Source organism: Salmo trutta, chromosome 15, assembly GCF_901001165.1.
Source record: "Salmo trutta chromosome 15, fSalTru1.1, whole genome shotgun sequence".
Classification (NCBI taxonomy): domain Eukaryota; kingdom Metazoa; phylum Chordata; class Actinopteri; order Salmoniformes; family Salmonidae; genus Salmo; species Salmo trutta.
Genome location: NC_042971.1, coordinates 21,501,104 through 21,645,282, shown reverse-complemented (window position 1 = coordinate 21,645,282; position 144,179 = coordinate 21,501,104). Strand labels below are relative to the sequence as shown.

At 42.7% G+C, this 144,179-nt stretch overlaps 2 protein-coding genes and 1 pseudogene across 6 annotated transcripts; all 3 read right to left on the bottom strand.

Moving 5' to 3' along the window:
- Positions 1-9,159: 9,159 nt before the first annotated feature.
- LOC115149634 (leucine-rich repeat-containing protein 75A-like) lies at positions 9,160-39,364 on the bottom strand (annotated as a pseudogene).
- A 1,243-nt stretch (positions 39,365-40,607) lies between these two features.
- On the bottom strand, positions 40,608-55,563 carry LOC115148619 (DNA-directed RNA polymerase II subunit RPB1). 4 transcript variants are annotated; one of them, XM_029690667.1, is made up of 11 exons: positions 55,385-55,563; positions 54,454-55,303; positions 44,926-45,070; positions 44,587-44,781; positions 43,762-44,082; positions 43,557-43,622; positions 43,320-43,365; positions 43,048-43,242; positions 41,758-41,872; positions 41,277-41,428; positions 40,608-41,068 (listed from the first exon to the last, which is right to left on the bottom strand). In XM_029690667.1, exons 2-11 carry the CDS (start codon positions 54,937-54,939, stop codon positions 40,942-40,944), a joined length of 1,848 nt encoding a protein of 615 aa, XP_029546527.1. In that variant the 5' UTR covers positions 54,940-55,303; positions 55,385-55,563; the 3' UTR covers positions 40,608-40,941. The 4 variants fall into 4 exon arrangements, with proteins under 4 accessions (XP_029546527.1, XP_029546530.1, XP_029546529.1 ...); XM_029690670.1 differs by having other exon boundaries at positions 43,048-43,176; positions 54,454-55,563; XM_029690669.1 differs by having other exon boundaries at positions 43,557-43,619; positions 54,454-55,563.
- A 25,310-nt stretch (positions 55,564-80,873) lies between these two features.
- Positions 80,874-141,610, bottom strand: LOC115148618 (protein FAM57B). 2 transcript variants are annotated; one of them, XM_029690666.1, is made up of 5 exons: positions 141,455-141,610; positions 108,675-108,761; positions 97,857-98,076; positions 92,383-92,478; positions 80,874-89,025 (listed from the first exon to the last, which is right to left on the bottom strand). In XM_029690666.1, exons 2-5 carry the CDS (start codon positions 108,734-108,736, stop codon positions 88,678-88,680), a joined length of 726 nt encoding a protein of 241 aa, XP_029546526.1. In that variant the 5' UTR covers positions 108,737-108,761; positions 141,455-141,610; the 3' UTR covers positions 80,874-88,677. The 2 variants fall into 2 exon arrangements, with proteins under 2 accessions (XP_029546526.1, XP_029546525.1); XM_029690665.1 differs by lacking the exon at positions 141,455-141,610 and adding an exon at positions 133,810-134,388.
- Positions 141,611-144,179: the final 2,569 nt, after the last annotated feature.

Genomic DNA, 144,179 nt, shown 5'->3' with positions numbered 1-144,179 from the left:
CCTAGCCACCGTGCTTCTACACCTGCATTGCTTGCTGTTTGGGGTTTTAGGCTGGGTGTCTGTACAGCACTTTGAGATATCAGCTGATCTAAGAAGGGCTATATACATACATTTGATTTGAATTTGATTTGAATGTTATCAAAAACAAAAAAGCTGATTTAAAAATCAGCAATTAAAAACACCTACAAAATAACAAAATATGTACACAGTAACATGAGCTCTGTGCTTATGCTGCTACTAGGGCACCATGCAAACTATAGAACAGTTATCTAAAATGCAAAACTGATCTTAGATCAGCATTCCTACTCTTAGATGCTTTGTGGATACAGACCAGGATTAAAACATTCTCATGTGAGATTCTCCATTGAAAGTTTTCTAATCCAGAGCTGTGTTCGAATACCCATACTTAATGAGTATATACACGACAGTGAGGGAAAATGTATTTCATCCCCTGCTGATTTTGTACGTTTGCCCACTGACAAAGAAAGAATCAGTCTATAATTTTAATGGTAGGTTTATTTGAACAGCGAGAGACAGAATAACAACAAAAAAATCCAGAAAAACGCATGTCAAAAATGTTATAAATTAATTTGCATTTTAATGAGGGAAATAAGTATTTGACCCCCTCTCAATCAGAAAGATTTCTGGCTCCCAGGTGTCTTTTATACAGGTAACGAGCTGAGATTAAGAACACACTCTTGAAGGGAGTGCTCCTAATCTCAGCTTGTTACCTGTATAAAAGACACCTGTCCACAGAAGCAATCAATCAATCAGATACCAAACTCTCCACCATGGCCAAGATCAAAGAGCTCTCCAAGGATGTCATGGACAAGATTGTAGACCTACACAAGGCTGGAATGGGCTACAAGACCATCGCCAAGCAGCTTGGTGAGAAGGTGACAACAGTTGGTGCAATTATTCGCAAATCTCCCTCGGCCTGGGGCTCCATGCAAGATCTCACCTCGTGGAGTTGCAATGATCATGAGAACGGTGAGGAATCAGCCCAGAACTACACGGGAGGATCTTGTCAATGATCTCAAGGCAGCTGGGACCATAGTCACTAAGAAAACAATTGGTAACACACTACGCTGTGAAGGACTGAAATCCTGCAGCGCCCGCGAGGTCCCCCTGCTCAAGAAAGCACATATACATGCCCTTCTGAAGTTTGCCAATGAACATCTGAATGATTCAGAGGACAACTGGGTGAAAGTGTTGTGGTCAGATGAGACCAAAATGGAGCTCTTTGGCATCAACTCAACTCGCCGTGTTTGGAGGAGGAGGAATGCTGCCTATGACCCCAAGAATACCATCCCCACCGTCAAACATGGAGGTGGAAACATTATGCTTTGGGGGTGTTTTTCTGCTAAGGGGACAGGACAACTTCACCGCATCAAAGAGACGATGGACGGGGCCATGTACCGTCAAATCTTGGGTGAGAACCTCCTTCCCTCAGCCAGGGAATTGAAAATGGGTCGTGGATGGGTATTCCAGCATGACAATGACCCAAAACACACGGCCAAGGCAACAAAGGAGTGGCTCAAGAAGAAGCACATTAAGGTCCTGGAGTGGCCTAGCCAGTCTCCAGACCTTAATCCCATAGAAAACTGTGGAGGGAGCTGAAGGTTCGAGTTGCCAAACACCAGCCTCGAAACATTAATGACTTGGAGAAGATCTGCAAAGAGGAGTGGGACAAAATCCCTCCTGAGATGTGTGCAAACCTGGTGGCCAACTACAAGAAATGTCTGACCTCTGTGATTGCCACCAAGTACTAAGTCATGTTTTGCAGAGGGGTCAAATACTTATTTCTCTCATTAAAATGCAAATCATTTTATAACATTTTTGACATGCGTTTTTCAGGATTTTTTGTTGTTGTTGTTATTCTGTCTCTCACTGTTCAAATAAACCTACCATTAAAATTATAGACTGATAATTTCTTTGTCAGTGGGCAAACATACAAAATCAGCAGGGGATCAAATACTTTTTTCCCTCACTGTACATACTATGTACTATTAGTACATTTTAGTATACTGTAAACAAACAGTATCCTTCCAGTTGAGCATACTAGCTCTTTGCCAGTCTACTGGAACATGATGCTGTTGCTATGCAACCTCTTACTAGCTAGTTAGCATAACAAATTACAAAATTGTGTTCTTAAATTCAATCTGAAGTGCCAAATTCCGCTCGTAAATTCAGACCCAGCTAGCACAGTGGATCTAGGCCGATTCCAGCTGAGAGTTGGGGCACTAGGCTGAGAGTCAGACTCGGCTGAAGTCATGTGGCCCGAGTCTGGGCCGCCTTCGGCAGTATTACTTATGGCTAGGATGTGGGGATTGGGCTCTGGCTGATTCCGGTGTGAGTTATCTGCACCAAATGTATTACTTGAGGCTCGGGCCGATTGGGGCTACTCTCTGGCAGATGATTACACGGGCTGCTTTATGTAATTAACATTCCATTACTTATTTTTCCATATTTTCTCTGATCAACAAAATACAATTAACATTTAAATGAAATTCTTTAAGAGTCCTGTGTAGTATTTTAGTATTTTGATACTTTGTGCAAGCCAATTGATAAGCATCAACAACTTTGTGGATGGAGCCTCCCGAGTGGCGCAGCAATCTAAGACACTCCAATCCAGTGCAAACTGTGTTGCAACAGATGCTGGTTCGAGACCCGCGCTGGCCGCGCCCGGGAGACCCATGAGGCGACGTACAATTGGCCTAGCGTCGTCCGATTTCGGGGAGGGTTTGGCAGGGATGTCCTTGTCCTATTGCGCTGTAGCGACTCCTGTGGCGGCCCACGCGCACGCACAGTGACATGGTCACCAGGTGTATGGTGTTTCCTCCGACACAAAATGTTTTTTTTTGTGGATGTGTATAATAGTCATATTTAAAATTACTAAATCGGGTAATTTTCTATACATTTATTTAAATTTGCATCCGGCCGTATCTGGGGGGATTCTGGTAAGATGCCGGCAAAGTCAGCTGAATTCCGGTAGACGGAAACGGCCTGATGTACTTGGGCCGATTCTGGGCAGTCATTCATTTTGATTCCCGGGCCGAGTGACGATACTTGATTCTGGGCCGATTCATTCAGTTCCGATACCCCAAAGAGGGCCGCTTCTGGGCCGATTCCTCATTGCTAGCTGGGGAACGTTGTCAGATTGTCCGTTTGTAAATTCAGAGTGTTTCGCTCTCGGAGCACACACTGGACGCCACGGCCAAGGAGTAGGGTTGATTTGAGTGTTCTGATCTTACAACGGCAGTCAAGCTAACGTTGGCTAGCTTGCGAGCTTCTCCCAGACACAAATGAGACCACTGACCATTTTACTCGCCCTAGCAGAGCTGGTTAGGCAGTTGTCATGTTATCCAGAGTGTTAATGACTGTAACTGTGTCGCTGGCATCAATTGAATTGCGCTTTTTTGCAGACGTTTACTGACACCGACCATATTCAACTGGTGTTGAGTGCTCTGAAATCGGAGTAGATAGCCAGAGCGAATTTACGAAAGCACCCGAATGTCGCTTGAGAACGCACAATGACTATACCATTTAGCTAAGCTAAGACTTACGGGAATAATCAAGTTAATAAACGATGGGTAGTTAGTTAGATAGCCTATAGTTAATATACTGGCAAGTTTTATGTATAAGTTGCCAACTAAGTTAGGTAGCTAGCTAACAACATACCGGTACATACTGCTGTAATGATATGCTATGTGGTTCGTAAGTACAGCGTAGGTAACAAATTATCAGCCAACATAAAGTGTAAGGTAACTTATTTGAAAAGTCATTACATTGCTCAACATTTTCTTAACATTTGTCATAATTAGTTAAAACAGTTAATTTATATCCGCTCTTGTTGTACTTCGGGTGCATATTTTCCGCCATTTTCTTCAAATCTGAAAATGATGTAAAGCCATGCCCAGTTCCTTAAGAATTGCATTATGGGCCCTAAAGTACGGAAATAGTGTCCTCTGTGTGTATACTTCATATTTTGGTGAATTTAGTACGACATCCGGGAACTTTTGGCATACTAACTATATCCATACTATGACCAATAAGCTTACTATATATTCAATTCACGTCACAAATAGTACAGTTAGTATGAGTATTCAAACACAGCTCAGGACTATGTGTTTGTGCCTGTTGTCGTGACTTTACTTTCATTAATCTGATGACTGTTATTTATCTAATCAACTAACTATGTTTAATTGTTAATTGATTAAATTAATCATGTAATAATTAACTCATTAGGATTTGGGACACCACGAGAGTGGTTCTTGAAAGAGTTAACATGTCCTGAATTAAACAAAGCTATTACATCCATAAACAGTCAACTTATCAATCATAACCTCGTATCATATCATCATTCTGAACAGTTGTATCCTCCTTGCATCCGAAAGAACCTGAGCCTTACTTATGATTCAGTACTACACAAATTGGTTTAATTATTTATTTACTAGCTAACTAAATGGTAACACAGGATAAACATACACACTTAATACATTAGAAACAGGTCCCAAGCGGACTGACAACAATATGGCGGCTTGTTACAAAAGACATGGAGAGAGAGAGGGAGAGAGAGAGAGAGAGAGAGAGAGAGGGAGAGAGAGAGAGAGGGGGAGAGAGAGAGGGAGAGGGAGACAGGAACAGAGACAGTGAACGTTGGTACATTTTGAAACTACTCTCACTTATACTTTGCACATGAACCGCCGCCCGCTTGGAGTAAAGAAATCGTGAATGTATTTACATGGAAATGCCTTGGTTCACCGTATATCTCTTTCGGAACCTGGCCTTCTTGGAAAGGGGGTTGGTTGAACATTTTCGCGGCACGCTTGTAAGGCTCTGATTGTCCAAAAGGGGTCCCCACCCGTCTTCTACGGTTGTTCTCTTCTGCAGTCGTCCGATATCCGATGACTTATTGTGTAGTCCTGAACAGAACTACAGAGCTTATTCTACTTCCATTCGCTCTGGCAGATGCTTATTTGAAGATAGGCTAGCCAGCCGTGTCGATGGTTCTCAATGGGGTGATGAGAGACTACGGTGATTTGAGAAGGGTAACGGTCACACATAAATTCACTTTTCGAGATAATTTACTAATCAGCCGTACCAGTGATTGTCCGGGAGGTGACTTTATCGTTTCTACCTCGTTGAGTGGTTTCAGAGTTCAAACCACTTTAAACGTGAGCTGCAGCTCAACATCTCTCTGGTCTGCTATGTTAATTCTTAACCCATCATTTTATACAGTTCATTCAAAAGGGCGGTTCCGTCAGGCTCACTGACCTCATTCAGGGGTGTGGCTTGTCACTTGTACAAAGTTATGTAAAACTATTATCTCTTATGGCTCCTAAAATCATATCCCTCTCTTAAAAACTCTAATAATTTTTCATATTTCATGCACAACACAGAGGATGCAAACTTTGTTCATGTAGTATGTATACTTTAAGTTACAGTATTTCCTCTAAAGTATAACATTTATGACATCACAAAATAACAACCAAACCGACATCAGTGTTCTTTTAGGTCACCTCTGACCATTTCCCACGTTCTATATTAGAAATATTGTTCCAGTATTCGCTTTAGAACATGTTCGAGTTTCGGCAGGAAAATGTCTGTGAAGCAAAGGCACATTCCTGTGGTGAACATTGGAGATAGAGATGCTGAATGTTCTGTCATTGATTTACAACAGGGTGTGAGCTGTCAACCCCCACCAGTTCCCTTCTCCCCCCTCTGCGGGTGAGAGGGGGTCTGGTTGAAGTTATTTATTGCCAAGCTGATCTGATCAATTTGGATCCTCACAGGACAGTCATGATACTGTAGTGAAAACGGTGTAGGTTACACATACACAGTGGCGTAAAGTACTTAAGTCGTTTTTTGGGGTATCTGTACTTTACTATTGATATTTTTGCCAACTTTTACTTCACTACATTCCTAAAAGAAAATAATCTTAACATTCAGTGAAAGTTAAGTTATTCAAAAAACTCAAAATAACCAATAATTTCCATTCTCAGAGCGTTAATAAAACCTTAATGGAAAACTTAAGGAATCAGTAAAATGTTCTTAGAACCTCCCTGCAACCTAAAAATAAACATTCCCAGAACAGTCAATGTTCACTTCTGTTGTCAGAACATTTAAAAAAAACATTCAGTTTTACCGGTCAGGAAACGTATGGCTTTGTTTCCACAACCAATGTGAAACTAAAAACATACGTTCCCCAAACTTCCAAAGAACCACGTTGGGGAGACATTGTCATTTAAATGCATAAAACATGCTGTAATGTAGGCCATAACATTAATCCACACTGGATGCAAACAAATCTCGCTCTAGTTTTTCCGTCGAAGAATGAAAAGAACAGGGAATAAAATACTGGTCATTAAAAAAACGTGTAGTATGTGCTATTTTACAGTATTTTTTTTAACATTGCTTGACAAGCTTGATGGAGGTTAGAATGACACCTTACCAGATGGGAAGTACTTACTGCCTGGTCCCAGATCTGTTTGTGTCTCCATTGCTCATGTTTGGCAATGGATGACAATGAGTGACAACCCACTGGGCACAAACTGGTGGAATTACATTTACATTTTAGTCATTTAGCAGACGCTCTTATCCAGAGCGACTTACAGTAGTGAATGCATACATTTCATACATTGTTTTCCGTACTGGTCCCCCGTGGGAATCGAACCCACAACCCTGGCGTGCAAACACCATGCTCTATCAACTGAGCCACACGGGACCACAATCAATGTTGTTTCAACGTAATTTGTCAACGTATTGTGACGTGGAATCTACGTGGAAAAAAGTAATCAATGTAAACTCTTGTTTTGATGGACAAATTTGAACCACATGATTATGTTATTATGGTAACCAAATTTGAACAGAGACAAACCGTGTATAAATTATGCTGAATTTGTACCTTTAACACAACGGCAGAACTTCAACGTTACATCGACTATCATAAAAAAAACAATAGGCTGGGCATTAACTCCTACTGGAGAATTGATCTATCTACAGCTACCGTTTGATCTCTCATCCAAGGTTTTAACCAAGCCCAGCCCAATAGCTATGTGATATCGTGAGAATGAATGTTGAGAAATATCCACTTAGCAACAATGAATCTATTTAGTTTTTATCGAATTCATTCCAAAAGGGTAGGTTTAGCAGAGCAGAGGAAATGTGACCATACTTTATCACTCATAAATCATCAATGATGCTATTTAGGCCTATATAGCATTTGCAAAGTCATGAACAGCTATTGTTTCAATTCAACCCAGGGTTAAATAAAAAATAGACAATACATAGGCCTAGGGTTTCAAGCTCTGGTTGATTTCAAATGTAATGATATTTAGTGAAATCTATCTCCTCAGAGGAGGAAGGGGAGGACCATCCTCCTCAGTGAATTTCATAGAAAATAAAAATTGTAAAACATTTAAAAAGTTATCCTTTTTAGATAAAACTATACTAAATATAATCACATCACCAAATAATTGATTCAAACACACTATTCTTCAAAGAAAGTCTACAGTAGCTTCAACAGCACTCTGTCGGGTAGCACTGTGGTGTAGCCGGAGGACAGCTAGCTTCTGTCCTCCTCTGGGTACATTGACTTCAATACAAAACCTAGGATGGTATGTATTTAATAGGCTAATGTCTACAAATTAATAATTGATATGTTGAACTCACGTCTCCATCTCATCCAAAAATCTAGTTAAGGAATAGGACTTGCTTGGTCTCTCATCTAAAACTTGTAGTCAGCAGAGTGTGAAGTCCCCACAGCATCCACTCACCATCTTCACCAACTCTCTATTCAGAGATCTCACAAAAAAAAGAGTGAGCAAGCAAGAGGTACTGTACGTGATCCATTCCAAACTCTCTCTCTCTCTCATTTTCATGTGCCAAGGTTGGTTGTGATGACCGACAAAGTCACATGTTATAGCTTCCATTCCAGTTCTATCATACTGCAATGAACATTGAATGCAGCTTATTCTCTTGTCCTAAATATGCTGCATACAGTTGGATCCATCCCACTTAGAGAGGGCATGGACACAGGGCACATCAATGGTACATTCAGTGAGTTGAAACGTCAAAACGTTTCATATTAAAAAAAAATGATACATAGAGCTGACATGATTCCCAATTACACGAGGGAAAATCCTTTCTGTTCTACAAAATGCATTTTTATATCAGAACGTTTTGTAACGCTGCACCCTTCTGAACAGACCCCTGAAAGAACAGGGAGTCTAAATTCTCGATGTTCTACAGGGGGCTCCCCTCGATGTACAGTGCTGTGAAAAAATATTTGCCCTTTTTCTAATTCTCTCTACTTTTGCACCTTTTTTTTCCTGAATGTTATCAGATCTTCAACCAAAACCTAATATTAGATAAAGGGAACCTAAGTGAACAAATAACACAACAATGACATACTTATTCATTAACAAAGTTATGCAACACCCAATGCCCCTGTGTAAAAATGTAACTGCCCCCTTAAACTCAATAACTGGTTGTGCCACCTTTAGCTGCAAAGACTCCAACCAAACTCTTCCTGTAGTTGTTGATCAGTTTCTCACGTCGCTGTGGAAGAATTTTAGCCCTCTCTTCTATGCAGAACTCCTTTAACTCAGCGAATTTGTGGGTTTTCAAGCATGAACTGCTCGTTTCAAGTCCTGCCACAACATCTCAATTGGGATTAGGTCTGGACTTTGACTAGGCCATTAAAAAACATCACATTTGAGAAGAATTCATGGTTCCTTCTATTAAGGCAAGTCATTCAGGTCCTGAGGCAGCAAAGCATCCCCAAACTATCACACTACCGCCATCATTCTTGACCATTGGTATAAGGTTATTACTGTGGAATGCAGTGTTTGGTTTTTGCCAGGCATAATGGGACCCATGTCGTCCAAAACTTTATACTTCTGACTCATCTGTCCGTAGAACATTCTTTCAAGAGTGTTGATGATCATCCAGGTACTTCCAGGTGATTTTTGGCAAACCTTTTGGACGAGATGGGTCCCATTATGTCTGGCGAATAGGGAATGGTGTCAGCTCTATTCATACGTTTCTATCTGCAACTTGCTGAATTTTTTATTTCACTCAATATACAGCCCCCCAAAAATGTTCAGGTCTGATTGGTTGACTAAGGGGACACGTGATCATCAGTCTCCCTTCCTATTGGCTGTTTGGATTGGCTGGATGATTATTCGCCAACGCCACTGTGTGCCACGCTCTTTAAATCTTTATGTCCTCCGTCTCCATTCACTGGATTCCTCATGTTACAGTCCCATATCTCGTCCTCTAACTCTTCTTCCTCCTCTTCCTCAGTATCGTCCAGTGTCCTCCATCCTTGCCACTCACCAGAGGTCCCATCCCCAGCTCCAGCCCTGCTTTCCCCCTTGAGTGGCCTGCCGTTGGAGTTCTCTCCATGGGCGTTGCCCCCCTGTCCCTGAGCCTCTCCCTGCTCCTCGATGGTGGGCAGCTTGCACTGCTTGGGGCAGCGCTTCCTTAGGCCCATGAGGAAGGGAAAAAATGTCCATGTTGTTGCCCAGGTCCATCCAGGTGAGGGCAGGGAAGCAGCACGGGTCCTTGAGGGTGTCGGTGAGCTGGCGAAGGACGGCACGCGTCAGCCGGTTGGCGTTGAGCGCCAGCATCTGGAGGCAGGGCACCGTGGCCAGCATTGGCACCAGCAGTAGCAGTGCCTGTGTAACAGAGTGAGTAGGATGAAGTTGCCCCCCGTCGCTGATGCATTTTCCCTACTAATGATTAAGGTTAAGGTTGGGGGAGGGGAAGCTGATCCTGGATCTGCACCTAAGGAAAACGTCACCCGGAGCATAACATAGTTGAACATGCATCCCTTGTATATTGTGACTTTCACCAAAATTGAGACACTAGTGTTTATATAGCACATAGTTGTTTGGAGACAACTGGCTAGGGGAGGTAACTGTGTCTGTGCATTAGTAGGGTGTAATTTCCTTCCTCTGGAGATATTCCAAGCTGCGCTGGAGATGGGTTACACCATGAAGATAAAACAAACTAACTAGAAACAATCTAGGGTTCAATCTCTGGGTTACACCATGGAGATAGAACTAACTAAACTCAGCAAAAAAAGAAACGTCCTCTCACTGTCAACTTAACATGAGTAAACATTTGTATGAACAGAACAAGATTCAACAACTGAGACATAAACTGAAGAAGTTCCACAGACATATGACTAACAGAAATGAAATAATGTGTCCCTGAACAAAGGGGGGGGTCAAAATCAAAAGTAACAGTCAGTATCTGGTGTGGCCACCAGCTGCATTAAGTACTGCAGTGCATCTCCTCCTCATGGACTGCAGCAGATTTGCCTGTTCTTGCTGCGAGATGTTACCCCACTCTTCCACCAAGGCACCTGCATGTTCCCGGATATTTCTGGGATTGAGATCTGGGCTCTTCGCTGACCATGGCAGAACACTGACATTCCTGTCTTGCAGGAAATCACGCACAGAACGGGCAGTATGGCTGGTGGCATTGTCATGCTGGAGGGTCATGTCAGGATGAGCCTGCAGGAAGGGTACCACATGAGGGAGGAGGATGTTTCCCTGTAACGCAAAGCGTTGAGATTGCCTCCAATGACAACAAGCTCAGTCCGATGATGCTGTGACACCGCCCCAGACCATGACGGACCCTCCACCTCCAAATCTATCCCGCTCCAGAGTACAGGCCTCGGTGTAACGCTCATTCCTTCGACGATAAACGCAAATCTGACCATCACCCCTGGTGAGACAAAACCACGACTCGTTAGTGAAGAGCATTTTTTGCCAGTCCTGTCTGGTCCGGCAATGGTGGGTTTGTGCCCATAGGCGACGTTGTTGCCAGTGATGTCTGGTGAGGACCTGCCTTACAACAGGCCTTCAAGCACTCAGTCCAGCCTCTCTCAGCCTATTGCGGACAGTCTGAGCACTGATGGAGGGATTGTGAGTTCCTGGTGTAACTCGGGCAGTTGTTGTTGCCATCCTGTACCTGTCCCGCAGGTGTGATGTTCGGATGTACCGATCCTGTGCAGGTGATGTTTCACGTGGTCTGCCACTGCGAGGACGATCAGCTGTCCATCCTGTCTCCCTGTAGCGCTGTCTTAGGCGTCTCACAGTACGGGCATTGCAATTTATTGCCCTGGCCACATCTGCAGTCCTCATGCCTCCTTGCAGCATGCCTAAGGCACAGTCACGCAGATGAGCAGGGACCCTGGGCATCGATCTTTGTGTTTTTCAGAGTCAGTAGAAAGGCCTCTTTAGTGTCCTACGTTTTCATAACTGTGACCTTAATTGCCTACCGTCTGTAAGCTGTTAGTGTCTTAACGACCGTTCCACAGGTGCATGTTCATTAATTGTTTATGGTTCATTGAACAAGCATGGGAAACAGTGTTTAAACACTTTACAATGAAGATCTGTGAAGTTATTTGGATTTTTACGAATTATCATTGAAGGACAGGGTCCTGAAAAAGGGACGTTTCTTTTTTTGCCGAGTTTAGAAGCAATCTAGGGTTTGATCCCTGTGGGTTACACAAGCTCTTGCTCAGTGTTGAATTTTCCTTTTAGAAGTGAAATACTATGATTTTTGGTTCAACTGACAATCGGTCATAGTCATGAAATATTTTATACAAGCTGTATTTGTAATATTGAGACGTTTTCATATGACCTGGTCCGTGAGCTCGATGAAGCCCAACTCGAGGCTTCGCATACAGGCGGCATGCAGACAGAGGTGGGCAGCCAGGCGCTCCATGTCCCATACACCCAGTGGCACTCCAGAGAGGTCCACGGCATCGCCCACGGGAGGGGAAGAGAGGGCGACTTTCAGACTGGGGAGAGGAGACGCATTAATATCCTATATCAGGAGAAAAATAAGATAATGTCCTTGTGCACAGCAGAGTCTTGTTCCAAGTCTAATAAATGACCAGAGCACATATATTTGTAAAATATACACTTTTAACACACACAATTTTAAAAGTACACCAAAAATGAGGGGTCAAATGACACTGAAAGTGAACACACACACACACACACACACACACACACACAGTCACTAATGACTGTCTGCTAAATGACAGCCTGCTCTCAGGTGAGCTTACTGATTCAGGGGGATTGAGAGGGCACTTGGTTGGCTTCTGAGGTCAGGGCTGCGTTTCAATGAAAAGGAATGAGGCTAGGGAGAAATTATGGAAACTTACAGTGCCTTCAGAAAGTATGCATACCTGTTCACTTATTCCACATTTTGTGTTACAGCGTGAATTCAAAATTGATCAAATAGATTTTTATTCTCACCCCCCTACACACAATACCCCATAATGACAATGTGAAAACATGTTTTTAGAAATTGTAGCAAATGTATTGAAAATTAAATACAGAAATATCTAATTTCCATAACACCCCTGAGTCAATAGATGTTAGAATCACCTTTTGCAGCGATTATAGCTGTGAGTCTTTTTTGGGTAAGTCTCTAAGAGCTTTGCACACTTGGATTGTACAATATTTGCCCATTATTATTTTCTAAATTCTTCAAGCTCTGTTATATTGGTTGTTGATCATTGCTAGACAACCATTTTCAAGTCATGCCATAGATGTTCAAGCAGATTTAAGTCAAAACTATAACTCAGCCACTCAGGAACATTCACTGTGTTCTTGGTAAGCAACTCCACTGTAGATCTGGCCTTGTGGTTTAGGTTATTGTCCGGCTGAAAGGTGAATTAATCTCCCAGTGTCTGGTGGAAAGCAGATAACCAGGTTTTCCTCTAGGATTTTGCCTGTGCTTAGCTCCATTCTGTTTATTTTTTATCCTGAAAAAATCCCCCAGTCCTTAATGATTACAAGCATACCATAACATGATGTAGCCACAACTATGCTTGAAAATATGGAGAGTGGTACTCAGTAATGTGTTTTATTGGATTTGCCCCAAACATAACGCTTTGTATTCAGGACAAAAAGTGTTTCGCAGTATTACTTTAGTGCCTTGTTGCAAACAGGATGCATGTTTTGGAATATTTTTATTCTGTACAGGCTTCCTTCTTTTCACTCTGTCAATTAGGTTAGTATTGTGGAGTAACAACAATGTTGATCCATCCTCAAGTTTGTCCTGTCACAGCCATTAAACTCCATGTAACTATTTTAAAGTCACCATGGTGAAATCCCTGAGCGGTTTCCTTCCTCTCCAGCAAGGGCATTAGGAAGGACACCTGTATCTTTGTAGTGACTGAGTGCATTGATACACCATCCAAAGTGTAATTAATAACTTCACCATGCTCAAAGGGATATATTCAAACTCTGCTTTTTTTGTTTTTACCCATCTACCAATAGGTGCCCTTCTTTGCGAGGCATTGGAAAACCTCCCTGGTCTTTGTAGTTGAATCTGTGTTTGCAATTCACTGCTCGACTGAGGGACCTTACAGATAATTGTATGTGTGGGGGTACAGAGATGAGGTACTCATTCAAACATCATGTTAGACACCATTATTGCACAGTGAGTCCATGCAACATATTGTGTGACTTGTTAATAAGCACATTTTAACACCTGAACTTATTTAGACTTGCCATAACAAAGGGGATGAATACTTATTGTCTCAAGACATTTCAGCTTTCCATTTTTTATTAATTCGTTTTAAAAAAATAAGAAGTAAAACAAAATTCCACTTTGACATTATGGGGTATTGTGTGTAGGCCAGCGACAAAAACTCTAAATTTAATCAATTTTAAATTCAGGCTGTAACACACCAACATTTTGAAAAAGGCAAGGGGTGTGAATACTTTCTGAAGGTAATGTGATCACATTAGGCTTGGGCAGTATAGGCATACCGGGGTATTTTCAAATACCCATGGTATGATTTACAAAACAGTCAATACACAGTTTGAACTTTATTTTCTTGTTTTTTTCATCAATTTTAATATTTGATTTTTTTAAATAAATACAGTTGAAGTCGGAAGTTTACATACATTTAGGTTGGAGTCATAAAAACTTGTTTTTCTACCACTCCACAAATTTCTTGTTAAACTATAGTTTGGCAAGTCGGTTAGGACTGTCACATCCTGGCCAGTGAAAAGGGTCATTTGCCATAGTAGAATGGTCAGGGCGTGGCAGGGGGGTTGTTTTGTGTGTTTTGGGGTTTGTTTGTTTCCAGGGGAATGTGTTCTAGTTTTCATTTTCTATGTTTTGTTTTCCAGGTTTGGCCGAGTATGGTTTCCAATCAGAGGCAGGTGTCTTTCGTTGTCTCTGATTGGAAGCCATACTTAGGCAGCCTGTTTTCCTTTGGGTTTTGTGGGTGGTTGTTTTTCGTATAGTCGTGGTACCTTACGGAACTGTTGTTTGTCGTTTGTTTATTTTGTTTAAGTGTTCTCTCATTAATAAAAGATGAGCACTCAACACGCTGCGCCTTGGTCTTATCCTTTCGACGCATGTGACAAGGACATCTACCTTGTGCATGACACAAGTACATTTTCCAACAATTGTTTACAGACAGATTATTTCACTTATAATTCAGTGTATCACAATTCCAGTGGGTCAGAAGTTTACATGCACTACGTTAACTGTGCCTTTAAACAGCTTGGAAAATTCCAGAGAATGATGTTATGGCTTTAGAAGCTTCTGATAGGCTAATTCACATCATTTGAGCCAATTGAAGGTGTAGCTGTGGATGTATTTCAAGGGCTACCTTCAAACTCAGTGCCTATTTGCTTGACATCATGGGAAAAATCAAAAGAAATCAGCCAAGACCTCAGTAAAAAAAGAACTGTAGACCTCCACTAGCCTGGTTCATCCTTGGGAGCAATTTCCAAATGCATGAAGGTACCACGTTCATCTGTACAAACAATAGCACACAAGTATAAACACCATGGGACCACGCAGCCGTCATACCGCTCAGGAAGGAAACGCGTTCGGTCTCCTAGAGATGAACATACTTAGGTGTGAAAAGTGCAAATCAATCCCAGAACAACAGCAAAGGACCTTGTGAAGATGCTGGAGGAAACAGGTACAAAAGTATCTATATCCACAGTAAAACGAGTCCTATAATCGACATAACCTGAAAGGCTGCTCAGCAAGGAAGAAGCCACTGCTCCAAAACCGCCATAAAAAAAGCCAGACTACGGTTTGCAAATGCACATGGGGACAAAGATCATACTTTTTGGAGAAATGTCCTTTGGTCTGATGAAACAAAAATAGAACTGTTTGGCCATAATGACCATTATGTTTGGAGGAAAAAGGGGGATGCTTGCAAGCCGAAGAACACCATCCCAACCATGAAGCACGGGGGTAGCAGCATCATGTTGTGGGGGTGCTTTGCTGCAGGAGGGACTGTTACACTTCACAAAATTGATGGCATCATGAGACAGGAAAATGATGTGGATATATTGAAGCAACATCTCAAGACATCAGTCAGCAAGTTAAAGCTTGGTCACAAATGGGTCTTCCAAATGGACAATGACCCCAAGCATACTTTCAAAGTTGTGGCAAAATGGCTTAAGGACAACAAAGTCGAGGTATTGGAGTGGTCATCACAAAGCCCTGACCTCAATCCTTAAGAAAATTTGTGGGCAGAACTGACAAAGCGTGTGCGAGCAAGGAGGCCTAGAAACCTGACTCCGTTACACCAGCTCTGTCAGGAGGAATGGGCCAAAATTCACCCAACTTATTGTGGGAAGCTTGTGGAAGGCTGGCTACCTGAAACATTTGACCCAAGTTAAACAATTTAAAGGCAATGCTACCAAATACTAATTGAGTGTATCTGACACACGGGAATGTGATGAAAGAAATAAAAGCTGAAATAAATCTCTCTCTACTATTATTCTGACATTTCACATTCTTAAAATAAAGTGTTGATCCTAACTGACCTAAGACAGTGAATATTTACTTGGATTAAATGTCAGGAATTGTAAAAAAAAAAAGTAGTTTAAATGCATTTGGCAAAGGTGTATGTAAACTTCCAACTTCAACTGTACATGCAGTCAACTTGTGCACTATATAAAGCAGATTGCATTCCTAATTTCACCTGTTTTATTTTTTTCTCAATTTGAAGCCATTCCCCAAAGCAGCTGATTGAGCCAATGACATGGTATGTTTGTTTACAAAGAGCACATCGAGAAAACAGAAGTATCGTGATGTGACGATCCACTTGTGTGCAGTGAAAGAGAGGTGACCAAGTAACATTTGAAATTCACTAATGTTTGCCAGCTAATTATGTTAAAAGTACATGTTAACTACAGTGGAGGCTGGTGGCAGGAGCTATAGGAGGATGGGTTCATTGTAAATCAAATACATTTTATTGGTCACATACACATGGTTAGCAGATGTTCATGCGAGTGTAGTGAAATGCTTGTGCTTCTAGTTCCGACCATGCAGTAATATCTAACAATTTCACAACAACTACCTTATATACACACAAGTGTAAAGGAATGATTAAGAATATGTACATATAAATATATGGATGAGCGATGGCCGAACGGCATAGGCAAGATGCAGTAGATGGTATAGAGTACAGTATATAAATATGTGATGAGTAATGTAGGGTATGTAAACATTATTTACAGTGGCATTGTTTAAGTGACTAGTGATACATGTATTACATCCAATTATTAAAGTGGCTAGAGATTGAGTCTGTATGTTGGCAGCAGCCATTCAGTGTTAGTGATTTAGCTGTTTAACAGTCTGTGATGGCCTTGAGATAGAAGCCGTTTTTCAATCTCTCGGTCCCAGCTTTGATGCACCTGTACTGACCTCGCCTTTTGGATGACAGCGGGGTGAACAGGCAGTGGCTCGGGTGGTTGTTGTCCTTGATGATCTTTTTGGCCTTCCTGTGACATCAGGTGGTGTAGGTGTCCTAAAGGGCAGGTAGTTTGCCCCAGGTGATGTGTTGTGCAGACCACACTACCCTCTGGAGAGCCTTGCGGTTGTGGGCAGAGCAGTTGCCATACTAGGCGGTGATACAGCCCGACAGGATGCTCTCGATTGTGCATCTGTAAAAGTTTGAGTGTTTTTGGTGACAAGCCAAATTTCTTCAGCCTCCTGAGGTTGAAGAGGCGCTGTTGCGCCTTCTTCACCACGATGTCTGTGTGGGTGGATCATTTCAGTTTGTCCATGATGTGTACGCCGAGGAACTTAAAACTTTCCACCATCTCCACTACTGTCCCGTTGATGTGGATAGGGGGGTGCTCTCTCTGCTGTTTCCTGAAGTCCACGATCATCTCCTTTGTTTTGTTGACGTTGAGTGGGAGGTTATTTTCCTGACACCACACTCCGAGGGCCCTCACCTCCTCCCTGTAGGCCGTCTCGTCGTTGTTGGTAATCAAGCCTACCACTGCAGTGTCGTCTGCAAACTTGATGATTGAGTTGGAGGCATGCATGGCCACGCAGTCATGGGTGAACAGGGAGTACAGGAGAGGGCTGAGAATGCACCCTTGTGAGGCCCCAGTGTTGAGGATCAGCGGAGTGGAGATGTTGTTTCCTACACTCGCCAACTGGGGGAGGCCCGTCAGAAAGTCCAGGACCCAGTTGCACAGGGCGGGGTCGAGACCCAGGGTCTCGAGCTTAATGACGAGTTTGGAGGGTACTATGGTGTTGAATGCTGAGCTGTAATCGATGAACAGCATTCTTACATAGGTATTCCTCTTGTCTGGATGGGTTAAGGCAGTGTGCAGTGTGATTGCGATTGCGTCGTCTGTGGACCTATTGGGGCGGTAAGCAAATTGGAGTAGGTCTCGGGTGTCAGGTAGGGTGGAGGTGATATGAGCCGTGACTAGTCTCTCAAAGCACTTCATGATGACGGAAGTGAGTGCTGCAGGGCGATAGTCGTTTAGCTCAGTTACCTTAGCTTTCTTGGGAACAGGAACAATGGTGGCCCTCTTGAAGTATGTGGGAACAGCAGACTGGGATTGATTGAATATGTCTGTAAACACACCAGCCAGCTGGTCTGCGCATGCTCTGAGGATGCGGCTAGGGATGCCGTCTGGGCCGGCAGCCTTGCGAGGATTAACACGTTTAAATGTTTTACTCACGTTGGCTGTGGTGAAGGAGAGCCCGCAGGTTTTGGTAGCGGGCCGTGTCAGTGGCACTGTATTGTCTTCAAAGCGAGCAAAGAAGTTGTTTAGTTGGTCTGGGAGCAAGATGTCGGTTTCCGCGACGGGGCTGGTTTTCTTTTTGTAGTCCGTGATTGACTGTAGACCCTGCCACATACGTCTTGTGTCTGAGCCGTTGAATTGCGACTCTACTTTGTCTCTATACTGACGCTTAGCTTGTTTGATTGCCTTGGAGGGAATAGCTACACTGTTTGTATTCGGTTATGTTTCCGGTCGCCTTGCCATGATTAAAAGCAGTGGTTCGCGCTTTCAGTTTTGCGCGAATGCTGCCAACAATCCACGGTTTCTGGTTGGGGAAGGTTTTAATATTCCCTGTGGGTACCACATCACCGATTCACTTGCTAATAAACTCGCTCACCGAATCAGCGTATACATCAATAATATTGTCCGATGCTATCCGAAAATTATCCCAGTCCACGTGATCGAAGCAATCTTGAAGCTTGGAATCCGATTGGTGGGACCAGCGTTGAACAGACCTGAGCACGGGCGTTTCCTGTTTTAGTTTCTGTCTATAGGCTGGGAGCAACAAAATGGAGTCGTGGTCAGATTTGCCGAAAGGAGGGCGAGGGATGGCTTTGTATGCGTCGTGGAAATTAGAGTAGCAATGGTCCAGAGTTTTACCAGCCCGGGTCGCGCATTCGATATGCTGATAAAATGTAGGGAGCCTTGTCTTCAGATTAGCCTTGTTAAAATCCCCAGCTACAATACATGCAGCCTCAGGATATGTGGTTTCCAGTTTGCATAGAGTCCAATTAAGTTCTTTCAGGGTCGTCGAGGTGTCTGCTTGGGGGGTGATATACACGGCTGTGATTATAATCGAAGAGAATTCTCTTGGTAGATAATGCGGTCGGCATTTGATCGTAAGGAATTCTAGGTCAGGTGAACAAAAGGACTTGAGTTCCTGTATGTTGTTATGATCACACCATGACTTGTTAATCATAAGGCATACCCCCGCCCTTCTTCTTACCAGAGAGATGTTTGTTTCTGTCGGCGCGATGCGTGAAGAAACCGGGTGGCTGTACCGACTCTGATAATGTATCCCGAGTGAACCATGTTTCCGTGAAACAAAGAATGTTACAATCTCTGATGTCTCTCTGGAAGGCAACCCTTGCTCGAATTACGTCTACCTTGTTGTCAAGAGACTGGACATTGGCGAGTAGTATACTCGGGAGCGGTGGGCAATGTGCCCTTCTACGGAGCTTGACCAGAAGACCGCTCCGTCTGCGGCGCCGTTGTTTTGGGTCGCTTACTGGGATCGGATCCATTGTCCTGGGTGGTGGTCGGTCCAAAACAGAGGATCCGCTTCAGGAAAGTCAAATTCCTGGTCGTAATGTTGGTAAATTGACATTGCTCTTATATCCAATATTACATACAGCCGGGAGGAACTAAGACTTAAGATTTCCTGGGGTAACAGTGTAAAAAATTATACGTAAAGAACAAAATACTGCATTGTTTCCTAAGAACGCGAAGCAAGGCGTCCTTCTCTGTCGGCGCAAAGAGAGTTAATGGCTGGAATGGAAAATATGGAATGGAGTCAAATGTGATTTCCATATGTTTGATGAGCTTGTTACCATTCCATTACGGCCATTACAATGAGCCCGTCCTCCCATCAGCCTCCACTGGTTAACTATCTAAGATGTGCCAAATCAATTCTCTCCAGCTCAGGGTACCAGTTGTGCATTTGGTTTGCTAACTTGCTTGCTAAGTGGTTAGCTTGCAAGATCAAGCTTCTTGGTTACAGCAGAGACAATCAATCCCCTTCCTGGATCAAGATCCCTGCTACCTAATATTTGTTTGTGCATGCAACAAACTGAGTAGCCTTTTAAGAAATTGTACTAACTTTATGAGCTGGGTTATCGGTCTTTGCGATTTGTTTTTGTTTGCGCTTGTTAGCTTTTAGCTAGTGTCCGCTATGGGAATAGTACTTTGCTAGCCTTCAATTGTTTTTTTTACATTTGGAAAGAAATAGCAGTATACGCCGGTATGGTACAGGAATGGTATGACGGTATAAAAATCTGGACACCACTCAACCCTCGATCACATTGTCATCTTGCACCCCGGTGTATTACCAGACAAAGATATGTGAGGGATAAAACTCAGAAATTCATATTCGTCTTTATCTCGATGATTAGAGGTTCCAAAACTGGAGACGTTCCAAAAAGGGACCACTCCCCTCCCGTCCTCTCCTATCTCTGTGTCAGCACGAATTGCCTCCTGACGAGGGGCAGGGAACTTATTTTAACGGAGCTTAATGCTAGAAAATGAAATTTTACTCAATTAATGCCTCATCATCTCCAGACATAGTGGGCAGAAGATCGGTTCCCGTTCCCGTATTCCAGATGATAGAAGTTGCCTATCACTGTTGATCCAGAATCAGATATATTTCATCCTCCTAATAGTTACGGCTAGGTTTGATGGTAAGATAACCTGATCCTATATCTGAGGTTAGGGCCTTTACATTACCACAAGCAGAAAGGTAGTGATTGGTCTGAATTTACATTGGGTCACCTGCCACTGTAGTAGAAAGTATGTTTGTATCATCCTAATACGGTAGTATGCGTTTGTAAGTGTAACAGAGGTGGTTCTGAACCATGCTCGGTGGTAAGTAACCTTGCCTGAGACCTGAAAACATGCGTTGGCTTCCCAAGCGAATGCATAGGCTTTAGTTCAACAGGCTAACACAGTTTTGTGGAACATAGAAGACTACAGGTATTTGAGAGAATTGGGGCATACACTGAGTGTACAAAGTATTAGGAACACATTCCTAATATTGAGTTGCACCCCCTTTTGCCATCAGAACAGCCTCAATTCATCGGGGCATGGACTCTGCAAGGTGTTGAAAGTGTTCCACAGGGATTCTGGCCCATATTGATTCCAATGCTTCCCACAGTTGTGTCAAGTTGGCTGGATGTCCTTTGGTTGGTGGACCATTCTTGATACACACAGGAAACTGTATGTCACATGCGCCAAATACAACAAGTGTAGACTTTACCTTGAAATGCTTACTTACGAGCCCTTAACCAACAATGCAGTTAAAAAGTATGACAATTAATAGATACAAATAATATAGTAACACAATAAAATAACAATGACGAGGCTATATACATGCTACATACAAAGAGTACAGGTACCTAATCAGTGTACTAGGGTATGAGGTAGTTGGGGTGATTGAGGTAATATGAACATGTAGGTATGGGGTGAAAAGCAGAAAGTCCGCGTAGCCATTTAATGAACTGTTCAGCAGCTGCGGAACATCCCCTGAATTCATCCCCGATATAGAGACTGTGAGTAGGTATTGTGAGGGTACTTGGATTAGAAAGGAGACATTTTCTGCACCATATAGGTACAACTGGCAGCCGGAATCTCTTTCAGGATATCATGCACTAGCATTAGCATGCGCAACACACACACTTTTTTCTGCACAATAGTTACTGTAAAAAGGTGCTGCTAGCATCTGGAATCCCTTAGAGTATATCAAGCCCTACCATTAGCACAACAAACGAGTATCTCCCAGTTGCAGAGGCATCCAAACAATGCGGTGGCTGCACTAAGCCTGGGGTTAAGTGCTAGCGCCATGTGCCGGGGAAGAGGGAGACGGGTGCGAACACGAACATACAGAAGCAGCCAGGAGAGAGAGAGCTACGTTGAAGCTAATCGCATTAGTACAGTAGTACAAGCCTTTCACATTCCTTCCAGCTTATTCCCCCGTAACAATAGCAGAGAATGAGAGGAATTCTTAGGGGGGATGGCGAGGGAGACGGAGCGAGAGACAGAGAGTGTTCCAGAACATGTGGGTCTCTGACCTCCTCCTGCCCCCAGCATGGCAGTACACAGTCACACACACACTTTTCTCTGTTGTGAAGGAACCCACTAAAGCTGGCTAGAGATTTCATCGCTCTTCTTTATCTAGCTAACTGTCATCTCATTTTCTCTTATTTTCTTCCTGTGTACCCAACACATTATCACAAATTATTGTGAAATAGACAAATTACTTATTTGAAATTCGTGACAGGCACACGAAAACACTTTTTTTCTGCCTAATAATTTCCTTATAAGGCATGTGTCCAGTACGCAATATTCTTCATAAAGAATTCTAATTCCAAGGCTAGGGTTTAGGGTTTAGGGATAAGACAAATCAGAATACGTTTTTTCCTCCCCCAAAATAGTTCCGTCTCACGACTCCCGAGCATGAAATGTTCAATGTGCTGCGTGGCTATAATGACGAAAAACAGATTCCATGGAATCGAATAGTGGACTTTTGCACAGATGGGGCTCCATCTATGGCAGGATGGCAGGCAGGCCTGTGCACTCTAGTTCTGAATGTGTCTCCCTCTGCCATATGGACGCATTGTATTATACACTGAGCAACTGGCGGCAAAAGAGCTGAGCACAGAACTCTGAGATATACTGCAGCGGGTTAACTTCGATTGTAATCGCCATTAAACCCCATCCACTGTGCAAAAATATGTGGAGATTACATAATGACAGATTTGTTTTTCACATGGTTGGGGGTCACAAAAATTTTCAGATGGGGTTATATAACAAAAAGGTTTGGGAAGCCCTGGGTTAGGGTTAGCTAACATGCTAGCAAAATAGTTAAAAACTTGTAAGTAGTTGCAAAATTGCTAAAATGCTAAAGTTGTCCATCATGTGATTCAAACCTTTGGGTTGCTAGATCTTCCTGTTAAATTCCCACCCATTCTCCCTGACCGACCAACCTCCCTCCTATTGTTTCTGTCTTAAGTAACCTACTGCCTTCATCTGTGATTGAAATGCACTGTATAAGAATAGTGTGGTGGCAATTTTTTTTCTGCGTGTCTGTCACTATTTTGTTTTCACAATAATTTGTGATAGTGAGTTGGTGTACCACAATTCAGCTTTTAGCTGCTAATGTGTACAAGATTACCTATAAACATTCTTGCATGCGTGTTTGTAGTTGACACTGTACTAGGTGTGCGTCCCAAATAGCATCATATTCCCTATACAGTATAGTCCATTACTTTTGACCACACTACTTTTGACCAGAACCTCATGGGCCTTGGTCAAAAGTTGTGCAGTATGTAGGGAATAGGGTGACATTTGAGACGCACAGAGGTGTTTGAGTGGGAAGAAGTATTAGTGAGTGTGTTCCCCACCTGTGTGGCGGGGGCAGCTGCGGAGGTAAAGTGATGATCCATTAACCTGTGAAGAGCTATTGTCTTATCCGTCTCTGAGCTCCCCATTGGTAGAAAGGATCAATTGAGGCCATGCCTATAACCAGACTAATGAGACAGTCAGTCAAACGTGTGTGTATGTGTACCTGCATGAGTGAGTGCATGCATGTGTGTGAATGAGTGCAGGTGTTCTGTCGTAGGGGCAGTGGCCTCACCTGGGCTGAGGCTTGCTCTTCAGGAGCCTCTGCCTGCGCCACTGGGAGTGAGGGCTCAAGTGTTACATCAACTGATGACACACCTTCTCCATAGCATCCAGGGAATCCCGTTCCTGAGAAGGAAAAGAAAGAAAGAGGTAGAGAGAGAACATTTAGAAGTGTGTCGGAGCATGTGATGGAAAATGTTATTGTGTGAAGAGACTTTTGTCTTTTATGTCATAAATAATACTTGGTTCCTGTCTGTGCTTGGTAAAGATATAAGGGAGGGACGACGACATGACCCCCTCCTTAGGACCATTTGGCAGAATGCCCAGATGATGTTTTATATGTTAAAATAGGAGACGGTGCCAGACACATGCAGGAACCAACTTATGAACCATGCAAATATGACTGGTCTGTTTAAGCAGTATACTGTATAAGAGAACAAAACGGGACTCCCCCGACAGAGCTCACTTCAGAGCGGTACTTTATGTATCTGTTTGACTGTGACCTCTCCAGCTTGCTGTTAATAAACATTGATTCATCTAAGATTGACTACAGGTGTCCCTAGAGGTAACTTCCACAACCAGTGAATGAGAGTGAGTGATGTTATTGGACCTTCCTTTTCATAACAGCCTTGACTTGTAGCCCAGCAGGGTCTCTTTCCATGCCTGCTGCCAGAGCATATATTGACTTGGCCAGTATTGATCCCTGAAGCACCCCTCTGTCTTGACTGGTTCTGAAGAGGATTTACACACAGCCCAGCTAGCACATTTGGTTCCTTGGAAGTTCTGGGAACTTAACTTTTTGGTTACCGATTGGTTCGGAGTACAAAGCCATACGTTTCCTGACTGGTAAAACAATGTTTTTTATTAAACATTCTGAGAAAAGTAAAAATTTTACGTATTCTGGGAACATTCCTTTTTAGGTTGCAGGGAAGTACTGTGAACATTTTACTCTGGCTTAATTAACATTCTGAGAACAGAAATGATAGGTTATTTTGAAGTTTTTGAATAACATTCTTATTCAAACTGAACGTTTCAATAAGACTTAATAACAGTGCTAGCTTAGGTTTACTGTTTTGAAATCCAGGCACAGATAGGACACCTGGAAATTAATTTGCTTAGGCATTAATCATGCAACCACAATTTATTTTTTATTGTGGCATGGCGTCAGTGATATTAGAACTTATGATCTTCTGTTCTCTATCCATGGAATTAGTCCACTGTGCCTCCGGGATGGAGCTAGCATACCATGTTTTTTTAAACTCAAACAAAGCTGTTCATTTTTGTCTATTCAAACCGATCCCATTACAAAGGAAACAAATCACTCGTTAAGATTAGTGGGCGCTGCCAACACACCTAACAACGCCGAGAACGTAATGTACAGTGCCTTCAGAAAGTATTCACAACCCTTGACTTTTTCCACATTTTGTTGTGTTACAGCCTGAAGTCAAAATTGATTACATTTAGATTTACATTTACATTACATTTAAGTCATTTAGCAGACGCTCTTATCCAGAGCGACTTACAAATTTGTCACCAGCCTACACACAATACCACATCATGTGAAAGTGGAACGATCAAACCCTTTGTTATGGCAAGCCTACATATGTTCAGGAGTAAACATATGCTTAACAAGTCACAAGTTGCATGAACTCACTGTGTGCAATAATTATTTTTGAATGACTACCTCATCTCTGTACCCCACACCTACAATGATCTATCTGTAAGGTTCCAAAGTCCAGCAGTGAATTTTTAACACAGATTCAACTACAAAGACGAAGGAAGGAAACTGCTCAGGGATTTCAGCATGAGGCCGATGGGGACTTTAAAATAGTTAGAGTTAAATGGCTGTGATAGGAAAAAACTGAGGATGGATCAACAACATTGCAGTTACTCCACAATACTAACCTAATTGACAGAGTGAAAAGGAAGCTTGTGCAGAAAACAAATATTCCCAAATATGCATCTTGTTTGCAACAAGGCACTTAAATAATACTGTGTCATGTCTTTGGCATCATTAAAACTGAAGACATATTTATCAAATAACTATTATTACACGATTAAACTGATTAATCGTGTAACTGTAATTAACTAGGAAGTCGAGGCACCAAGGAAACGCCGCTATTTGGATATAACTATGGATTATTTGGGACCAAACCAAAATTTGTTATTGAAATAGAAGTCCTGGGAGTGCATTCTGACGAAGAACAGCAAAGGTAATAACATTTTTCTTATAGTAAATCTGACTTTGGTGAGTGCTAAACTTGCTGGGTGTCTAAATAGCTAGCCGTGATGGCTGGGCTATCTACTGAGAATATTGCAAAATGTGCTTTCACCGAAAAGCTATTTTAAAATCGGACATAGAGAGTGCATAGAGGAGTTCTGTATCTATAATTCTTAAAATAATTGTTATGTTTTTTGTGAACGTTTATCGTGAGTAATTTAGTAAATTCACCGGAAGTTTGCGGGGGGTATGCTAGTTCTGAACGTCACATGCTAATGTAAAAAGCTGGTTTTTGATATAAATATGAACTTGATTGAACAAAACATGCATGTATTGTATAACATAATGTCCTAGGCGCGTCATCTGATGAAGATCATCAAAGGTTAGTGCTGCATTTAGCTGTGGTTTGGGTTTATGTGACATTATATGCTAGCTTGAAAAATGGGTGTCTGATTATTTCTGGCTGGATACTCTGCTGACATAATCTAATATTTTGCTTTCGTTGTAAAGCCTTTTTGAAATCGGACAGTGTGGTTAGATTAACGAGAGTCTCGTCTTTAAAATGGTGTAAAATAGTAATATGTTTGAGAAATTGAAGTAATAGCATTTCTAAGGTATTTGAATAACGCGCCACATGATTCCACTGGCTGTTACGTAGGTGGGACGATTTCGGCCCACATATCCTAGAGAGGTTAATAAAGACTTGTTCTTATTCTGTCGGTATCGATCGTCTAAGAGTTTAACCACGTGGTATGGTTAAAAGTTCAGCAAGAGGTAAGCTGGTCTCCAACCTTTAGCCATCTCATAATTGAGGTAAGCTCGGTCTGGTGATAACCAACGTGGGGGTTTTCTTTCTTCGGGACATAGAAAAAGGCTGTCTCATGACGCCAGGTCCTGTCTGTGTCCCTGGGGGTGTGCCAAGGACTTAGTTAAGACTCCAAAGGGAATTGGAGTTTCCTTCATTAAACAGTCCAAAATCACATTACACAATTTCACAAACAGTTCCATCCTTATTCATTCATTTTATACAACCATTTAGATGTAAGTCTCATAGCTGAGGCTATTGTAGAAACATGATTATGATAATGTGGCGGTATTGTCTCATGAGTTTCACAAAATTGTACCAAACGGACCAGTTTATAGCTGGATTCTTCACCGATCTTTTATACCTTCTCCAGAACCTGAATATCATTCGGTTCTCCAGTTCTGTGAGGAAGAACTCCTTTGTTCTCTCTATACTGGGGCCATGAGGTCTCCTCATAGGAATTTACGACCTGGTGTCAGAAGTATAGAGGTCGGGGGATGGTGCTCGCAGTGTCCAAAGAGGGCAACGTCATGACAACTGGAAAAAATCTGGCAAAGCAATTAACATTTTGTCCTAAATAAAGTGTTATGGTCGGGGAAAATCCAATAAAACACATTACTGGTAACGAGTGCGCTGAGAGTCGGGAAGCACGTACAGGGAGTGAGTGTTTTAAAAAAATAAACTAAACAAACAACGCACCAACATAAAACAGAGTCAATAACACCTGAGAAAAGAACCAAGGGGAGTGACAGATATAGGGAAGATAATCAAGGAGATGGAGTCCAGGTGAGTGTTATGAGGTGCTGGTGCGCTTGACAATGGTGTCAGCTGTGCGGGATAATCAGCAGCCTGATGACCGAGAGGCTGAAGAGGGAGTATACGTGACAGTACCCCTCCCGACGTGCGGCTCCAGCCGCAGGATGCTGACAAAGGGGACGAACCCAGGGATCAGGAGCGGACCGGTCACCCCTGCTGAAGCACGGGAACCTGAGGGAAGTGATGGAGTCCAGGTGAGTCTGATGATGTGCGTAACGATGGTGACAGGTGTGCACCATAACGAGCAGCCTGGTGACCTAGAGGCCCGGAGAGGGAGCACACGTGACATTACTGAGTACCACACTCCATATTTTCAAGCATATTGTAGCTGCATCATGTTATGGCTATGCTTGTAATTGTTAAGGACTGGGGAGTTTTTCAGGATAAAAAAAAAGAAACAGAATGGAGCTAAGCACAGGCAAAATCCTAGAGGAAAATCTGGTTGTCTGCTTTCCAACAGACACTGGAGCAGGATAATAACCTAAAACACAAGGCCAAATCTACACTGGAGTTGCTTACCAAGAAGACAGTGAATGTTCCTGAAGGGCAGAGTTACAGTTTTGACTTAAATCTACTTGAAAATCTACAGCAAGACCTGAAAATTGTTGTCTAGCAATAATCACAACCAATTTGACAGAGCTTGAAAAATACTGACTCAGGTGTGTGAAAACATGTTTTCAATTTGTCATTGTAGGGTATTGCGTGTAGAAGGGTGAGAAAACCCCCCCAATTAAATCAATTTTGAATTCAGGCTGTAACGCAAAATGTGGAATGTGGAATAAGTCAAGGGGTATGAATACTTCCTGAGGGCACTGTATATGTTTTTAAATAACATTCTCAGGATGTTCTTTGAACGTTACTAATGTTTTCTTGTGGTTTTTATGGAAAGTTTTCTGAATTAATATCTTGATTTTACATTTTAGTCATTTAGCAGATGCTCTTATCCAGAGCGACTTACAGTAGTGAACGCATACATTTCATACATTTTTTTTTTTTTTTTTCCTGTGCTGATTCTGTTAAGCTGCCATCCTGAAGACAAGCAGCTACACACATAGTAATTTATACAGTAGGTCTGTGTGTGGTTCATTATCTCCAGCATCAACAACACCCTTGCTACTCCAGTTAAAGCGCTAGGGTGAATGACTCATCTCACTCAGATGGGGGTTAGCTCTCTCAGTCTGTGCGTATATGCATGTATGTGTGTCAGAGAAAGAGTGAGAGAGAAGGGGGAGGGGGCAGGTGCAAAGACAGAGATTATGAATGTGTTTGGGTGTGCGCACGCGCCTGTATGTGTGCACATCAGCGCGACAGAGGTTAGCTGCGAGGCCCCATCTCTGTAGCATCATCAAACCCACCCCCTCTCTCCCTGCTCCATTCAAGTGGTGATTATCAAAACAAACCAATGAAAGCAAAGCCACAGTGGTAAAATGAATGGGTACAGTGACAACACAAAGACATGAGTTACATTGTCTGTCAACAACTGCAATGGAAGGTACCACACAAATATACAAAAGGCAATGAATGATGACTACTTTGATAAACAAAATAAATGTTGTCAAACAATGCTATTTCTGTCATAAGAAAGCAATTTCATACCCTTCCTATGTGTTTGTGTGAGTGCATATGAAAGAGAGTGAGTGAGAACGAGAGAGTTCCTCAGGCAGTCACTCTCTATATATAGTTCAGTCTCTGCGAGTGTGTATGTCTGACCCCAACCCTCTATGGCTTGTCATCTTGGACTATTCAACTGGAGACTGGAGGACATTTTCTAAATAGCTCCTGGTGACCACTCTTAGAACACACATTCTCAGCAATTATTGTGAAGTAACAAATAAAGGACAAACATCTATGGTCAATTTCTCTCGTCTCGCCTTTGTCATGTATCGTTTCTGCCAGTGAGGGAGTGGGCGGGCGGGCGAGTGAGTCACTGAGCCCACAAGCATCGCGGTGAGCACATTTCAATCTCTGCCCCAGCCATGGCCACTCCAAAATTAATACATTGGAGATGGGAACTTCCCCTATGCTTGTATCCAGACACACACGCACTAAACACACAATCACACACGCGCATGCAACACATGAATGCACAATCACACACACTATTTAATTAATGCTATTCAAACACTCATCCAAATGTAATTACGCTGACAGACTTTAGCAAACGTAAGTTACACACCAATGCTGAAGAGAAAAGTATGTGTGAGGGAGTGAGTGAATAAGTGAGTGAGAGAAATTGTGTCTGTGGGAGAGAGACCGAGAGAAAAAGAGAGAGAGAGTGTGTGTGTGTGTCAGAGATTGTGTCCATGAGAGAGATGGCCCCACCATCTTGGGGCAGGTCACACATCTGGCCAGGCTGATGAGGTCGTGGGTGATAGTATCCACCAGGTTCCTGAAGCTGGCGTGGCAGAGATGTGGACTCCATGCCTAGATCCTACAGCCAGGGGGAAAGGGATTGACTGATTACATTGAATTCACTTGGGGGCGAATCCTAACTCCACTTAAGTTTTCACTTGGTCATACATTGGTGTCAATGGTGTGGTATGGTGATCATGCAGCACACACAGACAACATTGTTCAGTGACGTCACCCACCAACACATCAACTGTCGCTCACGGAGTGACAAGGCAGCTTCTTGCTCTGTCAGTAGCACAGTTGACTTTAGTGATGCTGTAATTTGGTGTATGCTTATATTTGTCCTATTTCACACATGTATTGGAAATGTGTTTTTTGCACACCACTCTCCCTAAAACAACCATCATCAACAGCAACCCTGGAGCAATTAGTTAAGTGCCTCGCTCAAGGGCACAACAGATTTTTCACCTTGTCGGCTCGGAGATTCGAACTAGTGACCTTTTGGTTACTGGCCCAACACACTAACCACTAGGCTACCTGCTGCCGTACTGGACAGGGTTTTAAGTTTGCTTCTTACCATGTCCAGAAGACAGGGACGCAACTCACTCTGTTCCATAAGCTTCTACTCTGTACGACACTACTTAAAGTTGCAGGTTCAATACCCAAAAGACAAGGCTAGTCAAGGACTAAAAAAAATGTGCCTAATGCAGATTATCCATCAAAAGTGTTTCTTATTCCACGACTATGCTTAATCTGTGTCCGGGAAACTGTCCCTCGATGTAGCCTACTGATTTACCTTCCCTGGACGAGAACATCAATGCAAAATGACTGTCCAGCTCCAATAAATGCACAGTCCCAAACGGTACCCTATATAGTACACTACTTTAGAGCACTACCTTATGGGCCCAGGTCAAAAGTAGTACAACATAGAGAATAAGGTGCCATTTGGAACACAGGCAGTGATTAGCACAGGGATGTCAGGGGGGACAAATAGCATTCACATCATAACGGAATCTCCAGTTGAAAGAGAACAACGCCTCTGTTCTGCTCTACAACTGGCCCGCGCTAGCCTGCTAACATTAGCATGAAAACACACCGGACATCATGGGACAACAAAGCAAAAGGAAAACATGATGCAGTGGATACTGGGCAGAGTAAGACATGGACCTACTTTTAAAACCTGGGTCATATTCACTAGGAACGAAATGGAAGCAAATGGGCTAGAATGGGGAGGGTGTACCTGAACATAATAAACACTTGTTTTCCATTGTAAAACGTTTTGCTACAGTGTGCACTAAAGAATATAACCCAGGAACGGTACAGGTGTGTGCAAATAGAGTAGTATATTTCTGTAACAACCAAGGAGAACATTATATACATATTGGCATACAGAACTACACACACTCTTTGCATATTATTGTATGAAACAATAATTACACCACTGGATATGTAGGCTTACTTGAGAGACCCACATATAGGGAGTTAACATTGTAAATTAGCTAAACAGGACACATGAAATACGTTTGCTAACTCATAATACTCTAGGGGCCTATTGAACTGCAGATATTAAGAGGAAAGGGAAATCCATGGTAAATCGATGGGATTAAGATCAGGGTCATATTCATTAGTGCAAAACACAGCAGAACATTTTGCAATGGAAAACAAAAACATTGTGTGTGAGAATAGGGCCTACCAACGTCATCATCGTTTGTAAGAGGTGGACATGCACACACAAGCCCTCACATACCCCCAACACAACTCACCAGTCGGAGTGTCTTCAGCAGCTCGGTTGCGTCCTCTTGTCTCCCGTCATCATCAACACCCCCTGGATCATACTGACGCGTCTAAGGTAGGGTGGAGGAGCCCCGCCGCGTCCCAGACGATCACCCGACGACCGCCGCCTGTACGCGCTCTGCGTCCGTCTCCAAGCAGTGAGCATGACCCGCCGGAGTCCGACGCGGCTCCCTTCGTCTGTTTAGTTCCCAAATCGTGAATGACGTCTATCAATCTGTAAAACTTGCTACTCACTCAACCTCCCGCAGCACGAGGGACGACAAAGCGACGGAGCAACGCATCATTAGATAAACTAAAAACAGCACATTTGGTGAAGACCCATGCATGCACAAAAAAGTTTGCGCTGCGCAAATACAATAGACCTATTGCTCAAGATGGAAAGAAATAAAGATACCTAATGCAAGTATCCAGTCCATAGGCTAGTCTACTGTATACAAATAACCAGGCAGACGTAGCTCCACACATCGCAGTGAGGCATAAAATATAGGCTACAAGTCACTTGACCCGCAAAATAAAGGATGTCCTTGATTTCCTCGAGCGGTCTCAGATTCAAGCGCATGCAGATAATCCATAGAACAGAAAATATTCTAGCCAGACCTGATGTAAATCGAAATGGTGATTGAAGCGCATATGCAAAACCAAACTGAATTCATCTCATTCAGACAGGTTGAGGGAGAAAATTAGAGAGATGGGGGTGGGGATCTAAAGATTATCAAACTGCAGCCTTCAAGCCTTGACAATTACATTTAGTCTGTCGGCCTACCCATTCATATTGTTCAAACCGTGGTTTATCTATTTTATTTGCTGTGGATAACTGCTCGCTTGTTGGTTTTGGGAATTGTTATAATTCTAATGGCCAATTACTGCACGGACATACAGGTGTGTCTAAATATCAGAGTTGAGTTCGGTATAGGAAGAAGTGGGTCAGTTTACAATAATTTCCATTTTAAAGTGTAACTATTTTCAGCCTGTCCTCCGTTTGTAAGAGGTGGACAGTAAGAGAGTAACAGGGTGGACAGTAACAGGGTTGACATTTTCATGCTTGAATCAGCCAGAACTTTCTATGTGACTGTAGACACATTGGGTAATCCTGAAATGGAGCAGTCCCACAGGCAGTCCTGCCGGGAGGCATAACATTTGACTGCGACATTGACCTCCACCAAGCAAAGACATTTATTAGTAAAAAATGATTAACCTGCCAAAAATAACGTGAGGGTGTATGGACCGACGCTGGAGAAGAGAAGCAGGTACGGGGAGTTGACCATTTAATGTGGGACAGACATTGAACATCGTCAGAATCCATTAACAAAATCACAAACACTAATCCTGAAGCGGGGAACAGAGCTCGGGAACAGACAGATATAGGGGAGGAAATGACCCAGGTGAGACCAATAATTGCTGATGCGTGTGAAGGGGGAAGGCAGGTGAGCGCAATGATGGTGGCAGGAGCGCGTAATGCTGGGGAGCGTGGCGCCTCCGAGCGCCAGGGAGGGTAGCGGGAGCCAGCGTAAAAGAGGGTTTAATTGTGTAACAATGCACAGGCCATGTTATGATGTCTCAAGAAAATGTTTTGAAGTATGAAATTACCAATTAAAAGTAAACCTGTGACAACTTGATTAAGCTTTTGAATATGTAAAACTGCATAATCACACTTTAAAGTGCAGAAACAATACATGAATCGATTCACACACATGGACACACCCCGTCATCCATTCACACACACACACACCGGGAAGTCATCAGGAACAGAAACCGTGCGCTATAATGTCCTCTGACAGCTGACACACAGGCTACACTCGTACAATGCTGTAACTTTCAACATTCGTTAGCAGTTGTGTGAATAGGACGCTCTGGCAGGAACATCATATTTGTCGTCCATGTCATAAGTCTACTATCACGGAACACTGGCTTCATGCCTACTTTATAACTTTCCCAAACGTTAACTGGCCAATGAGAACCACACATTAATAACATGCAAAGCATACATGGGAAACAGCCAATCACTACAGCAGTGGCGACCCGTCATTCAGGGCAGGTGGGGCAGCGCAATTATGAAGAGAATGTATAGATAAAATGTATCGGTACTCATTGGACATAAACATTACACAGTTGGAAGTTGGAAAATCGCAAATTCAACAATGAGTGGTTTGGAAGGAATCAGTGGCTAACTGCAAGCATTGCAAAGCAATCACTAGCCTGCTATTCAGTGGAGTGGGTGTGTGGTCCAAGTCTGGGTTTAAGGGTCTCTTTTCCAAGCTTAAAAGGATAAACATTCAACATTGGCCATGCTTTCAATAATGCATTACTTCTGCTTCCTTCAAAACAACTGGAAACTCGGAACTGGGAAATCTCAGACTTCAGTGAGTTCAAGACAACTGGGAACTCTGAAAAAAAACTAGCTCTGACTGGGAAAATACATTTTGTATGGTCATCCAACTCGGAACTCCAAGTAGGGAACTCGGGCCTCTTTCTAGAGCTCTGACCTGAAGATCACTGATGTCATGATTCAACCTTGTTTTTTTCCCCGAGTTCCCAGTTGTCTTGACAGCACCATCTATCCAGAGAATGGCAGACTTTTATGACAAAGTTTGATGACAAAACTTGCCCACTGTAACGACTGTCGTAGAGAGGGGACCAAAGCGCAGCGTGTTGAGTGCTCATGATGAGCACTCAACACGTAGGGCCGTAGATCATCCCTACAGGCTCCGGGCCGTAGATCATCACTGGAGGCTTCTTTCGTGGAGCTGGAACAGGTCTCACCGGACTGGGGAGACGCACTGGAGACCGGGTGCACAGAACAGGCACAGGGTATACTGGGCTGTGGAGGCGTACTGGAGGGAGAGTCCGAGAGGCAGGCACATGCTCACCACAATAAGCACGGGGAGTTGGCTCAGGTCTCACCCCTGACCCTGCCAAACTACCCGTGTGCCCCCCCCAAAAAATGTTTTGGGGGCTGCCTCTCGTTCTTCCCCGGCAGGCTTCGATATCTGTCCAATACCTGGCCCCAAGTCCAGTTTATCCTTTCTCGCCACTCCTCTATAGACCAGGTATCCATCTCCTCTCGGGCATGCTGCTTTATCCAATTGTAGTGGGCAGTTCTGTAACGACTGTCGTAGAGATGGGACCAAAGCACAGCGTGTTGAGTGCTCATGATGAAATTTACTATAACTCAAAAACACTAATGACAAAATAACCAACAGAAAACGATCAGCTCACAGTTCTGTCAAGTACTGAAGACTAAACAGAATACAACTACCCACAAACACAGGTGGAAAAACCCCTACTTAAGTATGATCTCCAATTAGAGACAACGAGGACCAGCTGCCTCTAATTGGAGATCATCCCAAAAAACAACAACATAGAAATAGAAAACTAGAACTAAACATAGAAATAGAAAACATAGAAAAACACAAAACACCCCGTCACGCCCTAACCTACTCTACCATAGAAAATAACATCTTACTATGGTCAGGACGTGACACCCACGAAGGACCGCCCCGCCACCTTCCTGTTCAAGTGAGCACAGCACAACAAGGTGAGTTCAAAAATGTCTTGTATGCAGCTGCATAAATTATGTAATATGCCAGGGAGATATGTATACTGTAGCTAAGAAAGCAATAGTAAGTGTATGTTGTGTAGTAAGCTGTTAGTAGCCCATGTACCTCAACCTAATAATTTGGTCCCTTTTCCCCTCATAACTTAGCCTACTGTTCTGACTTGGTGGTGCACATTTAGCCTATAGCCTGTTTTAGAGAAATGTCAAATGTTGTAGGTAGGGGTAAAGTGACTATGCATAAATAATAAACAGAGAGTTGCAGCAGTGTAAAATCAAAGTGGGGGAAGGGGTAGAAGCTGTTAACTTTTTGCGGATTAGTGGGACGCTAGCGTTTCCCATTTCGACACCTTCCTGTGAAATAGCAGAGCGCCAAATTCAAGTTAAATTACTATAAATATTAAACTTTCATGAAATCACAAGTGCAATACATCAAAATAAAGCTTAATTTATTGTTAATCCAGCCGCCGTGTAAGATTTCAAAAAGGCTTTACGGCGAAAGCAAACCATGCGATTATCTGAGGACAGCGCCCAGCACACAAATGCATAACAAATAATTTTCATCCAAGGAGTTGCGACACAAAAGTCAGAAATAGCGAAATAATATAATCCTTACCTTTGAAGATCTTCTTCTGTTGGCACTCTAAAAGGTCCCAGTTACATTAAAAATGGTTCTTTTGTTCGATAAAGTCCTTTTTATATCCATAAAAACTCAGTTTAGCTGGCATGCTTTAATCAATAATCCACTTGGTTTCCCTCCTTCAAAATGCATACAAAATGAATCCCAAACGTTACCAATAAACGTATCCAAACAAGTCAATCAACGATTATAAACAAACCTTAGGTACCCTAATACGCAAATAAACTATAAAATTTAAGACAGCGGATCGTTATTGTCGTTACCGGAGGAAAAATACCAAAGAACGCACTATCATTTACGCGCTTAGAAACACTACAGCCAAAATGGGAGCCACCTAGAAAAACTACAATTTCTGGCTCATTTTTCCAAAAACCAGCCTGAAACTCTTTCTAAAGACTGTTGACATCTAGTGGAAGCCCTAGGAACTGCAATCGGGCACGATTTAGCCCTATTATAAAAGTGCCAGCCATTGAAATCAGTGGTTGGATGAATTTCTTTTTTTTTGGGATGGTTTGTCCTCGGTGTTTCGCCTGCCATTTCAGTTCTGTTATACTCACAGACATTATTTTAACAGTTTTAGAAACTTTAGTGTTTTCTATCCAAATCTACCAATTATATGCATATCCTAGCTTCTGGGCATACTGTCTGGCAACGTTCTTATTCCCTTGCTTGCTAGCTAGCCAACAATGGCTAACTTACAGTCACGTCAAACAGTGCAGATAGAATAACAACAGTAGCTGCCTTTGCATTTGTTTTAAGCTGTTTTCTAGTGACATTTATTTGGATACAGCCATAACAATGAGCTAATGAGGCACGATTTCGCCTGGCATAGAAAATGTGCTCTCTTGTCAGGACACTGTTGTTCAGAGGAGATAGCCAACAACACAGCTAACACAATCACTTCAAACTGAATCTGGAAAGACTGCAAACTAGCTGCACGTCGTTCCGTTTGACCTTTTTCAATTGACATTTCTTTGCATATATCCATAAAAATTATACCATGATTTCGACTGGCTGAGAAACACTGCCTGACTGTCTGTCTTGTCCCGAGTCCTGACACGTTCATTACTGTGGGACAGCTGGAGATCAAATTTGAATATTGAAACAATGTTGCAAACGTTGGAAAGACAGACAGCAAGGCTTACACAAATCTCCGCTGTTGAAAACTAAATGTTAGTCTAAAAGAAATGTGAGATAATGTCTAGATGCTTTTTATAGTGGAGATCAAGTTTATAACTTCCCTGCCTGGGCTGATAAGACAGTGGATTGCACAGTCAGATGGAACAGAGGAAATAGGCATTTTAACGTCATTGGTTTAGCCGATGGTAACAAGTGATTGTTAAATACACTTTAACTATTTGGTTTTAATATCACCACCTCTTGAAGAGCATAGTCAGAACTACAAATTCCCGATTTGTATCATCAGAGTTATACAGCAAGTAACTGCATGCTTTTCATAAGCAGTAATAGTATGTTGGCGCCGGGGTCAACACTAAACTGTGGTTCTGGTGTTATACTTTTGTATTTCATGTTATAGACAAGCTTCTCAGAAACACAGAACACTTTATTTCATGAGGATATGATTGACCATTGCCATCTTGATTGACCATCTTATTTTCAAGTGATCAAGTCGCGGACTGGTCAATCTTAATCCCTTGTCAATAATGGTTCCAAATCAACTGTCTGGATTCTTAATTTCAACATGTTTTGTCCAAAGATAGGGTGGTCATACAAAGTTCAGGGCTGTTGTAAAATAGAGTTGATTCAAATAAAAGTCAAATGTATGAAAATAAACCTCAATATTATGCAAATGTCACGACGCAACATACAGCACTCATTATGAAAGTCATTGTGTTACCGTACAGCGTCTTTCCACCAGGGGTAGAGTTTCTCGCGCAGATTAAAAACATGCTTAACCATATACACTTGTAAGACATTTTTGTTTAAATGAGCATTAGTATTAATACTATCATGGCCAATATTAAACACATTTTTCATGATTAGGGTGCTAATAGCAATGTGGTTATCAATAACACAAACACTGAATCAATCAATAATGAATTGCATAAGACAGTGATTTGTGCAGAATATTAAAAAGAATACCACTGCGTCAACCTTTAATCTGCATTTATACAAGTAAACCCTTCACCTTCTGATAAAGAGCATTAGTTTTTTTGTTCTCACGTTTGCTGTGTTCACGTTTTTAAATACCTTTGCTGTGCCAACCTGTTCACGAGTGCTGTGTTCAATAATTGAAGTGTTAAATCTTGTGTGCAATAACACATTTCCTAAACTCTCACGTGCTATCTATTAAACTTGTTTGCAAATGACATGCTCTAACCCAAATTGAAACATGACATTCCTGCGTGCCTCTCTTTCTGCTCTTGATTGTTTAAAGGTGTAGAAAATTATCGTGACTCCCTTAAAGACCAAAGTGCACAGCCAGTTCGGTGACCTTTTACAGCATATCACCATACTGCAATAGTTATTAACTATGTGGAATGTTTTTGGACCATTGGCTTCCCGGTAAACAGGTACTAACAGGAGGTATGAGCCACCTCCTTCAGGCTCCTCCCAGCCTTCACCTCCTCGTTAGCAGCCTGTAGCTGTTCAGGGGTATAACGGCGCCATTTTTTTGTGTTCATGCAACATCATTTATTAAGATAATTCCAAGGCAATGGACTCAAAAAAGTAGATATCATTTCCATGTAATTCAACATAACGTTATTGTATATGTCATGGAAAGAGCAAGTGTTCATAACGTTTTGTACATTCAGTGTACAGTATATGATGGACTGAGAGGACAGAGGTGAGTTATTATATACATTTTTAATATTAATATTGTTGCTTTATACAGTAATTTACTAACGTTAAGTAGTTTATACAATGATTTGTCTCGTGCCGATGGAAGTTATAATATTAACCCTAATCATTCTCATGTTTTGTTCATTAACATTATATAAAGTAACATTATGTTCCTTCTTCTCTCTCTTTGAACAGAATCACAATCCATCCCCTCTCAAAATAAAGTTCCCTACTTTGTGTAACTCATATATTTAACGGTATTTATTTATTTATAAAGACATTATCAATGGTGAGTGTAAAGTTAATTACTTGTCAGTTCATCAGTAGTTAATTCCATCAATAGTACATTTTTTGCAACATCACTGTGAGCCATCATGACTCTTAAAAGCCGTGACAGCCACAGTTTACTTGTGTATCTAACGTTAGTGCCGCCCTAAAACCCCCCACCATGATCATTACACAGGTGCACCTTGTGCCGTGGACAATAAAATGCCACTAGAATGTGCAGTTTTGCCAGACAACACAATGCCACAGATGTCTCAAGTTGGGGGAGCATGTAACTGGCATGCTGACTGTAGAAATGTCCACCAGAGCTGTTGCCAGAGAATTGAATGTTCATTTCTCTACCATAAGCCGTGTCCAATGCCATTTTACAGAATTTGGCAGTACATTCAACTGGCCTTACAACCTCAGACCATGTGTAAACACGCCAGCCCAGGATCTCCACCTACGGCTTCTTCACCTGCGAGATCGTCTGAGACCAGCCACCCAGACAGCTGATGAAACTGTGGGTTTACACAATTTAGCATTTCTGCACAAACTTTTGGAAACCATCTCAGGGAAGCTCATCTGGGTGCTCGTCTTCCTCATCAGGGTCTCGACCTGACTGCAGTTCGTCGTCGTAACAGTCTTCAGTGGGAAAATGCTCACCTTCGATGGCCATTGTCACATGGGAGAAATGTGCTCTTCACGGATGAATCACAGTTTCAACTGTGCGGGGCAGATGGCAGATGGCAGACAGCGTGTAAAGCATTGCGTGGGCAAGCGGTTTGCTGATATCAATGTTGTGAACAGAGTGCCGTGGTGGAGGGGTTATCATATGGGCAGGAATAAGCTACGGACAACGAACACAATTGCATTTTATTGATGGCAATCTGAATGCACAGAGATAACATCACGAGATCCTAAAGCCATTCATCCGCTGCCATCATCTCATGTTTCAGCACGATAATGCACTGCCCCATGTCGCAAGCATCTGTACACAATTCCTTGAAGCTGAAAATGTCCCAGTTCTTTCATGGCCTGCATACTCACCAGACATGTTACCCACTGAGCATGTTTGGGATGCTCTGGATCGACGTGTGTGACAGCATGTTCCAGTTCCCGTCAATATCATGCAACTTCGCACAGCCATTGAAGAGTGGGACAACATTCCACAGGCCACAATCAACAGCCTGATCAACTCTATGCGAAGGAGATATGTTATGCTGTATGAGACAAATGGTGGTCACACCAGATACTGACTGGTTTTCTGATGCACGCCCTCCCTTTTTTTAAGGTATCTGTGACCAACAGATGCATATCTGTATTTCCAGTCATGTGAAATCCATAGATTAGGGCCTAATGAATTTATTTCAATTGTCTGATTTCCTTATATGAACTGTAATTTCAATAACATCTTTGAAATTGTTTTATATTTTTTTGTATGATAATTATTTATTTTTTACCCCTTTTTCTCCCCAATTTCGTGCTATCCAATTGGTAGTTACAGTCCTGTCCCATCGCTGCAACTCCCGTACGGCCTCGGGAGAGGCGAAGGTCGAGAGCCGTGCGTCCTCCGAAACACAACCCAGTCAAGCCGCACTGCTTCTTGACACAACGCCGGCTTAACCCGGAAGCCAGCTGCACCAATGTTTCGGAGGAAACACCATGCACCTGGTGATCGTGTCAGCGTGCGTTGCGCCAGGCACGCCACAGGAGTCGCTATTGCGCGATGGGACAAGAACATCCCTGGGGGCCGACGCTGGTTCAATTGTGCACCGCCCCATAGGTCTCCCGGTTGAGGCCGGCTGCGACAGAGCCTGGTATAACCTTTCTTTAAATGTACACCTTTCATTTGCATTGTCTACTAAAGTATGTCTTTCAGGTGTTTTGCTAGCTTCATGCTTAATAAACACTATTTTATAGATCTTGTTCTATTTCTTTTATGATATGCATCCGTATTATACCAATAGAAAATAACCAGCATTTGGCTCTGAGTCAACAAATATCTTTGTAAAACTACCAATATTTTCCCCAATTCACTACCTCTATTTTCTAAATGAGGCAAAATAAATCCCCCAAACCATATGCACAGCACATTATTACAGGACCAGAAGAATTCAAATAGAAATCTACAGGCACAATCGTCATATACAGTTATCAAGATTTGAACAAAGTAGGGAGTAGTGCTTTGGTTTGCTGACGACATGAGACAATGTAACTGGTGATGATAGGGGTGCTCCTCTCTGCATGGGAGTGTCACTCAAACTTCTTGAGGTGGTTGTAGAGGGACTGGACGTAGGTGAAAATACACATAGGGTCTGGTCTGCTACCCATCACCATCATATCCTCCACCTCTATGAGACGCACACAGTCGGCTTGCTCCCTGAGAGAGAGGGAAGGAGAGAAAAAAATATATGAACCACAAGATTGAAAAATAAGTTTTCCAGTAGATCTATATTATGATACTGTAATCCACAGAGTAGTCCCAGGATCACACGTGCTCGCGCGCACACACACACACACACACACACACACACACACACACACACACACACACACACACACACACACACACACACACACACACTTACTCTGCTGTGGTGAAGGCCACTTCAAAGTTGTGTTTGCGATTGGCAGGGTTCAGTGTGTTGTAGTCAAACACCAGGGGGAAAAAGGAGTGGACCAGGGCAGCGAATGCCATCCCATCACACCAGCTGGACGAGAAGTTGTGGATGTCTATGTTCTGGTGGAGGAGAGAATGGTAGGAGCCAAATGCAGTGTTACTTCCATGGAAAAACAGTTAAAAACTTGCGTATTCCCATACATTGACTAACTAAGGGCCAAATTTGACTGTAAATCCTCTATTAACATAAATGCATGATTAACACACGTGGTCCAGTTACGAACAAAAGTGAATGGTATCAGAATATGGAGCCTCCTATGGTGTCTAAAGTCCTGGCAAGGACTGGGATGGGCTAATCGCTGGAAACCAGAAGCAAATCTCACGTTTGCTAACTAACATTTATATCACATTGTGAACAGTCCATCACGAGGGACTAAGGCCGGACTCACCTGGTAGCCAATGGTTTTGGAGCGGCACCACTCCAGGAGCATTGCCTTGATGCTGCTAGCGCTGTTGAAACTCTGAGAGTGCTGCAGTTTGGGCTTGGAGCCTGCAGCCTTGGAACTGCAGAGTGGAACATAGAGGTGTTCAGTTGTTTGTGGCTGTGTAGCTCAGTTGGTGAGAACACAGTACCAGCAACATCAAGGTCATGGGTTCATGTATGCACTCATTGTGCTGTAATTCGCTTTGTTTGCGTTGTTTGCTAAGGGGCATATAAACAGGGCCCAATAGTCTGACATATCACACAATAACTAGGTTTCCATCCAACTGGTGACAGATTTTCATGCGAATATTCTAAAATCCGCATAAAGAATTTTCCTGTGAATATTCTAAAATCTGCATCTGTGGTGTTTCCACCAAACAGATTTGTTGTGGATGACGTAGTGCACACAAAATGTACTTTTTCATTCACCAAATAAAAATGTACTTTTTCATTTACCAAATAAAAATCTAAATTTCAATGTGTTTCCATCACATATTTTACTCTACAGATAGTTATGTTAAAAAAAATGTTGCGTTTAATAGCAAATTTGCCTACTCTGGTCTTGGCGCGTGCGCTCCAGCCAACAGCTCGCAGATACAGTGTGGGTAGGCTGTGCGGTTAGGCTAGTCTACATGATGAGACTATTATGGATAAGAGCAAGAATATGTTTTCATTGTCAAACGGCAGTCAAGCATCGCTCATCATGTCACCAGAATAAGACCCTGGATATTTATTGGAAAGGAGCATCAAGCTCATCAACATGCACTTTCACCACCCTGTGAAGTGGTGAAAGTAATCTGTAGCCTAATAAACTGCATAATTTCCCAAGTCATAGTGGGAGGACCACACACCATATCATCGCGTGATACAAGTTTGCTTTGATATGATGGTTATTGTGTAAATAATTTGCTCATAAAGGAGTTCCCACCTCCATTTCTCACATTAATTTTGCTGACACAAAATGATCCCACCATGTCGAGCAAACAAATGATCTGTTGGCTTTTATAAAATTGTACCAAAACTTCCTGTTTCCATCACAGCTATCGTGATTTTTGTTTTTTTACATGGTTTGACTTTACTCACATAAAAACTGTGGATGCAAACATGGTTAATGACATTGATAATATACATGTAGTAAAGGGTTGGGGAACATATAACTTGGCTTTAACAATTATCCAATAGGAAGTAATAGTTAGCTAAGGTGGGCAAGAGAGACAATGGGTGAAGTCAGGGTGACTGACTGTGCCTACCGTACCTGTCACTCTCGTAGGCCAAACTCTCAAACAGAGACCGTTTGCCCTGCATCCCGATGTTGCGAGGCAGTGTTTGTGACCTCTGCAGCTTCCGCTCCCCACCACCCCCAAACTTGTCCAGACCACCAAGCCTGTCCAGAATGCCAAACTTATTCGGACTGCCAAAACTTTCCAGACCGCCAAACATGTCCAGGCTCCTATAGATGATGTAACAATTTACATAATTCACTTTTATAGTATTTTATGGTATGTTTCACGTATGTTAAAGACTGACCTGTCTGTGCCAGGGGGAGGCACTTTTCTGGGGGGTAGGAGTTTTTCTGAGAGCGAGAAACAGACAGACGGAGGGGGGTGGGGGAGAGAGAGAGAGAGAGAGAGAGAGAGAGAGAGAGAGGACAATGCTAACCTGATAATGAAGAAAAGACTAGGAGAGGCAAAGACAGATGGTACAACACACAATGAGGACCAGAAGACTACTATGCTATGCCTACAGACCAGTTCCTACTTTTACCTGTGGTTGCTGTGAAGCTCATGCTACGGGTAAGACTCGGGCTCGCTGCCTCAACTGCATGTACTACTGTAAAAGAAGGAAGGGAAAGAAACTGACATAGAACTGGAGGTCAGACAAAGAAATGGGAAAGAACAAAGTCAGAAATGGGAACGATGAAAGATACTGTAGTAGTGAGAGAGGAGTCTTGTGTCCCTGTGGTACTCACCACGTTCACTACGTTTGAAAGGAAATTCTCCTGATGCTTTGGGTTTGGTCTCCTCAAATACTGATTGACTAGGTGTTTTGGGTGCAGGGGCAGGAGATGGAGGGGCTGCAGGAGACTGACTTGGGGCTGCGGAAGACCTGGTTGGGGCGGCAGGAGACTGAGTTGGGCCTGGTGCAGTTGGTACCTCGGGGCTAGTTTTGCTCATGACACTGACAGGGGCATAGGGCGGGGCCAGAGATACAGGGGTGGGGTGCTCTTGCTGAGCTGCATGACAGCTGACTGGTGACCTCACTTCCTGATGTTGTCCAGGCAAACTCTCTGCTTTGGTGAGAATAGACAGAAGAGGAGAAAAGGTTAGCTGGTAGGGTTTAGCTAGAATGCAACATTTGGTTTGGACTAGAGGGTGACATCAGGTCAGATGGACAGTGTCAACCAGACCTGGGTTCAAACAGTATTCCTTTTCTTTCAAATGCTTTATCTGTACTATTTTAACCTGGAAAGGTGTCAGCGAGTGTGGACGACAGACACATACAATACATAAAATGTTACACAATCTAGGCCTACTGCAAGCAAAATGATTAGGTATCTGATCCTTGTAATAGACCTGGAGGGGTAAATGTACGTATTTGCACAGGGTCTCTCTCTTTAATGCTGGTGCTGAAACAACAAAGTCAACAAAGTCAGGCATGGATATGTTCCTTAATTTAACTTTCGATTCTTCAGAGCACAGCTTAAAGAGATAGTTCATTCAAAAATGATTACAAAATTACCCAGAAGAGCTGCATACAAGTTAAGGAAACAAATATGTAATTTTGTTCTACTCACTGGGACTAAACAGAGCATCAAGTGCTGTTTTGGGAGTGGTGACGTCTGCCATTGGATAGGTAGGAGACTTTGGTGTTGAAGCAGGACACTTTTGGGCCAAAGCAGAAGATTGTGCTGGCGGTTTGGGGCTAGTGGGGGAGTTTGTTTTGGTCATGGCAGTGCAGGGAAGATGAGGATTGCCGAATGACGAGCCCTCTGATTTGTTAGGAGTGTACATACAGTAAGAGGAAAGGTGAGAGCCAAAGAAGGAAGAAAATTGTGTAAAAAGATGACTTACAAAATTGTCCACAGCCTGCTTACAAGGTAAGGAAACAAGTATGTTACATGTATTTTACTCACCAGATTCATACAAATAATCCGATCTTGCTTTGGGTGAGGTGACATCTGCTAATGAATGACCAGCAGACTTCAGTTCTTTGTCATGTCCATTCTCCCACACAGCAGCAACATTTTTCTCTTCCATTTTGTCAACAACCTTATGTCCCTATATAAGAGAAACAGAATACACAACGGTGCCCATTACTACACTAGAGGCAATCTAAAATAGCATACCATAAAACAAACCTGTACAATAAATGTACGTTGAATCAGAAACAATAATCAAATCAAGCTTTATTTATACAGCACATTTCAGACATGGTATGCAACGCAATGTGCTTCACAGGGGGGAAAAAACGATGAAAAAAAAGATATATATTTACTAAACAACAAACATAAGAGGATAAACAACTAAAGAATAAAAACTGATTGACTAAAATGCACCCTAAGAAAAAGCTAAGCTAAAAAGGTGTTTTTTAAGATTTATTTTAAAAATGTCCTCAGTTTCTGCCCCCCACAGGTTCTCTGGCAGGCTATTCAAGAGGCTGGGGGCGTAGTAACTAAAGGCTGCCTCTCCATGCCTCTTGGTCCTAGCCTTTGAGATAGTTAAAAGGCCAGTCAGTGCCAGAGGACCTGAAGGACTAACTTGGTACATAACTTAAAAGCATGTCTGACATGTATTGGGGTGCACAATCGTGGATTGATTTAAAAACCAATAGAAGAATCTAAAAATGAATTCCAAAACTCACAGGCAGCCAGTGCAGAGACCTTAAAACCGATGTAATGTGTGATCTCTGTCTGGTCTTGGTCAGTACCCGTGCGGCAGCATTCTGTATGTATTGCATTTGACCAATGGATTTCTCGGGTAGACCAGACAGGAGAGCATTACCGTAGTCAAGACAGCTTGTAATAAAAGCATGGATGAGTCTCTCTTTATCAGCCGGAGAGAGAAACGGAGACATCTTGGCAATGTTCCTCAGGTGGTGAAAAGCTATTTTGGTTACATTCATAATGTGGGATTCGAAATTGTGTTCAGAATCTAAAATAACAGCTAGGTTTTTTACCTGGTGTTTTGTTTTTATTGCCTGTGAATTAAAATCGAACATTGTGGAACACCACATGTGATATGTATTTTCTCTGAGTTGTGTTCACCAAGGTTGACAAAAAAAACTCTTGAAAGGTTAAATAGGTCCAAAACCAATTTAGAACTGGACCGGAGAGGTCAACCCACCACTCCAGTCTGTCCAGAAGAACATCATGGTCAATAGTGTCAAATCCAGCAATTAAATCCAAGAGTACGACAGAGAGCTGTTATAAATGATGTGGGCACGGCTCACGGCCCTGTACCATTTCACAGACACCTGCCCAAAATGGGCCATCCCACCTAAAATGGGCCAGAATTGCCGGGGCCGGTTTATGCTCCCAGTCCGCCCCTGAGTTACATCCATCCAGAAAGAAGAATCTGATGGTCCCAGTAATCCTCCATCTAAAACCATTCCAATCTTTATCTGAGTTTTCCTTGATATGTGTTTAGGATCAGTACAGGAGTCTGTCTTATCACTTGTTCACTCTTAGAACAGCTCAGCTGACTGCCTCAGTGTCTGTATCTAAGTACATGTCTGTGCTTGCCTTAGTGACTCTCTGGCTCGCTCTGTCTAGCTGTATCTGAAGTTTGAGATCTCCTGCACTCTACCCATCCTCTATCTGTCTCTACCCTCCTCCGTGAGGAAAGTGGATGATCTCGATCACAACCACTGGATGGATATGTGACAAAATGCTCTCTTTCAAACTTGTTTGAATTTAATAACAGCAGAGCAACAACAACCATAATGTCTTTATGAAATGGTCGTTATTACGGCTGCAGTAACAAACCCATATGCAGGGACCATTGGTGTTAGCCATAGATCCACCATAGTAAGACTGTGTGTGTGTGTCTGTTCAAATGCAGCACTACCCTCGTGGCAGACGGCCTCTGGCCGGTCTCTGAGCTTAGCCCGAACACCCCATCCCAGAGGGAACCAGCAACTTATCAAAGGCCAAACCAACTGGAATCTGCTACAAGCTCAAAATATCACCAGGAGCATAGCCTTATAATCTAGCATAGCCTTAAATGGCCAGATTAGCAAATTGAAAACTGGGTCCAACTTGTGGAAACAAACTAAAGAACAGCTTTAGGTCTTTTAGGTGTCCCAAAGACAAAAAACAGAGCCATTTTGACTACCCTTGACAATATCAAAATTGGACATTTGGTTTGGAAACGGTATTATTCTTATTGGTCTTTGGGTCTCCATAAGTCCCCATTGTGACTCTGGTCTTTAGTGGCACTGGGGCTCAAAGCGTGGGTCTAACTGACAGGTGTGGAGAGACCACGCTTAAGTCCTGAAGCTATTTTGGATTTGTAATCAGTCCCCCACTCCTCTTAGATCCTAGCATAGGCCCAAACGGGGCCTTTTGAGATCAGGAGTTAGTAGTGGAAAAGCCGAACAGTTCCAATGCTATCATTCAGTGCCAGAACTTCGTACTTCAGAGCCTGCTGGACTGGCAGTCTCTCCTGCTATCCTCCCATGGCTTTCCTGACTGGCTGCGTCTGCCGGCGATAGAGCCACGATGAGAGCCCAGTCAAGTCATCAACTCATAGCAGAGGGACAGCAGAGGCTAGGGATTAGCAGTAGCAATGATCTGTGTGTGCAACTCACATACCTACTGTATAACTATCGCTTTCGATCTGTCTCCCCGTCTGCTTCTTAACCTCTTTATCCCATACCCTCTCTCCAAATCTCTTTTACTCATAGTCTCTCTCTCCCTCTCTCAGAAACACGCCACCACACAAACATAGCCAAACACAGTCACACACCCACATTCTAACATGTTATTTAGATTCACAAGGAAATACAGGGTTAGGGTTTCAAGATGCACACACACACGTAGGAGCGCATTTCTATCAGACTGGATCATTGAGTAGTCAGGGATGATGGGGGATCAGCCAGGTGACAACAGTGCTGTGGAATGTTGGCAGGGTGTGTGTTTTCAGAGGGGAACAGCTGGCAATCTGGATCAGGGGGATATTGACGGGTAGTCGGAATTCTACTTTCCGTCTTGTCAGGACGCTGAATTCAGGACTGGGATTGGTTGGATGAAGCATTCCCTTGTGCTGAAGTGAAGAGATATGGAGACCCAAAAGAGCTCCTTTAGGGCCTCCACATGGTACTTGCTGTGTGTTAGTGTGTGTACCCCTTGTAAGCCTAATTCTTTATTTGATTGTAGATCCAAATAACAAATTCAAGTGTGTCTGCTCAGTGAGTGATAACGATAGGGGTGGGAGTCAAATAAGTTATAACAATACATGATGTCAGATTATTACCTACCACCTATCATCTTCCTATCATAACCCTACCAACCATTAATCCTATAATCGTTCTAATAACCAACCCTTCTCATACCCCAAGAGCAGTTGATATGAAATACAAACAATCCAGACCTGACCAGCCACAACCTAAAATAACCTCTTATCTTCATACTACCAGATACAGTTCATTTGGAAAAAATTCAGACCGCTTGACTTTTTACACATTTTGTTACATTACAGCCTTATTCTAAAATGAAATTGATTACATTTTTTTCTCTTCTCATTAATCTACACAAAATACCCCATAATGACAAAGCAAAAACTGGTTTTAGAACAACAACAAAAATATAAACTGAAATATGACATTTATGTAAATATTCAGACCCTTTACTCAGTACTTTGTTGAAGCACCTTTGGCAGCGATTACAGCCACGAGTCTTCTTGGGTATGACACTACAAGCTTGGAATACCTGTATTTGGGGAGTTTCTCCTATTCTTCTCTGCAGATCCTCTCAAGCTTTGTCAGGGTGGATGGGGAGTGTCGCTGCATAGCTATTTTCAGGTCTCTCCAGAGATGTTCGATCGGGTTCAAGTCCGGGCTCTGGCTGGGCTACTCATTCAGAGACTTGTCCCAAAGTTACTCATGCGTTGTCTTGGCTGTGTGCTTAGGGTCGTTGTCCGGTTGGAAGGTGAACCTTCGCCCCCCAGTCTGAGGTCCTGAAAGCTCCGGATCAGGTTTTCATCAAAGATCTCTCTGTACTTTGCTCCGTTCATCTTTCCCTCGATCCTGACTAGTCTCCCAGTCCCTGCCGCTGAAAAACATCCCCACAACATGATGCTGCCACCACCATGCTTCACCGTAGGGATGGTGCCTGGTTTCCTCCAGACGTGACGCTTAGCATTCAGGCAAAATAGTTCAATCTTGGTTTCATCAGACCAGAGAATCTTGTTTCTCATGGTCTGAGAGTACTTTAGGTACCTTTTGGCAAACTCCAAGCGGGCTGTCATGTGCCTTTTACTGAGGAATTGCTTCCGTCTGGCCACTGTACTATAAAGACCTGATTAGTGGAGTATTGTAAAGATGATTGTCCTTCTGGAAGGTTCTCCCATTTCCACAGAGGAACTCTGGAGCTCTTCCAGCGTTGACCATTGGGTTTTTGGTCATCTACCTAACCAAGGCCCCTTTCCCCCAATTGCTCAGTTTGGCCCAGCGGCCAGCTCTAGGAAGAGCCTTGGTAGTTCCAAACTTCTGCCATTTAAGAATGATGGAGGTTCTTGGGGACCTCCAATTTTGCAGAAATGTTTTGGTACCCTTCCCGAGATCTGTGCCTCGACATAATCCTGTCTCGGAGCTCTATGGACAATTCCTTTGACCTCATGGCTTGGTTTTTCTCTGACATGCACTGTCAACTGTAGGACCTTATATAGACAGGTGTGAGCCTTTCCAAATCATGCCCAATCAATTGAATTTACCACAGGTGGACTCCAATCAAGTCGTAGAAACATCTCAAGGATGATCAATGAAAACAGGATGCACATGAGCTCAATTTTGAATCTCATAGCAAAGGGTTATGTAAATAAGGTATCTGTTTTTAAGACATTTGCAAACATTTCTAAAAACCTGTTTTTGCTTTGTCATTATGAGGTATTGTGTGTAGATTGATGAGGAAAACAATGTATTTAATCAATTTTACAATATGGCTGTAACGTAACAAAATGTGGAAAAAGTGAAGCGGTCTGAATACTTTACGAATGCAAAAATACTTTAAAGTACTACTTAAGTAGTTTTTTGGGGTATCTGTACTTTACTATTTATGTTTTTGCCAACTTTTACATTACTAAAGAAAATAATGTACTTTTTACTCCATCCATTTTCCCTGATACCCAAAAGTACTTGTTACATTTTGACAGGAAAATCTCAATTTCACACACTTATCAAGATAACATCCCTGGTCATCCCTACTGCCTCTGATCTGGCAGACTCACTAAACACAAATGCTTCATTTGTAAATTATGTCTGACTGTTGGAGTGTGCCCCTGGCAGACTCCAACACCGTCAACAAATAAATCAAATAAAATTGAACCGTCTGGTTTACTTAATATAAGGAATTTGAAATGGTTTATAATTTTACTTTTGATACTTAAGTACATTTTAGCAATTCCATTTACTTAGTATATTTAAAACCAAATACTTTTAGACTTATACTCAAGTAGCATTTTACTGGGTAACTTTCACTTTTACTTGAGTCATTTTATATTAAAGTATCTTTACTTTTACTCAAATATGACATTTGAGTACTTTTTACAACACTGTGTACATGCTGACATTTCAGCAAACCTTGTAGTGACAAGGCTGACGTTAACACTCATCAACCTCACTATACGAGCATTATGGGAAATATATGGAGAGCGATGAGGGTGCTGGGAAAGGTGGAGTTGGGTTGCTGCTATGTCCGTCTCTTCTTCCAGCCTTTCTCTCTGGTCCCCCCCTCTTTCTGTTTCTATACATCCAGAGTTGCAACATGACGTCAGTTATGGGAAGTTACGTTAGCTGGGAATTTGTGGTGCTACTAAAATGTATACTGAACCACACACACCCAAACCAGCTCCAATCCAAAAGTCCAGGACCAGGGCCAGCAATCAGGCCTGCCCTGCCAAAAATACATTTGCCCTCTTGGGGGGACAGGAGGAGTAGAATGAATGAGGGTAAAAACACACAGACAGAAATATATCTTTGGATTCAATGAGAGATTAGAAGTAGTGTACGTAAGCATGTCCAGTTAGTTTAAGGTGTAGGGTACGAAAAGTACACTTAAAAACAGCCATAAAAGAAAAATAGATACCCATACATAGACTGTTTGAATTAGTTGTTTTTTGGAGTGTCTCAAATGCAAAAAGTGACATGTTTATATTATATCATTCAGGTAGAGGATGGGTAGCTTGCCTTTGTCCCATTACTGCCTAATGTAGTTACACGTAATTAGGGGTACATACTGTATCTGCAGAAATGCTGTAAAACCTATTGTTATTCTTAGATCATTTTTCCCTTGACATGGTCAAATAACTCAAGCATAGATTGGTTAACTCTTTTTGTAAACTAAAGGCACGGATTGGCCTATAGGTGGCGTGTTATAAGCATTCTCACTTAAACCGTCAAATCCGCCGCCCTGTTTGATTAAGAGAGTTGAAGCTGTGTATGTACTGTAGGTGTCGTTCCTCATGCTAAACAAATGGTAAGGTGGTTCCTTGCATCATACAACACAATTTTCAGTCACCTTTAATGGCCCATGGTGTTCGACCTAATTTTAGATTTTTGGAAAGTGTGCTAAAAAAACCTGTTCTACTTGTTTCGAAGGACAAGTGACTAAAGAAATGCACATCAAGCCCTGTAGCTGACTCCACCATTGGCAACAACTGGCTACTAGAACTGAACCGATGGACATGGGGCAATGACATGTGGTATGTAAACCTTTTGTATATGTCCTTTGAAGCTGTGTGTCACGTCCTGACCAGCAGAGGGAGCAATTGTATTAGTTTTGGTCAGGACGTGGCAGAGATTTTTGTGTTACGTGTGAGTTGGTGGTTGGACTCCCAATTGAAGGCAGGTGTGTTGAGTTGCCTTTGATTGGGAGTCCTATATAGTAGTGTGAGTTTTTCCTTGTGGTTGTGGGTAATTGTTTCTGTTCAGTTGTGTTTTCAGCTGTCAGTGCTGTTGAGCTGTCGGTGTTTTCTTGTTTTGTAGTGTTCCAGTGTTCTTTTTGAATTAAATCATGAACACTAACTCCGCTGCACCTTGGTCTTCTTCTCTCCATGACGACAGCCCTTACAGAATTACCCACCACAAAAGGACCAAGCAGCGGAGGAGGAAGGAGCCACAGGAGAACAGCGTGATGGACTGGACATGGGAGGACATCCTGGACGGCAAGGGATCCTACACTTGGGAGGAGATCCTGGTCGGAAGGGATCGCCTCCCATGGGAACAGGTAGTGGCACTCAGAAGAGTGGAGGCAGCAGGTGAGAAGGACCAACGGAGACGGTATGAGGGAACACGGCTGGGAAGGAAGCCCGAGAGGCAGAACCAATAATTTTTTTTGGGGGGGGGCACAGGGGCTGTTTGGCGGGGCGAGGATGGAGCCCCAGGCCAGCTCCCCACACTAGCCCTGAGGTGCGTCAGCCCAGTCTGACTCGGCCTGTTCCCGCTCCCCGCACTAGCCCTAAGGTGCCAGTCAAGAGTCGCCAGAGCTGCCCGCCAGTCAAGAGTCGCCAGAGCCGCCCGCCAGTCAAGAGTTGCCAGAGCCGTCCGCCAGTCAAGAGTCGCCAGAGCCGCCCGCCAGTCAAGAGTCGCCAGAGCCGCCCGCCAGTCAAGAGTCGCCAGAGCCGCCCGCCAGTCAAGAGTCGCCAGAGCCGCCCGCCAGTCAGGAGCCGCCAGAGCCGCCCGCCAGTCAGGAGTCGCCAGAGCCGCCCGCCAGTCAGGAGTCGCCAGAGCCGCCCGCCAGTCAGGAGTCGCCAGAGCCGCCCGCCAGTCAGGAGTCGCCAGAGCCGCCCGCCAGTCAGGAGTCGCCAGAGCCGCTCGCCAGTCAGGAGTCGCCAGAGCCGCCCGCCAGTCAGGAGTCGCCAGAGCCGCCCGCCAGTCAGGAGTCGCCAGAGCCGCCCGCCAGTCAGGAGCCGCCAGAGCCGCCCGCCAGTCAGGAGCCGCCAGAGTGGCCCGCGTGTCCTCCGGCCCAGCCCGAGCGGCCCGCCTGTCCTCCGGCCCAGCCCGTGCGGCCCGCTTGTCCTCCGGCCCAGCCCGAGCGGCCCGCCTGTCCTCTGGACCAACCAGAGTGGTCCGTCTGCCAGGGTCAGCCCGAGTGGCCCGTCTGCCCGGCGCAGCTATCGGCGCCACTGAAGTGGGCGATGCCGAAGGTGGAGCGAGGTTCACGTCCCGCACCTGAGCCACCTCCAGGATAGGTGGGTTGGGGAGGGAGGGTGTAGCACAGTGCCGTCGTTGACGGCAGCCACCCTCCCTTCCCTCCCTTATTGTTTAAAGGGTATTGTTTATTGGTTTTGTTGGGGTATTGGGGATTTTTTGTGTTTTCTTTTTTAAGGTGCATTCCGGGGTCTGCACCTTTGGGGGGGGGGGGGGTACTGTCACGTCCTGACCAGCAGAGGGAGCAATTTTATTAGTTTTGGTCAGGACGTGGCAGAGATTTTTGTGTTACGTGTGAGTTGGTGGTTGGACTCCCAATTGAAGGCAGGTGTGTTGAGTTGCCTTTGATTGGGAGTCCTATATAGTAGTGTGTGTTTTTCCTTGTGGTTGTGGGTAATTGTTTCTGTTCATTTGTGTTTTCAGCTGTCAGTGCTGTTGAGCTGTTGGTGTTTTCTTGTTTTGTAGTGTTCCAGTGTTCTTTTTGAATTAAATCATGAACACTAACTCCGCTGCACCTTGGTCTTCTTCTCTCCATGACGACAGCCCTTACACTGTGTGAATATGAAGTCACTGCAACAGACCCGTTGGTGGCACTATAGATGTCATCGGCACCAGTGGCACCATAGGATACTAGAGCAATAACTATCAATCAAGTGGACTTTGTCTCGTGCAAATGAATGTTGGATAAGATACAAATTATGCAGATTAACAATGTGAAATATTGTGATTAGTATATCTGTATAATCACATATTGTTGCCCTATTATGTGGTCTGAACGTAGTGAAAAGTGGATATTTTATTCTGTAAAATGAGAAATCGGAAGTCCTGCCACTTGCACAGTCAGTGTATTACAGCTGTGAAGTGTACTGAAGTATTTTGGAACGCTAATGTGGATTGTACCAATTAAGATTTAAATCAACATGGTAATGCTTTCACTGATTGCACATAAAGGAAGATAGTTCCTACATGATAGAGTGCTTGCTTTGTTATCCAACTGATCTTGTGTCCTTTCGGTATACTGTAAAGCGATTATATTGCTGCTCACAACTATATTTCATTAGTACAGCACTAAGCCTAGAGCTTTAGAGTGAATGACCAGGGGCAACACTTTCCCCACTGAGAGACAACAGATTTACAACTTAGCACTGTCTCAATCTCTCTTTCTCACACACACACAGACACGCGCACACAAACACGAGTGAGAGGCTTTCAGTTCTCCCAGATGACATTCCCTTGCATTCTACCAAATTATACTAAAATGGGACAATATCTTCTCCAGTAACAAGGTAATACTCACATTAGGCATGCTGGTATCCCCCATTGGCTCCCTGCTGGAGAGAAAGGCTGATGTAGAACTAGAGGCATCATAACCAAGACCAGAAGAACCAAACTCCGACAGTCCAGAGAGGACCATGGTGGAGGGGCTCCCCTGGCTTATGTTCACCGTCCCCTGGGACGAAGTCATGGGGATCCATCCCCTACTGGCCCTCTCCTCGAGGGCGCTTCTGTCCACCACTCTTCCCGTCAGACCCTCCATCAGGCAGACCAGCACCTCCAGCTGTCTCCGGAGCTGCAGGTTCTCCTGCGTTAGCCGCTGAAGAGCCTCGGCCAGGGGTCCCTGTGCCTGGCACGCCTCGTCCAGACCCTGCTTGAAGGCGCTCACGTCCACATGCAACTCGCGCACCGCCGCCGCCAGTGTGGCTTCGAGGTGGCCCAGTGCCTCGCACACCGTCTTGTCACACACTTTGTCCCCGGCAGCCAACACAGGTGTAGAAGTGTCCATGTCCCCACTAGCAACAGTAACCCCCAGATTACAGGAAATTAAGTGGTGGATAGGTTTAATGGACGGTGGCGCCAACTCTACTGTTCTTTCCTCCTCTTCTCCTTCTCTCCCACGGTTTCTCCTGCCTGGACTGCTGAAAGGAGGTGATGAAGGGAGGGATAGATAGGTCTCCCTTGTTCTCTGCTGTTAAGTCCACATAGAGGTCTTAAAAGGGGGAGTTTTAGGTGTTCTATAACCGTTTCCCAGCACAGTTAGAAGGGTTTTAAAGGAATGTGCCTGAAGATAGATTCCTAAGCAGCCAAGCCATTTAAGCCCAATTAAACTCCACAGAGGACAAGAGCTGTTATTTCTAGGCTCCGTGGCACTGTTCAAAAAGAGAGGAGATGCAAAATGATACCCTGCAAAACCAAGGTATCATTTGAGGAGGTAGACATATCAAACAAACCTTTTTTGGAGGGTACTGCTGAGTGAGAGATCCAATAGTGGAGCAGTCCAGTCCACACATGTGTATGTTTATATGAGTGTGTGTTTATGTGTTTGTGTGGAGTGCATCCACACACCTCTAATGTAATGTCATGAGACTTTCTCTACTGTGTGTGAGTGTGTTGTGTATGCTGTGCAGCTCTGCTTTAACCTCTACGGGCCACGGGGGCAGTATTGAGAATTTTGAAAGAAATATGTTGCCATTTTTAACTGCCTCCTACACCAACTCAGAAGCTAGGATATGCATATTATTAACACATTCGGATAGAAAACACTCTGAATTTTCTAAAACAGTTTGAATGGTGTCTGTAAGTATAACAAAACTCATATTGCAGGCAAAAACCTGTGAAAAATAGATTAAAAAAAAAGAGAATTTTGTGACTGTACTATTTAGTGTCATTGTTTTAAAGATACCACAGTGAGAAAGGATTCAGTTCGCAACTCCTACTGCTTCCACTAGATGTCAACGATCTTTAGAAAGTTGTTTGAAGCATCTGTGATAAATACACACCGAATTAGAAAGCTTACAAGTTGACACGTCATCACTTCATTTTTTGCGCCTGCGCATGAATCTGAGAAGAGTGCCTTTGTCATTATCGTTTATTCTAGACACTTGATAGGTTGTGTGAAAATATTACTGATGTTTACTGATGTTTCACGTTAAAAATGGAACAAAAGATTAGTGCTAAACAACGTTTGACATGTTTAAACAAACGTAAATAGATTATTTACTAGGTTTTCTTTAGTTTTTCGACGTGACTTTACACTGCCCACCTCATTTTGTGGGAGCCTACTGAACGCTAACTATTTGGACATAAATTATGAACTTTGTCAAAAGAAACCACATTTGTTCTGGACCTGGGATCTCTGGCAGCGCCTTCTGATGGAGATAATCAAAGGTAAGGGGATATTTAGAATGTTATTATCGATATTAGATGATGCTAATGCTAACGGTATAGCTTAGCTTAGCTTAGCATATAGCTTATTGTTGTTAGCATAGTACCCAGTTTATACAAAATGTGATTTCCCAGTAAAGTTATTTTGAGATCTGGCCCTTCGGTAGCAATTACGAGATGATATATTATTCTTTGAATGACAATATTATAATTTACCAATGTTTTCGAATAGTAATTCCGTGATTTGTAATGCTGGATTCACTGGGTGCATTCGAGCCGAAAAAAATTCTGAATTTCACCGCGACTGTAAATGCTGTTTTTGGATATAAATATGAACTTGATGGAACTAAAAATGCATGTATTGTGTAACATAATGTCCTATGAGTGTCATCTGATGCAGATTGTCAAAGGTAAGTGCATAATTCTAGCTAGTTTTCTGTCTGTTGATGCCCTTCTTTGAATTGGCTAAACATTACACGCAGCTATTGTCAATGTACTCTCCTCACATAACCTAACTTTATGCATTCTCCGTAATGCCTCTGAAAATCGGACAGCGTGGTTAGATTTAGGAGATATATCTTTCAAATGGAGGAAAATAGTTGATTATTTGATTTTTTGAAATGATTACTCTTGCAGTTTTGAATTCCCCGCCATGGTCACATGACAATGAATCCCAATACCGGGATAAGATCGGGATAAGATCCTCAACAGGTTAAACCACCAGCCTCGTGAGCAGGTTCATTTTTGTATCAGGGGAATAAGGGGGAGGAGGGAGTAAAAGGGGAGGGTACAGACTTCATGCAGTACCCCGCCCTTCTTCGCACTCTGCTTGAAAAAGTGTGTGTGTGTGTGTGTGTGTGTGTGTAGGAAGGAGAGGGAAGTTTACATTGCCTTAATGTGCCCAATATAAAATAAGGGAATGGCAAGCCTGAACAAGTGATTTCACATGACTGTGCCCTCAGAAAGCATTTGCATACCATTGACTTTTTCCTCATAATAGTGTTTAACATGAATTTTGAATTACTACCTCCTCTCTGTACCCCACACATATAATTATCAGTACGATCCCTCAGTCGAGCAGTGACATTCAAACATAGATTAACCACAAAGACCAGGGAGATTTTCCAATGCTTTGCAAAGAAGGGCACCTATTGGTATATGGGTAAAAAAAAGCAGACACTGAATATCCCATTGAGCATGGTGAAGTTATTATTTTTATGGTGTATCAATACACCCAGTCACTACAAAGATACAGGCGTCCTTCCTAACTCAGTTGCCGGAGAGGAAGGAAACTGCTCAGGGATTTCACCATGAGGCCAATGGTGACTTTAAATGTTACATAGTTTAATGGCTGAGTTAGGAGAGAACTGAGATTGGATCAATAACATTGTAGCTACTCCACAATACTAACCTAAATGACAGTGTGAAAAGAAGGAAGCCTGTACAGAATAAGCCAAAACATACATCCTGCTGGCAATAAGGCACTAAAGTCAAACTGCAAACAATTCGGCTAAGAAATGAACTTTTTGTCTTGAATACAAAGTGTTATATTTGGAGCAAATCCAATACAACACATTACTGAGTAACACAATCCATATTTTCAAGCATGGTGGTGGCTGCATCATGTTATGGGAATGCTTGTCATCGGCAAGGACTAGGGAGTTTTTGGGGATAAAAAAAACATAATACAGCTAAGTAGAGGCAAAATCCTAGAGGAAAACCTGGTTCAGTCTGCTTTCCAACAGAGACTGGGAGACAAAGGCACCTTTCAGGAGGACAATAACCTAAAACACAAGGCCAAATATACACTGTAGTTGCTTACAAAAACGACATTTAATGTTCCTGAGTGGCCTAGTTACAGTTTTTACTTACATCTGCTTGAAAATCTATTGCAAGACTTGAAAATGGCTGTCTAGCAATGATCAACAATCAACTTGACAGAGCTTGAAGAATTAAAAAATTTATAATGTGCAAATATTGTACAATCCAGCTGCAATCGCTGCCAAAGTTGATTCTAAAATGTATTGGCTCAGGGTTGTGAATACTTAAGTAAATTAGATATTTCTGTATTTCATTTTCAATAAATGTGCAGAAATTTCAAAAACAAAAAATTACTGTCATTATGGGGTGTTGCGTGTAGATGGGTGAGCGAAAAATATCAATTTCATCCAGGCAGGGATATGAATACTTTCTGAAGGCAAGGACTTGCTAGCCTCCCATGATTCCTACTCTTATCTGATGGGGCACATAGACACGAGTCAGAAGGAGAGTGCAATCTCACCACTGGGAATGAACTGGCCCCAGATATCACTGATCTCTGTAGGTTCAGCTTCACTGTGAAAGCACAATGGGATGTTATGGAGACACATTTTTTATAGCTATATCTAATGTTTCATATAGCCCTGATGTCTACCCACCAGGCCATGCCAAGTTCGCATATGATACAAACAAACGTGTATAGACATATCCCGCGGGTGCTTTAGGAGAATCACACACAGTCAGGTAGATACACACGGGAGACACCAAAACCCAGCTTCCTTTGATGTGCTGACAAACCACTATAAAATGTGTCTTTCGATGACGGATTGATATCGGTGTCTGTTCTGTCTCAGCCATTACATAACGGTTGCCATGAGAACTCAAGGTTAAGCTCGTTCTCTGATATTATGAGTGAGATACACTACATGACCAAAAGTATGTGGACACCTGCTCATCAAACATCTCATTCCAAAATCATGAGCATTAATAGTTGGACTCCTCTTTGCTGCAAAACTGCCTCCACTCTTCTGGGAAGGCTTTCTACTAGATGTTGGAACAATGCTGTCGGGACTTGTTTCCATTCAGCCACAAGAGCATTAGTGATGTTGGGCGATGAGGCCTGGCTAACAGTCGGTGTTCCAATTCATCCCAAAGGTGTTCGATGGGGTTGAGGTCAGGGCTTTGTGCAGGCCAGTCAAGTTCTTCCACAACGATCTCGACAAACCATTTCTGTATTGACCTCGCTTTGTGCACGGAGGCATTGTCTATTATAGGACTATTTCTATTTTGCCCCGTTTATCAAAAGTGTTCGAAAAACTTGTCAATAATCAACTGACTGGCTTTCTATAGTATTCTCTCGGGTATGCAATCTGGTTTCCACTCAGGTTATGGATGTGTCACTGAAACCTTAAAGGTCCTCAGTGATGTCACCATTGCCCTTGATTCTAAGCAATATTGTGCTGCTATTTTTATTGACTTGGCCAAAGCTTTTGATACGGCAGACCATTTGATTCTTGTGGGCCGGCTAAGGAGTATTGGGGTCTCTGAGGGGTCTTTGGCCTGGTTTGCTAACTACCTATCTCAAAGAGTGCAGTGTATAAAGTCAGAAAATCTGCTGTCTCAGCCACTGCCTGTCACCAAGGGAGTATCACAAGGATCAATCCTAGGCCCCATGCTCTTTTCGATTTACATCAACAACATAGCTCAGGCAGTAGGAAGCTCTCTCATCCATTTATATGCAGTCTTATATTCAGCTGGCCCCTCCCCATATTTTGTGTTAAAGGCTCTACAAGAAAGCTTTCTTAGTGTCCAACAAGCTTTCTCTACCCTTAACCTTGTTCTGAACACCTTCAAAACAAAGGTAATGTGGTTTGGTAAGAAGAATGACCCTCTTCCCACAGGTGTTATTACTACCTCTGAAGATTTAGAGCTTGAGGTAATCACCTCATACAAGTACTTGGGAGTATGGCTAGACGGTGCACTGTCCTTCTCTCAGCACATATCAAAGCTGCAGGCTAAAGTTAAGTCTAGACTTAGTTTCCTCTATCGTAATCGCTCCTCTTTCACCCCAGCTGCCAAACTAACCCTGATTCAGATGACCATCCTACCAATGCTAGATTACGGAGACATAATTTATAGATCAGTAGGTAAGGGTGCTCTCGAGCGGCTAGATGTTCTTTACCATTCGGCCATCAGATTTGCCACCAATGATCCTTATAGGACACATCACTGCACTCTATACTCCTCTGTAAACTGGTCATCTCTGTATACCAGTCGCAAGACCCACTGGTTGATGCTTATTTATAAAACCCTCTTAGGCCTCACTCCCCCCTATCTGAGATATCTACTGCGGCCCTCATCCTCCACATACAACACCCGTTCTGCCAGTCACATTCTGTTTAAGGTCCCCAAAGCAGACACATCCCTGGGTCGCTCCTCTTTTCATTTCGCTGCAGCTAGAGACTGGAATGAGCTGCAACAAACACTCAAACTGGACAGGTTTATCTCAATCTCTCATTCAAAGACTCAATCATGGACACTCTTACTGACAGTTGTGTCTGCTTTGTGTGATGTATTGTTGTCTCTACCTTCTTGACCTTTGTGCTGTTGACTGTGCCCAATAATGTTTGTACCATGTTTTGTGCCTTTACCATGTTGTGTTGCTACCACATTGTTGTTATGTTGTGTTGCTACCCTGCTGTGTTGTCATGTGTTGCTGCCTTGCTATGTTGTTGTCTTAGGTCTCTCTTTATGTAGTGTTGTGTTGTCTCTCTTGTTGTGATGCTTGTTTTGTCCTATATTTATATTCCATTCATTTATTTTTAGCCTCAGGCCCTCCGAGAGGCTGCTATTATAGGCCACAATACAATGTGATAACAGTTGACGAGAGAGCGTTCTCCCCTTGCAGGGAAGTGCCCAGCGTGAAATAATTCCCAGTCGTTCTGATTGTGTTGTGATTGTGAAGTCATGTTGTAAAACATTTGCAGCGTGAAAATGATCCCAGTCAATAATTGCATGCTCATCTGTGTGGATGGCTGAGCTCGTGCAGGTGTTTCTCACACCCTCTCGCCCTTGATTTAGCTAGCTAACTAGCATAATTAGCTGTAAACTGGTTGAGATGGCTTCTTCTCAAAGGAGTGCAGTTTTAACTTGTTTGTATAGCTAGCTAATTAACTAACAAACCAACAAATATATGCACTGTCAATCGAAAACCTCGCGCCCAAGTCTTTGCAATCGCAAAAATATCGCTCCTCACATCAACCTTCAGCACTTTGACACGCGATTCCGGGTATTTATATGCTGACCTCACACCTCAACAAGCTTCTGATTGGTCAGAGTTAATAATCCTGGCTACCACTGACTGGCAGATGTGTGAAGCAAATGCGGGTGTCCACAGAACAGTTTTTTGAGGTCGAGGGAGGGTGTGAGAGAAACATCCACACGAGCTCAGCCATCCACATAAAGAGATGCGCATGCAATTATTGAACTGGGAATATTTTCACACTGGGAGAAATGGACACAAACAGTGGAGATGCTTTTCTTCCGTAGAAGTGTAGGGTGGTGGGTGGAAAGCCACAATCTGCAAGGTGAGAAAATTGTATTTGTTGCTGAACTTAGGGATAAAGTCGGGGTTAGGCAAAAAGAAAACCTTGGAAAAACCCTGGGCAAACTGTAGGCACGAATGATGAACTGACAGTGTGCAGCTCACTCATTCACTTTGCAGAAGTAAGGGCGACCAGTAAAGCGGTCTTGAAGGAGAGTTACTTCATCTTCACGCTCTCCATGCTTTGGTCACTCTAAAATAGCTCCAGAGTTCCTTTGTGGTGATGGGAAAACCTTCCAGAAGGACAACCATCTCTGCAGCACTCCACCAATCAGGCCTTTATGGTAGAGTACTGCATTTGCATTTGCAAAGTCATGAACAGCTATTGTTTCAATTCAACCCAGGGTTTAACTAAAAATAGACAATACATAGGCCTAGCGTTTCAAGCTTTGGTTGATTTCAAATGTAATCTTCAAGTTAATAATTCATGTCTTCATCTCAACCAAAAATCTAAATTAAAGAATAGGACTAAATCAAATCAAAATGTATTTGACTTGATTTAGTCCAATCCAAGCAGAAGACCTTCAAATGTTGATGCAATTCAATATCCAGTTTGTCTACAAATGAATAATTGATATGCTGGATTCACTTCTCTATCTCAACCAAAAAAAACGAAGTTAAAGAATAGTTCCATCCATGCGACTGACTTAGTCTGGCTAATTCCAGTTAGTCTACAAATGAATGATATATATGTTCTATTCACGTCTCCATCTCAACCAAAAATATAAGTTAAATAACAGGACTAAATCAAATCCAACTTTGAAGTACATTTAAAGCTTGATTTGATTGGATTTAGTCCAATTCTTTTAATTACATTTTTGGTTGAGATGGGGACGTGAATCCAACATATCAAATTTGGAATGAAATCCAAGCTAAGTCAGTGGGACGAAATATCTTCTTCAAATATTTGTATTTGGTTGCATTGACAACCAAAAACAATTAAATATCACTTTTGCAATACATTAAATAGCCTATTAACTTGTCTTCAAGTTAACCCTTACACTAGTGGGAATTGGCCTATATGGATTGGGCTAAACAGAAATGTTTCTTACAGAAGAAATATGAAAAGCATATGCATAAGCATGGTAGAAATTAAAAGGGAACAATTTGGAGGCCATGTAAAAATGAATAGACTAAAAATGAGGACAAAACAGTAAATCTGACAAGAGTTAATCCAAACATTACACTGTTGATTTTATGGGCATTTTACATTTATCGTACATTTCACCACATTTGTTGATAACTAAAATCAGAAAATATTCTGGATACATTCAGTAACATAATAAGAATATTAATGAAGATGTTGGGGTAGGTGCAACATAACACAAAAACATGACACAAAAAAATGACAAGGGTTTGAGTGACAGGTCTAACTGGTGACTCCAAGTGGCCACACACCTCTCCAAAGTGTGCACAGTTCCTATGTAATTTCAATGCACTTTTATGATCCAAAGAAGAGTCTTAAATTATAAGGTGCTATTTTGAGGTATCCTAGCTGTGCTGTTGAGGAGCTAAAGCAAGCAGACTTGTAGTTGTTTTGTTTGGAACATAACCCTGCATCCCTGACATCACACAATTACTGTTGTTTACGCATTATAAAAATGGTCCGTTATGCACTGAGTGTACAAAACATTAGGAACACCTTCCTAATATTGACTTGCACCCATTTTGCCCCCAGAACAGCCTCAATTCTTTGGGGCATGGTGTCGAAAGCATTCCACAGGGATGCTGGCCCATGTTGACTCTAATGCTTCCAACACTTGTGTCAAGTTGCCTGGATGTCCTTTGGGTAGTGGACCATTCTTGATAGACACAAGAAACTGTTGAGCGGCAGAAACCCAGCAGTGTTGCAGTTCTTGACACACTCAAATCAGTGCGCTGGCACCTACTACCATACCCCGTTCAAAGGCACTTAAATATTTTGTCTTGCCCATTCACCCTCTGAATGGCACAACATTCACAATACATGTCTAAATTGTTTCAAGGCTTAAAAATCCTTCTATAACCTGTCTCCTCCCCTTCATCTACACTGATTGAAGTGGTTTTAACAAGTGACAATAAGGGATCATAGCTTTCACCTGGATTCACCTGGTTAGTCTATGTCATAGAAAGAGCAGGTGTTCCAAATGTTTTGTACACTCAGTGTAAATCGCAATCTGGTCAGGTGGGCATCATTTGAAAGCGTGTTCTATTGCGAACATGGTTACGCTTTCACAAGGCAATTCAGAGAAGCAGATGGTAATTTTGGTGTGCATAGAATGGAGTCACAAGTGCATTCAGATGCGTGTTCCCCGCCAAATTTCGTCACAATACGACAAACACAGACTCATTCTGTTCAAGACAACCCAGGGTATCACGCAATGTCATCTTGTAACTGTACATTAAACATAGTGATCATAAATATTGACCCTGTATATTACATGAGTTTTATGATATGGAAATGTGAAGTGCACATTTGGACTGTTGTTTGGCTTGCTTGTAGTCAACAAAGCGGTATTTATTATAATCCTCAATATCCCATCTTTCAAAATACATCTGAGTCCTCTTTATTTACAGCATTTCCTCCACTCAGACAACAAAAAATGTGCAAAAGTTGCCCAATTAGCGCGAGGGATGGGGGCAACTTCTTGTCGCGCGCGTCGCTCAAATTCAGTGCCGCTGTCAGTCAAAACCAATACTGTGCTGTGAAGCGGAGATCTTGAGCTCTGATATCATATATAGCATGTTACTGTACAGCCACTGTGTTCCAATTTAGACACTTATCAGTGTTCATACTAGCCATTTTCAAACTGTATATGGGTACGAGTGTAAAGAGCTACAAAATTATATGTTGGATTCACATCTCCAACTAAACCAAAAATAAAAGTTAAAGAATAAGATTAAGCCTGTGCCTCAGATTGAAGCATTAGATACATCTCATTCTAAGCATTTAGCTACACCCACAATAACATCTGCTAAATATGTGTATTTAGATGGTAGCAGGGTGAACAGGCCGTGGCTCAGGTGCTTGATGTTCTTCTTGGCCTTCCTGTGACACCGGGCGTTGTAGATGTCCTGGAGGGCAGGCAGTGTGCCCCCGGTGACAAGTTGGGCTGACCGCACCACCCTCTGGAGAGCCCTGTGGTTGCGGGCGGTGCAGTTGCCATACCAGGCAGTGATACAGTCCGACAGAATGCTCTTTACGGTGCATCTGTAGAAGTCTGTGAGGGTCTTAGGGTCCAAGCAGAATTTCTTCAGCCTCCTGAGGTTGATTCCATTCACCAGCTCTGGAGGTCTATATCACCGGCCTTCTAGGCGTCACTGAATTGGATTCATTACCACCAACCCCGGACTGTCTTGTCTCATTACGCACACCTTGTTCCCATTCACCCTGATTAGTATGTGTACAGTGGTTCCTCCTTTAAAGGTAGTGTCATACTGCAGCACACCTTGCGGGCTGATGCAGCATTCTGTGGCAAGTTATTTCATTGTCAGCCATTTTTTCTGTTAATGCAAGTTGGTACCAGTTTGACCACCAGAGGGCATCTTTGAGAAGCATTTGAGAGTCTTCCATATTGGTATTACCAGAGAATTGAAAACCTTTTTTGTAATAACATAGGTTATGGGATTGATTTTAAGAAATTTGGCTTAACCTCTACGGGCTAGGGGGCAGCATTGAGAATTTTGGAAAAAATATGTGCCCATTTTTAACTGCCTCCTACACCAACTCAGAAGCTAGAATATGCATATTATTGTTCAGGTTTGGATAGAAAACACCCTAAAGTTTCTAAAACTGTTTGAATGGTGTCTGTGAGTATAACAGAACTCCTATGGCAGGCAAAAACCTGACAAGGTTTCATGCAGGAAGTACCCTGTCTGACAAGGAGTCGTGCGTCTTGCATCTGTTTATGGAAAAGTAAGGATCTTAGCTGTAACGTGACAATTCCCAGGGCTCCGATAGGCTCTCAGAACCCGGGAAATACCTGAAGGTTGACGAGGCAGCCTCAGGCTGAAACACATTATCACCTTTGGTAAGTGGCGGATCAGAGGACCTTTGAATGAGGCGCATGCACGATTCGCTCCTGAGGAGAAATTTAATTCGGCTGTTTAGGCGCATTGCATATTCCCGGTCGGAATATTATCGCTTTTCTACGAGATAAATGGCATAAAAATTGGTTTTAAACAGCGGTTGACATGCTTCGAAGTACGGTAATGGAATATTTAGACATTTTTTGTCACGCCAATGCGCCATGCGCGAGACCGTGATGTAGCATTCTGATAGTGTCTAGAACTCACAAACAAAACGTCGCTGTTTGGATATAACGATGGATTATTTGGGACCAAACCTACATTTGTTATTGAAGTAGAAGTCCTGGCAGTGTATTCTGACGAAGAACAAGCAAGGTAAGAACATTTTTCTTATAGGAAATGTGATTTTGGTGGAGGCTGACCTGGGTGGGTGTCTAAATAGCTAGCCCTGTGATGCCGGGCTATGTACTTAGATTATTGCAAAATGTGCTTCATCCGAAAAGCTATTTTAAAATCGGACATATCGAGTGCATAGAGGAGTAATGTATCTATAATTCTTCAAATAATTGTTATGCTTTTTGTGAACGTTTATCGTGAGTAATTTAGCAAACTGTTAGTAAATTCCCCGGAAGTTTGCGGGGGTTATGCTTTTTCTGAACGTCACATGCTAATGTAAAAAGCTGTTTTTTGATATAAATATGAACTTGATTGAACAGACATGCATGTATTGTATAACACAATGTCCTAAGTGTGTCATCTGATGAAGATCATAAAAGGTTAGTGCTGCATTTAGCTGTGGTTTGGGTTTATGTGACATGATATGCTAGCTTGAAAAATGGGTGTCTGATTATTTCTGGCTGGGCACTCTGCTGACATAATCTAATGTTTTGCTTTCGTTGTAAAGCCTTTTTGAAATCGGACAGTGTGGTTAGATTAACGAGATTCTTGTCTTTAAATAGCTGTAAAATAGTCATATGTTTGAGAAATTGAAGTAATAGTATTTCAAACGATTCAAAAATCGCGCCACTGGATTTCAGTGGCTGTTACGTAGGTGGGACGAGTTCGTCCCACATGCGCCAGAGAGGTTAATTAATTTGATTAATATTTTGGTTTTTCTATTTCGAGAAAAACGAAACCCTCAGGGTTTCTGTTAGGATGGAATGAAAAATATGGCGCTGTACAACGTGACGGTCGGAAGTAGGCTAAAGCATAAGAGGATTAGAGGATTCTACATTGTTTGCCTTCATTTGACAACTTTGTTCCAATATTTCTGTAAATCAGTGATATTTATTCCCATAGTAATTCGTTATGAATTACTAACTAAATCAACATCTGCATTTTGAAGGAGTATTTTTATCATTATTTTATTAACGAAAGCATAAAGATGATGATGAATACAGTACTGTATAGTATATGCTTTTACATTTGGATAATAAAGTATTTAAAACATTTTGAAGATATAAGCCACCTGCATTTGTTTATTAGGCTACTGTGCAGTCTGACAAGTAAACATAGCCTACAATACATACTGTAGCAAACATGGGGAAGTGCCTAATTCCTTACATAAGGGAGAGCAGGCCATGTCTGTACTAGAATGCAGGCACATGGGAGACCGGGGTTCAATTCCCCGATGGGGAGGAAGGAGTAGGAAGTCCTTGTAAATAAGAATTTGATAAGAACATGATTCCAAATGTGTTATTTCATAGTTGTGATGTCTTCATTATTATTCTACAATGTAGAAAATAGTAAAAATAAAGACAAATCCTGGAATGAGTGGGTGTGTCCAAACTTTTGACTGGTACTTGCTTAATTCATTTGATTAATATTATGGTGTTTCTATTCCAAGAAAAACCCTCTAGGTTTTCGTTAGGATGGAACGGAAAATATGGCGCTGTACAACGTGACGGTCGGCAGTACAGTACTGGGGTATTTAACTAAAGAATCCCTGTGTCATCCGGGCAGGGCACGTGGGAGACCGAGGTTCAATTCCCCGACGGGGAGGAAGGAGTATGCTGTCCTTGTAAATAAGAATTTGTTCTTAACTTACTTGCCTAGTTAAATAGGTTACACTAAGAGCATAACATTTCTGCACCCTAATTTTCTAATTCTAGTCTAACCAATACCCAAACGGAGATTCAGTGAAAATAAAAATCTCATTGATTTATCAAGACCAGTCCCCATGCTTGTCTCAGAGCAGCGTGAAACTGTGCTAAAATAGTTGTAGGCTATTGCTTAAAATCCAATTGCTTCTAACTTCAATATTCTTTTTAAATAAATATGACCTACACCACTTTTAACAGCACATTACTCAACACTAGTGAGACTCATGTGCCTACGGTAGGCCTACAGTATATCGAAAAATATGACGTGACTCTCCGCCAATAATTACATATAATGGATTGGAGGATTCTAAATTAAAACCAAAAGCCGCCTCATGGGTCTCCCGGTGGCAGCCGGCACGGGTATCTGAAGCAACGCATTTTGCATTGTGATGCATTTTGCACAGCTGCACCACTGGGGAGGCCCCATCCACAAAGTATCAAAATACAGAGAGGTGTTGGTAAAGGTATATTGTCCTACTAATAGCCCATAATGGGCTATTATAATACTGTACATGGTGTCCAGGTCAGGATAACCAAAACAGTTCTTTATTAAAGACTATCAGAAAGAATGTTGGTACTTATTTATTTTGATCCACAGCTATCTTCTGTCCTCTTTTTGGTACATCGACTTCAATACAAAACCTAGGAGGCTCTTGGTTCTCACCCCATTCCATAAACTTACACAGTAATTATGACAACTTCCAGAGGACGCTCACCAATCTATCAGAGCTCTTGCAGCATGAACTGACATGTCCACCCAATCAAAGGATCAGACAATGAATACAGTACCGAAAGCATAATCTACAGCTAGCTAGCACTGCAGTGCATAAAATGTGGTGAGTAGTTGTCTCAATGAGAGAGAGAAATTCAATAGTTGAACAGTTTTCAACAAATTAATTTCTTCAAAATGAAGGAGAAGCACTGTCTATACACTGTAGCGTTACTGCATAATTGTAGTGGGTTTACTAATGCATTAGTTCTATTAGCTATGTTGACTAGGACGTTATTTTAGCTAATATGGGGACAACTATGTAGGCTGTGTGTAGTGGTTATGACATGGTTTGGCTTCGAAAGGTTTTTTAGCCTGGTAACATAGCTGATGTGTTCATTGAAGTCCACAAATGAAGGGAAAAGGTGAGAGGAGGAGAGTGCATAGAGGCGAGAAGGACTACAACGTGGCTGCTATGAAAGTGAACTGTGTTTATGCGTGATCAGGGGTATATTCATTCTGCCGATTCTGTTGAAAAATTCCGGACTCTGGTATTGCTCGGTTTGATATTGCTCGTTAGGGAAAAAAATGTAAAGGTCAAATGCAGACGTTATCTCAATATCAAATCTGGGCAACAATTAAGTTTCCTACTGTGATTCTTTCCAATTAAATGGTCAAAAAGAAACAAAAATAGCTTCTTAGCAAAGAGCAATTTCTCAAGCAAGGATTTAGCTAGGACTGTCTGGGAGGTGTCTGAGGGGAGAACATTTGTCATTATTAGCAGAGAGGTTTGGAACACTTTCTTATTAGTCTATTAACTCATTTACCGCCCTGGAGATGTCAGGCCAAAACTCCAACCGACCAAAATAGGCAGAAATTTCAGGCCGTCTTTTTAAACAGCTCTTACACTAAATGAGCATTATCATAATTTTCACAATTTCACAGTATTATTCCGACACAGGAAAATCCAGTTTTTGACTGCACTAGGCCTTTAATTTCTTGTTTCTTTTTTTATGAAAATATTTATGTATTAGAATTGTATTGTTAGATATTTACTACACTGCGGGAGTTAGAAACACAAGCAATACACTTTGATTTGACTTATCTGACAATTGAGGTGATGCCGTGCACACATACATTGGGCAGACCCCCAGCCCTGGAAGTCTCTCATCCTCAGTAGGCAAACGGGTACTACTAAGATGGTGGACTCCATCAACCCCAGCCCTCAGAGGCAGGTACTGAGCGTGACCGAGCGCCCCCTGTGGAACAGTGAGAGGCACTGTTGGAAAAACGCAATGCGGCTGTTTGAGAGTGTTGCCTGATAAGAGAGAGAATCCTGGGATGGGAAGCAAAGCAGGTAGAGTGGCTTGCGAAAGTATTCACCCCCTTGGCATTTTTCCTGTTTTGTTGTCTTACAACCTGGAATTAAAATATTTTTTGGGGGTTTGTATCATTTAATTTACACAACATGCCTACCACCTTGAAGATGGAAAATATTTTTTCTTGTGAAACAAACAAGAAATATGACAAAAAAACACAAAACTTGAGCGTGCATAACTAGTCACCCCACCAAAGTCAATACTTTGTAGAGCTACCTTTTACAGCAGTTACAGCTGCAAGTCTCTTGGGGTGTCTCTATAAGCTTGGCACATCTAGCCACTGGGATTTTTGCCCATTCTTCAAGGCAAAACTGCTCCAGCTCCTTCAAGTTGGATGGGTTCCGCTGATGTACAGCAATATTTAAGTCAAACCACAGATTCTCAATTGGATTGAAGTCTGGGCTTTGACTAGGCCATTCCAAGACATTTAAATGTTTCCCCTTAAACCACTCAAGTGTTGCTTTAGCAGTATGCTTAGTGTCATTGTCCTGCTGGAAGGTGAACCTCCGTCCCAGTCTCAAATCTCTGGAAGACAAACAGGTTTCCCTCAAGAATTTCCCTGCATTTAGTGCCATCCATCATTCCTTCAATTCTGACCAGTTTCCCAGTCCCTGCCGATGAAAAACATCCCCACAGCATGATGCTGCCACCACCATGCTTCACTGTTGGGATGGTGTCTCAGGGAGATGAAAGGTGTTGGGTTTGCGCCAGACATAGCATTTTCCTTGATGGCCAAAAAGCTCAATTTTAGTCTCATCTGACCAGAGTACCTTCTTCCATATATTTGGGGAGTCTCCCACATGCCTTTTGGCAAACACCAAATGTGTTTGCTTATTTTTTTCTTTAATCAATGGCTTTTTTTCTGGCCACTCTTCCATAAAGCCCAGCTCAGTGGAGTGTACGGCTTAAAGTGGTCCTATGGACAGATATGCCAATCTCCACTGTGGAGCTTTGCAGCTCCTTCAGGGTTATCTTTGGTATCTTTGTTGCCTCTCCGATTATTGCCCTCCTTGCCTGGTCTGTGAGTTTTGGTGGGCGGTCCTCTCTTGGCCGGTTTGTTGTGGTGCCAGATTATTTCATTTTTTTTATAATTGATTTAAATGGTGCTCCTTGGGATGTTCAAAGTTTCAGATATTTTTTTTTATAACCCAACCCTGATATGTACTTCTCCACAACTTTGTCCCTGACCTGTTTGGAGAGCTCCTTGGTCTTCATGGTGCCGCTTGCTGGGTGGTGACCCTTGCTTGGTGGTGACCCTTGCTTGGTGGTGACCCTTGCTTGGTGGTGTTGCAGACTCTGGGGCTTTTCAGAACAGGTGTATATGTACTGAGATCATGTGACAGATCATGTGACACTTAAATAAAGTCCACCTGTGCAATCTAACTAATTATGTGACTTCTAAAGGTAATTGGTTGCACCAGATCTTATTTAGGCAATTCATATCAAAGGGGGTGAATACATATGCACACACCACTTTTCAATTTTTTTTGCATTTTTTAAAATAAGTCATTTTTTTCATTTCACCAATTTGGACTATTTTGTTTATGTCCATTATATGAAATCCAAATAAAAATCAAAATTACAGGTTGTGATGTAACAAAATAGGAAAAATGCCAAGGGGATGAATACTTTTGCAAGGCATTGTAATTGTCTATGTAGGCGGAGACTCTCAGCCCCTTATTTCTCAGGGGTGTGAGAGCTGCCTCTACACATTTGTTGAACATTCGGGAAGCTGATGCTAGCATGAAGGACACTCGGGGGGGTAGAGTGGGCTCCCTCAGTGTTGTGAGCGAACGCATAGAAATTAGTTGCTACACGAAGGGAAGGATTCTAGGAACACAGATGTGCCTCTCCCCTATTGTGATTGGGGGAAGGGGAGTATGTGCTCCACCTGAGAAGTGTCAGGCCAGGACACGGATTGAACTGTTGGATACCCCTCTTCACAGGGGAATCAACTGGGCAGGACCTCAATGCGGCTGCAGCAGAGGACCGCTTCCCCCACTGTCTGCCTCTGTCCTCAGTCTTGGACTGTGGGCTTGCTCATGGTTGCTCAGTTAGCAATAACGCTAGCGAACTGCCCCTCTCCCTGATCCAAAGCCTTAGCTCATAAAGGAGTGATATCTGGGTCTGCCGGGCAGGTGGCAGCCTTGACGCGGTAATTGACCTGGTTTTTGAGTCTCTTGGACTGGAAAACCTAGTATGTGGGTCCGATGAAGTCGGTATGTACAAAAACAGAGCACAATGTAAATCATGCAAGCTAGTGGTGAGCTAGTTGAGGTAGGCAGCGTGAGCGTTTCGCCCAGCGTACGTTAACAGTGATTATACAGCCAGCCTTGCCACATTAGCTAACCTGTTACAGGCCAGCTCATGGACCGGATCACCGCATGGTGCTTAGTAGGAACAAAGCAATTTAATATTAGCCTAATTAAAAATGAGAGCCAAGCTAGCAATAGATAAATGGTGGTTAGCAAGCTAGCATTCGCCATGATGACTAGTAGCGTAGCTAGTTTCCCATGGAGTACGGGGGCCCATGAGGCTTTTGTGTTAGCCATATTATTCCAAGAAAGTTGCACAAGTAGAGTTTTATTTTTGGCCTAGAGAGAGTCTCTTATGATTGTCGCACGGTGAGGTGTAACCGGTCAGTTTAGCCAACGAAACGAGTGAACGTTAGATGTACTAAATGAGAGAGTAAGCTGGAAATTCCCCTGTAGGTGGGAGAGCTAGTAGCAGCCAGCATCGTCGAGCCGCCGGCGCAAGAGCGAGGGGGTTCGAGTGCCTGCCTCGGGCGGGGTAGCAGTGGCAATAATTCGTTGAACCGGAGAGTCAGATTGGGCCGCGGGCAAGCCACTGTTACCCTTCCTACGTCCCTATAAAAAAAGGCCTGCTAACCCAGTAGCGCCTGCAGTGAATTAGCCTTGACAGACATAAGCTAGTTTATTACGTGCCACACGGCTAATGGCCAGCTGGAGTGAGCACTGTGTATAAACGCTATAGCCATGGTGGGCTAGTGAAGGCGTTAGCTAACTAGCAACCAGCACGTAGGCCAAGATTGTTAAAGCTAGCATGGTGCAGGCTCCATGGCTCCAAGTAGTAGCTAGTCCGAGAACAAAGTGAAACGTAACTAGCTTTTGCCACGTCGGCTAATTGCCTAGCTAGTTAGAACAGTGCTAGCCGGAGAAAACAAATCCTAACAATGTGAACGTAACTAGCAATCACCTTGTGAGCTAGTAGCCTAACTAGTTAGCACAATGTTAGCCGGAGCCTGAGGAATCTAGCACTTTGTTAGTCTTGTGATTAAAAATGCGTCCCTCGGCCGATAAGCAGTGATAACTCTCAAAAGATCAGATGGGTATTAGCTGTATTACCTACAACTTACCATGTTAGGTGTCATTATTTCTGTTTTGCTGGCAACATCTGTACGCCACAGCCTAACCCAACTTTTTTAACCTACACACAGACTGATGCTTAGTGGTGGGGAGTCGACTCTAAAATAATAGATTCCTCGACTCCTTGCTCGTCGACTGCCCGTGTCAACTCCCATTTCTGGGTGTCAAGCTTCGATTCCGCTAGGAATCATCTCCTCGACTCCTAAGATTCAGTATCTTTGCAACGGAGGAAACTTTTCCAACTGTCTCAGCTTTCACAGCTAAGACAAAAAGAGCAAGCGAGGGAGAGGGAGAGAACCCTTTGAATTGAATTTAGAGATGGGAGGGGCACAGCCAGGCATAGCTACTCTTCATAGTGCCAATGACTTGAAAATGTGCAATAAAAAGTATTTCCTATAGCTTATTTAATGACTTTAAACCCGGCTGGCTGTTGATGTCCTAGGTCAGGGCTCTCCAACCCTGTTCCTGTAGGTTTTCGCTCCAACCCTAGTTGTAACTAACCTGATTCAGTTTATCAACCAGCTAATTATTTAATCAGATGTGCTAGATTAGGGTTGGAGTGAAAACCTGCAGGATGGTAGCTCTCCACAAATAGGATTAGAGAGCCCTGTCCTAGGCAATAGATTGCAAAGCAGAAATGGCAAGTTCACTTTCTCATCCATAATCACAGTCAACTGCAAATACGGTTCAGCGGCTCAAATCAGCATGATGTGGTGCATGTTACTAGGAAGGGCGTCTACCATGGATGGAAAATAAATCATTATGATCACACTTCATCAATTTAAATATTATGGGGAGACCTATACATTTGGCAGCCAAGCACGAGTTAACAGTGTAGCCTATTATCCTCTAGTAATGGCGTTGAAATATCTTCACAGTTTGAAAAAACGAATCCCTTGTGAATCGTCCTGTGGAATAACGCACATGCTTGGAAAATAATTACAAAACCTAGTAATACCTGTCCCAATAGGGCTATAACATGGCAAAGAATAGGCTTATCAGTGTAGTGTGCCACATCATCCCATGGGATCCATCAAGGCTGCACACAGCAGAAATATCACTGAGCAAGAGTCGACTCCCTTTGACTCCAATCACGGTAGTTGGAGTTGACTCCAAAAATCATGGAGTCCTGCACCACTATCGTTTTTGTAGTTAGAAACAAAATAGATAAGCATTCCTGAAACATTATTTTGTTTATCTGAGAAATTAAGCTAATTGATTGCACCTAAATTGGCCATTTTAATGTTTAAGATTAATATAATCTTCAATAAATAAATTTAACTTACATCCGATTTGGACCAGAATTCTTCTTAACAAGGAGTAAGACATTAAGAATGGTCAAAAGCCACCCATGGACCCTGCACACCAATCCCACCCCAACAACCAGTATACAGCATTAGTTCTGTGTCTAACAAGTAGTTTGGAGCTGCGGCTTGGAGTATTGCTTCTTTTTTAAAATTTTATTTCACCTTTATTTAACCAGGTAGGCTAGTTGAGAACAAGTTCTCATTTGCAACTGCGACCTGGCCAAGATAAAGCATAGAGGTTCGACATATACAACAACAGAGTTACACATGGAATAAACAAAACATACAGTCAATAATACAGTAGGAAATAAAGTATATATACAGTGAGTGCAAATGAGGTAAGATAAGGGAGTTAAGGCAATAAATAGGCCATGGTGGTGAAGTAATTACAACATAGAAATTAAACACTGGAATGGTAGATGTGCAGAAGATGAATGTGCAAGTAGAGATACTGGAGTGCAAAAGAGCAAGATAAATAAATAAATAAATAAATAAATACAGTATGGGGATGAGGTAGTTGGATGGGTTGTTTACAGATGGGCTATGTACAGGTGCAGTGATCTGTGAGCTGCTCTGACAGCTGGTGCTTAAAGCTAGTGAGGGAGATATGAGTCTCCAGCTTCAGTGATTTTTGCAGTTCGTTCCAGTCATTGGCAGCAGAGAACTGGAAGGAAAGGCAGCCAAAGGATAAATTGGCTTTGGCGGTGACCAGTGAGTTAAACCTGCTGGAGCGCGTGCTACGAGTGGGTGTTGCTATGGTGACCAGTGAGCTGAGATAAGGCGGGGCTTTACCTAGCAGAGACTTGTAGATGACCTGGAGCCAGTGGGTTTGGCGACGAGAGTGAAGCTAGGGCCAGCCAACGAGAGCGTACAGGTTGCAGTTGTGGGTAGTATATGGGGCTTTGGTCCTTGTAATGTATTCCCTGTGAATCTGGTGATGGTTCTCCAACACCCTTTTATCAATTTTGCTGGTCTCTTGTGTTTTTTAAATGGATCACAACCATTTCTTTACAACCTTGGGTTGAAAACAAACAGCAGTTCTAATGGTTTCAATGTTATGGTCTCTAATAGTATTTAATGGTAAAAGACCCGACACACTGTATAGTGCTTTGCAATGTTAATTGTTTGGGTTTTACCCCTAAATGTCACTAATCACACTACATAATGTTTTCTAATAATTGTATTGAAAAACATGACTGACATGCAATGGTATATAATTGTATTATTTTATTAGGGTTGTTACAATTTTTGGAACATTTGTCACTAGCCCAATTCTATCAAAGTTTTGGGCTTCTAGGAAAAATCTTGCACCATTTGTATAGCTCTTTCATAGAGATGTCACTTGTTGGACTATTCATGGAGAGTTGGGTTGAAGCATTAGGTTGCTAAGAGAAGGACAAACTGAACTGCTTTCATGAAGGACTGGCTTGACTTGTGAGGATGAGCACACAATTTATTTTCATTGTGAGCAAAAGCGATTGGTTTTCTATCCAATGGTGTGTGTGTGTGTGTGTGTGTGTGTGTGCTTCCTGCGCAAAATTGATAAAAGGGGGTGGCAGCAGCAGGAACAGCTGCATTTAGTGGGCAAAACCTGGTACTTTCACACTAATTTATAATAAATAATGCAAGCGACTTCAATGGCTCATTTCTCTGAACAGAGGGGGGGGGGGACAGATACATCACATTGTATGATGAAGCAATACTTTAAGCCTCCGCTCAATACTAATTGACAGACAGAGAACTGATGATACTATATACTGGTTTTTGAGGTGGGATTGGCTTGGGGTGGGAGGGTGGGGTCTGTGGGTGGCTTTTGACCATTTTATTGGATTCCTCACATCTTAGTCAACAGTAGGAAGAAGTTTGGTTCAAATTGGATGTTGGGTACTATATTTGTGGAATATTATGTGAATCCTATGAATTAAAAAAGGGCCAATTTGGGTGCAATCAATTAGCTTAATTTCTCAGACACCAAACTAAATTATATATACAACAAGTACAAGCCCTTAACTAAGAGTGCAGTTCAAGAAGAGTTAAGAAAATATTTACCAAATAAAATAATAAAAAGTAACAATAAAATAATGAGGCTATATACAGGGGGTACAGGTACCGAGTCAGTGTGCGGGGGTACAGGTTAGTTGAGGTAATTTGTACATGTAGGTAGGGGTGAAGTGCATAGATAATAAACAGTGAGTAGCAGCAGTGTACAGAACAAATGGAGTGGGGAGGGGGGGTGATCAATGTAAATAGTCCGGTGGCCATTTGATTCATTGTGCAGCAGTCTTATGGCTTGGGGGTAGAAGCTGTTAAGGAGCCTTTTGGTCCTAGACTTGGCGCTCCGGTACCGCTTGCCGTGCGGTAGCAGAGAAAACAGTCTGACTTGGGTGACTGGAGTCTGACAATTTTATGGGCTTTCCTCTGACACAGTCTATTATATAGGTCCTGGATGGCAGGAAGCTTGGCCCCAGTGATGCTGTACGCACTACCCTCTGTCATGACATGCCCCTTTTTGGGTGAGAATCATAGCCCCTCTCTCTTGCTCTCTCCTACTACAGGTTTATGATGGTCGTAAATACCGAAACTCCTTTCCCCAAAATGAAAGTTGAGAATCCCTTTGTTACCACAGAGAAAGATTTTGCAGTACGGTAACCTCAAAAGGCTGAATAATGTAACAACATTTCTGTATTCCAAACAGTTGAAATTGTCTGTGGGTATTTAAAGAACAATCCTGTCGAATTTGTTAATAATTTGTGACGCAACTAAAGATGGTAGGACAACATAACTGTTTCTCTTAATGTATATATTTCCCAGTTGCCAGGGTCACATTCAAATCTGGGGGAACGTATATTAAATATGAAACTATTTGTGAGAAGATGAAATGTGATGTTAGTCTTCTAAATGAGAAAATATTTTTTCATGTAAAGTTTATCCAAGTTAGTCGCCACACCCCCGTGAGCACAGACATTATACCCAAACGTCATGAAACACCCCTTTCCACAGAGTTAATAAAAGGACTCGTGACAAAATGTACATTTAGTCAAGAGAATGCAGGGACAAGGTCCCCACATTGGAATGGCTACCACTCTACAGACCAAGCAGACTAAGGCGTGAGCCGGATGTTACAAAATGGTTTAAACTACAACTCTACCAAAGGAAAAGACCAGAGAACGTGGATATCACCCCCACGCTGAAATGGTTAAAAAATCGACAAACTAAAGACCAATTATTCTGTCTGCAGCTGTTGAAATACTTTAGTCTGTTCTTAGATCGAATGTGTTTACCAATGGTACTCTGAAAAGATCCATTCACTATCGAACGACCGAATGATTACACCTGACGTATTCATTATAACAAGCTACAACTACAAAAGACTGATCTCTGGTGGACATCCAGAGACTCTGCCGACAATCTATCCAGCAGATGGACCGGCGACCACAGAGAGACAACAAAGGCATACACTCGTAAATATGTAAATTGCAATTTATTTTCTAATGAGGGGCTGTACATGTTCAAAGAATTAGCATTTCCATTAGTGTAGTCAACTGTATGTCCATGGGTCCACTTCTGAGTTTCCCGCTTTTGAGCTGTCCCCACCCCTTTCCTTTGTCTACCAAGCCCTCATATCGGTTTTGTCCACTAGGGACTTTTTTGTGTCATGTTAGTAACCAATGTATGACCTACTGTGTGTGTGTTTTATGTAATTCTATGATTGATTAGTTAGTAAATGAATAATTAAGCCAATTTATATATCGCTGATTCATGATTAATATTAGGGTTCGTGCACAAATCCAAGGGTTTGCGACATTCAGGAATGAGACCGATGAGGTAATAATACATTAATAGAAGACTGTAAATCGATAAGATATGAAAATATCTGAAGATATTTTCCCGTGGTGCCCCGACTTCCTAGTTAAAGTTTACATGATTAGTTTAATCACGTGAGGAATAATTACACAGAGAATTGATTTGATAATATAACAGTCTTCACATTTAATGATAGTCACATTACAACACTGTAGCACAACATCTGTAGCGCCTTACGGTCAGATGCCGAGCAGTTGCCATACCAGGTGGTGATGCAACCGGTCAGGATGCTCTCGATGGTGCAGCTGTAGAACTTTGAGGGGGGACCCATGCCAAATCTTCTCTCAAGGTTTTGTCGTGCCCTCTTCATGACTGTCTTGGTGTGTTTGGACCATGATAGCTTGTTGGTGATGTGGACACCAAGGAACTTGAAACTCTCGACCCGCTCCACTACAGCCCCATTGATGTTAATGGGCGCCAGTTCAGCCCGCCTTTTCCTGTGGTCCACGATCAGCTCCTTTGTCTTGCTCACATTGAGGGAGAGGTTGTTGTCCTGGCACCACATAGTTTAACCTGACTGTGAGAACGAACAGAACCAGTCCCAAATCGCTCTTTTTCCCTCCCCCTTGGCCCTTCAATGTTTGCAGATATGTAAGGTGGAAGCAATATGGTGTACGCTTCATCACTACACCGCGCATACCCTCCAGACATGCAAATATCAAGTAATATTTTTTTCTCAATATCAAGGGAAAGCCGCTAAGTGGCATTTTAAAAAGGTTCAACTAGATAAGTATAAACCCAGTAGCCATCAATCGGGTCAAACTGACAGAGACAGATATGAGGCACATGATAACAAGGGCTTCTTCCTGGCCCAAATAGAGCTGCCTTATAGGCTCCATCTGCTCCCACAACTGTACAGGACATAGAAATAGCCTCTCCCATTGCATGGGTAATAAGGATCTGCTCTATCAAACACCGATACTCGCCCGATGAATGGTAGTTTGACTAAAGATCTATGCGCGACGCAAGTAAGTCATCCATTGATGGCAATTGGAGACCGGCGCCAAAATGTGGAGATCTGAACACTAAACTGAATGTCTTTTTTTTTTTTAAAGCGATTTATTGTTCAGTCTGCTGCTGGGGGGGCGACTCATAATACAGGAACAGAGTAAATGTAATGCCGTCAAACATATGGAAAGTATGTGTTTGATACCATTCCACTCAAGTCATTAACACAAGCCCATCCTCCCCAATTAAAGCGTCACCAACCTCCTGTGGTTCAGTCCCACTCAGGTGCCTCATTGTGTTGCGTGTGATTGCCCTCTGTTGGTCTTGGAGAGAACATTATCCTTTAATTTGCTTAAGGAATGTGGTAGCCTGGTCCCAGATCAATTTGTGTGGTCTGTTGTTACTCAAGTGGATATGCGACCATAGAAGTTGGCTATAAAGCACAAACAGATCTGGGACCAGGCTAGGAACGTGAGAGGAAAGAAACATCAGTTTATTGAGATGAACCTTAAGTGGCATCCTCTCCTTCATCTGCACTGATATGAAAAGACAGGCTAGGTGGAAACTATACAACAAATGATGCCTGCCGGAAACTAGCTTTCACCTGTCCAGTTCTTTCTGATCAGTTACAGACTAGAGATGAGAGTGGAGTTGCACCCAGAGAGTGAAACAGAGACCAGGGGTGCTTTCAATTAGGTCAGGGGTGGGCAAACTACGGCCCGGATCTGGCCCGCATGCCCATTTAATCCATGGGAGGTTGGAGTGGGGGGGTTATTATTTTGGGACTCCAGGCCACACTTGAACCTCTATAATTTCTACATACTTTCTATATAGTTTTAATGGACCTATATATTTTCAATTCAAATAACTGCCCTTTTTCAGGCCTGCAAATAGGTTTTGGCAAACAAATCGGTCCCCAAAGAATCTGTGCAGCCCTCCGTTTAATTTTTACATCCTGATGTGGGCTTCAAGCCCAAAACAATGCCCACCTCTTGAGTTAGGGTCAACATTTGCTACTTGCTTGAAGGTTTGTACTGAATGGCATGTTTCCCCAAAACTGTGCACCGCGTTCGTCAACAGCTTTTGAAGAATGTTTGCTCCCATTGGGTGGGTGTAGCCTGATCAAAAGGGTGTGACCATTAGAAATCGTAAAACTCATTAAGCACACCACACACACACACACAATCACCCTCTGGGTCACCATAATCACACCGTTCTTCAAAATAGTCATTCAGTACAGTACCTTTTCCATTAAATTAAACGTTGAACAACGTTCTGTCGTACTGAACGCACCTCTGGGTGGTGTTCATTGGGACACACCATAGCAAAACTGGAAACGAAAGAGTTCTTGGACAACTTCAGATAGTACCTCTGTTTTCCGTGATTCCCTCCGTTTGAGAATTTTCTTCAATTTCGTGCCTACTGCAGACACCCCAGTGTTCTCAGAAAATTGAGGCAGAGGCATGTACAGCAATTAACACAAATTCTGGTTTAAAAGGATTCATCAAATCAGTTTTATTTGTCTTTATGGGGTGTCTGATTTTACAAGTTGCAACAAAATAATTCCTCTCAATCAATGTTTAGGTTAGTTAAAGAGCCCATTCGTTTCTCAGATAAGAAATTCCTCAAAAAAGGGCACACTACAAACAAAAAACCTTTATATATGTATATATCAAAATCAGATATATAAATATATATGAAAAAAATCAGATAATGTTATCAAAAATAACAGGAGGCAGGGAGTGTTGAAGGTAGTGAATAAGCTGCATTTAGTAAATTACACAGCCAAAAGGGGACATGAGGTGACAGACACTATTGCGAGGATGGAAGTCCGATTTGGGACAGAAAACGTTAACAGTACACCGTGTACTGTCATAGAGAGAGTCTAAATCCACAAAAAACAAAGCACAGCAAACAAATTCGGAACTTGAGTATATAAAAACTTTAACCAAACCGTGACGATGGAAGAGAGAAGCACATTGGAAGACCCGCCAAAGGAGTTGAAACACCCTTTGTCTTAAAAAATATAAGGCCTCCCGAGTGGCGCAGCGGTCTAAAGCACTGCATCGCAGTGCTCGAGGCGTCACTACAGACTCGGATTTGATCCCAGGCTGTGTCACAACCGTCCGTAACTGGGAGTCCCATTGTGCGATGCCCTATTAGCCCAGCGTCGTCCGAGTTAGGGGAGGGTTTAGCCACGGGGAGGGGAGGGGGGGGCTTTACTTGGCTCATCGCGCTTTAGGGACTCCTTGTGGTGGGCCGGACGCCTACAGACTGACTTCGGTCTGTTTCCTACGACACATTGGTGCAGCAGGCTTCCGGGTTAAGCGGGCTCATGTTAAGAAGAGCGGTTTGGCGGGTCATGTTTCAGAGGAGGCATGACTCGACGTTTGCCTCTCCCGAGCCCGTTGGGGTGTTGCAGCGATGAGACAAGATCGTAATTGGATATCACGAAATTGGGGAGAAAAAGGGGGTAAAAAATAAAGTATGGGGGCTTTTTGAACAGAAGACGTGTACAGTAGTATTGTACTAAGAGGACGGTGGGAATGCATGCAACGGATAAAATGCATATTTAAAAAAAAAAATGGTTTTATCAGCCCAGTTATAGAAATGTAACCCCCCTTATTTTAACCCAATTCACTCTTAACTTGAATCCAGTGGCCAGTCAGTCAGTGGGCCATACTCTCGACACCTACCAGGCCCCTGTGAGTCCCTTGGTAAGAGGGACCGGCCCTGTGTGGATATGTGTGAAATCAAAGCAGCAAAACTACTGGAAAAGTAAGCCTAGGGGGCACTGCCCCCAGACCCCAGCTAAATGTTCCACCTCTGCACAGCCATTAATCCTGATCACACTGATAATGCACAACTCACGCTTCACCGTGCCGAGGCTCCTACATAGAGTGGATATGGATGGATGCGGACCTGGGATAAGGGTTGTGTTAGTGGGAAGGGGAGACACTGCCCCATGCAGTCTGGGGGGGGGGGGGGGGGGGTTGACTAAAGTGCCTGACAATCTTTGGTCTACCAACCCTACAGGTTGCAATACCACAAGCCATGTCAAAATGCATTTGGAAGAAAGCAAAGAAGAAAACAACGGCACAAGCAGGAGAAGACCGCACGCCATTCCAGGTATTTTCATATTTCAGAATCCATCGTAACTCATTTCACTTTTTTTTTTAAACAAATCTAAGTTATACAGTTATATGTTAACATCTTCATCAAACCCTGAGCAAAGAGAGGAGCCTCCGAGAAGGCCGAACATAAGACTTCATATATTATAACAAAACAAATCTGTACTGAATAAGAATTCAAATAAAGATGATTAACAGGATATGTGTTTTGCATGAAGACCCTTGAACCCTATGAACCGCATGATTCGAAGGCTCTGGATTGGATGTCAGGGCAGGGGGCGGGGGATTGCACTTTAGCGACACGTCGAGGTGCCCTGAGTGTCAAAGTGTACGAGACTACTAGCTCTCTATAATCCGCCTCATACCTCACAACGACCGTGACCTTGCAACAGACTAAGAGTAATTGCAAAAGTATACCATGGAAATCCCTAAAGCCATCAATGTCACCCTCACCTTTTCAGGCAAACCCCATCTGTCATGGGCTTACATATCAAATCAATAAAAAACGCTTCAAGATGGGGGCAAATGTCTCTGAAATGTCGATGTCAACCATATAAGGTTCCCAACAGTGGTTGTCCTGTATTGTGAGGCGATTGGTTGCGGCGGTCCTGCATCGTGAGGATATTCGTGGAATTGACTAATGAGGGCACGCAGATTCTGCTCTGGTCCAATAATAATACATTTTACTTGAGGTACACATTTCAAGATAGTCAAGGACATCTTGCATTAAAAGTAGACCTACATAAAATCTAGTGCAGTACATAAAATAGGGCTCTGGTCAAATGTAGTGCACTATATAGGGTATAGGGTGCCAGTTGGGAGGTAATCCATGTGAACAGATGGAGAGTCTGGCCTTTAGGCGTGTCGCTGTGAGCAGCACATCCAGACAGCCTTTTTAAAGCCATGATGGCCTGATTGGCCTTGTTAGGAAATGGCCCTGTAGCCTAATTAACCCTGTGTTCCCTGGACTCTTGAGCTGCTGAGTGGAAAGACTGGACACCTGATGCCAGCAATGGCTCATCTAGATCAGTGGTTCCCAAACTGTGGGGCGCGCCCCCTGCAGTCAGCATAATTTTTTTAAGGAACACAGTCCAGCTTTAAAAACTTACTCTTGAGAGCTGTAATAGTAGAAAGCTCAAGGTGCAATTTCGAAATTGGGTAGTGCATCATCAGTTCCCCTTGTCATGTTAGTCATTGCAAACCTTAGACAGTTATTTATAACTCGTTAGAAATGTCCAGATCAACTAGCCCATGTCAGCTAACAGTTTTTTAGCTCATAGATAATGTTGTAATTTTTTTGTCACTCAAATTTCACATGAACACACATTAGACATGGCAAAATGTATAGAATTGCAAACACATTTGCATTAAAACTGCAAAATTTTCTTTGCACCCCATGACAAAAAAATATATAATAATATTAAATTTAAAAAATATATATATATATAAAAAAACAAGAAAAAAAAACAAAAATAAATAAAAATCGGCAGAATTGCAGGAAATAAGCTTTAAACCTGCATTCTCTCCACCAACAAGAGAGGTGTGAACAGTTTGTCATGAACAGTGCTTGTGCCCATAGAACTAGACGTGGTGCATGCGTGGGATGTTCCCCATTGCTGGTAAACGTATAGAGGAGTGAGTGAGAAAGATTGAGACAGAGAAATAGGGAGGACAAGAGAGTGAGAGCGCACGATTAGAAGGCCTGGGATGTTTCTGTACGGAGTTCTGTGGTCACATCAGTCAGACAGACAGACAAAAGACACTTGAGTCGAGGCATATTGATAGAGTTGGACTCTTTGCCTGTGCCTCTGGGTCCGGGCCAAACAAGCCCATCATTTAACAGCAGCAGCACTTAGCTTCCCTTCCTTCCTCCCTTCCCCAGCCTTCTGCCTGCTCTTGCTCCAGCGCCGCCCCGGAAGCACAGTGGTTTGGTCCCGGACTGGAGTGTTTCTCAGCAGAAACAGCTGAGTCCCCACAATGCAGCGGTCTACGGAGTAGAGCAGTGTCACCACAATGCAACCGTCCGCTAGAGAGGAGAGCAGAGTCCCCACAATGCATCAGTCACCTACAGAGAGCAGTCCCCACAATGCATCAGTCACCTACAGAGAGCAGTCCCCACAATGCAGTAGTCTCCTACAGAGGACAGCAGAATACCCAAAATGCAACCTAACATGCAGACAGAACTTCAGCGGACAGGGCCACGTTGACAAAACTGATGCAAAGGTGCATCCTGACCAGGGTCCAATAGTTATTAAAATAGCGTCTAAGACCAGATGACGTTGATTAAATACATGATGATTTGCTCAAGCTAAAATGCGGTCGGCGCATGTAGGTTTGAAGCAAAGTTGTCTTGGTCCTCACACAAACACTTCCCTCCATTCTCAAATGTATCCAATTGCCAAGGGCAGCCTTCTTAAGTCTGGTCAGTGTTAAAACTAGAAGAATGTATTGAGTATGAGCAGAAATAGTGTGTGTGTGTGTACGTGATATAAAATGTACCTCTCACGGCTTCGGACTTTTCAAAGTGCTAACAGAATCTACAGAAGCTTCTCATTATCAAGGTTGTCATCATAAAAAAACAAAAAACATGTGCATATGGTAATGCATTCCCTAAAAACAAACCTATTTAGTTATTATTATCCTGTATTTACAGCCCTATGATTGGTGCTCCATGCTAGCAGCACTGATGCCAACAAGCGTCAGTTCCTCCTTGCCACTATAAAACACATGCCGTGGATGGGCACTCTGGCTAAAATAACCAGCACCTCAATTTACTGGTAAATTAGTAACAATTATCTACAAGTTAACGGTGTTTCATTAATTTATACAGAACTATTGCCTTCATATTTGAAGGGTAAGGACGAGTAGGTTAAACGACAACATAAAACTCTGGAAAAGTATTCAAGGCCATATGGGTTGTGTGGACAACATGATAACATGTATCACATTTAAAGTAACTGGCCAGTGTTTCCAGATTTCTATGAAATATGACCTATAGTTAATTACAATGAGTGAAATTGTTTCTTCTCCCCAAAAAATGTAATTGTGTTAAAAAGAATATTTTCTGTTTTGGAATGGTGTGGGCGTACCCCAACAGCCGAATGGTGTGGGCGTCGACCAGTCAAAAAATATTAACGCGAGTAGACCGCTGATTGGCCAGCCCATCTTCCTCAAGAGGATGTCATCATCCTCTATGCGGAAATAGCAAGCATTTTTTTAAACTGTCTGTAGAGCTGGGCGATATGGACAAAAATCCATATCACGATAATGTAAAAAACAAAAAATGCGCTAATGATATTTCTGCGATTAAATTATAATTACAAAGAATTTGGGAGGTGCTAGAGCTGGGTGATATGGACAAAAAGTAGTATTGCAATAAATGTAACAATATTGCTCGATAACAAATACAATGCTAAAAAAAAATGTTTTACTTTACATTAGCGGCAGGGCTCTAGATGATTTATTTTTCAGTGCCAAGTAATACTTGGCAGCCTGACTCAAAAAGTAAGCCATTTCATCTAACATATCCAGGAAATGCATGAGATACCTTGATGTGTAACCTATTAAAATATGATCCAATATTAGCAGATTTATTTTTGACGACATCTTTGTGCACATTGGCCTAAAGGCTATATTATTCACCACCTGAGGAAGTGGGAACTCAAAACAGCTAGATTGCTAACTCTAAATAGGATATTGTTGCTATATAGAATAAATAATTAGCCTACATGGCCATCAGTAAACTTTCCAGCACTAGGCCTAGGCTACTTGATGTAGGCCGATTAACTGCAAATGGCGGGCTCCGCTCATCTCCGCTGCATCAAAACCATACTAACTACAGCCTTTTCCGGTTGTAAAGTGTTGTCATGAACTCAATATTGAGGTGATAAATACATGATATACTCCCAGAAAGCTGTGAGTCTCCTCTCTAACTAGAACAAAAGTAGTTGCTTTGAAAACTGTATTCCCCCCCCATAGCATTTTGAGCAACGGCCATATGCTTGTGCTTCTCAGAATGCCTCTCTCCTCCGCCGTGTGCAGTGGGTGTCCGCAGCCAACAGCCAAACAGGGACAGGCAGGAATCAACATAATGCATAGGCTATTACTGTTGACCAAATAATGATTTTAGGACAAACTACAGAAACATTGTAGCAAAATCACAGAAAATTCCTGATGTATGCGAAATGCTTCGGTAAGGGGATGTCAGTAATTTTCTGCTTATCGTCCCAGCTCTAGATACAATTGTGAGGTGGTTTTTTTTCTTCTCCAATTTAGGCTTTGGCCACAAATACAACTATAGGATGAGTCAACATTTGGGTACAAGTTAACAGAATATGAACTTTTAAAAGTGAGATTTTTCACTGGACAGTTACTTTAAAAAAAACGGGTTGTTTCCCGCTTGCTGACCTGTCCTAAGGAGCCAAGTCGGGAAAAACTCAGAATTCATCCCCACAATAGGCGATCATGAGTAAAAGTAGAATACATGAAATGAGTGTATCGCCACCATCAAGCGTTTCTTATTCTATTCGACAATCTTCTATTTGAAAATAGAGTATAATTTTGGAGCAGGGCCGCATGCAGCTGTGTAATCATCCTGCTCCAGCATCATGCTAGGAACTTTACTGTTTTTATATCTAAACATCAGGTTCATCTCTACTACACGGGGTTTTAAATTGTCCTCGCTGTTTTCAACCCTGTCCGTTTTATTGCTCCAACTGGCACCGAGTGGGCCGGTCCCTGGAGGACACAACGTGACAAGCCCCTCCCACGTGGCCCCCCCAGACCCCGTTACCAGAGGGCAGCATTGACCTAACAGAATCACCCCACCACTCCCACCCCGCAAACTTCACGTCGAGTGACCGTAAAGTCTCGTCTCCACCCATTAAAAGCAGCTGCTGCAACGGAGCCGAACCCAGGCCTAAACGAGCAATCCCATTCCTTCTAATGCTGCTACAGCGCTCCCAGAGAAGTCTTGTGTATGTAAACATACGGACAAAGCTTTTGCTAAGCCACCCCCTTTAGGTAGGGAGGACACAGCACATAATACAGAGAGAGGCTCCTAGCTTGTGATGCCCCACCCTGTGTGACACTGAGGGGCGGGGTTTAGAGAATTCATGTAAACAGACGCAGCAGGGCAGCAGTACAGCACACAGAACCCTGTTGGGCCGTAAACAACAAAGGAGGAAGACGGGAGCGCTGCAGGCACACCGATTGGCCAGCGGCGGCAGCCATGGAGAACGGTGAATGAGGAAACGGGACAATGGGAGGCGCTGAGGTGGATAAAGGAGGGTGGAGTTCCACAATCCAATCACATTAAATGGGTTTTTGTGTAGCTATGCTGGTGCAAAGAGCTTGGTGCAAACATTTCTTTTTCTCCTTCAAATGTAGATGAGGTGACACCCGTACCTATCTTAGTTTGTAAACACCCCATCCCATTCCACCCCACCACCCCTCGTCCCACCACCCAGCGTTGTCACCATTACTATCTGCATGCCAAGTCCCCTTTCCCGCTTCTCCTCCTCTCCCGCCGGCGGTCTTTTAAAGATGAGGACTGGGTGGGTGGACAAACACTTCATAAAATGTGAATCTTCAGAACTTGACATAAAAATCGACAAACAAAATAAATCAACAAATTCTACAGACACATTCATCTACACTAACTGATCTTCCAATCAGCAGAGCAAGTAATAGATGAAGGGGAGGGGCCGGGGGAGTGTCTCAGCACCCTCCCCTCCGAAAAAAGCAGGGAGCTCCATTCTGTCTTTTTCATATCTTTTAGGGAAACTCCAGTGTAGCACTACAAATATAAACCCTGTCCAATCCCTCTAATCCAAGCACAGGGGGGTGGGGGTAACCCCCCCCCCAAAAAAAATTTTTTTTTGAGTAGAGCTTGGACTGGGCATGGAGCGATCAGTAGCATGGAAGCAAAAGGGAAACATGGGAGTGGGGGCTCAGGGGGAGGAGGAGCAGTGCTAGTGTAATCATAGTAGTAACGGTAGTAGTTTTGGGGAGACTGTGGTATGTAGCCGAAGTGCTTCTGCAGTAGAAGTAGTAAGTAGTAGTCGATGGTGGTTCATTTTTGTGTGACTCGAGCGCATATAGAGTAGGGAGAACCGAGAAAGAACAGAGAGAGCGCGATGGTGACGGAGTGAGCTCTCCAGCTCTAGTGGTTTCCCTTGGGTTGGCTGTCCGTGAGGGAGGGGGGGCTAGGTGGGGGCAGGAGGGAGGAGTCCTGGCTGCCGGCAGCAGCGGTGGAGTGACACTGGCGCTGGTAGAGCCGCCAGCCCTTGCGGCAGAGCAGCACGAACCAGTAGACCTGCGGCGCCAGGATACACAGGCTGCCCAGGTTGACCGACAGCGTCAGGTGGAAGGGCACGCCGTAGACGGGGATGCCGTAGTGACGGCCGTAGACCCAGTACATGTAGGGAAAGAGGGCGATTCGACACAGGAAGAAGCTTAGCAACACCATGCCCCCGTTGGCCTTATGGATCCAACAGTCCTGCAGACCCAGCTGTGAGAAACAAGAGAGAAGGATGGAGGGAGGGAGAGATGTGTTGGGAGAATATTGAAAGGAGACAGAGGGAGAAAAAAGGTCATTATATGGTCAAACAGTCTTGAAATTCTAAGTGAGCAAAACTGGGCTGGAATCCCTGGACCTGTTCGAATACTTTGAAAATACATTCTTCCTTCCTCCCTTCCATGATGTAATCCCTGATCTGAAGACTGGACTGGTGAAAGCTATGAAGTGGTACACATGCATCATGGTAGATCTGTTGATAGATACACTATTACAGGAAGCGAAGGAGGCATTCTAACAGTGCCCATGTGTGGTCTTGTGTGTTATGACAGTGACTCTGCAGTACCCGACCAGTCCACCAGAGGACACTAAGTAAGAGAGCAGAGAGTGGCCCAACTGAATGAGGAGTCAGAAGTCAGCAGAAAGTGAGCTGGAGACCAAGCAGGTTGCCTGCTCACTGCTCTTTGCTCTTTTAGTGATAAACATATACCAGGAGTGTTTATTTAGTGAGTAGCTGTATGGATACAAGTACATTCAGGTAACTGCCAAAATAAAGGAAACACCAACATAAAGCGTCTTAATAGGGCGTGGCCACCATGAGCCGCCAAAGCTGCCAGATCAGCTTCAACACACCTTGGCATAGATTCTACAAGTGTCTGGAACTTTATTGGAGGGAAGCAACATCATTCTTCCACAAGAAATTCCATAATTTGGTGTTTTGTTGATGGTGGTGGAACACGTTGTCTCAGGCGTCGCTGAATCTCAATTGGGTTGAGATCCGATGACAGACACACAGAGGCAGACACACAGAGGCAGACACGCAGACGCAGACACGCAGACACAGAGAGAGACACGCAGACACAGAGAGAGACACAGAGAGAGACACAGAGAGACACACAGAGAGAGACACGCAGACACACAGAGAGAGACACGCAGACACACAGAGAGAGACACGCAGACACACAGAGAGAGACACGCAGACACAGAGAGAGACACGCAGACACAGAGAGACACGCAGACACAGAGAGAGACACGCAGACACAGAGAGAGACACGCAGACACAGAGAGAGACACGCAGACACAGAGAGAGACACAGAGAGAGACACAGAGAGAGACACGCAGACACAGAGAGAGACACGCAGACAGAGAGAGACACAGACACAGAGAGACACGCAGAGAGACACACAGACACAGAGAGACACGCAGAGAGACACGCACACACACGCAGACACAGAGAGAGACACGCAGACACAGAGAGAGACACGCAGACACAGAGAGAGACACGCAGACACAGAGAGAGACACGCAGACACAGAGACAGAGACACAGAGACAGAGACACAGACAAAGACACACAGAGACACAGACAAAGACACACAGACAAAGACACACAGAGACACAGACAAAGACACACAGACAAAGACACACAGAGAGACAGACAAAGACACACAGAGACAGACACAGAGACACACACAGAGAGACTGACACACACAGAGAGACTGACACACACAGAGAGACTGACACACACAGAGACTGACACACACACACACAGAGACAGACAGACAGACACACACACACACACACACACAGAGACAGACAGACAGAGAGACACACACAGAGACACACAGAGACAGACAGAGACAGACAGACACAGACAGACACACACAGACACAGACACACAGAGACAGACAAACACACACACAGAGACAGACAGACACACACACAGAGACACAGACACACACACAGAGACACAGACACACAGAGACACAGACACACAGAGAGAGACACACACACACACCCTTTAAATCCCCTACATTCCTTTGAGACATCTCTTCCAAAGTCACTTAGATCACTTCTAGCCATGGTAGCCAAAGTAATGAGCAACTGGGCATTTTTATACATGACCCTAAGCATAATGGGATGTTTTAATTGCTTAACTGTTTGGAAACACCTTTCAATATACTTTGTATCCCTCATCTACTCAAGCGTTTCCTTTATTTTGGCAGTTACCTGTATATACATTGTTAGGTGGAGATACTGGTGTGTTTGTATCAGGGTTTCCATTAGGAAAATGTGGCGCCGGACATTTGACCGGCAGCATTTTAAATTTACCCGACCCATATGCATAGGGTGGTAACCTGATTTGGGGCGTCCGCCCCATTGGTGCTCAGAATGACAGAAATCACATTTAGATTATGGTCATTCATATTAACAGAACATGCAACGACGTGTGATGCTTCTTACCTAATTCTCATAGAATAACTGTTCACATGTACTTTTCCTCAGCCAACAGTAACGAACAGCAAAATCACTAGCTTATGTCAGTCTACTATCCCCCATAGTAGAAACGTTGACCTAATCTATGTGTCAGCTAAAGAAAAAGCCTATTCCAAACACTCTGGGACAGATGTAGGATGATAGATGAACCAGTAGGCCTAAGCTACCTAAATATATTTGTAATTTTTTTTTTACCAAATGAGTCTGATGCAACAGATCAGAACATTTAGCTATATTCTATTACTTGTTCACATTATAAGCACAGCAATGCACACGAGGCAGTAGGCTACCCGCAAATGTTCGTGCCATAATGCAATTAGCAGGAAAACACACCTGTCTAAAGCGGATTGCACATGTGAGCGGTTTGATGAAATTGAAATATACGTAATCTTGAAAGAGGGGAGAGCTAATAGGCAACACCTAGCATGGGTTGCTAATATGACTAGGATTGTGCTTTTGGCTACTGGACAATATAAGAAAGTTGATTTTAAATAATTGCCTCCACAGATATGGTCCGATTTTGGCGAAGCTACTTTGAAGCAAGGTAAGACATGCCTCATAATATGTAGTAAAAGGTTCAAGTTTCAAACAATTAAGTAGCTTTATGTTTTCAAAATGCATACTGCCTCCAGCTCATTGCACAGTGGTGCGTGACGCACTGATGAAGCCCGCCTTCCGATTTTCCACACCAAGGCTCTGTATCTGTACGCGTGTGATAAACAAGATTCAGAACAAACACTGTACACGCGACAATTTAATTTCGCAACATTATGCAAATTTACCTATAGACCAATAGACTGGTATTACCATCAATGAATAGACTAAAAAGCATTATTTCGCAATGGGATTTTTTCTTCTCCCAGACAATTGGCCGGTGTAAATTTTTTTTATTAGCCTGTAATAGCCGGCTTTTGGCCAACGGAAACCTTGGTGTGTATACGTGGTTGTTATAAATGGCGATTGGGTTGTTCTAATATGTGTGTGTGTGTGTGTGTGTGTGTGTGTGTGTGTGTGTGTGTGTGTGTGTGTGTGTGTGTGTGTGTGTGTGTGTGTGTGTGCGAGCGCGTCTCTCTCACCTGGATGAGGATCTTCCCTAAGGAGACGAAGGGCGTGCTGAGCTCTGTGAGGAACAGGCAGCCGATGAAGTAATCGCCCTGGTCCCTCCTGAAGAACTGAAAGGCAAAGGGAGGGAGACGGCACACAGTTACAACAATCTGAAACAAGACCACGCACACACACAGAGATACACACACCCACCCAAAATGGCCCTCGGTACTTTAGGCCTTGTAGGCAAATTGACTGTCCCTGGGGCTGCACATACAAAAACAGAAGTCAGGACACAGCTCAATAACTCCAACAAGGCTACAAACCAACTTGGCCAACAGAGGACAAACCAGGCCCAGGGTCATGTTCATCAGGCAACAAACAGAAGAAAATGGACTGAAACTGGGAGGAACTACCTGGACTTTTCCAACAAGAAACACTCATATTTCGTGGCAAAAGGTTTCCGTTGCATGCAACAATGAACACGACCCAGACTTATGCCATAAGCCCAGACGTTAACCACTTGGCGTTCCCCTAGGATAGGGGGCGCTACAGCGATTTTTGTGGATAGAAAACACCCTAAAGTTTCTAAAACTGTTTGAATGGTGTCTGTGAGTATAACAGAACTCATATGGCAGTCAAAACCCCGAGACAGATCGAAACAGGAAGTGGAATTCTGAATTGCGAACTCAACTTCATCACGTTGCCTATTAATCACACCGTGAGCTATGGTTCATTGAGCACTTCCTATTGCTTCCACTAGATGTCCCCAGTCTTTACAAAGTGATTTGAGTCTCCTACTGTGAATACTGACAGAATGACACGCTGTGGAACGTGGTCACACGGAGAGGGCCATCACCATTATGACGCCGGCGCCCCTGGTTACCCTCCCCTTTCGAAACGTTTTGAAACACAATGCAATCATCCCCCTCAAATCTTATTGGAGCTCTCGTTGAAAAAGGCCCTACAGATTTATGTTATACAACGTTTGACATGTTTGAACGAACCTAAATAAGAAAAAAATGCATTTTGTTGAAAGAGTAGCCCCGCGCACGTCGGAACTTTTGGTTCAGCCTTCAGAACGCGCTAACAACAACAAGCTAATGGAACATAAAGGATGAACTTTTTCGAACGAAAATACATTTGTTGTGGACCTGGGATTCCTGGAAGTGCCTAAGAATGAAGATAATCAAAGGTAAGGGATTATTGACAATAGTATACAAGACTAGATTTGATATGCGATTGTTCCAAGATGGCGCTGACCAGTATTGCTAGCCTATTGTTCTGAGTATCGCATCCCCTTTTATCGCAAAGTGTGATTACCCAGTAAAGTTATTTTTAAATATGGCATTACAGGTGCTTTCAAGAGATATTCATCTATAAATCTTAGAATGACAATATTACATTTTAATTTTTTTTTCGAATAGTAATTTAGTAAATTGTAGCGCTGTTCATCGGATGCATTTGAGGGAAAATAGTTAGTCAACGTTACGCACCGATGTAAAATGCAGTTTTTATATATAAATATGAACTTTATCGAACAAAAGAATGCATGTATTGTGTAACATGATGTCCTAGGTGTGTCATCTGATGAAGATTGTCAAAGGTTAGTGCTGCATTTAGCTGTTTTGTGGTTATTTGTGATGCATGTGGTTGGTCGGAAAATGGCTATGTGGCTGCTTTTACGATATACTCCTCTAACATAATCTAATGTTTTACTTTTGCTGTAAAGCCTTTTTGAAATCGGACAATGTGGTTCGATTCAGGAGAGGTGTATCTATAAAACGATATAATTAGAAAAAAAAATTGAATTTTTTTTTTTTATTACATTTTGTTATGCTAATGGCGATATGATTTTTCGCTGGATGTCCGAGGCCGCACAGGGGTTTAAGGTAAGGGAATAGATCACAATGAGTAAATGTATGGAGGAGCAGTGATGGAAGCTGCAGACAGGGAGGATGCCAAACAAAGGGCTCTGTGTGTGTTATGTGATGATGAATAAACCAGTAGTGTGTGGGGCCCAGACACCAGTTCTGCCATCTGCCCAATGGAAGAATGACCTGCAGCACAAACTGCTGCCATGTAACACTACACCTACCTACCCCCTGTACCTGCCTGCTGGACCCAGTGTGTGTGTGTGTTACCTGACTGTGTGGGAGGGGAACGAAGCAGGGAGTAGGAGAAGGGGAGGAGGAGAAGAGGATCACAGCAGCTGGAGCCTGAATAATGGAGGTGTAGGGTAAGGTGATCTCATGTCACCATTGAAAGCCACTGAAAACTAAGATGCCAGGTTTCCAATGCACTTGGCCTTCTCTCTACATGAAAAGGACACAATTTTTTATGAACAAGCCAGTTATGAACAAATTGTTATTTTCAATGACAGCCTAGGAAGAGTGGGTTAACTGCCTTGTTCAGGGGCATAACGACATATTTTTACCTTGTCAGCTCGGGGATTCGATCTTGCAACCGTTCGGTTACTAGTCCAACGCTCTAACCACTAGGCTATCTTGCAACCGTTCGGTTACTAGTCCAACGCTCTAACCACTATAACCACTAGGCTACCTGCCGCTAATACGACACGTTTGAGTGAGTGAGTGAGTGAGTGAGTGAGTGAGTGAGTGAGTAGGGTTTTCTTTAGCGGGCAATTGCCGGCTTTTGGCCCCAAACAATTAAATGAAAAGCCTATAAATAAAACTGCTGCCGGAAAACAAATCCCATTGCAAACTAATGCTTTTTATTAATTGATGGAAATACCAGTTGATGTAAATGCATTTGACCTTCAGGCTTATCTGTATATAGGTTCATTTGCATCATTTAGTGGAATTACTTCAGACTGTGTATTTTCGTTAGCCATCATGTATCTTATTTAACCAACAACTATCACACGCGCACAGCATTCAGAGTGGGATTTCTCCTGCAGCTGGAGTAAAACATGTGCCTTTAAGAGCCAATTAATTGCGCAAGAATTCTAAATGCAACCACATGCTGAAAACTGTTTTGGTGCAACATTTTTCAAAACAGCTATTATTTTTTATTTCTCAACAGGTAATTAAAGCTAGCCTCCTATTCAAGTGCAGGCGACGGCTATCAGCACGTCACCCACCACTTTACAATGTGAGCTGGAGGTAGTATGCATTTTAAATCAGAATGTTTTATTTAATATTATGAGGAATGTCTTACTCTGCTTCAAAGTAACCTATTGGCAAAATCTGACCATGGGAGCTTGGACACAATTCTTACTTCATTGGCAGAGCGTGAGTTTCAAGTTTGGGGAAGCTTAGAATTTATCCTACCATTTCTACCATTCTGTGTGCCAGTTATGCATTTTTCAAAATCATTGTCACGTGGTCAATCATAATGCGAGATCACCAGCCTCTGCCATAGGGACATATTGATACGTGATCCATTGGCGGCTAAAGAAATGAGAGCATGGAACTCATAGCCTCTAGGCCAATGCAGGCCTAGAACTTCAATTTGAGGATTATCGAGAGTGAGATTGTTGGAAAGATTTTTCAAATAGTATACTTTGAGAAATTATAGTTTTAATATCATTCACATTAGATGTTAACCCATACGAGTCTAAGTCCCTGAGGTTCTACTAAGCTATATGAAATTGCTTTAAGGTTATACCAAGGATCATTAAGCTAATTGATTTTGAATTTTAAGACCCCTTGAAGTATAAAAAAAATATGTACAAAAATTATTAGATAAATTATTTTTGGCCTTACTGTTATTAGCCCATACAAATGCATTGAATAACAGATTCACTACATGGAACATCATATAGTACAAAAAAATATATAAAAAAGGTTGTTTTGAAGTGTTTCTTCTATATATATCTGATCGATATAAGATCAGGAAACACACACACACGTATTTAACCCCATTAAGACAAGTCTTCTGACACTTGTGGAGAAAACCATCATGTTCGTGAGAATATCATCTTTCCATAGAGGGATCATATTAGTCGTAAAGGCCAAACCGTTTGGACGCTACAGACGATTTTGTAAGGCCGATTTTCGGGATGTTTCATGGTCTGACAAACACCCCTCTAGCTCTGTCACCTTTCACCGCAGATGCGGAAGTGACACATAGAAAAACAGATCTCTAGCTTAAATTCACGGATTCTCATGGGGATTTTTGTATTACGCTAATTAGATGTCCACGCTCCCCCAACATTATCAGGACAGAGAAAAACAGACATGCTCATTGCTCACATGGAGCAATCCAAACGAAAGACAAATCTCGTAAATGATGGTTATGAAATAAACCAAAGCTTGTTTCTCACAAGTGTAGCAGGTTGTAAACTCCGCAACCAATGTTTCCACTCCGAGAATGAGAACAGTAAATGACTAATTAATACATGCATTAACAGAAATGAATGTAACCAAATGACGGAGATGAATGGTACATTTACAACTGCTGACATATGTAAATGGAGAATTGATCCAAAAAATAAAAAGGCAAACAATTCACACAACGAAACAATGAAAGTGAAAGAATTGGCAGGAGACAGCCGAGCCATTCTGGAGACAGACTCGCCACACACCCCTCCCCTTCTTCTTGTCTCAACATCTTAAATTCTACTCAAGACATTATTTTTAGATGCTTTCCACTGACAGCCGCAACTCAATAATCAGCTAGGCCTATTGACACGAACGCTGCCCAAATTGCGGCCTAATGATCCTCGATTCTTTCTGGTGAAGTATTTTGAATAATGCATTTATTTCTGTATAGACAGGAGTAATTATACACTTCCCTATTGGACCCACCACTATGCCATTTCTCTCCTGTTCTTTTGGTTGTCATATCAACTTTCTGTCGTTGTCCAGAAGCCAAAAGGCACAATTCTAGTCATATTAGCAACCCATCCTGGTTGTTGCATCTTTAGATTCCCCCTCTTTCACAGTTCCTAACAGAGATTTTCATCTCTATCACATATGGAACCTCTATCGGGTGTGCTGTTTAGAATGGTGTTTTCCGGCAAATTGCACTTCGGCAAATGTTTGAAAATGACGTTTTATTGGCTGCTTCATTACATGAGTTGAATATTCTGTTAAGGTGCATTACCATAATGGAATTGTGATTTCTGTCATTCGGAGCACCATGGGTGGACGCTTTAATGGGTTATGCACCCAATGCATATGGGTCCGGTTAATTTCTCAAATGGGTGGTAAATTAAAATCTTCCCGTTCACTGTCCTCCTTCCCCTCTATCCACCCTTCCCTCCCTCTCACTGTCAGGCAGCAGAATGGTCAGCAGGCAGCAGAATGGTCAGCAGGGTATCTCACCCACCCCCCTCTCCGTTCTCTCTCACGAGAGTGATGGGCAGCATAATGGTCAGAAGGGCCATATCACTTTATCACTCTCCCCTCCTCTCCCTCATCAGTGACAGGCAGCAAAATGGTCAGCAGGGCATCCAAAACCTGACAAGTTTTCCTGGTCAATAAGTACTGTGCCATTTCGGCACAGCCCAAGGTAGTGTGTGTGTGTGTGTGTTACTGACCAGGGTGACGGGCAGCAGGATGGTGAGCAGCGCGATGTGGTGGAGCACCAGCAGGAACTCACGGCGGACAAACGAGTTGACCGTGGTCAACGAGTGCTCCTTATACTCCTCGTGACCCTTGACCCGGAAGCGGTAGTAGTGGCTGAGGTACATGGCGTAGATATCGTATGTCATGTAGGGCACGCCATACCAGATGACAAAGTAGGTGGCCAGCCAGTACCTGGGGGAAAGGGAGGGTTCATTATTTCACACCATTATGCAATGAAAACAAGAGTTTCTCATTTGACGAGTTCAGTGAGTAGCTAAGTGGGCAAGGTCATGGGTTCAATTCATTCCCACAGGGATCACACACATATACAGCGCATTCATTGTACTGTAAGTCACTTGGAATAAAAGTATCAAGTGTTTGTGGCATACATTTTATAACATTACCTCTAGCTAAACGTGGGAATTAAAAAAATGTGAAGGTGAAACGCATGACACACACACTCCCCCCAGTCCAATTAGCCCAGTTGATTACAGCAGATTAGTTGTCACATACACACGTGTTGCAATGTTACAGGCTGGCAGGCAAGTGGTAACTCATGCACTCTGGCTCTACACTGCGCTGTGGGGGTATTAAGCCCTGGGGGGGGGGGGGGGGGGGGAGAATTAGCAGAGCACTAATGCTGGGTTAGGTCAGAAGGTAGCCAGGGCATTGTACTGACTGCAGCTGGGCCAGGGTTGGAGGCTGCCCTGAGTCAGTGCAGTCTGACCTAACCCAGCATCAGTGCTCTGCATCAGACTATTAGCATTAGATATAATGCCAAGCAGCACTGGCCGAGCCAAGATAGAGATACAGGGATAAGGATGCTAAACTATGCTAGGTTATGCTTTGCTAGGCACTGGCTGAGACAGGACAAGGACGCTAATCGAAAACGATGCTGTTAAAAGTCAACTGCCGCTTAGAACCAACTTCTCCTGGTTTAAAACTGCCTGTGTGGCATCGATATGAGTCAGAAGTGTAAATAGGGCCTCCGAGTGGTGCAATGGTCTAAGGCACTGAATCGCAGGGCTAGCTGTGCCACTAGAGATTCTGGGTTCGAGTCCAGGCTCTGTCGCAGCCGGCCGCGACCGGGAGACCCATGGGGCGGCGCACAATTGGCCCAGCGTCGTCTGGGTTAGGGGAGGGTTTGGTCGGCAGGGATGTTCTTGTCCCATCGTGCACTAGCGACTCCTGTGGCGGGCCGGGCGCAGTGCACGCTGACACGGTCGCCAGGTGTACGGTGTTTCCTCCATACATAGGATCATTTTGGTCATAAAGTTTTGTAAGGGAGCTCGTCATGAGTTGCAAAAATAAATGAAGGATAGTACTCGTCTACTACAAACACAGCTATGGCTCTGCCAGCAAATAGCAAATTGTATCAGCAAGCATTCAGCGACGTACACAGCTGGTTGCATAATAATGGCGTCAGCGTCACCAGCCTGAATCTATTCTGTAGTTAGTCACTCTATAAGCATAAATTACTTCCAAAATAGAGACAGAAATTTCTCACTATATGTTTATTGAGTGACAATATTTTATTTCATTTAAATTTCATTCCATTCACAGGCTACAAACAAAACATGGTGTATTTTGTGTATTTTTTATTCCGCAATGTTGTGGGAACCCCTCCCATATCAGGAGCTGTTACAGAAGGCTGAGGCAGTGGCCACGCACACGTTCTGCTTCAGAGTAATGGGGAGACACTTGAATCAGGTTGGTCACATTTATGACTCGTTTCAGGAAACTAGGCGTATGTCGCATGCCACTACTTCACAGGAGCAGCATTTGAACGTAAACATGCATTTTATTATCAAAATACGTTTTTTTTGTTGCAAAAATGCCTTCTAGAACATGTGCCTTAATAACAAACTTGTATTCCATCCATAAATACGAATAAAATTGTTAAAATTACAAGCCTAGTTGTTTAGCCATGAAAAAAGACAAGAACCTTCCCACTAGCCATGATTGGCTGAGATAATGTATGGGCCCCCTTCCACTGTGCAAATGGACTACTCCTTGTCCTGAGTGAGTAATGCCATGCTGGCACGTGTCTCTTGTGAATTCGCTGTAAATCAGGATCTCTGATTGGCTATGTTCAACCGTGCATTTATAGTTGGCTTCCATGACTGTATGGGTCGGATATAGGAGCCGTTTTTTAAACTCTGCATTGTTGGAAAAGGACCCGTACATAAGCATTTCACGGTTAAGATTTGTTTACACTGCAGGCTTAACGCAAAAATCTGTTTGGTTTTTAAAATCAGTTTTGGACTACGGACTGTCCAAATAGCAAGTCACAAGTGACCAAATCACGTGTGTGTGATCAAACAGCAGCCATTTGCTGACATGGCTACGCTAGTTGTCATAGTAATGACGGGTGTACACGCAATGGTGTCGACTGATCTCGTGGTGGTGCTCGTGGTTCCTGTCACTCTGAAGTTATATAGCAAGCTAAGGTAGTTTGCTTCCATCAATGTAATTGTCTGCATCATTTCCAATCGCCCATATATTTTTGGGGTAAATATATATATATATACACACACATACATGCAAGCATACATATATACATACATACTTTTTAAAGAATATACCTTTATTATTCCCCGCAAACCCTACCACCCTTACCCCAATAGGAGTAAACTCATCAACACTTAGGCTTCTACCTTCAGTTTATACATCTTATACACATTTTAAAAGACAATCTATTTCACAAGTTATATTTTGTTTATTTTTAGTCCTTCCTCCATTTCTGATGTCCATCAGGTTTGAGTTCTACTTGTACCTGTGCTATTTCACAAACTTTCTGAACCAATATTCATTTTACAGACACCGTATGTTTTACATTGGTTATCTTGTTATTAGTCCCACCCTTCAGCTCCATTCAACCCCTCCCATCTATCTCTCAACACCATCCATTTTGGATTTCTATTTGCCATATATTTTTCAACTGTGCTGTGATGCTTCACAAAACAATGGAACCTTTCTATTCTCATAGCTTCTACAGATTGTAAATTAAAAAAAACATATTAAAATAATTATTATATTATTGATTGATTGACTATGGCTTTTCAAATCACCCAGTATTGCTATTTGCAGCGTTAGTTCTAGGCAAATGTTGCAATTCTTCAGCCACCTGTTACACCTGTTGTTTACGACATTTGATAAGGTGATTACTAATAAGACAGTACATACACGTGTTTAGTAATATGACCCTTCAATAAATGTCACTCAAACTCCTCGCTTTTGTACAGATAGGCTGAAAAGACCGTGTGTATTCTTCAAACATGCCAGGGAGGTAACTCCTGGCTAACCAAGCTATTTGCATTTAACTCCTTTATTTGTTTTTTGACTCTATGCACACTCACTACCAACACATACATGCATTCAGAAAGTATTCAGACATGTCAACACACACACACACACACACACACACACACACACACACACACACACACACACACACACACACACACACACACACACACACACACACAGCTTCTCTGTTTATCATCTATCCTGATGTCCTAGCCACTTTTATCCCTACCTACATGTACAGTTGAAGTCGGAAGTTTACATAAACTGAGTTTAAATGCATTTGGTATTTCACAATTCCAGACATTTAATCCTAGTAAAAATTCCCTGTCTTAGGTCATTTAGGATCACCACTTTATTTTAGGAATGTGAAATGTCAGAATAATAGTAGAGAGAATTATTTATTTCAGCTTTTATTTCTTCTATCACATTCCCAGTGGGTCAGAAGTTTACATACACTCAATAAAAAAAAAAAAATAGTATTTGGTAGCATTGCCTTTAAATTGTTTAACTTGGGTCAAACATTTTGGGTAGCCTCCCACAAGCTTCCCACAATAAGTTGGGTGAATTTTGGCCCAATCCTCCTGACAGAGCTGGTGTAACTGAGTCAGGTATCTAGGCCTCCTTGCTCACACACCCCTTTTCAGTTCTGCCCACAAATTTTCTATAGGATTGAGGTCAGGGCTTTGTGATGGCCACTCCAATACCTTGACTTTGTTGTCCTTAAGCCATTTTGCCACAACTTTGGAAGTATGCTTGGGCTCCTTGTCCATTTGGAAGACCCATTTGCGACCAAGCTTTAACTTCCTGACTGATGTCTTGATGTTGCTTCAATATATCTACATAATTTTCCTGTCTCATGATGCCATCTACTTTGTGAAGTGCACCAGTCCCTCCTGCAGCAAAGCACCCCCACAACATGATGCTGCCACCCCCATGCTTCACGGTTGGGATGGTGTTTTTCGGCTTGCAAGCCACCCCCTTTTACCTCCAAACATAACGATGGTCATTATGGCCAAACAGTTCTATTTTTGTTTCATCAGACCAGAAGACATTTCTCCAAAAAGTACGATCTTTGTCCCAATGTGCAGTTGCAAACCATAGTCTGGCTTTTTTATGGCGGTTTTGGAGCAGTAGCTTCTGCCTTGCTGAGCGGTCTTTCAGGTTGTGTCGGTATAGGACTCGTTTTACTGTCGATAGAGATACTTTTGTACCCGTTTCCTCCAGCATCTTCACAAGGTCCTTTGCTGTTGTTCTGGGATTGATTTGCACTTTTCGCACCAAAGTACATTCATCTCTAGGAGACAGAACACATCTCCTTCCTGAGCGGTATGACGGTTGCGTGGTCCCATGGTGTTTGTCCAGATGAACGTGGTACCTTCAGGCATTTGGAAATTGCTCCGAAGGATGAACCAGACTTGTGGAGGTGTACAATTTCTTTTCTGGGGTCTTGGCTGATTTCTTTTGATTTTCCCATGATGTTAAAAAAAGAGGCACTGAGTTTGAAGGTAGGCCTTGAAAAACATCCACATGTACACCTCCAATTGACTCAAATGATGTCAATTAGCCTATCAGAAGCTTCTAAAGCCATGACATCATTTTCTGGAATATTCCAAGCCATTTAACGGCATAGTCAACTTAGTGTATGTAAACTTCTGACCCACTGGAATTGTGATAGTGCATTAAGTGAAATAATCTGTCTGTAAACAATTGTTGGAAAACTTACTTGTGTCATGCACAAAGTAGATGTCCTAACCGACTTGCCAAAACTATAGTTTGTTAACAAGAAATTTGTGGAGTGATTGAAAAACTAGTTTTAAATGACTCCAACATAAGTGTATGTAAATTTCCAACTTCAACTGTACAGTGCTTTCAAAAAGTATTCATACCCCTTCATACCCCATTCTAAAATTGATAGATTTTTTCCATCAATCAACACATAATACCCCATATTGAAAAAGCAAAACCAATTTGTTGTTTGTCAATTCAAAATTGATTCAATATTTGTTTTTCGCACCCATCTACACACATAATGACAAAGTGAAAACATGTTTTTATAAATGTTAGCAAATGTATTAAATTGAATACAGAAATATCTAATTTACATAAGTATTCACACCCCTAAATGAATATTTTGTAGGAGCACCTTTGGCAGCGATTATAGGTAAGTCTAAGAGCTTTGCACACCTGGATTGTACAATTTGCACATTCAAATTCTTCAAGCTCTCAAGTTGTTTGTTGAACATTGCCAGACAGCCATTTTCAAGTCTTGCCATAGATTTTCAAGGCGATTTAAGTCAAAACTGTAACTAGGCCACTCCGCAACATTCAATGTCTTGGTAAGCAACTCCAGTGTATGAAAGGTGAATGTCTCAGTCTCTGTTGGAAAGCAGACTGAACCAGGTTTTCCTCTAGGATTTGCCTGTGTTTATCTCCATTCCATTTATTTTTATCCCCAAAAAACTCCATAGTCCTTGCCGATGACAAGCATAACCATAACATGATGCAGCCACCTTGCTCAAAAATATGAAGTGTGGTTATGGTGGATTTGCCCCAAACATAACGCTATGTATTCAGGACATAAAGTGAATTTCTTTGTCACATTTTTCGCTACTTTACTTTAGTGCCTTATTATAAAAACAGGATGCATGTTTTGGAGAAGAACAATATTATACATGCTACCTTTTCACGCCGTTATTTAGGTTTTTTATTTGATTTAACTAGGCAAGTTAGTTAAGAACAAATTCTTATTTACAATGACTGCCTACCCCGGCCAAACCTGGACGACGCTTGGCCAATTGTGTGCCGCCTTTTAGGACTCCCAATCATGGCTGGACGTGATACAGCCTGGATTCGAACCAGGGACTGTAGTGATGCCTCTTGCACTGAGATGCAGTACCTTAGACCGCTGCACCACTCGGGAGTGCAGTATTGTTGAGTATCTACAATGCTGTTGATCCATCCTTAGAGTTTAATGACTCTGATAGGAGAAAACTAACTTCTTTAAAGTCGCCATTGGCCTCATGGTGAAATCCCTAAACGATTTCCTTCCTCTCCAGCAACAGAGTTAGGAAGGATGCCTGTGTTTTAAGTGACTGGGTATATTAATACACCCTCCAAAGTGTAATTAATAACCATGCTCAAAGGGATAGTCAATGTCTGCATTTAAAAAAAAAAAATCTACCAATAGATGTCCTTCTTTGCAAGGTATTGGAAAGCCTCCCTTGTCTGTGGTTGAATCTGTGTTTGAAATTCACTGTTCGACCTAGGGACCTTACAGATAATTGTATTTGTGGGGGTAAAGAGATGAGGTAGTCATTCAAAAATCATGTTAAAACACCATTATTGCACAGAGTGAGTCCATGCAATTTATGTGACTTGTTAAGCAATTTCCACTCCTGAATTTATTTGTCATAAAGGGATTGAATACTTATTGACTCAAGACATTTAATAATTTTTATTTGTCAATATTTTAAAAACATAATTTCACTTTAACATTATGGGGTATTAAGAGGTGTGTAGGCCAGTGACACAAAATGTATATTTAATCCATTTTAAATTCAGGCTAACACAATTGTAGAAAAGGTCAAGGGATGTGAATACATTCTAAAGGCACTGTACCTCACACATACTATACTGACACTCCAACACACACATATTGACGCCACACACCATTTCTGCTGTCTATTATCTATCTTGACTGCCTGGTCACTTTTATCCCTACTTACATGTACATATTACCTCAACTACCTCGTACCCCTGCACATTGACTCTGTACTGGTACTCCTTGTATATAGCCTTGTTATTTTATTGTGTTACCATTTATTTAGCAAATGTTTCTTAACTCTGCATTGTTGGGAAAGGGCTCATAAGTAAGCATTTCACTGTAAAGTCTACACCTTTTGTATTTGGCACCTGTGACAAATAAAATGTGATAGTTTGATTAATTGATGTATTCATTCGGGTTCACAGTGTGGACTGAACAGAGGTCACCGTACCGAATGGTTTGGTACGAATGTTTACCGTTACAACTAATATTTGCACATTGTTATATTAGCATAACACTGCTTCTACATTATTATGCGAAGTATGGTTTATTCTACATAGAACTGTTACACTTTAAAAGTTACCAAAACACTTTAGTTTAGAATATCTACATAAATTCAGCAATTGCACTAGTCTCAAATGACTCTTTAGGCTACTGACCGATGCAAAGCTTCCTCCTGAGTGGTATGAGAAGAGTGCCATCCTCCTGCATCTCACATCTGCTTGTAGTTATTGAACTCTGCCTGCTGGAACCAAGGGTTGAGGCAAACTCTGTCATATCCAGGATGGAGTGTCATGCACTTCACCTCCCTGCCATGTAACTGCACCATTCTATAACCTGTAATACATTACATAGATGGAAGGGAACTTCATCACCCACTTGACTTGAAGACAGAACCACACCCAGAGAGCTGAGCATGTCAGTGTGTGCTTAGACAGCCAAATCCTTAGATTAGGGCAAATAGACTAATAGAATGCCATTCTAGTTCTGATTAGACAGCTGAAGTTGTGCTCTACACACAACTGATTTTGATTTGCTAGGTACGTGTAGGCATACTGGTCTTTATAGACATCGATATGATAGTTACAGCATGAAAATGTGTCTTCGTAACAAACACACTGATACATTTTTAGTTGATATATGGATCTACACTCAAGCTAGGCGATGTTTGTGCCATCGCCACATGTAGCCTACACCTGTAGGGATATTAGTTCTGGGATTTGTCCTCCGGGAAAGATCTAACAGCGGACATAAGGAGAGAAGAGACAAAACTAGCCAGTTATAGAACATTGTGATGTAGGACAGCTGAGCTGACTCAAGACTGGGCATTCAACTCACAGTTGACACGGTTTCAATGGTAACATGTATTTACATGACATGATGAAACGTTAAAACTACATTGCAAGCTACTTTCATAGCAAGGTGTTGTAGAACAAGTGTCTTATGAAACACATTCCAGACACTGGCTCCTGCCATAACTGATTTGACAAAAATATCAGCTAGATAAGATAGCGTGGTGATATCTTTAGCTGGCTATGCTGGCTAGCTGCTGTCAGCTTGGCTAAACACAAGGTCAGTGCAGGCTTTAGCTGACTCGTCATTCTCAAGATGGTCAGCTGAGTACACGACCTGGTAATCCATCTGGCTCTGGGGACTTGTGAATGTTAACCTATTTAAAAAGGTCTTACATTGGCTACGGAGAGCATGATCACACAGTCATCTAGAACAGCTGGTGCTCTCACGCATGGTTCAGTGTTGCTTGCCTCGAAGCGAGCATAGAAAGCATTTAGCTCGTCTGGTAGGCTTGCGTCACTGGGCAGCTCGCGGCTGGGTTTCCCTTTGTAATCCGTGATAGTTTGCAAGCCCTGCAACATCCAACGAGCATCAGAGCCGGTGAAGTAGGATTTGAGCTTACTCCAGTATTGACGCTTTGCCTGTTTGATGGCGTCGGAAGTCATAGGGGGTTTTCTTATAAGTGTCCGGATTAGAGTCTCGCTCCTTGAAGGCCGCAGCTCTAGCCTTTAGGTCAGTGAGGATACTTCCTGTAATCCATGGCTTATGGTTGGGATATGTACGTATGACGTCATCGATGCACTTATTAATGAAGCCGGTGACTAATGTGGTAAACGCTTCAATGCCATTAGATGAGTCCCAGAACATATTCCAGTCTGTGCTAGCAATACAGTCCTGTAGTTTAGCATCAGCTTTTTAATTGACCACTGGTACTTTCTGTTTAGGTTTTAGCTTGTAATCAGGAGGATAGATCTATGGTCAGATTTGCCAAAAGAGAACTTTGTATGAGTCTCTGTGTGTGGATTAAAGATGATCTAGAGTTTTGCCTCTAGTTGCACAGGTGGCACGCTGGTAGAAATGAGGTAAAATGTATTTCAGTTTTCCTGCATTAAAATAACTTTCCGCTACGTGGTATATAGACCACTATGAAAAATATAAATGAAAACTCTTGGTAAATAGTATGTTCTACAGCTTATCATGAGATATTCTAACTCGGGGGAGCAGAACCTTGAGACTTCTGTAATATTAGAGATTGCGCACCAGCTGTTAACTTCATTAGGGTAGGGGGCACTATTTTCACCTCCGGATGAAAAGCGTGCCCAAAGTAAACTGCCTGCTACTCAGGCCCAGAAGCTAGGATATGCATATAATTGGTAGATTTGGATAGAAAACTAAAGTTTCTAAAACTGTTAAAATAATGTCTGTGAGTATAACAGAACTGAAATGGCAGGCGAAAACCTGAGGAAAATCCATCCAGGAAGTGCCATTACTTTGAAATGGCTGTTTTTCCAATGAAAGCCTATCCACCATTTAAAGGGATAGGACCCAGATTCCGCTCCCTATGGCTTCCACTAGTTGTGAAGAGTCTTTAGACATTGTTTCAGGCTTTTATTCTGAAAAATGAGGGAGAATGACAACATCGAGTGAGTGGACCCTGGGATGTTCTCAGAGCAGGTTACTGCGCCCGACCGAGAGCACGCCGTTCTTGTTTTCCTTTTATATTGACGAAGCTTTTGTCCGGTTGAAATATTATCAATTATTTGGGCTAAAAACAACCTTGATAAAACATCGTTTGACATGTTTCTACGAACTTTACGGGTACTATTATGAATTTTCATCTGGCTCTTGCGACCGCATTTGAGCCATTGAATTATTGAACAAAACGCGCCGACAAAATTGAGGTTTTTGGATATAAAGAGGGACTTTATCGAACAAAACAAACATTTGTGTGACATGGAGTCTTGTGAGTGCAACCATACGAAGATCAAAGGTAAGTGATTCATTTTATTGGTATTTCTGACTTTCGTGACTAATCTACTTGGCTGGTAACTGTACGTAATGTTTTGTGTGCTGAGCGCTGTCCTTAGATAATCACATGGTTTGCTTTCGCCGTAAAGCCTTTTTGAAATCTGACACGGCGGCTAGAAGTTAAGCTTTATATTGATGTATAACACACATTTTCAAGAATGTTAAATATTTGAATTGAGTATTTTTGAATTTCGCACTCTGCAATTTCACTGGATGTTGGCCAGGTGGGACGCTACCGTCCCACACCCCCTAGAGAGGTTAACAGACACATACCACCCAAGGTAGAGCCTGTGTGAGTTCACTCAACTGATAGGGGGCGGCAAATAAGCCCACTATACTCTCTGTGGAAAACCGAGGTGATTTGTTCAGACCACAACTAACCATTGTCATTAGGTATGGCCAGATGATAAGAGAGGGCGGTCAGGGGTGTGTTCAATAGGCACTTGTCCAATAAGAAGCTCTTGTTTTTGTGGTCCTGAAACTGCTTGCATGAAGCATTTCCATTGTAGCGTAAAAAAAAAACTATGCAGACAGAAAGAAAACATGACTTCTTCGGCCGCATTGATTGGGCTACCCGAGTCAAGGAACTCAACCCGTCTGTTACTGGCTGACCTACCTGTCAGTCATGATGTTACCGCTGCACGCCAACACGACGATGACTCCTGCCGTGGTGGCCATGACGGCGTGGACGGAGGACACCAGCCTGAGAAAGAGAAGGATAAGAAATGTTTCAAAATAGAAAGTTACACATTTTAGGAGAAGCTTTAGGTTCACTACCGTAATTAACAGCTTGTTCATCAAATCAAATTTTATTGGTCACATACACATGGTTAGCAGATGTTAATGCGAGTGTAGCGAAATGCTTCTGCTTCTATTTCCGACAAGTAATCTAACAAATTCACAACGACCACATTATACACACACACAAATGTAAAGGGAAGAATAAGAATATGTACATATAAATATATGGATGAGCGATGGCCATACGGCATAGGCAAGATGGTGTAGAATACAGTATATACATATGAGATGAGTAATGTAGGATATGTAGACATTATTAAAGTGGCTTATTTAAAGTGACTAGTGATACCGTTATTAAAACCATTTATTAAAGTAGCCAGAGATTTGAGTCAGTATGTTGGCAGCAGCCATCAATGTTAGTAATGGCTGTTTAACAGTCTGATGACCTTGAGACTGAAAAACAGCTGTCTCTCGGTCCCAGTTTTGATGCAACTGTAATGACCTCGCCTTCTGGATGATAGCGGGGTGAACAGGCAGTGGCTCGGGCGGTTGTTGTCCTTGATGATCTTTTTGGCCTTCCTGTGACATCGGGTGCTGTAGGTGTCCTGGAGGGCAGGTAGTTTGCCCCCAGTGATGCATTGCATAGACAACACCAACACTAAAGAGAGCCTTGCGGTTGAAGGCCGTGCAGTTGCCGTACCAGGCGGTGATACAGCCCGACAGGATGCTCTCGATTGTGAATCTGTAAAAGTTTGTGAGTGATGTGTACGCCGATGAACTTAAAGCTTTCCACCTTCTCCACTACTGTCCCGTCGATGTGGATAGGGGGGTGCTCCCTCTGCCGTTTCCTGAAGTCCACGATCATCTCCTTTGTTTTGTTGGCGTTGAGTGAGAGGTTATTTTCCTGACACCACACTCCGAGGGCCCTCACCTCCTCCCTGTAGGCCATCTCGTCGTTGTTGGTAATCAAGCCTACCACTGTAGTTTCGTCTGCAAACTTATTGATTGAGTTGGAGGCGTGCATGGCCACACAGTCATGGGTGAAAAGGGAGTAAAGGAGAGGGCCGAGAATGCACCCTTGTGGGGCCCCTGTGTTGAGGATCAGCGGGGTGGAGATGTTGTTTACTACACTCACCACCTGGGGGAGGGCCGTCAGAAAGTCCAGGACTCAGTTGCACAGGGTGGGGTCGATACCCAGGGTCTCGAGCTTAATGACGAGTTTGGAGGGTACTATGGTGTTGAATGCTGAGCTGTTGTCGATGAACAGCATTCTTACATAGGTATTCCTCTTGTCCAGTTGGGATAGGGCAGTGTGCAGGCGATTACGTCATCTGTGGACCTATTGGGGCGGTAAGCAAATTGGAGTGGGTCTAGGGTATCCGGTATGGTGGAGGTGATATGATCCTTGATTAGTCTCTCAAAGCACTTCATGATGATAGAGGTGAGTGCTACGGGGCGATAGTCATTTAGTTCAGTTACCTTAGCTTTCTTGGGAACAAGAACAATGGTGGCCATCTTGATGCATGTGGGGACAGAAGACTGGGATAGGGATTGATTGAATATGTCTGTAAACACACCAGCCAGCTGGTCTGCGCATGCTCTGTGGACGCGGCTAGGGATGCCGTCTTGCGAGGGTTAACACGTTTTAATCACGTTGGCCACGGAGGAGGAGAGCCCACAGGCTTTTGTAGCGGGTCATGTCAGTTGCACTTTACTGTCCGCAAAGTTGCTTAATTTGTCTGGGAACAAGATGTCCGCGACGGTGCTGGTTTTTGTTTTTGAATCTGTGATTGACTGTAGACCTTGCCACATACCTCGTGTTTGAGCCGTTGAATTGCGACTCTACTTTCTCTCTATACTGACGCTTTGCTTGTTTGATTTCCTTGTGGAGGGAATAACTACACTGTTTGTATTCGGTAATGTTTCCAGTCGTCTTGCCATTATTAAAAGCGGTGGTTAGCGCTTTCAGGTTTTGCGTGAATGCTGCCATCAATCCACGGTTTCTGGTTAGGGAAGGTTTCAATAGTCACAGTGGGTACAACATCACCGATGCACTTGCTAATAAACACACTCATCGAGTCAGCATATACGTCAATGTTATTGTCTGAGGCTACCTGGAACATCTCCCAGTCCACTTGATCGAAGCAATCTTGAAGCATGGAATCCGATTGGTCAGACCAGCATTGGATAGACCTGAGCACAGGCGTTTCTGCCTATAGGATGGGGGCAACAAAATGGAGTCATGGTCAGATTTGCCGAAGGGAGGGCGGGGGAGGGCTTTGTATGCATCGCGGAAGTTAGAGTACCAATGGTCCAGAATGCTACTCGCTCATGTCAAGCATTTGATATGCTGATGGAAGCCTTGTTCTCAGATTAGTGTTATTAAAATCCCGAGCTACAACAAATGCAGCCTCAGGATACAGTCGCAGTCGGAAGTTTACATACACTTAGGTAGAAGTCATTAAAACTCGATTTTCAACCACTCCACACATTTCTTGTTAAAAAAACTATAGTTTTGGCAAGTTGGTTAGGACATCTACTTTGTGCATGACACAGGTATAATTTTTCCAACAATTGTTTACAGACAGATTATTTCACTTATAATTCCCTGTATCACAATTCCAGTGGGTCAGAAGTTGACTGTGCCTTTAAACAGATTGGAAAATTCAAGAAAATGATGGCATGGCTTTAGAAGCTTCTGATAGGCTAATTGACATAGTCAATTGGAGGTGTACCTGTGGATGTATTTCAAGGCCTACCTTCAAATTCAGTGGCTCTTTGCTTGACATCATGGGAAAATCAAAAGAAAATCAGCCAACACCTCAGGTACCACGTTCATCTGTACAAACAATAGTACGCAAGTATAAACACCATGGGACCACGCAGCCGTCATACCGCTCAGGAAGGAGACGCGTTCTGTCTCCTAGAGATGATCGTGCGAAAGGTGCAAATAAATCCCAGAACAACAGCAAAGGACCTTGTGAAGATGCTGGAAGAAACAGGTACAAAAGTATCTATATCCACAGTAAAACGAGTCCTATATCAACATAACCTGAAAGGCCGCTCAGCACGGAAGAAGCCACTGCTCCAAAACCACCATAAAAAAGCTAGACTACGGTTTGCAACTGCACATGGTGACAAAGATCGTACTTTTTGGAGAAATGTCCTTTGGTCTGATGAAACAAAATGACAATTTTTATGTTTGGAGGAAAACGGGGGAGGCTTGCAAGCCGAAGAACACCATCCCAACCGTGAAGCACGGGGGTGGCAGCATCATGTTGTGGGGGTGCTTTGCTGCAGGAGGGACTGGTGTACTTCACAAAATAGATGGCATCAAGAGGCAGGAAAATTATGTGGATATATTCAAGCAACATCTCAAGACATCAGTCAGGAAGTTAAAGCTTGGTCACAAATGGGGTCTTCCAAATGGACAATGACCCCAAGCATACTTCCAAAGTTGTGGGAAAATGGCTTAAGGACAACAAAGTCAAGGTATTGGAGTGGCCATCACAAAGCCCTGACCTCAATCCCATAGAAAAGGAGGCCAAATTTCACCCAAATTATTGTGGGAAGCTTGTGGAAGGCTACCTGAAACATTTGACCCAAGTTAAACAATTTAACCTGTTTGGGGTAGGGGGCAGTATTGAGAATTTTGGAAAAAATATGTTCCCATTTTTAACTGCCTCCTACACCAACTCAGAAGCTAGAATATGCATATTATTGTTCAGGTTTGGATAGAAAACACTCTGAATTTTCTAAAACTGTTTGAATGGTGTCTGTGAGTATAACAGAACTCCTATGGCAGGCAAAAACCTGACAAGGTTTCAAGCAGGAAGTACCCTGTCTGACAAGGAGTCGTGCGTCTTACCTCTTTTTATTGAAAAGTAAGGATCTTAGCTGTAACGTGACAATTCCCAGGGCTCCAATAGGCTCTCAGAGCCCGCGAAATAACTGAAGGTTTACGAGGGAACCTCAGGTTGAAATATATTATCGCCTTTTGTAAGTGGATGCTCGGAGGACCTTTCAATGATGCGCGTGCATGAGTCGCTTCTGAGGAGAAATTTTATTCGGCTGTTTAGGCTCAATGCATACTCCCGGTCGGAATATTATCACTTCTCTACGACATAAATGGCATAAAAATTGGTTTTAAACATCGGTTGACATGCTTCGAAGTACGGTAATGGAATATTTAGACATTTTTGACATGCCAATGCGCCATGCGCGACACCGCGAAGAAGCATTCTAGAACTCACGAACAAAACGTCGCTGTTTGGATATAACGATGGATTATTTGGGACCAAACCAACATTTGTTATTGAAGTAGAAGTCCTGGCAGTGTATTCTGATGAAGAACAAGCAAGGTAAGAACATTTTTCTTATAGGAAATGTGATTTTGGTGGAGGCTGACCTGGGTGGGTGTCTAAATAGCTAGCCCTGTAATGCCGGGCTATGTACTTAGATTATTGCAAAATGTGCTTCATCCGAAAAGCTATTTTAAAATCGGACATATCGAGTGCATAGAGGGGTAATGTATCTATAATTCTTAAAATAATTGTTATGCTTTTTGTGAACGTTTATCGTGAGTAATTTAGCAAACTGTTAGTAAATTCACCGGAAGTTTGCGGTGGTTATGCTTTTTCTGAACGTCACATGCTAATGTAAAAAGCTGGTTTTTGATATAAATATGAACTTGATTGAACAGACATGCATGTATTGTATAACACAATGTCCTAGGTGTGTCATCTGATGAAGATTATAAAAGGTTAGTGCTGCATTTAGCTGTGGTTTGGGTTTATGTGACATGATATGCTAGCTTGAAAAATGGGTGTCTGATTTTTTCTGGCTGGGTACTCTGCTGACATAATCTAATGTTTTGCTTTCGTTGTAAAGCCTTTTTGAAATCGGACAGTGGGGTTAGATTAACGAGATTCTTGTCTTTAAATAGCTGTGAAATAGTCATATGTTTGAGAAATTGAAGTTATAGCATTTCTAACGATTCAAAAATCGCGCCACTGGATTTCAGTGGCTGTTACGTAGGTGGGACGAGTTCGTCCCACATGCCCCAGAGAGGTTAAGGCAATGCTACCAAATACTAATTGAGTGCATGTAAACTTCTGACCAACTGAGAATGTGATGAAAGAAATAAAAGCTGAAATAAATAATTCTCTACTATTATTCTGACATTTCACATTCTTAAAATAAAGTGGCGATCCTAACTGACCTAAACAGGGAATTTTTACTAGGATTAAATGTCAGGAATTTTGAAAACCTGAGTTTAAATATATTTGGCTAAGGTGTATGCAAACTTCCGACTTGAACTGTATATTGTTTCCAGTTTACATAGAGTCCAGTGAAGTTCTTTCAGGACTGTCGAGGTATCTGCTTGGGGGGGGGGAATATACACGGCTGTGACTATAATCAAATATAATTCTCTTGGGAGATAATGCGGTCAGCATTTGATTGTAAGGAATTCTAGGTCAGTTGAACAAAAGGACTTGAGGTCCTGTTTGTTATGATTACATCATGAGTCTAATCATAAGGCATACACCCTCGCCTTCTAAGTCTGACCAGTAGGCCGCTCCATCTGCCTCTCCTGCGCCGACTGCGTTGATTTGGGTCGGCCTCTGGGATCAGATCCCATGTCCGAACAAAGGCTACGCTTCTGGAAAGTTGTATTCCTGGTCATAATGTTGGTAAGTTGACCTATCTTTTATATCCAATAGTTCTTCCTGGCTGTACACTTGAGATTTTCTGGGCTAACAATGTGAGAAATAATACATTAAAAAAACTAATTACTGCATAGTTTCCTAAGGACCTGAAGCGAGGCGACCATCTCTGTTGGCGCCATCTTGCCATCTCATGAATACAAGTTATGTTAACAGAAACAGTATTTACAGTACTTACAGGCAATAGTCAATTGAAAAGCTGTCAACCTTGCCAATGTATGTTAGATTCCGATGAGAGACAAGCAAATCATAGGGAGAACAGCATCCTCATACTCTCCGTTTTCTAAAGTAAGGATGTCACTACATAAGTTGCAAATGGACAGAGTATAATTTTTCTTCAGGGAAATTAAGGATGTAAGCATTTTACCCAGGGTAGCCTATTCCACATCCTGCCTCACAAGCAATTGTGGCAGGCTAATAGATAAGCACCCATTTCATCAGTTTAGTGTTCCATTTGGCATTTCCTTTGGTCTTGGTCTGCAAACTTCTATTAACTATATTTGAGAGGTGCGATTCACATAAGAGAATGGAATACTCCGTTTCACTTCTCCCTTTCATTCGGGGCCTGCCTTTATTGAAAACATTTGCGCCCCATATCTGTAATGTGGGATGTTATGCAAATTGTCAACGATTGGATCATCTTCAGAGGTTGCAATAATACCCAATTCTGTGTTTTTCCACACAGGAAAGGAATATAAAACGTTTAGAAACAGATTTCTTTTTCTTTTTTATAGTCAGCATTTTGAAAATACATATTTCTGAAAGCTAATGGGAGCTCTGCTTTAACCAGGGTTGGGGTTAAAAAATATTATGAGTCAGTCAATTCAGTTAGGGAAAGGGGGATACCTAGTCAGTTGTGCAACTGAATGCATTCAACTGAAATGTGTCTTCAGTTGGAATTCAGGAAGTGAACTGAAATTCCAATTAATCATAAGAGGCATTTACTTTTAAATTACTTCTGAAAAGGAGACGCTATACATTTCAAAGTTTTTCCAATTTTTAAATTGTATATTTAAATGAATTGGGTGACCTTAATTCAAATAGACCCCAACCCTGTCTCTCTTTTGACCAAAGCTAAACCAGCACATCGTTTCTTAGAGGACAACGATTGGACCGGTTACTTTCTAGACTGTCCAAGTGCCCCCCTATTGGAGCAGCTCTAGACTTAATCCTTATAGTGAAGGAAATAAAATGCTAGAAAAACATAGCGACATTCAGTTTGGGCTCCAGGCCAATTCAATGGGAACATAACGGACATGTGTGACTGACAGGCACTGCAGAGACTTGATATAGATCGCCCATCACAAATCTAACCACCATTCTTTCTGCACAGATTCAAGGACCATAACACCAAATAATTCTATTTCATATGGGCTGCGACCAAAATGGCACCACTATGGGCCCTGGTAAAAAAGTAGTACACTAAAGGAATAGGGTGCTATTTTAGACACAACCAAGGAGTTCGCCTTTAAAATGTGGACGAAGGGCTTGTTCAACCAGGCACTCAACTTCCGGCTTAGTTGGACAGATCTTGGCATCTCTGGCAATATGCAGCTTTGAAATCACAGAAATCTCATTCCTTCACCCTTACCACAGCCACTCGCTATTCACGCCCTTTATGAATTGCTCAATTTCGAAATGATTAAAGGTGATTGTATTTAGCAGTACAGAAGTCTCACTTCAGGCTAGGTCAAAGGAGGGAGAAGGCACACAGAGCCATTTCCTGTTGAGACCTGCTGCTCCAGAGGCTCGCACCCTTCCCCACAGACCTTTGTTTCACATTGCAGTTTTAATAGGCCTATCATTTCTTTCCTATGGACAATAAAGTATCTATCTAGTATTTATTAGCGTTGTCACTATACCAGAATTTTGACTTCGATACCATCACGATACCACGGCAAAAAAAACAAGGCATATTAGCCTAAGTCACAGAATGGCACTTGACCCAGACAGATACTCAACTACTGCTCTGTTCAATCATTGGGCATCTTTTGAGCTCAATATCATTAAAAAAAAATTACGTCAACATTTTACAAAAACAGCAATGTATGCATTAATGAATCAATTTGACTTTGGTAAAAACAACTACCGTAAATTCCGGACTATAAGCCGCAACTTTTTTCCCACACTTTGAACCTCGCGGCTTAAACAATGACGGGGCTAATATATGGATTTTTCACGCTTTCAAATTTGTGGGTCCTGACAGCGTGGAGCATTGTCAAAAAATCCACTATCATCGATGGGTTTCGAAAGGCTGGACTGCTGCGTGTTGAAGAGGGCTCAGCGGGGGATTTGCCTCCGGATGAAAGTGACGAGAGCGACAATGAAAACGATCCAAATCGGATGAAGCAATTCTGAGGCTATTCAACTCCGACACTGAAGGAAATGACTTCAGTGGTTTCAGTGCACAGGAGGAGGAAGTTAGTGACCAATGACTTTCTTGGTAGGCTACTGTTTACTGCTAATTTTTTATTTTTTGTTACAAGCCGTGTTTCGTTAAAGCCTATTTATTTTTGTTACAAGCCGTGTTTGTTAAAGCCTGTGTAAAGTTCATTTGTTTCAATGTACCGGTAGCCACCTGCGGCTTATAGACATGTGCGGCTTATTCATGTTAAAAAATAAATAAAAAAAACATTTAATTCAGTGGGTGCGGCTTATATTCAGGTGCGCTCAATAGTCCGGAAATTACGGTACATAAATGGTAATCCTTTATTTGAATGGTAACTCTATTGCTAAACTGGGTAAATCAAAATGTAGCTTAGGCCTACCCACAATACACAGGTGAATGCATATTCAATGGGAGTGTGTGCATGCATTGAGTTAGAGCTTGTTTGGCTGATTTCATAGGGCTACAGATGACAAACAATCTGTTTCCCTTCCATGAGACTTATTTTACTGTACTGATCAAAAACATTTACATAGAAGTAGATTTTATACAAATGTACGCCGTCTCTAACTGGTAATGATGTCATTCACGAGGCGGCCCGTCTGAGCAGTCAGTTCGCTGAGGCAATAGATCATCTTTGGGAGAGAGAACTTCATGAATAAAGTTTGGTGGCAATCAGCTTTGAAATCAGCATATTGTGTGTTATGGTTAGCATATTATCACAAAGTACTAGTCTAGTGAATTGATGTCAGCTTTAGCTGTCAGCTAGCAAGGAAAATAAGCTTACAAAGCTGAAAGCTACCGGTTATTTCTTGCATTGTGAAGTGTTCTCGCTCGTATGGACATTTTTTTTACGAACAGTAATTAACAGTTTCAACATTTCCTCATGCTGTGTTATTCAAGTGTGTTGACTTCTGTGCAGCATGGCGTCCGCATGCGTCCCATCCCAAAAAAGTTTCATATATTATGACATTTTGTGAGGTTTTGGTCTTCAGCAAGGTTTTTTTCGGCTGTTGGTGAACACAACATTTTTAACTGAGGCTAGCCGAAGATTGGTAGCCAAAGTCTACGCCCCTTGTCGGTGATTGATCAACAGTAGGGATTCTTCAATTAAGTGTTTGTCATTATTCAACGAGACTAGTTTTCATGCACATTCATTAAATTGAGAAATACTGCACCAAACATCTTCGTTAGCGATTGAGACCTCGGCAAAAAGGTAAAAATGAATTAAAGATTTGAGTAATCTTAGATTAAATCTGACTACTTAGAGGAAGTGTATATTACTGGCTACGGTGTCTCAAGAGGGACAAACAGTACCATTGCCGCTGTTTTTCTCATTTCAAGTGAAGGTCTTTTAAAGCTGCAATATGTATCTTTTTGGGAGACCTGACCAAATTCACATAGAAATTAGTCATAATTAGTCACTCATTGAGAGTAAGTTTAAAAAGTGGTAGATCTGTTCTGTGTGCTCTTTCGATGCTTCCTGTTCTTAAGTTTTGTTTTAGCATCTTTTACTTTCGGTTACAATATTTTGGGTTATGGAAAATATATTTAACAGCAGTTTACAGTGCATTTGGAAAGTATTCAGACCACTTAACTTTTTCCCACAATGTTACATTACATCCTTATTCTAAAATGTATTAAATACATTTTTGTTCCTCAATTTACACACAATACCCCATAATGACAAAGCGAAAACAGGTTCAAAAACATTTGCAAAAAACCTCCAGAAATACCTTATTTACATAAGCATTCAGACCCTTTGCTATGAGATTCGAAATTGAGCTCAGGTGCATCCTGTTTCCATTGATCAGCTTTGAGATGCTTCTACAACTTGATTGGAGTCCACCTGTGGTAAATTCAATTGATTGGGAATGATTTGGAAAGGCACACACCTGTCTAGATTAGGTCCCACAGTTGACAATGCATGTCAGGGCAAAAACCAAGCCATGAGGTCAAAGGAACTGTACTTAGAGCTCCGAGACAGGATTATGTCGAGGCACAGATCTGGGGAAGGGTACCAAAAAAATTGAACAAACATTGAAGGTCCCCAAGAACACAGTGGCCTCCATCATTCTTAAATGGAAGTAGTTTGGAACCACCAAGACTCTTCCTAGAGCTGGCCGCCCGGCCAAACTGAGCAATCGGGGGACAAGGTTTTTGGTCAGGGAGGTAACCAAGAACCCAATGGTCACTCTGAAAAAGCTCCAGAGAGTTGCTCTGTGGAGATGGGAGAACCTTCCAGGAGGACAACCATCTCTGCAGCACTCCACCAAATCAGGCCTTTATGGTAGAGTGGCCAGACGGAAGCCACTCCTCAGTAAAAGGCACATGACAGCCCGCTTGGAGTTTGCCAAAAGGTACCTAAAGGACTCTCAGACCATGAGAAACAAGATTCTCTGGTCTGATGAAACCAAGATTGAACTATATGGCCTGAATGCCAAGCGTCACGTCTGGAGGAAACCTGGCACCATCCCTACAGTGAAGCATGGCAGTATCATGCTGTGGGGATGTTTTTCAGCGGGAGGGACGGGGAGACTAGTCAGGATCGAGTGAAAGATGAATGGAGCAAAGTACATATGATAACTGGCACGCAGCTCGGTATTAATGGTAAAATAAAATTGGCATTCCACATGAGAAAGGTTGACGACTCATCGTGAAACCTATTACTGCCAACTTCAGGAGAAGGTGCAGGGGTGAGATGAGAATAGTTGTGTCAGGTTAAGGTTGTTTTCTTCTGGTTATCTAGATCTCTGGCACCCAAACCGTAAACTTAAAGCATCAGACAAGCTCAATGCATATAGTTGAATACATGTTTTAAAATGTCGACCAATCCATTGGTTAAAAGAACAGCCCTAGATTTTTCCTGTGTTAATGAAGGCTGATTGATTGATTTCCACATTTTCAATAATGTTTTCTCAAGATAAGTGAGAAGAGTCAGCCAGCCCATTGGGTAACTCACTACACCACCATATGCCATGTTTTGAAATATGCAGCCAGACAGATTAAAAGTACATTTACATTGTAATACAACTTTCTAGCTCCGCCAACAACTTCCAGACTTTATAGCAATCCCAGAAAGCATTGATTATTGAGTCAATATTAGTTTTACAAATAAGACAAATTTGTTGAATTCTCTTGTATATCAAATTCTATATAAACTCAGCAAAAAAAGAAACGTCCCTTTTTCAGGACCCTGTCTTTCAAAGATAATTAGTAAAAATCCAAATAACTTCACAGATCTTCATTGTAAAGGGTTTAAACACTGTTTCCTATGCTTGTTCAATGAACCATAAACAATTAATGAACATGCACCTGTGGAACGGTATTTAATTTATTTCACCTTTATTTAACCAGGTAGGCCAGTTGAGAACAAGTTCTCATTTACAACTGTGACCTGGCCAAGATAAAGCAAAGTGTGGCACAAACACAGTTACACAAGGAATAAACAAACGTACAGTCAATAACAAAACAGAAAAAAATCTATATACAGTGTGTGCAAATGAGGTAAGATTAGGGAGGTAAGGCAATAAATAGGCCGTAGTGGCGAAGTAATTACAATTTAGCAATTAAACACTGGAGTGATACATGTGCAGAAGATGAATGTGCAAGTAGAGATACTGGGGTGCAAAGGAGAAGAAGAAGAAAAAAAATAACATGGGGATGAGGTAGTTGGATGGGCTATGTACAGGTGCAATGATCGGTAAGCTGCTCTGACAGCTGATGCTAAAGTTTAGTGAGGGAGATATGAGTCTCCAGCTTCAATGACTTTTGCAATTCGTTCCAGTCATTGGCAGCAGAGAACTGGAAGGAAAGGCGGCCAAAGGAGAAATTGGCCAGTGAAATATACCAGCTGGAGCACGTGCTACGGGTGGGTGCTGCTATGGTGACCAGTGAACTGAGATAAGGCGGGGCAATAACTAGCAAAGAAAAGGTTATTCTGAAAAGTTAATTTATTTACATTAAGAGAACATATGTTAAAAAGAAAACAATAGGCAAAACAGTGAATATTTACTTTTTCCTTATGAGTCATCAAAAAGTAAAGGGTGAGGAAATATGTTGTGTATTGATATTCTAGTTTTGTCCCTTTAGGGCACCTAAGAACCCTAGTTAGAACTGGGCGGACCACCCACTGTATTTTATTGGTTAGTTAGCTAGCGGTTATTGAAGCAAGTAAGACTAGCTTAGGGGTTTTTGGATATTTATTATTTCTTTCCTTGGGTCCAGCTCAGCTCCCCCCCTTTACTGTGTGTTTAACAAATACACAATAAGTGTTTGACGGTAGATTTAGGTTGTCTGTTGTTATTAGTTCTCACTGTTCCTTTTCACTATTATGATTTGTTTGAGATATGTTACGGGTCTCGTTTCCATCCCCTCTAGACTGCAGGGCCAAAGGGGTTCGTAACAACGTGTCTTCCTCCAGATGATGTTTTCCGGTGTGTGAACTGTGTAGGACACAGGCCCTGTTTGTGCAAACCACTGTGGCTGGTATCCACTTTGGACCTTTGCAGTAGTTCTGAGTAAGAACTCTCTCTCCAGCTATGAAGCTTCTGTCTTTTGCTTTGCTCCGTCTCTCCACCTGTGCTCTCTGTTGTGTCTGTACAACCCGTTTAGTCTTTGGAGGTCGAGTCGTGTGCGAAGCAGTCTTTTCGGGTGCCACTTTGGTTGTAGCGTGGGGAGTGTTTCTGTAGGTTAACAGGAAGGTGTTTAGGTGCCTATTGAGGGAGCCGTTCCCTTGTGATGATTTTAAGACTTGCTTCATCGTTTGGACAAACCTTTCAGCGAGGCCGTTCATTGCAGGGTGATGCGGTGCTGACTTGATGTGCTGAATTCCATATGCTTCCATGAATGACCGAAACTCTTCAGACACCAGTTGGGCGCCATTATCGCTAACAATTTGCGTTGGCAATCCAAAGCGACTGAAGATTGACCGTAACTCCTCGATGGTTCTCTCCGCTGAGGTGCTCTTCATCACTGTGACCTCAGGCCATTTGCTGTGTGTGTCAACTACGACTAAGAACATACGATCCTCCAGTGGGCCTGCATAGTCTATGTGAACTTGCTGCCAAGGCTCCTCTGGGAAGTCCCATGGATGTAGTGGCGCTAGCTGAGGCATGTTCCTCATCTTTTGACATGCAGAACATGACTTGACCTTGTCTTCGATAGCTGCGTCCAGACCTGGCCACCAAAAGTAGCTGCATGCAATCTCCTTCATTCGCACCATGCCACAGTGCCCTGAATGGACTTCTTCAAGCACCTGCCTTCTCAGTGGCGGCGGTATGATGACTCGAAAACCCCATAGCAAGCATCCAAACTGAACTGTGAGCTCATTTCTCCTCCCTAGGTAAGGTTGTAGGCTGTCCGACAGCTCTCCTTTTCCACGAGTGACAATGTCCACGACCTCAGACATCACTGGATCAGTGTGGGTGAACTTTTTCACTTGGACAGATGTAACTGGGGCGTTCGTCACTTCCTCGAAGTAGAAGATTTCAGCCTGGGAGTGCTCAGTGTGTGCGACAGGTAAGGGAAGCCTTGAGAGGCCATCTGCATTGCAGTGCTGCTCAAACCTTCTGTACTTGATATCGTACTGGTGAGCAGGTAACAATAACGCCCATCTCTGCATGCGGCTGGCTGCAAGCGGCGGAATGCTGGTGTGGGGACCAAAGATGGAGGTGAGGGGTCTATGGTCTGTCAGCAGTGTGAATCGTCGGCCAAACAGAAACTGATAAAATTTCTCCAAAACACAATGGTGAGTGCTTCACGCTCTATCTGTGCATAATTGCTCTCGGATTTACTTAAGTTTGCTGAAAATAAACGCAGTTGACAGTGAGAGGACGTACATTTTTTTTGCTGAGTTTATTAGTTTATACTTGATTCATGTCATAGTGGCGCCATCTACCCACATTGTAAGTCATTGTGTACTTAACATGGCAACTATCGTCTCTTGTGACCGAAAAAAGCTTCTGGACTCACCTCAAACTGGACAAAGATTTTTTTCTTTAATGAGCCCGACGCGCAGAATATACTACTTTGCCGAGACCAGGCCCCGCGAAGAAAATATGGAGAAAAAGAGGGGGGCGGGGTGCCTTGTAAGAATTCGCATAAGAGTAGGTAAATCACCCCTACCCTCCATATTATTGGCTAACGTGCAATCATTGGAAAATAAACTGGACGATCTACAATTAAGACTATCCTACCAACAGGACATTAAAAACTGAAATATCTTATGTATCACCGAGACGTGGCTGAATGACATGGATAATATAGAGCTGGCTGGGTTTTCCGTGCATTGACAGGACAGAGAAGCTATGTCTGGTAAGACGAGGGGTGGGGGTGTGTGTATTTGTCAATACCCGCTGGTGCGCGATGTCTAAAATGAAAGAAATCTCGAGGTATTGCTTGCGTGAAGCAGAATACCTCATGATAAGCTGTAGACAACAATATCTACCAAGAGAGTTCTCATCTATATTATTCATAGCCGTCTATTTACCACCACAAACCGATGCTGGCACTAAGACCACACTCAACGAGCTGTATAAGGCCATAAGCAAACAAGAAAATACTTGTCCAGAAGCGGCGCTCCTAGTGGCCGGGGACTTTAATGCAGGCAAACTTCAAACCATTTTACCTCATTTATACCAGCATGCCATGTGCAACCAGAGAGAGAGAAAAAAAAACTCGAGACCACCTTCACTCTACACACAGAGATGCATACAAAGCTCTCCCTTGCCCACCATTTGGCAAAAATGACCATCATTCTATTCTCCTTACAAATAAAAACTAAAGCAGGAAGTACCAGTGACTCACTCTGTACGGAAGTGGTCAGATGACACAGATGCTACGTGACAGGACTGTTTTGCTAGCACAGACTGGAATGTGTTCCAGGATTCATCCAATGGCATTGAGGACTATACCACCTCAGTCACCTGCTTCATCAATAAGTGCATCGACAACCTCGTCCCCACAGTGACCGTACGTACATATCCCAACCAGAATCCATGGATTACAGGCAACATCCGCACCGATGCTAATGCTGCCGCTTTCAAGGAGCTGGACACTAATTTGGACGCTTATAAGAAATCCCGCTATGCCCTCAGACAAACCATCAATGAGGCAAAGCGTCAATACAGGACTAAGATTGAATCCTTCTACACCGGCCAGGACCCTCTTCGGATGTGGCAGGGCTTGCAAACTATTACGGACTACAAAGGGAACCGTGAGCTGCCCAGTGACGAGAGCCTACAAGACGAGCTAAATGTCCTTTATGCTCGCTACAAGGCAAGCAACACTTAAGCATGCATGAGAGCACCAGACGTTCCGGATGACTGTGATTACGCTCTCCATAGCCAATGTGAGCAAGACCTTTAACCTGTTAGGGTATAGGGGGCAGTATTTTCACGGCTGGATAAAAAAATGTACCCGATTTAATCTGGTTACTAATCCTACCCAGTAACTACAATATGCATATACTTATTATATATGGATAGAAAACACCCTAAAGTTTCAAAAACTGTTTGAATGGTGTCTGTGAGTATAACAGAACTCATTTGGCAGGCAAAACCCTGAGACAGATTCTGACAGGAAGTGGATACCTGATGTGTTGAATTGACTTTAAGCCTATACCATTGAAAAACAAAGGGGGTGAGAAATGTTTTGGCACTTCCTATTGCTTCCACAAGATGTCCCCAGCCTTTACAAAGTTTTTTGAGTCTTCTACAGTGAGATCTGACCTAATAAGAGCCTTGGAACTGTGATGGCCCATTAGACACCTTGCGTGCGAGTTGATGGTGGGTACTCTCATTCCGAAACGTTTTAAAAGAGAACCCAATGGTCCGCCTTGAATTTTATTCATGTTCTGGTTAAAAAAGGCCCTAATGATTTATGCGATACAACGTTTGACATGTTTGAACGAACGTAAATATATTTTTTCCGTTCGTGAAGTGAAGTCCGGCTGGCTTAGATCATGTGCTAACAACACGGAGGTTTTTGGACATAAATGATGAGCTTTTTTGAACAAAACTACATTCGTTATGGACCTGGGATTCTTTGGAAGTGACATCTGATGAAGAGAATCAAAGGTAATGGATTATTTACATAGTATTTTCGATTTTAGATCTCTCCAACATGGCGGTTAGTCTGTATCGCAATGCGTATTTTTCTGGGCGCAGTGCTCAGATTATTGCAAAGTGTGATTTCCCAGTAAGGTTCATTTTAAATCTGGCAAGTCCATTGCGTTCAAGAGATGTAAATCTATAATTCTTTGAATGACAATATAATATTTTACCAATGTTTTCTAATATTAATTCATTATTTTGTTGTCATGACTTGACTGCCGGTATTGGAGAGAAACGATTTCCTGAACATCAACGCCATAGTAAAACGCTGTTTTTAGATATAAATATGAACTTGATAGAACTAAAAATGCATGCATTGTCTAACATAATGTCCTAGGAGTGTCATCTGATGGAGATTGTAAAAGGTTAGTGCATAATTTTAGCTGATTTTATGGTTTTGGTGACGCCTGTCTTTGAATCGACAATACATTACACACAGCTATTGTCAATGTACTCTCCTAACATAACCTAACTTTATGCTTTCCCGTAAAACCTTTTTGAAATCGGACGACGTGGTTAGATTAAGGAGATGTTTATCTTTCAAAGGCTGTAAGTTAGTTGTATGTTTGAGAAATTTGAATTTTGACATTTATTTGGTTTCAAATTTGCCGCTCTTGAAATGCACCTGCTGTTCAAATCAAATCAAATCAAATCAAATCTGTTGATAGGGTGCGCCACGGGTGGCACGCTAACGTCCCACATAGCCCCAAGAAGTTAACAGGTCTACATTCAAAAAGCAGCAGGGCCAGATGGATTACCAGGACGTGTACTCAAAGCATACACGAACCAACTGGCAAGTGTCTTCAATGACATTCAACCTCTCCCTGACGGAGTCAAAAACAGACCACCTTAGTCCTTGTGCCCAAGAAAGAGAAGGTAACCTGCCTAAATGACACGTCGGTAGCCATGAAGTGCTTCGAAAGGCAGGTCATGGCTCACAGCAACACCGTTATGCCTGAAACCCTAGACTCACTCCAATTCGCATACCGCCCCAACAGATCCACGGATGACACAATCTCAATCGCACTCCACACTGCCCTTTCCCAACTGGACAAAAGGAACACCTACATGAGACTACAGCTCAGCGTTCAACACCATAGTGCCTACAAAGCTCATCACTAAGCTAAGGACACTGGGACTAAACAACCATCTCTACAACTGGATCCTGGACTTCCTCACGGGCCACCCCCAGGTGTTAAGGGTAGGCAACACCACATCTGCCACGCTGATCCTCAACACGGGGGCTCCCTCAGGGGTGCATGCTTAGTCCCCTTCTGTACTCGCTGTTCACCCATGACCGCATGGCCAAGCATGACTCCAACACCATCATTAAGTTTGCTGACGACAACAGTGGTAGGCCTGATCACCGACAATGATGAGACTGCCTATAGGGAGGAGGTCTGGCAGTGTAGTGCCAGGACAACAACCTCTCCCTCAATGTGAGCAAGATAAAGGAGCTCATCGTGGATATAGGAAAAGGAGGGTCAATCAGGCCCCCATTAATATCGACAGGGCTGTAGTGGAGCGGGTCAGAGTATCAAGTTCCTTGGTGTCCACATCAACAAACTATCATGGTCCGCCACAAACCGATGCTGTCACCAAGAAAGTCATGAAGAGGGCATGACAACACCTTTCCCCCTTACAAGAAAAGAAATATTTGGCATAGGTCCCCAGATCCTCAAAGTTCAACAGTTGCACCATTGAGAGCATCCTGACAGGTTGCGTCGCCACCTGGTATGGCAACTGCTCGGCATCTGACCATAAGGCGCTACAGAGCGTAGTGCATATGGCCTAGTACATCACTGGGGCAAAGCTTCCTGCCATCCAGGACCTATATATTAGGCGGTGTCAGAGGAAGGCCCCCAAAAAATTGCCAAAGACTCCAGTCACCCAAGCCATAGACCGTTCTCTCTGCTACCGCACGGCAAGCGGTACTGGAGCACCAAGTCTTGGTCCAAAAGGCTCCTTAACAGCTTCTACCCCCAAGACTGCTGAACAATTAATCAAATTGCCACCAGGACTATTTACATTAACGACCCCCCCCCCCCTTTGTTTTTACACTGCTGCTACACGCTGTTTATTATCCAGACATAGTCACTTTACCCCTACCCACATGTACAAATTACCTCGACTAACATGTACCTCTGCACATTGACTCGGTACCCCATGTATATAGAATCGTTATTGTTATGTACTTATGTTACTTTTTGATTTTATATTTTTACTTTCATTTATTTGGTAAACATTCTTAACTCTATTTCTTGAACTGCATTGTTGGTTAAGGGCTTGTAAGCAAGCATTTCCCGGTGTTGTATTCGGCACATGTGACAAATAAAATGTAATTTTATTTGATTAAGCATACATTTTTGTTAACTGTAATTTGTTAGTTTTGCTCCTAATTTCCCTCCATCTTCTGCTAACATCAGTTCTTTATAAGTATTGGTTCCAGAAGGTTTATATGTTTTTTTCTAATAGAACTGCCATTCAACAGCAGAAATGGGGCAGCTGAGGCAACCAAGATAAATAAATACCTTCTGGTGCAACGATGTGACCATGGCTCTCTCAATCACTGTGGAGGGAACAATCCCCCAATCAACTCAGTGATTTCTAAACAAATGTGGAAATGGCCCAAGAGAGTGTGGTTCAGTTGGTTGGCGGAGCATAGGGCTTGGAATAGCAGAGCTGTGGGTTTGAATTAGTTGTTGTATTAGCCACATATCAAATACAATTTTATTTGTTACATGCTTCGTAAACACGTGTGGACTAACAGTGAAAAATACTTACTTACGGACCCTTCCCAACAATGCAGAGAAGAAGAAAATAGAGAAATAGAAAGTAAAAGACAAAAAGTAATAATAGATACCATTTAGGGCTGGGAATTGCCAGGGACCGCAAGATACGATATTATCACGATACCATAGAATCGCAATACGTATATGTATTGTTATTCGATATTGCGATTTGATGTTCCAAACATATTGCTTACTACGCTGAACAAAAATATAAAGCGCAACATGTAAAGTGTTGGTCCCATGTTTCATGAGCCGAAATTAAAAAAAATCCCTGAAATATTCCATACAAAAAGCTTATTTCTCTATTTTTTCACATCCATATTGGTGAGCATTTCTCCTTTGCCAAGATAATCCATCCACCTGAAAGGTGTGGCATATCAAGAAGCTAATTAAACAGCATGATCATTACACAGGTGCACCTTGTGCGGGGGACAATAAAAGTCCACTTTAAAATATGCCGTTTTGTCACACAACACAATGACACAGATGTCTCTAGTGTTGAGGAAGCGTGCAATTGGCATGCTGACTGCAGGAATGTCCACCAGAGCTGTTGCCAGAGAATTGAATGTTCATTTCTCTATCATAAGCTGCCTCCAACGTTGTTTTAAATAATTTGGCAGTATGTCCAACTGGCCTCACAACCGCAGACCACGTGTTTCCACGCCAGCCGAGGACCTCCACATCAAGCTACTTCACTTCGTCTTGACGGGGGGGTGCTGTAACTCAGTAAAATCTTTTGTTGCATGTTGCGTTTATATTTTTTCTCAGTATGTGTCTGCTGTAGATAACCAACCTTGTTACTCTCTTGTCTGTTTCCACGTGCCACTACATAAATGTATTTCAACGTTTATGTATTTATATTGGTTCATTGAGATTACATATCAATAAGGTGTTATGCCATTGGTCTTGCTGCAGACAGGAGGGTAATACAGTTGTCCTCCACAGCTAAATGTTCTTGTCTATTTTCAGGTATTTACACCTATTGTATATTATACTATTTTTGTAATTGTTATCTTTGATTACAAAAGCCCAGTCTGATAATTCAATACAAGCAAATAAACACCAACTGGGACTGCTGGTGGGCATTCCTTTCTTTAAAAAAACAACGCAACGGGAGTTAACAAGTACGATCACATCTGTTACAAGAGCATAAGAAAATGAGTTGAGATCAGTCATGGAAATAAAAGCGCTGAAAACACGTTGGCTCACTATTTTAAAAAAGGAAGTTGGAGAACAAGCTAGATTATGAAAAATACAGGAGATTTGGTACAGGTACAGCTGACTAGCACAAGCTAACGCTACCTAGCAACAACAAAAATGCTAGGTAGTCAAAGTACGTGAGTCGAAGTATCAATATAATGTCATCCAAAATATTAGTGTGATATGCAACTATCGATTTCTTCCCCCATCACTACCACATACAGCCTAATGAATACGTCTTAACTGTATGTTTCATTGGACACACGTGTTCACAAAAGGACCACGTTATTCGGCCTATATTATTCCTGCATTGGCCAATAGGCACATTGTGGGGCAGGAGCTCCAAGTGTGTGATAATGTTTAGATTTTATAGATAGTTGTACAAAAGGACCTATAATGGCGCGAGCAGGTTGCATCTATGGTAACTAAGTGCAGCAAAACACTTTTTCCCCCTCCTCTACCTTAAAAGATTCAATGCGCCACAAGACCTGATGAACATTAACACCGGCTACATATGCCCCACCCTGGAATATGCCGCAGCTCATGGACCCAGGCCTAGTCTGATGACCCGGAGCGTATTCAGAAGAGAGCATGCATGCCGCATCATCCCAGGAGGATACTCCAGTTATACTGAGGCACTACTGACCCTGTCCCTACCCAGGCTTCTTGAAAGGAGGACACAGCTCTGCAGACTTCGCTGTCAGCCTCCTCAACTCTCCATTCAGAGACTATCTACCCCCCTGACCAAAACACAGCAACAGGTAGGAACACCCGCAGCCAAAATCAACTGACAATCCCAAAGTCAACAATACAGAAGGTCACCTATCCCATACCTCTGTTCATTAATTAGTCACTAAGGTCGCTGGACCTCTTGATTCATAATTGTATAATTTCTATACATTTCTGTATTTGGTCAACCTCTTAAATCATCCATATTTTGTATGCGCAATGATTTCAGTATGTATTGACTGCTGTGAGTAACATGTTTTTTACTTTACTGAACACGACCAAATGTATGTGGACACCCCTACACCGTTGCTGACATGTGTATAAAAATCTAGCACATAGCCCTGCAATTTCCATAGACAAAAATTGGCAGTAGAATGGCCTGACTGAGCCCAGTGACTTTCAACATGGCACGTCACAGGATGCCATCTTTACAACAAGTCCGTTCGTCAAATTTCTGCCCTGCTAGAGCTGCCCGGTCAACTGTAAGCGCTGTCATTGAGAAGTGGAAATGACTAGGAGCAACAACGGCTCAGCCGCAAAGTGGTAGGACACACAAGCTCACAGAAACGGGACCACCGAGTGCTGAAGCGGGTAAAAATCATCTGTCCACGGTTACAACACTAGCTCCCGAGTTCCAAACGGCCTCTGGAAGCAACGTCAGCACAACGCCCATGATTTTGGAATGAGATGTTCGACGAGCAGGTGTCCACATACATATTCACCAAAAGTATCTTTAACTGTATGTTTCATTGGATAAGCATGTTGACAAAATGACCATATTATTATTCATATGAGGCCCATATTATTATGTAAAGCATGGCTACGAACAGTGTGGCTACATGGGTGATCTTATGTTCTTCCATGATGGAAAGACCTGGGCTTATCCTGCCTGAACCCACCAATAGGAGGAGGCCTTCACATCAGTCCCACACACATGGTGCATTAGATAAGGTCATTTCCATGTAAAGGGGCCCATGAGCACCAACATGTGAAATTGGGTTTCAAATGAAAGCTAAGAGTCTATATAGAAAGTCTATGTCCTTTAATTTAATATATATATATATTTTTTTTTTTTACATTTTGTTGCATTACAAAGTGGGATTGAAAGATTTAATTGTATTTTGTCATCAATCTACACAAAATACTCCATAATGTACATAATCTACAACTTTTTTCAAGTTAATACTAATTTAATAACTCAAATAGTAGTTGCATAAGTATTTACCCATTTTGTATAGGCAAGGCTAAATTAGTTTGGAAATAAACTTTGTCATAACAAATCACATAAGTTATAGGGACTCACTGTGTGAAATAATAGGACATTATTTGTTTTATGTCCCCCATACATACAACAACTATAAGGTCCCTCAGTCAAGTACTGAATTTCAATCACATATTCAACTACAAAAGACCAGGGAGCTTTTTGATAAGCCTCAAAGAAGGGCAGTGATCGGTAGATGGGTAACAATAACAAATCAGACACTGAATATATCTTTAAGCATGATCAAGTTAATAATTACATTGTGGATTATGTATTAAGCCACCCAGACACATCAAAGATGCTGTCGTCCTTCTGAACTGAGCTACAGGACAGGAACCAAACTGCTTATGGATGTCACCATGAGGTCATTGGTGATATAAAAATGTCTAGAGTTCAATAGCTGTGATGTGAGAAAGCTGAGGATGGATCAACATCATTGTAAATGTTTTTTTTTTGTTTGGCATACATTTTAAGTGAAAAATCATTCTCACCACAATGGAATTGTCAATAAGACACCACTTTACCCACGTGACACAAACCCCTGACGAATGCTGTTCACAACCGTCTCGAGGGGAGTTGGGGCAAATGAGAATAAAAGTGTTTATTGTTCATTACAAATGTCAATACCGTTGTTCTATTTTAACAATATAGAGGGGATATACACTACATGACCAAACGTATGTGGACACCTGCTCGTCGAACATCTCATTCCAAAATCATTGGCATTAATATGGAGTTGGTCCCCCCTTTTCTGCTATAACAGCCTCCACCCTCCTGGGAAGGCTTTCCACTAGATGTTGGAACATTGCTGCGGGGACTTGCATCCATTCAGCCACAAGAGCGTTAGTGAGGTCGGGCACTGATGTTGGGCGATTAGACCTTGCTCACAGTTGGCGTTCCAATTCATTGCAAAGGTGTTCGATGGGGTTGAGGTCAGGGCTCTGTGCAGGCCAGTCAAGTTCTTCCACACCAATCTTGACAAACCATTTCTGTATGGACCTTGCTTTGTGCACGGGGGCATTGTCATGCTGAAACAGGAAAGTCCTTTCCCCAAACTGTTGCCACAAAGTTGGAAGCACAGAATCATCTAGAATGTTATTGTATGTTGTAGCTTAAGATTTCCCTTCACTGGAACAAGGGGCATAGCCCGAACCATGAAAAACAAACAGCCCCAGAGCATTATTCCTCCTCCACCAAACTTGACAGTTGGCATCATGCATTGGGGCAAGTAGCGTTCTCCTGGCATCTGCCAAACCCAGATCAGTCCGTCGGACTGCCAGATGGTGAAGAATGCTCGAGTCCAATGGCGGCGAGCTTTACACCACTCCAGCTGCTCGGCCATGAAAACCCATTTTGTGAAGCTCCTGACGAACAGTTATTGTGCCGACATTGTTTCCAGAGGCAGTTTGGAATGCAGTAGTGAGTGTTGCAACCGAGGACAGATGATTTTAACTTGCTACGTGCTTCAGCACTCCCAATCTGTGAGCTTGTGTAACCTACCCCTTCACAGCTGAGCCGTTGTTCCTCCTAGAAGTTTCCACTTCCCAATAACAGCACGAACAGCTGACCAGGGCAGCTCTAGCAGGGCAGAAATTTGACATATTGACTTGTTGGAAAGGTGGCATCCTATGACGGTGCCACGTTGAAAGTCACTAGGCTCTTCAGTAAGGCCATTCTACTGACAACGATTGCATGGCTGTGTGCTCAATTTTATACACCTGTCAGCAACAGGTGTGGCTGAAATAGACAAATCCAATCATTTGAAGGGGTGTCCACATACTTTCATACATATAGTGTATGTGGCACGAGAAACGGTCTGGTCTAATCTTGTTATAGAATCTGTAAAAAAAAATGGCACTGCCTAAAATCCCGCCAGAGGGAGAAAAGCTCGAGCAGCACACTGCAGCTTATCCATTTGCTCACTGACCCACTGGCACTTTAACAGGCAGGTCAAACAAATACAACACATACAGTAGCAGGCCAAGACATCGTAAAACAAACGTATATGAATTAACTATTAATTACGTTGCTGATGGGCATTCAACATGATAACATTAGTTGTCTTTTTTTGTAACCTAGCCTACGTTATTGCAGCTAGATAATGCCAGATAGCTTCTCCCGCTATCGGGATATGTGACATAATCAAACTGGTGAGGCATTCAAGGCTGACTTGACGGGGTTACTGAGCTAGCTATTTAGCTATGTATCCCCGGAGGCATCAACACATGCGTCTAAGAAATGCATTTTCCGTTAGATGAGCATTCGCGAATTAATAGGAGCGTGATTAAGGCCAAGCGATCGGCTCAGTATTCTCTAGTTCAGCACTTTACATTGCATAACTCAGTAGCCACCACAGCGATCGGGTTTGAAGGGGAATCATCAACTAGCTAGAGAGTGACAGGGTACAAATGAGCATCGAACTCACCCTGCGCATGTGATTGTGTAATTTTGACCAAGACGCAGCAATATTCCCATGGTATTACTATGTTGTAATTCACTGGGCTAGCCACCACCGTTATGATAACGCAGGCTACAATAACATTATCGGGTACGACATAATAGCCATGACGACATATCAAATGTACAAAAAGCATGATTTCTAATCTAATATCTTTCAGCACTCTTTGAAATAGCAACTGTGTCTAATTCGGTTAAAGCCCATGCCAAGCTCGAGACTCAGCAATTTGTTGTATCAGCTTGCATGGCCGTACTAGCTAGCATAGCCTCCTAGGGCCAGCTACTGCTTGACCAGCAATGTCCAGGATTAAACGTTTACCATCTGAATAAAATACAAATAATTACCTCTCGCTGACCAGTACAACGTCTGCATCGGTCCACTGTTTGAAAATGGACGGGAGTACCCTCCGAAAGACGAAGAAGAGTCCGGGGAAAACTACGACGCCGCAAGCCAGCACTTGCAACATCCTTGCGTTGCGCTTCTCCCGCTATCGACCGATCTATTATTATAATATGGGTCGAGGGCTGCAAGATGTATTTTACACACCGCGTTTTACACCGGCGACTGGGATTCGCCGTGTTTGCTAGACAGCATTAGTGGTCACGCCACAAGATCCAGTCATCGGTGACCGCTGCGTTTTTCCCCTTGCCTCAGCAACACCACACTGTACACACAACCTAGCTAGTGAAGGTACCCGGTGATTGATTGGTCTTCACTCCTGGCGCAAAGCCGGTAACGTTAGACAGCACGCTTACTACATGCCGCGGAATACACTTTAATATCGAGGTTTGAGAATATTCTACCAGAAAAAAAACGGGGGAAAAAATAATACATATGTGAATTAAACCGAGGCAAGGTTGGACCAACGCGTGGGTTTCTCCGAGTTGGGGTACCTTGCTTTGCGAACCATCAACGACTCAACAAGCGCTCTCTTGTCAAAGATTTGTATAACTTAACCAAGATAGACCACAGCCTGTCGGTTCAAATGAGTCATAGTGGGCAGAACAAGCAAGGAGGTGGGCAGAGTCAAGCACGAGCTAGCAAGGTCCTATTGGCGCGTTTTAGCTGTATTTGCGTATTTCCGTTAGGGAACGCCTTCTCTATGCGCGTGTGCAATAACTCAATTCCATTTGCACTTCTAAAACAACGCAATTTTAAAATACTTTAGCAAAGGGTAAAGTCTAGAAAACTTAGTCCACTTTGTTTGTAACAAATTATAGTTTTGGGATCAGAAAACTGTATTGCGATCAAAGGTTTCAGCAATGACAAAATGTGCTATGTCAGCCAAAATCCATCTTGTTCCATCTTCTCCCACTGCCGGCCACTGGACTTCCTCTCACTAAGCGTTTGGTAGTGTGTGGAAACGCCAAGCGGATGCTTCACATTTACACATCCGGTGAAATATCTGTCTCATTGTTCCATCTGTGCTCTTATTCATGACGGTGCAGAGACCCTACAAACACCGTGGACAAGGCGCATTCCGCAAGACAGCGCCATCTAGGCAGTAGCGGACCTGTGCTGCCCATACAGGCATAGTTCACCCTGATGATTTTCAATTTACTGTCATTTTCTGTTTTAGAAGCCTACTCTCAGTCTACACATAATTAGGCTATGCATTGTTGCAAAATTATTCATTTTTGCAAAAACACACTATTTATAGAGGACAAGTACAAGAGGACAGGTACCTTAGTGTCTAGTTTGAGAAATAGATGCCTCACAAGTCCTCAACTGGCAGTTTCACTAAATAGTACCCGCAAAACACCAGCCTCAACGTCAACAGTGAAGAGGCGACTCCGGGACACTGGCCTTCTTTTGCCCATCTTAATCTTTTCTTTTTATAGGCCAGTCTGAGATATGGCTTTTTCTTTGCAACTCTGCCTAGAAGGCCAGCATCCCGGAGTCGCCTCTTCACTGTTGACGTTGAGACTGGTGTTTTGCGGGTACTATTTAATGAAGCTGCCAGTTGAGGACTTGTGAGGCGTCTGTTTCTCATACTAGACACTCTAATGTACTTGTCCTCTTGCTCAGTTGTGCACCGGGGCCTCCCACTCCTCTTTCTATTCTGGTTAGAGCCAGTTTGAGCTGTTCTGTGAAGGGAGTAGTACACAGTGTTGTACGAGATCTTCAGTTTCTTGGCATTTTCTCGCATGGAATAGCCTTCATTTCTCAGAACAATAATAGACTGATTAGTTTCAGAAGAAAGTCTTTGTTTCTAGCCATTTTGAGCCTGTAATCGAACCCACAAATGCTGATGCTCCAGATACCCAACTAGCCTAAAGAAGGACAGTTTTATTGCTTCTTTAATTAGCACAATCATTTTCAGCTGTGCTAACATAATTGCAAAAGGATTTTCTAATGATCAATTAGCCTTTTAAAATGATAAACTTGGATTAGCTAACACAACGTGCCATTGGAGCACAGGAGTGATGGTTGCTGATAATGGGCCGCTGTACACCTGTGTAGATATTCCATAAAAAAATCTGCCGTTTCCAGCTACAATAGTAATTTACAACATTAACAATGTCTACACTGTATTTCTGAAAATTTGATGTTCTTTTAATGGACAAAAAATTAGCTTTTCTTTCAAAAACAAGGACATTTCTAAGTGACCGCAAACTTTTAAAAGGTAGTGTATATATCACAAAAGGGAATTAGAAAATACAAATATTCACATGCTTCCTTCTTTTTATATCTTTTCAGAATATTTATTGATGTAATGTGCACAATATTTCTAATCACATTTGAGACTGTACAAAACATGATATATGTATCAGAAGAGCTTAGTCAATATTAATATTTGCTCCACTTCCTATGTACATCAGCCTCACGAGGCTGAAGAAATTAGGCTTCTCACCCAAAACCCTGACAAACTTTTAGAGATGCACAATCGAGAGCATCCTATCGGGCTGTATCACAGCCTGGTACGGCAACTGCACCGCCCTCAACCGCAAGGCTCTCCAGAGGGTGGTGCGGTCTGCACAACGCATCACCGGGGGCAAACTACCTGCCCTCAATGACACCTACAGCACCCGATGTAACAGGAAAGCCCCAAAAAATAATCAAGCAACTTTAATAATAAAAAATTGGATGTAATAAATGTCACTAAAATAATGTTTACATGCAGTTGAAGTCTGAAGTTTACATACACCTTAGCCAAATACATTTAAACTAAGTTTTTCACAATTCCTGACGTTTAATCCTAGTAAAAATTCCCTGTCTTAGGTCAGTTAGGATCACCACCTTATTTCAAGAATGTGAAATGTCAGAATAATAGTAGAGAGAATTATTTATTTCAGCTTTAATTTCTTTCATCACATTCCCAGTGGGTCAGAAGTTTACATGCACTCAATTAGTATTTGGTAGCATTGCCTTTAAATTGTTTAACTTGGGTCAAACGTCTCGGGTAGCCTTCCACAAGCTTCCCACAATAAGTTGGGTGAATTTTGGCCCATTCCTCCTGACAGAGCTGGTGTAACTGAGTCAGGTTTGTAGGCCTCCTTGCTCGCACATGCTTTTTCAGTTCTGCCCACAAATTTTCTAAAGGATTGAGGTCAGGGCTTTGTGATGGCCACTCCAACACCTCGACTTTGTTGTCCTAAAGCCATTTTGCCACAACTTTGGAAGTATGCTTGGGGTCATTGTTCATTTGGAAGACCCATTTGCGACCAAGCTTTAACATCCTGACTGATGTCTTGAGATGTTGCTTCAATATATCCACATAATTTTCCTGCCTCATGATGCCATCTATTTTGTAAAGTGCACCAGTCACTCCTGCAGCAAAGCACCCCCACAACATGATGCTGCCACCCTCGTGCTTCATGGTTGGGATAGTGTTCTTCTTTCTTGCAAGCCTCACCCTTTTCCTCCAAACATAACGATGGTCATTATGGCCAAACAGTTATATTTTTTTGTTTCATCAGACCAGAGGACATTTCTCCAAAAAGTACGATCTTTGTCCCCATGTGCAGTTGCAAACTGTAGTCTGGCTTTTTTATGGCGGTTTTTGAGCAGTGGCTTCTTCCTTGCTGAGCGGCCTTTCAGGTTCTGTCGGTATAGGACTCGTTTTACTGTGGATATAGATACTTTTGTACCTGTTACCTCCAGCATCTTCACAAGGTAGTTTGCTGTTGTTCTGGGATGAATATGCACTTTTCGCACCAAAGTACATTCATCTCTAGGAGACAGAACGCGTCTCCTTCCTGAGCGGTATGACGGTTGCATGGTCCTACGGTGTTTATACTTGTGTACTATTGTTTGTACTGTTGAATGTGATACCTTCAGGCATTTGGAATTTGCTCCCAAGGATGAACCAGACTTGTGGAGGTCTACAATTTTTTTTCTGGGGTCTTGGCCGATTTTTCCAAGATTTTTCTAAGTTTGAAGGTAGGTCTTGAAATACATCCACAGGTACACCTCCAATTGACTCGAATTATGTCAATTAGCCTATCAGAAGCTTCTAAAGCCATGACATCATTTTCTGGAATTTTCCAAGCTGTTTAAAGGCACAGTCAACTTAGTGTATGTAAACTTCTGACCCACTGGAATTGTGATAAAGTGAACTATAAGTGAAATAATCTGTCTGTAAACAATTGTTGGAAAAATATTACCTGTGTCATGCACAAAGTAGATGTCCTAACCGACTTGCCAAAACTATAGTTTGTTAACAAGAAATTTGTGGAGTGGTTGAAAAACGAGTTTTAATGACTTCCGACTTCAACTGTATCAACCATCTATTGCACCTTGCCTATGCCGCTCAGCCATCGCTCATCCATATACTTATATGTCCATATTCTCATTCAACCCTTTAGATATGTGTGTATTAGGTAGTTGTTGGGGAATTGTTAGATTACTTGTTAGATATTACTGCACTGTCAGAATGAAAAGCACAAGCATTTCGCTACACTCGCATTAACTTCTGCTAACCGTGTGTATGTGACCAATAAAATTTGATTTGAATGCATGCGATGGAGGGCAGTAGTGAATGAAGATTTGCATGCCGAGGGGGTACGGTGGGGTGGGGACAGGGCAGGGTGGCGTTAGTTGCGCTCCGACTGTGGTGCTCACTGAGTGGTGAAGGGCTCGTGGTGTGAGGGCTTAGTGACCCACAGGTCACCCAGTGCTGCTGAGTCCACACAGGATCCCCTTTGTTCTCCAGTCTGCCATGCTTGGGATGTCACAGCCCCTAATCCTGCCCCTGCCCCACTCGCTCCCCAGGCCAGCATTGTCCACTTACCCCTACTGAGTTCACACACACACACACACACACACACACACACACACACACACACACACACACACACACACACACACACACACACACACACACACACACACACACACACACACACACACACACACAGTCGTGGTGTGATCATAACCACATTCATATCCTGAGGCTGCATTTATTGTAGCTGGGGATTTTAACAAAGCTAATCTGAAAACAAGGCTCCTTAAATTTTATCAGCATATCGAATGTGCGACCCGGGCTGGCAGCATTCTGTAACATTGCTACTCTATCTTCCGTGATGTATATAAAGCCCTCCCTTGCTTTGGCAAATCTGACCACGACTCCAATTTGTTGCTCCCAGCCTACAGACAGAAACTAAAACAGGAAACACCCGTGCTCAGGTCTGTTCAACGCTGGTCCGACCAATCTGATTCCACGCTTCAAGATTGCTTCGATCACGTGGACTGGGATATGTTCCGGATAGTCTCAGACAACAACATTGACGTATACACTGATTCGGTGAGTGAGTTTATTAGCAAGTGCATCGGTGATGTTGTACCCATGGTGACTATTAAAACCTTCCCAAACAAGAAACCGTGGATTGATGGCAGCATTCGCGCAAAACTGAAAGCGGGAACCACTGCTTTTAATCATGGCAAGGCGACCAGAAACATGACTGAATACAAACAGTGTAGCTATTCCCTCCGCAAGGCAATCAAACAAGCTAAGCGTCAGTATAGAGACAAAGTAGAGTCGCAATTCAACAGCTCAGACACGAGACGTATGTGGCAGGGTCTACAGTCAATCACGGATTACAAAAAGAAAACCAGTCCCGTCGTGGACACTGACGTCTTGCTCCCAGACAAATGAAACAACTTCTTTGCTTGCTTTGAAGACAATACAGTGCCACTGACACGGCCTGCTACCAAAACCTGCGGGCTCTCCTTCACCGCAGCCAACGCCAGTAAAACATTTAAACGTGTTAACCCTTGCAAGGCTGCTGGCCCAGACGGCATCCCTAGCCGCGTCCTCAGAGCATGAGCAGACCAGCTGGCTGGTGTGTTTACGGACATATCCAATCAATCCCTATCCCAGTCTGCTGTTCAGACATGCTTCAAGAGGGCCACCATTGTTCCTGTTCCCAAGAAAGCTAAGGTAACTGAGCTAAACAGTTACCTGCCAGTGTTTCTCTCTGTTTAGGGCCAAATAGCATTCTAGTTTGCTCAGTTTTTTTTGTTAATTCTTTCCAATGTGTCAAATAATTATATTTTCTCATGATTTGGTTGGGTCTAATTGTGTTGCTGTCCAGGGGCTCTGTGGATTCTGTTTGTGAACAGAACCCCAGGACTAGCTTGCTTAGGGGACACTTCTCCAAGTTCATCTCTCTGTAGGTGATGGCTTTATTATGGAAGGTTTGTGAATCACTTCCTTTTTACATTTTTATTTTATTTAACTAGGCAAGCCAGTAAAGAACAAACTCTTATTTTATCATGACTGCCTACCCCAGCCAAACCCTAACCCGGACAGCGCTGGGGCAATTGTGCACCGCCCTATTGGACTCCCAATCACGGCCGGTTGTGGTACAGCCCGGGATCGAACCAGGGTCTGTAGGGACACCTGTAGCACTGAGATGCAGCGCCTTAGACAGCTGCGCCATTTGGGGGTTGTAGAATTAAACGTCTCTTTTCTGGACTTTGATCACTAATGGGTATCGGCCTAATTCTGCTCTCCATGCATTATTTGGTGTTTCACATTGTACACTGAGGATATTTTAGCAGAATTCTTCATGTAGTCTCAAAGGTTCTACAGCTGCAACATCGAGAGCATCCTTCCCAGTACATCACTAGGGCTAAGCTTCCTGCCATCCTGGACCTCTACACCAGGCGGTGTCAGAGGAAGGCCCTAAAAATTGTCAAAGACCCCAGCCACCCCGTCATAGACTGTTCTCTCTACGTTCGCATGGCAAGCGGTACCAGAGCGCCAAGTCTAGGACCAAAAGGCTTCTCAACAGTTTTTACCCCCAAGTCATAAGACTCCTAAACAATTAATCAAATGGCTACCCAGACTATTTGCATTGTCCCCCCCCATCCCCTCTTTTACACTGCTGCTACTCTCTGTTTATCATATATGCATTGTCACTTTAACTATACATTCATGTACATACTACCTCAATTAGCCCGACTAACCGGTGCCCCTAACCGCACATTGGCTACCTGGACTATCTGCATTGTGTCCTGCCACCCACCACCCGCCAACCCCTCTTTTAAATCGAGCGCTCTCAAACTTCCCATCATTCTGATTACGGTAGTCATTTTGTCACCCTCATCATGGCAAAGACACAGAGAAATGCATATGATGCAGCTTTCAAGTTGAAGGCGATTGATCTGGCTGTTGGAAAAAGAAATAGAGCTGCTGCACGGGAGCTTGGTCTTAATGAGTCGACGATAAGACGTTGGAAACAGCAGCGTGAGGAATTGACTCAGTGCAAAAAGACAACTAAAGCTTACTGCTAATTTTTAATTTTTTGTTACAAGCCGTGTTTCGTTAAAGCCTATTTATTTTTGTTACAAGCCGTGTTTCGTTAAAGCCTGTGTAAAGTTCATTTGTTTCAATGTACTGGTAGGCACCTGCGGCTTATAGACATGTGCGGCTTATTTATGTTCAAAATAATATTTTGTTTAAAATTCAGTGGGTGCGGCTTATATTCAGGTGCGCTTAATAGTCCGGAAATTACGGTAGTCTGGAATTATTTCCTTACTCACCCCTGACATCGGCATTATGGTGGATAAGGGCTTTCTCGTAGATGATATTGTTCAGTGCCAGGTCTACCGCCAGCCTTTCTGTCAAGACACACACAGATGCCAGCGCATGAGGTTAGGGAGACCCAATCCATAGCCAGGCTGAGAGTGCATATTGAATGAATGATCCACAGAGTAAAGGAGCACAAGCTGTTTGACAGGGTCATCCCCCTGACCATCTCCGGCAGCATCAACCAATTATTTGCAGTGGCGTGCCTGTTGGCCAACTATCAAAATGGACCTTTGGTCAGAACATAGGCCAAGCCAGTGTAAATGTACATGTGTTTATTTGCTAGCAGCAAAATAATAATTTGTTTATCTATGACATGTATCAATAATTTGTATTGTAGTGAATATCTGTTTGTGTGGAGCTTGTATTGGCTTTAATTAGGCAATGAGTTTAGGGGTGGGGGAAAGAAATCAAGTAAACACAGAATAGCCAGAATGCAAGATTGAATACAATATTAGAGGTGTAATTGATTAACTGAACTGTTGAACATTTGCTGAAATACATTTTTTTAAACAAATCTATTCTACTGTAGTTTTCTTCACAAGAACATCAATAATTATTTTTTCATGATACCACTAAACTTGGCACCCATTCAGGTGCGAGATAAGACAATTCTGAAAGTAGTGGTAAAAATAAAAGTGGTCAACCTTCTCTCTTATAGTTTTTGAAACCTGTTGATCTTTATATATCCTTTCAACTAGGATGTCCTCCTGTGCATAGATGACAGTCACACCAGCTACAACCTGTGAGAAGGATTTGACCTTGCATCTGCCAGTAGTTAGCATGAGATTTCTTCAACTTCAGCTCTCCATTCTATATCTTCAGGTAAAGGCAGTCAACATAACTTGGTACATTTGGGCACTTGACCTCTAAGAGTCAAAAGTGTGGTCTTACACTGGGATCAAATATGATGCCATCTGGAGAGGATCCTAACCACGGAGCATCTGGGTGCACTACGAAGCCACACAGAAAGAAGTTAACATTCTTCAGTGTGCTGTCCTGTACAGCCACTGGCTCCATGGCTAGCCCCCTCTTCATCTCCATGGTCTGCACACCAGATCCCTTGAACATCCGCTCAGCTAGGCAGTCAGCTGAGGTCTCTCCCCGGACATGGCAAACCTCTCGAAAACGAGAGGATGTTATTCTCATTTTCCTGAGCTGATGCCATTCTGGGCTGCTGCTCTGTTCCCTTGTAGCAACCTCGACGTGTAACATCTCGTAGGTTGTCTCAAATGCCTTGGCGTGGAACTGCTCCTTATGGCTAAGGACGTAAGCCCACTGGGAAGACTGAAGCCTGTAGCTATCTAATGGAAGTATTGGTGGAGAAGGGGCATGGGCAATCTTCCCAATTTCACGGGTCTTTGGCTGTGGAGGTTGATAGGACCGCACACTGCCAGCTTGCACTGGCCCGAAGGCGGACTCAACCAGGGGCATGTCAGTTGACATTTCCATTGTTGTCACAAGAGGGGCAGTAAGTGGAGTAAAGCTGGCATATGTTTCTGAGACACAGAGAAGGTCCATGTCAGGCATGTATCCTTTGAGTGCTTTGTAGAGAGAACTTCTGCAAAACATTTTAAAACGTTAACATCCGGTTGGAAAGATTACTATGACAAAGACTCGTGAAACTTTTACAGAAACAGCAAAAGCCCGAAAGTTCAAATAAAATTTATTAAAATATACAGATTTATAGATTATTATATATTTCCCCCCAGTCTTTGTTCCTGTCACGACTTCCGCCGAAGTCGGTTCCTCCTTGTTCGGGCGGCGTTTGGCGGTCGACGTCACCGGTCTTCTAGCCATCGCCGATCCACCTTTCATTTTCCATTTGTTTTGTCTTGTTTTCCCCACACACCTGGTTTACATTCCCTCATTACTTGACGTGCATATAACCCTCTGTTCCCCCCATGTCTGTGTGTGGAATCGTTTGTTGTAAAGTGTATGTGCACTTCAGACTAGTGTTGCGACAGGTTATTTCAACCCGTATTTTGTTGTTCTGTGTGCAGTTTGTTTTGCCTCATTAAAGTGCTCCGGTTGTTACCCATTTCTGCTCTCCTGTGCCTGACTTCCCTGCAGCCAGTTCCGCACCTCTTACAGTTCCTAACATTTGTCATTACATCATAAAGACGCCACTGTTTAGGCTTATCATCTGGAAACAAAAAAAATCACAAGAAAATGTTTTCTAAAATGTTTCTCTTCTAGGAACCTCCAACTTACCTTATTCTGGTAAAGAAGGGCCACCAGATGATTGCACATAGCACTTCCTGGAACACAGGAGAAGTTGCTTTGGACCACTATCACTGTTACGGAGTCCTTTAACACCATCTGTGAAGTGAAGATAAGTGTTATGAAAGACTGAAGTGAGAAACAAGAATGATGCGGCCCATAAATAATAAACATGGTAGTGTCTAGTCTTCTTAACTAAGGGTTCAATTAACTATACAGGAATACATTGTCTCAGTAACTAAATTACCAAACACCGCATCAACAGATCTTTACCAAATAACCTAAGTGGGCAATTCAAATACTTATTTCCCTCATTAAAATGCAAATCAATTTATAACATTTTTGACATGCTTTTTTTCTGGATTTTTTTGTTGTTATTCTATCTCTCACTGTTCAAATAAACCTACCATTAAAATTATAGACTGATCATTTCTTTGTCAGTAGGCAAACGTACAA

Coding starts and splice junctions, on each gene's coding strand:
- LOC115148619 (XM_029690667.1), bottom strand. CDS start 54,939: ATGGACACTTCTACACCTGTGTTGGCTGCCGGGGACAAAGTGTGTGAC. Junction 43,366..43,556: donor GAGCTTCACAGCAACCACAG/GTAAAAGTAGGA, acceptor TCTCGCTCTCAG/AAAAACTCCTACCCCCCAGA. Junction 41,069..41,276: donor GTGGCCTTCACCACAGCAGA/GTAAGTGTGTGT, acceptor CCTCTCTCTCAG/GGAGCAAGCCGACTGTGTGC.
- LOC115148618 (XM_029690665.1), bottom strand. CDS start 133,931: ATGTTGCAAGTGCTGGCTTGCGGCGTCGTAGTTTTCCCCGGACTCTTC. Junction 108,762..133,809: donor GTTGTACTGGTCAGCGAGAG/GTAATTATTTGT, acceptor TCTCTTTCTCAG/GCTGGTGTCCTCCGTCCACG. Junction 89,026..92,382: donor TAGGGAAGATCCTCATCCAG/GTGAGAGAGACG, acceptor TGTTTCTCACAG/CTGGGTCTGCAGGACTGTTG.